General features: G+C 55.9%; 6 protein-coding genes and 2 long non-coding RNA genes across 24 annotated transcripts in view; 5 read left to right on the top strand and 3 right to left on the bottom strand.

The window, feature by feature from the left end:
* Nucleotides 1–34,353: 34,353 nt before the first annotated feature.
* C16H1orf159 (chromosome 16 C1orf159 homolog) lies at nt 34,354–60,114 on the top strand. 7 transcript variants are annotated; one of them, XM_027565273.1, is made up of 11 exons: nt 35,859–36,378; nt 51,021–51,127; nt 51,220–51,308; nt 51,517–51,650; nt 52,805–52,880; nt 54,997–55,083; nt 55,391–55,456; nt 56,882–57,016; nt 57,662–57,687; nt 57,801–57,831; nt 58,924–60,114. In XM_027565273.1, exons 4-11 carry the CDS (start codon nt 51,540–51,542, stop codon nt 59,019–59,021), a joined length of 630 nt encoding a protein of 209 aa, XP_027421074.1. In that variant the 5' UTR covers nt 35,859–36,378; nt 51,021–51,127; nt 51,220–51,308; nt 51,517–51,539; the 3' UTR covers nt 59,022–60,114. The 7 variants fall into 7 exon arrangements, with proteins under 7 accessions (XP_027421076.1, XP_027421074.1, XP_027421072.1 ...); XM_027565271.1 differs by lacking the exon at nt 35,859–36,378 and adding an exon at nt 46,676–49,815; XM_027565272.1 differs by lacking the exon at nt 35,859–36,378 and adding an exon at nt 46,676–47,636 and having other exon boundaries at nt 48,865–51,127.
* Nucleotides 60,115–60,972: 858 nt separating this feature from the next.
* On the top strand, nt 60,973–67,757 carry RNF223 (ring finger protein 223). Its single transcript, XM_027565270.1, has 2 exons — nt 60,973–64,407; nt 65,807–67,757. The coding sequence occupies exon 2, from the start codon at nt 65,816–65,818 to the stop codon at nt 66,563–66,565; it is 750 nt and encodes a 249-aa protein (XP_027421071.1). The 5' UTR covers nt 60,973–64,407; nt 65,807–65,815; the 3' UTR covers nt 66,566–67,757.
* A 103-nt stretch (nt 67,758–67,860) lies between these two features.
* On the bottom strand, nt 67,861–80,221 carry LOC113906723 (tyrosine-protein phosphatase non-receptor type 11-like). 2 transcript variants are annotated; one of them, XM_027565268.1, is made up of 14 exons: nt 80,176–80,221; nt 74,243–74,365; nt 73,034–73,231; nt 72,162–72,348; nt 71,968–72,087; nt 71,683–71,796; nt 71,445–71,541; nt 71,153–71,232; nt 70,665–70,820; nt 70,324–70,455; nt 69,468–69,622; nt 69,294–69,361; nt 68,845–69,163; nt 67,861–68,673 (listed from the first exon to the last, which is right to left on the bottom strand). In XM_027565268.1, exons 1-14 carry the CDS (start codon nt 80,187–80,189, stop codon nt 68,619–68,621), a joined length of 1,818 nt encoding a protein of 605 aa, XP_027421069.1. In that variant the 5' UTR covers nt 80,190–80,221; the 3' UTR covers nt 67,861–68,618. The 2 variants fall into 2 exon arrangements, with proteins under 2 accessions (XP_027421069.1, XP_027421068.1); XM_027565267.1 differs by having other exon boundaries at nt 71,445–71,796.
* A 1,634-nt stretch (nt 80,222–81,855) lies between these two features.
* On the bottom strand, nt 81,856–121,166 carry AGRN (agrin). 4 transcript variants are annotated; one of them, XM_027565278.1, is made up of 39 exons: nt 120,828–121,166; nt 118,419–118,680; nt 100,131–100,178; nt 96,424–96,639; nt 95,874–96,098; nt 95,561–95,785; nt 95,169–95,375; nt 93,890–94,108; nt 93,621–93,815; nt 93,329–93,529; nt 93,098–93,246; nt 92,906–93,011; nt 92,082–92,198; nt 91,831–91,995; nt 91,532–91,675; nt 91,301–91,425; nt 91,120–91,225; nt 90,698–91,030; nt 90,481–90,618; nt 89,897–90,024; nt 89,646–89,760; nt 89,447–89,566; nt 88,911–89,258; nt 88,601–88,793; nt 88,277–88,492; nt 87,570–87,799; nt 87,347–87,481; nt 87,153–87,249; nt 86,886–87,050; nt 86,659–86,770; nt 86,445–86,456; nt 86,097–86,213; nt 85,739–85,931; nt 85,572–85,659; nt 85,384–85,407; nt 84,697–84,729; nt 84,187–84,411; nt 83,619–83,722; nt 81,856–83,266 (listed from the first exon to the last, which is right to left on the bottom strand). In XM_027565278.1, the coding sequence occupies exons 1-39, from the start codon at nt 121,032–121,034 to the stop codon at nt 83,109–83,111; spliced, it is 6,201 nt and encodes a 2,066-aa protein (XP_027421079.1). In that variant the 5' UTR covers nt 121,035–121,166; the 3' UTR covers nt 81,856–83,108. The 4 variants fall into 4 exon arrangements, with proteins under 4 accessions (XP_027421079.1, XP_027421082.1, XP_027421081.1 ...); XM_027565281.1 differs by lacking the exons at nt 118,419–118,680; nt 120,828–121,166 and adding an exon at nt 100,755–101,268; XM_027565280.1 differs by lacking the exons at nt 84,697–84,729; nt 85,384–85,407; nt 86,445–86,456 and having other exon boundaries at nt 120,828–121,134.
* LOC113906728 lies at nt 101,270–105,895 on the top strand. 6 transcript variants are annotated; one of them, XR_003514964.1, is made up of 3 exons: nt 101,270–101,523; nt 104,192–104,288; nt 105,409–105,895. It is a non-coding gene; the product is annotated as an uncharacterized LOC113906728 (long non-coding RNA). The 6 variants fall into 6 exon arrangements; XR_003514965.1 differs by having other exon boundaries at nt 101,271–101,523; nt 104,195–104,288; XR_003514963.1 differs by lacking the exon at nt 101,270–101,523 and adding an exon at nt 104,966–105,045 and having other exon boundaries at nt 101,530–104,288; nt 105,439–105,895.
* On the top strand, nt 107,840–112,514 carry LOC113906729. The gene is made up of 2 exons (XR_003514966.1): nt 107,840–108,106; nt 110,645–112,514. It is a non-coding gene; the product is annotated as an uncharacterized LOC113906729 (long non-coding RNA).
* A 2,118-nt stretch (nt 121,167–123,284) lies between the features above and the next one.
* ISG15 (ISG15 ubiquitin-like modifier) lies at nt 123,285–124,416 on the bottom strand. The gene is made up of 2 exons (XM_027565283.1): nt 124,254–124,416; nt 123,285–123,816 (listed from the first exon to the last, which is right to left on the bottom strand). Exons 1-2 carry the CDS (start codon nt 124,254–124,256, stop codon nt 123,355–123,357), a joined length of 465 nt encoding a protein of 154 aa, XP_027421084.1. The 5' UTR covers nt 124,257–124,416; the 3' UTR covers nt 123,285–123,354.
* Nucleotides 124,417–132,193: 7,777 nt separating this feature from the next.
* Nucleotides 132,194–138,108, top strand: part of HES4 (hes family bHLH transcription factor 4) — a 7,597-nt gene continuing 1,682 nt past the window's right edge. The window contains exons 1-6 of one of the 2 annotated variants that reach the window (XM_027565286.1): nt 132,194–133,045; nt 133,677–133,772; nt 133,859–133,946; nt 134,029–134,464; nt 136,152–136,244; nt 136,792–138,108. The exon at nt 136,792–138,108 is cut by the window's right edge and continues 1,682 nt beyond it. In XM_027565286.1, coding sequence (XP_027421087.1) covers nt 133,692–133,772; nt 133,859–133,946; nt 134,029–134,405 — 546 coding nt within the window. In that variant the 5' untranslated portion in view covers nt 132,194–133,045; nt 133,677–133,691 and the 3' untranslated portion in view covers nt 134,406–134,464; nt 136,152–136,244; nt 136,792–138,108. The other variant, XM_027565285.1, reaches the window with a different exon arrangement.

Raw genomic sequence — 138,108 nt, forward strand, 5'->3', positions numbered from 1 at the left:
TACCAGCCTCTGGGGGGCCGTCCCTGGAGCCTCATGCCATAGGTGGGGTGGGGCTGGATGCCAAACTAACACAGTCAGGGGCGACTAGGCTGCAGAGAACAAAGCCGGGCGGGGCAGGATGCCCACTGGCCTGTGCTGGGGGCCCAGTGTGGCCTCACCTGATCTAGAACCATGGGAGTAAAGCACTGAGGTATCTCAGTGCTATTGCCACAGTGAAATGCCAGTGCAAGGATGGGTGGGGGGTGTGTGGGGAGGGCTGCCTGAGTCTCTATAGCCGAGGACCAGACCTGCCTCCTGGGTTTAGCTCTGGACCTGAACACAGGGACCGCCTGCCCTGTTTTCTGTGCTTTAACACATCCACACCCACTTCTGGTTCATGTACTGGAAGCTCCAAGCTCAGCCCAGCCTGCTTCCCCCAGAGCAAGCCCTGGCGGGAGTCCTGGGGGCAGCACACCTGTCTTGTTAAGTGGGGTCTTTGCCCACCTTTGCTCTGGCTTTCCCTCCTCACGGTCAGATGTGGGGGTCCTGCCTTTTGGGGGATCTAGCACCCCATGAAAAGAGAGCCCCACCAGGAGGGAGGAGGCTGCATCCCTATGCCCCCTCCCCATGGAGCACAGTGCCCCACAAACACAGCCTGCACCCTGTCATCATGCATCTGGGGAAGGGGTCCCCTCCTCCTCATCGGGGTCCTGCCCTCTGAGGGACAGGCTCCAGACCCTTGGGGAATTGACCTCCTTCTTGTGTCTGGTCAGCCCCAGGGTCTTCGTGTGCCAGGTGTGGGCATACACAGGATGCACTCCGGCCCTGAATCCTGTGGATGGACCTGGACGGCACCTGCGTGGGGCTCATCTGGGTCCCAGACTCTGTGTTGACAGAACTCTGGGTTGGGCTGCAGGCTGTGAAGCCAAGGCTCTCACACATGTGTGCAACACAGATGTATCAACTCAGTGAGGCACATGAGGGCAGGTGCGTGCAGGGGTGTCTCCCGGGCACTGGAATGGCAAAGGAGAAGCGGGTGTTGGTGTTTGGAGTTGTGGGTTTGAGCTCGGCCCATCGGAGGTGCCCAGCAGAGGTGGGTCCCCCTGCCATGAGCCTCCTGTCCTATTTGGAAAGTGACATGTTTCCTCAGGGGACCCAGAGGAGACAAGTTCAGGTGCCGGGGCCTTGGGCAGGGGTCTGCTGGGATTAGGGGGTGTGGGCCCTGAGGGCTTCAGGAATGCCCTGGTCTGGGAGCTGTGTGGGGAGGAGTGGTGTGGAGATGGGGCTGTCGGGAGATGCATCCTGGAGGAGGATCTGTGGACCTGGGATGGACCCCAAGGCCAGCTCGGGCGGGGTGGGCAATAGTGGTGTGTAGAAGAAAGGACAGACTTCAGCTCCCCCTGCCCTGCTTTAGGCAAGACCCAGAGGTGCTGATGCCCCTGCTGCCCAGCCTTGCTGAAACTTCCTTCCCTGACTCCTCCTTGTACCCCTTCCTTTGCCATTTGTCTTTTCAAAAACCGATCCCAGGAGGGGGCTGGAGCCAGAAGCAACAAGAAGCCCCAGTGAAGAGGGTTCACATCCTGAAAGCCCAGAGCTTTGGGTTTGGCGGAAGGCCTTTTGTTGTCATACAAGTTGGTAAACAGAAGCAAAACACATTTCAATTGAAAGACAAAGCACAATTCTAATTGGTGGTCCTGCCCTCTTAGATCATGCTGAGTGAGCTGTCTTGACTTTAGGCCAGCGGCCACCACCCAGGGCCCCCTGGGCTCCTGGACACAACTTCCCCAGGACCATCCTCCCAATGGCTGCCCACACTTAGGACAGTGCTGTCCCAAAGCCAGAGACACCTTGAGGTCAGCTGGGCAATGCCTGGACTTCCCGACCTGCAGGTCCCAGGTAAGGCCGCCCTGCGACCCTCCAGACGTCCAGAGCACCGCATCCGTCTGTTCGTCTGTCCATCTCACTGAAGCCCAGGTTTGGCTGCTCTTCTGCTCCTCTCCTCAAAGTGCAGACCAGCCCCGCTGTCCTGGACTTTGGGGAATGTGTTTATCTGGCCAAAAGGACACTGATAAATGCCACCATCTACCAGCCTATATGTTACAGAGCACACAGTGGATTCACAGCAGTAAGTGGAGGGGACGCAGTCTCAGGACCAAGGATGCTGCCTGTAAGGGGAGCAGTGTAAACTCAGCTTCCTGGAAACTCAGGTGCGTTGCACAGCCCAGGATCCCCAGCAGAGGAGGCCTGGGGCCAGCACCACCCTCCCCGGCTCCTCCCTCTCCCACCATCCACCGAGTCCTCTGCTCTGTCACTTCTCACTGACTTTGGGAGTGGACGAGGTTGCCGAATGTCCAATGTGTGATGGAGGCTTGGGGAGAAGTCGGGGAGGGTTTTCAGAAGGTAGGGGAATGGGGGTCTTGCCCTGTTCCTGGAGAAGGTGGAGGCGGGAAGGAACTGGTGGCTTAAATCAGGCAGAGCTTGTGGGTGAGAGGGACTGCCAGGCCAAGAGTGAGTGAGAGCCCTACCTCGTGAGACCAGCACTGTCCTATTGAGACTGTCTCTCTGGGAGGCTGCTGTGGGGCTGTCAGGCCCCTAACCCAAGGGCTGAATGAGATGAGCACCCACCATGTGGGCAAGGGGCATCTGCAGTGCTGTCACCTGACTGCCAGCCCCAGACACACACTCCTCTGCATGTGTGTGTGCACACGTGTGTGTGCATGAGACTGTGCCTGGGGAATGTGGGGTTGTGGGTGTGTGATTGAGTGTGTGTGCATGTGTACATGTGTGCATGAGGCTGTGCCTGGGGAATGTGGGGTTGTGGGTGTGTGAGTGTGTGTGCATGTGTACATGTGTGCATGAGGCTGTGCCTGGAGAATGTGGGGCTGTGGGTGTGTGACCAAGTGTGTGTGTGGATTGTGTGGATACAGGAGGAGGCAGGCAGAGCCATGGGGAGGGAACAGGAGCAGGCCCTGAAGAGCAGGCAGTGGAGGTGTTCAGGCCCTTGACCTCTGACCCACTGGGTGTAGCTGTGCCTGGGAGCTTTTAGAACCTGAACCCTCCCCCAGGGTCACAGTGGTTTGAACCTGGGCCCAGAGGCTGTGCCACACCCCTGGAGTGGGCCAGATGGGGCAGGAGGAGTGCTCTCTCCAAGAATCACCCCCTCCCCAGCCTCCCCAGGGAGTACCGCTATAGTCAGGCTCAGGTGTCTGGTGCACCCCAGGACCCTGCATGTGGCCGGGGTCCCAGAGGACCCACAGCTCTGGACACTGGAGAGGGCTGGGGAGTCCAGGGCTGTGGACCCCAGGATCCCACAGAGGGCTGGGGTGGGGGAGGGAAGAAGAAGGGATGAAAGGTGGCAGAGGGGAACCAGGACACCTCACCAGCAAAGCCGCTTCAACTTAAAGGTCTGACTTTCCTGGAAACCATCTCTGAGACTGATTTAGTGAGCGGGCCCAGGAATGGTCCCTGAGGAGCGAACACTGGCATCCTGCTCCAAGTCCCTCATAGTCCCTCATAGTTCCCCATAGTACCTGTAGTACCCCATGGTCACCGATAGTCCCCCTGGTCCCCCGTAGTCCCCCCTAGTCTCCATAGTCCCCCTGGTCCCCCGTAGTCCCCCCGTCTTCTGTAGTCCCCTTGGTCCCCCTACTCTCCCATAGTCCCCAGTAGTCTCCCTAATCGCCCTGGTCCTCATAGTTCCCCATAGTGCCTCCTGTCCCCCATAGTACCCCTAGTTCCCCATAATCCTCATAGTACCCCTAGTCCCCAACAGTCCCCCAGTAGTCACCCATGATCCCCCATAGTACCTGCAGTCCCCCCCGTAGTCCCCCTAGTTCCCTGTAGTCCCCCCTGGCTGTCCATAGTCCCCCATAGCCCCCCATAGTCCCCCTTGCTGCTGCTAAGTCGCTTCAGTCGTGTCCGACTCTGTGTGACCCCATAGATGGCAGCCCACCAGGCTCCCCCGTCCCTGGGATCCTCCAGGCAAGAACACTGAAGTGGGTCACCATTTCATACATCTCCAATGTATGAAAGTAAAAAGTGAAAGTGAAGTCGCTCAGTCTTGTTCGACTCCTATTGACCCCATGGACTGCAGCCCACCAGGCTCCTCTGTCCATGGGATTTGGCAGGCAAGAGTACTGGAGTGGGGTGCCATTGCCTTCTCCGATAGTCCCCCTTAGTCCCCTGTAATCCCCCATAGTCCTCCATAGTTCCCCGTAGTCCCCCGTGGCCCCCCATGGTCCCCTGTGGCCCCTGTAGTCCCCCTGATTCCCCTGTAGTCCCTCATGGTCCCCTATATTCCCCTAGTCCCCCCTAGTCCCCCATGGTCCCACTGGTCCCTGGTGTGGGGGTGGGGCACAGAGTCTCGGCCCCTCCCTCCCATCCCTCTTGCTTGCAGACCTGAGCCCCCAGCACCCACCCCCTGCACCTGGGCATCTGGCTGGCTTGGGTTTCCCTATGCAAAGCTCAGCTGTCGCCCAGCTACGCCCTCCCCACCCTGGGAGGAGTGGTCCCCACAATGAGGCCACCTGGGTGGGGGGGGCCCTGCCCTCATTGTTCACTGCAAGACCAAAGAGGGTGGTGGCGGACAGGTGTGAGGATCCACTATCTCCACCTAGGGGCACGTGGCCGAGTGCCCAGGGCAAAGCACTACTGGCCCCAGTGGCCCCCAGGCCCCACTGGCTGCCCCACCCCAGGGAAGCGTTAAGTGCCTGGCCGACCGCACCTTTGTTTGCAGACCTGCACCTGCACTCAAGTCTACTGGGCAAAAGGAGGCGGGATTGCATGAGTCCCACCAGAAAAATTACCCCTCCTACACACTGTCTTCCTACAAGCTTTGCCCAGGTGGGGACCCTACTAGGACCAGAGCCCCCACACCCTGCTGCAGTGGAAGGCAGGCATCTGTCTGCTCACATCAGAGGCTCAGGGCTGGGTGGGGTGCTTGCCCAGCAGCTTCCCCGCTCCACACTGCCAGGAGCCCTGTGGTCTAGCTGCATCCCCAGAGCTGAGTACCACCCACCCCGTGCTCTGTCCTTGGGGTGATCAGATCTGCTCCAGGGAGATGCTCCTCTCAGTGAGGCTTTCACTGTCCTCAGGACTTGCTGGAGACAGCCTGGCTCCAGAGCCGACCGTCCACACTGGCCCCCGCCCCACAGGCTGCGACAGCCCCTCTCCATGCCGTCTTCCCAGTGAGAACATGGCTGACCTCACCCTTCTCTACAAGGTGGCTGCAACCGCTCAACACCCACAGCATAGCCTGCCTGTCTGGTGTGGACCCCTCAGCCCATCCCCAGGGCTGGGGGTCCTGTAGTCCTCCACTCACTGCCCCCCAAACCCTCAGCTAAGAGCCCTCCAGGGCCACCTCCTCTACCCCCTTCCCATGTTTCTCAGAGCTATGCTGGCCCCTCCCCACAAATCAAAGGCTGCAGGGGCTGACCCCACCCCCACCCCCTGGCACCCAGAGAGCAGGGTAGCACACAGGTCCTTTCAGCTTCACAGGGTGTGTGGCCATGTGCTGTCCCTTTCACGCCCTCCATTTCACCATGGGCCCCTCCCCCATCCTGCCCCAGTTCACAGGGATGAGGGGCAATGGAAACTGGGGCCTACTCCGTCTCCCTGGGACCAAAGACCACAGTCACATGGCCCTAAGGTCCCCACTTTTAGACCTGAGGACACCCATGCTCCCAGTGATTCTCGATCCACCCAGGACCCCCATGGGAAGGACTCAGAAAGCCCTGGATTCCTCACCCAGGCTGTCCGGGAAGCCCCCGACCCAGCTTGCCACACTGCTTCCCAGCTCAGAGCCTGCTGGCTGCACCTCAGTGCCTTGAGATCCGTGGTGGGTGTCTCCACTGTAGAAATGAGCAAATGTCACAACCAGCCCATGGGGCCGCTAGTAACATATACAACCCACTGTGGTCCAGGACCATCCCATTCCAGACCCTCCAGTCCTGCCCAGGACTAGGTGTGGGGCTGCCAGGCTCTTGCAGGTCCAAAGGACAGGGCACCCTGAATGACTCTGGGCAGCCTCAGGCCTGGTGGTTGGAGCAGTGGACAATGGCTCCGGGCCTGGTGGCTGGAGCAGAGGCCTGGGGCCTAGCTTTGCAGCAGGGAGAATGCTGCTGACCCTGGGAGGTGAAATCACAGGATGGGCTCTCAGGCATGGAGTGTTTCACGGAGTGGAGGTTAAAACCTGGGGAATCCACTGGTGTGGACAGTTTGGCCCCAGGTTGGAGCAGCCCTTGGGACCCCAGTTGGGGGTAGGGGGACCAAGAGGGAAGTCATAACTCAGGAAGGGCAGGCAGTCTGGCCCCTACCTCCTCAGCCTCCAGGAAACCAGATGAGGAGGTCGATGTGGCTCCCACACTTCCTCTTCCCGGGCTCAGTGGTCAGCGGACAGTGACCCTAGGCCTGGTAGCTGAAGAGGTGGACAGTGGCCTGCGCCACTGAACCTGCCTGTTGTTCCTAAGGCCTTCCCCTGGCCATGCCTTCTGTGGGCTCCAAATGCCGTTTCCTGGAGGCCATCTCCACCCCAGTGAGTGTGGGTTCTGATGTGGGCCTCTGGTGTAGCCACCTCCTTCGGAGCTCTCTGAGGCTACATTCTGGACACCTGTTCAGCAGGACGCTGGAACAGGCTGGTACCCCTCCTGCAGGGGACCTGGGGTCCTGTGAGCATGTCCACAGGACCAGGTGAGACTCTGTGGCTCGGACCCTGCCCACCTGTGTGGAGTACCGTGCTTGGGAACCCTTTGCTCCCTCGAGGCACCTCACTTGCTGGAGACCTATAATGTCTTGGGGGGCCCAGCGGCCCCTCTGGTGTTGCTGGCGTTAATAGAAACTGAAAAAAGGTTTTGGCAGAGCGGGATGGGCAGAGAGGAAGGGAGGCTGGCCTGAGTGGGGTAGGGGAGCACCACGGCCTGAAAGGGAGAGGCATTGTCTCCGTGTTGATCACATCAGGCTTCTGTCTGAGGTAGGAGAGATGTCAGCCCTCCTGACCCCTTGCTTCTCAAAGGTGAGCCAGTAGCCAAGACTGGCACTTTATCACATTGTTCATTTTTAGGAAAACAAATTCTACATCCTAGGACACGGCCCCTCCCCAGACCAGCACCCAGGGGCCCACGCTCCAGAAACTCTGCACTTGTCCAAATAGACTGGGGACAGATCTGCCCTTTGCTAAACCTTTTTGTGGACAAACACCTTGGGTGGCCCTTTAGTCCCTGAAGCTCCTGCTAATCCCGGTGTGACCTGATGGGTCAGAGGGAAAGTACCACTCCTGGGAGCCGACTTCTTGTTAAAGATCCTGTCCAAGGTTAATCCTACCGGGAGAGAGTCATGAGTGGTCCCACTGGCTGCTGCCCGCACTGCCTGGGAACAGAAACCATGTCCGGCACAAGGCCTCCTCTTCCAGGGACAGCTGGCTTGGCACTTGGTCCGCTAAAGCCCTGGGTTGGTGGGGAAGACAAGCTCACTGGCCAGCCTCAAACCCCTCATGGGCCTCCCTGTGCAAAGGACATCATCCAGTGGGAATGTTGCCCTCACAGTGACCCCACATGGGAAGGATACACCAGGGGCCAAAACCAGGAAACAGGCCCACACTGGGACCCCCGAGGACAGACCAGCCCCCGCTGGGACCCCCAGGGACAGACCAGCCACCACTGGGACTCCAGGACAGACCAGCCACCACTGGGACCCCAGGGCAAACCAGCCCCCACTGGGACTCCTGAGGACAACGCAGCCACCACTGGGACCCCCAGGGATAGACCAGCCACCACTGGGACCCCACGACAAACCAGCCCACACTGGGACCCCTGAGGACAGCACAGCCACCACAGGGACCCCCAGGGACAAAGCAGCCACCACTGGGACCCCCAGGGATAGACCAGCCCCCACTGGGACCCCATGTAGCTATCCCCTCATCACCCCTCAGAGCTCATACATCTGCCCTCTGTCTTCCTGTAGGAGGCATTTTGATCTATTTGTTCTTCACACAGACACACATGCCCGGATCATCTCTCATGTGCTCTGCTTATGCACAAAACTCGACGCTCACACATAGAACGCAAGTGCATGTGATCTGCAGGTACACTTCTGTGACTATGGGTTTTACTGGAGTCTTTGCAAGCATGATGTGTCACTCCTCACCTGTGTGGTAATGCCCCTGAGTCACCTGGATGCCTTCCCTACTTGGAAGTGCTGAACTGGGTTCCCCAGAGTCATATGTTGGAAACTCTGGCCCCCAGGACTCAGAATGTGACCGTGTTTGGAGACAGGGCCTTTACAGAGAGAATTAAGGTAAAACAGGGCCAGTGGGCTCTGATCTAATCTGACTGGTGTCCTTGTAGGGAGAGGCAATCAGGGTCTTCCCTGGTGGCTCAGTGGTAAAGAATCTGCCTTCCAGTGCAGGAGACAACAGGTTCAATCCCTGATTTGGGAGGATCCCACATGCCATGGCGGAAAAGGCAATGGCATCCCACTCCAGTACTCTTGCCTGGAAAATCCCATGGATGGAGGAGCCTGGTAGGCTGCAGTCCATGGGGTTGCTAAGAGTCGGACACGACTGAGCGACTTCACTTTCACTTTTCACTTTCATGCATTGGAGAAGGAAATGGCAACCCACTCCAGTGTTCTTGCCTGGAGAATCCCAGGAACGGGGGAGCCTGGTGGGCTGCCGTCTATGGGGTCACACAGAGTCGGACATGACTGAAGCGACTTAGCAGCAGCAGCAGCAGCAGCGCATGCCATGGAGCAACTAAGCCCGTGTGCCACAACTACTGAGCCTGTGCTCTAGAGCCTGGGAGCCACAACTACTAAAGCCCATTCACTGTAGAGCCCGTGCTCCACAACAAGAGAAGCCCCCAGAGTGAGAAGTCTGTGCATCGAAACTAGAGAGCAGCCCTGCTTGCCGCAACTAGAGAAAGCCCTCACAGCAACAAACACCCAGTACAGCCATAAATAAATAAATAAAATTGTTTTAAGAAATACTACACTTGAAAAAATAAAAAAAAGAGGCTATCAGGATACAGACCCTGGGAGGACTTGGGGAAGTGGCCTCACAAGAGCCCTGAGCTCAGACCCCCTGCCTTCAGGAGCCAAGGAAACTGACTTCTACTCTCTAAGCCCTGGCTCTGCGGCACTTTGCCACAGCTTCCCCAGGGCAACCGCACACCCAACACTCTCTTTGCACCACCACCCCAGAGGGGCTGTGAGATGCTTCAGGACCACCCCTGCCTGGCGCCCTTGCAGACACCCAGTGGTCAGGGTTTGCAGATGCTTCTAATTGTGATATGACCAGATGGCCTGGCCCTGAATTCCTCTACAACATGCGAGAGCGAGCTCCCCTCCCTCTGGCCCCTCTGGCAATCTGTGCTTCTGCTTTTTCATTTTCCCCGAGTGACACATTCTGGGTGACAGCTCACCTCCAAAGAAGCCAGGTGCCCCAATTCAGGCTCCCTTCTGGCAGCTGCATGGCACCCCAGCCCAGGGCTCTCAGTGGCCTCCTGGGAAGTCATCCTTGGGACGGTGACCCACACTGAGGTGGGCCAGTTGGTGCTCCCAGGTCCTCTCTCACACTAGGACCCTGTCCCAGGCTCCGCTCCTTGGACACTGATCCAATGTCTGGGATTTTGGCTTCCTGGTTGCCAGCAAATCAGGCATTCTCATTCGACAGCTCCCAGATTTCTCAGTGGGTTGCCAGTCACAGCCCTCACCCATCTTTCCATGGAGTTTCTTGTCTTTTTCTTGACAATTTATAAGTTCTTAATACAATATTTATCTTGTAATCACTTGTCTGCTTTAAAATATTTTCTCAAATTGATGATTTGTCTGCAGACTTTACTTATGGATTATCTTGTTATGTTTAAGTTTTAAGTTTGATATAGTAAGTGTGATTATGGGAAAAATTTGTTTATTGCATTTCTGCAGACGGAGCCTGTACAACAGGAAAAAAATTTAAAAACAAACAACTATTATTGATCTCTTCAAAGAGAGAAGAGAAAATAGAGTGACCACAGAAAAAGATCAGAGTGCTTTAGAAATAAATGTTCAGAGACCAAGCACAAACCTCAACAAAGGAGACCAAAGCTGAAAGACCCAGAAAAGGAGATCAGGTCACTCGCTCCCGTCTATGAGCTCCCAGGTCCCAGTGATATTTACCATGAAAGAGGGAATAGAGAAAACAGGAGCCGGTAAACAATTTAAAATTAATGATTAAAGAAAATATCCTGGAAATGAGCAAGAATTTCCAGACTCACTGAGGCACAGAGCTTGTGGTAGAGGGTGAGAAGGAACCCACACGAAGGCCATTTTCATGAACCGTCAGAACACTGGAGACAAAAAGGAGCCCTGAAACTTCCAGTAAGAACTGACAAGCCAGTTGACCTCCTGATCAGGAGTTAAAGTGACATGGAATTCACCCGCAGCAGCATCAGAGGCTGGGGTCCCAGTTTGGGGGACAAGGTTCTGAGCTGGAGGGCCAACCCTAACGACAGGCCTCCGTGTTGGGGAGGGACAGGCATTGAAAGCCCCATGTTTGTGGGTGCCCTTTCTCAGGAAGGATGTGCTTCACCAGGACCTGGGTGAACCCAGAAAGAGGAGGGTGTGGGATCCAGGAAAATCCAACCCAAGGGAGAAGCAAAGGAAATCTTCCAGGTGAGGGCCAGGAGAGATCTCGGGGTGCCAGCCCTCCTGTAGACCTGGGAGGACCAGCCCCCAAGGGGCCAGGGCGGAGGCTCCCAGAGGCGCTGCCTCAGAAATGCCCGTGTGTTTGAACTGAAGCTACAGCAAGAGTCTGAGGACGAATTAGTCATGAGTTCAGAGGAAACTCAGCAAGCATGAAAAAAGGAAGGCGATGATTAACTCTGGGGAAAACTGCACATGTTCGGATTGGAACAGTAACCATGGCCTGCCCCAGGCCTGGTGTGAACGCAGACAGACCTTGCCACTGAATTCAGAGCTAATTAAAATTAGAACATCATTCTTTTGCAAAAACAGGGGGACCTGAGTGTGTGGGGGAAGGGGAAAGGCGGAAGAAATAAACACCAGCTTCCCTGGGGTGAATTCAATAGACAATACCTAAACCTGAAACAATGAGAAGCTGTTATTCAATCGTGTTGTAGCCCAGATGCTGGTAAAGGGCCTAGGAATTATGCGGGAGAGGGAATTAGTTGCCTCTGGGGCCGACATGGCTGGCTGGCAGGGCCGTATTTGTCTGAGCCTTGTAGTAATGTTTGAATCTTAAACCACATACAAGTGTAACTCTGATAAAAACAAAATTAAAACTGAGTCAGTGCCCTCCCACCCTCTGAGGTCTGGGAACAGTGTCCACGACCCTGGAATGACCTGTAAGCAAACTGGGCCGAGGACCCATCTGCTGTCGCTGTCTCTCAGGATATGCCTCTGATCACCTAGCCTAATGCTTCTGCCAAGCCTTCCCCCTCTTCTCTGAGAGTTGAGATTCTGCCAGGACAGTGCCCATTTCTCTGGGTTTTCCCATCACAAGGCCACGTGGGGTCCAGCACCCCAACCAGCGTCCACCTCCCTGGTTAGGCGTGGCCTCCCTGCACCCTGCCCATCTTCCCACGAGGCCACGCAGAGTGAACGCTGCGGCAGAGCCGTCCCAAGTCTTAGGCCCACGTCTTACTTCTTTTGTAACCTCCTCTTACTGGGGCATCCTGGGCAGGATAGAACTTCAGCTTTAGTGAAGGAAGCTGGTCCTGCTCTAGCTGATCCCGAATTCCACACCTCTGCGGGAACTCACAGATACACGTGACTTTATACGTGGAGTGAATTTGGTTTCCTTGCAAGAGCCTTGTGGCCGCTGTCATGGAAGCTCACGTGTCTCAGGCCTGCTCCCTTCCCAAGGGGCCTGCATTCTGGCTGTCATCCTCAAAGGTGGCATGTCACAGGCACGCTCCGTAAAAAGTTTTGGCCCTTAACAGTCTTGGCCCTTAACAGTCATGCTTGCCCACCAGAGGCTCGAAAACACCCACCAATGTCCCTGAGGGAGGCCTGTAAACCCCCTCGCAAGGGTGGCGTGCCCCTCTGTCCCCTGGAGAGCCCAGCCCTCTCCGCTCTTTCCACACAGGCCCCAGGGTGTGCCGCTGACCTAATCCCCACCCCCTCGCCCAACAAACAGCAGAGAGAAAACCCTCCGGCCAAAACAGGCTCTTCCAAAGACCCCTACTTTCCCTGAAGGCGACTCTATCTATGCTGGCCCAGTGCTTGGACCCTGAGCTCGCAGCTGCAATGGCCCCCTTGGCCCCAGGCGGCACCCAGTGACCACGGACTGGACGGCAGCAAAGTTTCAAAGTCGGGGGAGGGGAGTTCTCGAGCCAGCTCTGTGCAGAGGCCACGGAGTGACCTCGGACCCCCACAAGACAAGCTTTCCCCAGCACCAGCTGTGGGCCTCAATCCTACCTGGTCCCCGTAGAGGCGGCAGGCAGTGTCACCAAGGTGCAGCTCCCGCTGCCTTATCGCGGCCTGGCTGGGGGATGCGGTGGAAGCCTTTGCCTGGTACAACCCGCTTCTGCAGCACAGCCCAGGAATTCTGCCTTGAATAATCTTTAACTTCTGCTCGAGAGAAAACTAAGGTTGTGTGCCTGTCTGTCTACATGGAATGCCAGGGCCTTCCACTCAGGAGCAGAGTCCTCGGTAATAAAAAAAAAAAAAACCCACCTCATCACAAGAAGAGGAAGAACAGAAGAAGAAAATGTCTGGGGACCCAGCTAGCCATCAGCAGCAGCAGCAGGCTGGTCCCATCTTGCTCTTTGGACATGAAGCTGCGTTGGTGACCGCCCCCACCTCCCCAGCCTCTAACCCCACACCCAGTTCTGCGATTTCTTCCAACAGCCTCATATTTCAAACTGCCAGAGCCAAGCTGGCGCCACCCCTGCACCCTGCGTGTCCACCTTCCACACTGGGGTTAGTTCTGTGTTCATCCAGGGTTGGGCCTGTGACCTTGCAGCTGCAGTGGCAATCCTCTCAGAGCTCCCATGAGCCCTGTGGGCACAACGGGGGAGGGGATAGCCTGGCCGGCCCCCCTCAGAATGGCTACACAGGGAGCTGAGAACCAGAATTTTCCTTTAAAAAGACCCCGAGTTTCTCCAGCAGTGGGACAGGAGTGATCAATGCATAAGGTGCCCAGGCGAGGCCCGCAGACCCTGTGAGGGAGGGCACTGGCCCCCCAGGACATGGGGACACCCAAAGGATAGGGGACTGCAGCTCTGTTCTGCAGGTCTCCCCAGGACCTGCCTTGGAGAGCCTTGTGCCTTAGAAGCTGAGCTTAGTGGGGGTTAGGGGGTGAGGGGGTCTTGTGTAGCAGCCAAAGAAGCCAGCCAGAGAGGCCGACATGAGATCCTGGGCAGGGGGGTACAGGAGAGGCTGCTCCCACCAACCGCCTGTCCTGGGCTCCCCACACTCCTCCCGTAGCGCGTGTGACTCCCACACACCCAGGCTCTGCTTGGGGACAGCAGGTGGATTGGGCGATGGATTGGGTGGCCACAGGCTCTCTGCCAAGGAGTGGGACACTGATTCAGACCCACGCTGGGAATAAGCCCCATGCAAGCTTGTGGGGGGGGGGGCCTTCAGGGCCTGCCTGCCAGCAAGATGGTCACCCAGAGAGCAGTGAAGAGAGAACCCAGGCAAGCCTGCAAGGCCAGGACCCCTGATGGCCAGAACAGCCTGTTGAGTGTGCATGGCTAGGGATCCTTGGGCAAAAGGGCCCTAGTCCTGACTTCCTTGGTGGCATAGTGGATAAGAATCCACATGCCAATGCAGGGGACATGGGTTCAATCCCTGGTCTGGAAGATTCCATGTGCCTTGGAGCAACTAAGCCTGTGCCCCACAGCTGTTGAGCCTGCGCAGAGCCTGTGCTCCGCAATAAGAAAAGCTACCTCAATGAGAAGCCTGTGCACCACGACAAACAGTAGACCCCTGCTCACCATAACTAGAGAAAGCCTGTGCGAAGACCCAGTGTAGCCAAAACTATAAATAAGTAAATAAAAAGGGCCCCAGTCCTTCTGACTGGGGGCCAAGGGATGCCAGTCACCCTGCCACTCCCGCTCATCCTGCTCCCTCCAGGCTGCACTGGCTGTTTGGGGTGCTGGCACTGCCGACCCCACATTCCTCCTCCCACCATCATTCACTCAGCCTTGGATTTCAGGACACATCTGCAGAGCCCTGAGCATTCAGACATGCTCCCGGCCCTGTGAGGTGCCCCCTTCAGACTGCCCATCCAGACTTGGGGATGCCTGCAACCCACACAGCTCTTTGGGGAAGTCATCACCCAGCTGGTCACATCCCCAGCTGGGCTGCTTTGTCCATACCTGGCCACCCCAATCATATCCAGCCACCCTGGCTGCAGCTGCTTGCCATGTCCACACCTGGCCACCCCATCCACTCTCCCAGGGTCCCACGGCCGCATATGCTCCAGTCTTTCCTGGCAGACTGTCTGATGGGGAGGTGGCCACTCATGTGCATTTCTCTAATGGGCTTGAAGGTGTCCCCACATGAGGTCTTCTGAAACATGACCATTTTTTCACTTTTTGGGTAGGGTTCCTCTCCTTCATGTTAAATTGAAGAATTCCTTGTGTATCCTAGATAACAGTCCCTACAGATAGGCACAGTCACAAACTTCTCCACTTCTGCCCATTCATTGGTCAGAAATCCTGACAGTTATAAACAAATGCATCCACTGTTTGCCTGAGGGCTCAGGTGCTTGGGGCGGTATCTGAGGCCCCTTCCCTGTCCCTCCCAGGCCACCAGGCATTCCCGGAGGGGTCTTCCAGGTGGCCGAGGGATGTCTGCAATTTGACAGGAACGAGAGGAATCCTACCCCAAAAGTGAGAAAGCATGCTCCACGCCCCCCATGCCAGCTCTGCCAACTCACACCGACACAACTTTCCCATCCCTTGACCTGTGTGTCCTTCCTGCCTGGATGTGTGACTGTCACCCTGCCATGGTGTGTGACTAACCCCTGTCATGTGCCCCAACATCTGGGAGAGCAAGCTCTCCTCTTCCCCTTTTTAAAATGTTTACTCCATTATTCGTACCTTTTTCTGTCATAAATTTCAAAGTAAGCTTTTCTAGTTCCTGCAAAACTCCAACTGTAGTTTTGACTAGGATTGAATGGACCATACAGATTAATTAGGAAGAACTGACATCTGTGCCATGTTGCTCTCGCCCCCGAGAAGGCAAAGGACCCCTTACTGACTCAAATCAGCACTTCAGCCTTCATCTCAGTTTACAGCTCTCTCCATAGAGGTTGTCTGTATTTTCGCTGAAGTTAATTCCTAGATGCTATATTTTCTGTCTTGCTATTGTGAATTCTTTTTTCCTAGTTTGTTATTGCTGGTATAGAGCAATATTATTGTTTTTTCATTTTAAAAAATTGAGGTGAAATTTACATAACGTAAAATTAACCATCTTAAAGTGTAGGTTGTTCCACTGGCAGTTAATACATTCACAATGTTGTGTGACTGCAGCCCCCTCAAATGTCACCACGCAAGGGCCCCTGAAACGAATTATACAGTGATTTCCCATTCTCCCCACAGCCTCCAGTCTGCTCTCTGTTTCTATGGATTTACCTCTTCTGGATATTTCTTAAAAATGGGCTCACACTCACACATACAATATGTGACTTCTGCGACTTATCTGGCTTCTTTCCTATATTATTGTTTTTTTATTTTTATAAAATAGACCTAATGTAAAATTTACTACTTAACCATTTCTTAAGTGCACAGCTCAGTGACATTAAGCACATTCGTATTGTTATACAACCATCACCACCATCCACCCCAGGACCTTTTCATCTTCCCAGATTAAAACTCTGTCCCTGGGACTTCCCTGGTGGTGAAGCGGTATAGACTCTGTCTGCCAGTGCAGGGCACCTGGGCTCAATCCCTGGTCTGGGAAGATCCCACATGCTGCGGGACGACTTAGCCCATGCACCACAACTACTAAAATCCTACAGCCTGTACTGCAAGGCACCCTACAGCCTGTGCTCTGCAACAAGAGAGAAACCATTGCAATGAAAAACTCATGCACCGCAGCTAGAGAGTAGCCCCTGCCCACCAAAACTGGAGAAGGCCATAAATAAATAAATATTTTTTTTAAAAAGCTACTTTGTCCCCATTAAACGCCCCTAGCACCCATCCTCCTTACTTTCAGTCTTTGAGTTTCACTCCTCCAGGGACCTCATATGAGTGGAATCATAATTATTTCTCCTTTTGTGACTGGCTTATCTCACTCAGCCTAATGTCCTAATCTATGCTATGCTCTGTACAGTCAGCAAAAACAAGACCGGGAGCTGATTGTGGCTCAGATCATGAATTCCTTATTGCAAAATTCAGACTTAAATGGAAGAAAGTAGGGAAAACCACTAGACCATTCCTGTATGACCTAAATAAAATCCCTTATAATTATACAGTGGACATGACAAATAGATTCTAGGGATTAGATCTGATAGCCAGAGTACCTGAAGAACTATGGATGGAGGTTTGTGACATTGTACAGGAGGCAGTGATCAAGACCATTCCCAAGAAAAAGAAATGCAAAAAGGCAAAATGGTTGTCTGAGGAGGCCTTAAAAATAGCTAAGAAAAGAAGAGAAGCTAAAGGCAAAGGAGAAAAGAAAAGATATACCCTTCTAGATGCAGAGTTCCAAAGAAAAACAAGGAGCAATAAGAAAGCCTTCCTCAGTGATCAATGAAAAGAAATAGAGGAAAACAATAGAATGGGAAAGACTAGAGATCTCTTCAAGAAAATTTGAGATACCGAGGAAACATTTCATGCAAAGGTGGGCATGATAAAGGACAGAAATGATATGGAACTAACAGAAGCAGAAGAGATTAAGAAGGGGTGGCAAGAATACACAGAAGAACTATACAAAAAAGATATTCATGACCCAGATAACCATGATGGTGTGATCACTCACCTAGAGCCAGACATCCTGGAATGCGAAGTCAAGTGGGTCTTAGGAAGCATCACTAACAGCAAAAATGGTGGAGGTGATGGAATTCTAGTTGAGCTATTTCAAATCCTAAAAGATGATGCTGTGAATGTGCTGCACTCAATATGCCAGCAAATTTGGAAAACTCAGCAGTGGCCACAGGACTGGAAAAGGTCAGTTTTCATTCCAATCCCAAAGAAAGGCAAGGCCAAAGAATGTTCAAACTACTGCACAATTGCACTCATCTCATACTCTAGCAAAGTAATGCTCAAAATTCTCCAAGCCAAGCTTCAACAGTACATGAACCATGAAATTCCAGATGTTCAAGCTGGATTTAGAAAAGACAGAGGAACCAGAGATCAAATTGCCAACATCCATTGGATCATAGGAAAAGCAAGAATATTCCAGAAAAACATCTACTTATGGTGTTGGAGAAGACTCTTGAGAGTCCCTTGGACTGTAAGGAGATCCAACCAGTCCATTCTGAAGGAGATCAGCCCTGGGATTTCTTTGGAAGGAATGATGCTAAAGCTGAAACTCCAGTACTTTGGCCACCTCATGCGAAGAGTTGACTCATTGGAAAAAACTCTGATGCTGGGAGGGATTGGGGGCAAGAGGAGAAGGGGACGACAGAGGATGAGATGGCTGGATGGCATCACTGACCCAATGGACATGAGTCTGAGTGAACTCCGGGAGTTGGTGATGGACAGGGAGGCCTGGTGTGCTGCGATTCATGGGGTTGCAAAGAGTCGGACATGACTGAACGACTGATCTGATCTGATGCTTTATTGACTACACCAATGCCTTTGACTGTGTGCACCACAACAAACTGTGGAAACTTCTTTTTTTTGGAAATTTCTTAAAGAGATGGGAACAGCAGACCACCTTACCTGCCTCCTGAGAAATCTTGTATGCAGGTCAAGAAGCAACAGTTAGAACTGGACATGGAACAACAGACTGGTTCGAAATCAGGAAAGGAGTATGTCAAGGCTATATATTGTCACCCTGCTTATTTAACTTATATGCAGACTACATCATCTGAAATGCCTGTCTGGATGAAGCACAGGCTGGAATCAAGATTGCTGGGGAAAATAGCAATAACCTCAGATACACAGATGACATCACCCTTATGGCAGAAAGCAAACAGGAACTAAAGAGCCTCTTGATGAAAGTGAAAGAGGAGAGTGAAAAAGTTGGCTTAAAACTCAACATTCAAAAAACTAAGATCATGACATCCAGTCCCATCACTTCATGGCAAATAGATGGGAAACAATGGAAACAGCGACAGACTTTATCTTTTCAGGCTTCAAAATCACTACAGATGGTGACTGCAGCCATGAAATTAAAAGACTCTTGCTCTTTGGAAGAAAAACTGTGACAACCTAGAACAACATAGACAGCATATTAAAAAGCAGAGACATTACTTTGCCAACAAAGGTCTGTATAGTCAAAGCTATGGTTTTTCCAGTGGTCATGTATGGATGTGAGAGTTGGACTGTGAAGAAAGCTGAGCACCGAAGAATTGATGCTTTTGAACTGTGGTGTTGGAGAAGGGTCTTGAGAGCTCCTTAGACTGTAAGGAGATCCAACCAGTCCATCCTAAAGGAGATCAGTCCTGAATATTCATTGGAAGGACTGATGCTGAAAGCTGAACTCGAATACTTTGGCTACCTGATGGGAAGAATGGACTAATTGGAAAAGACCCTGATGTAGGGAAAGATTGAAGGCGGGAGGAGAAGGGGATGACAGAGGATGAGATGGCTGGGTGGCATCACCGACTTGATGGACGTGAGTTTAAGCAAGCTCCGGGAGGTGGTAATGGACAGGGAAGCTTGGTGTGCTGCAGTCCATGGGGTCGCAAAGAGCTGGACTCGACTGAGCAACTGAACTGAACTGAACTGAATGTCCTAGCCAATACTACTGATTTTTATTCATTGGTCTTTTACTCAGCAATTGTATTGGACTCTTATTCTAAAGGTTTCCATCTATTCTACTGGCTTTTTTAGATAGATGATTGTACCTTTGAAAATTATACTGATTTTTATCTCCTTTCATAATCATGCACATCATCTACTTGTCTTTCTTTATTATGTTGGCTATGATCTCCAGTCCTATGTTGGGCAATAGCCATGATATGGGAGCACTCTTGGTCCCATCCAGATCTTAAAGAGAACACATTGGAAGTTTCTCCAGTTAATGGAAAGTTTGCTATGAGGTTTTCATGTGTGAAATTTGTCATGTTACTGAACTTCATTTTTAATGTCAGTTTATTAAAAGGTATTTTAAAAGTTATAAATAGGTTTTGAAATTTATGTAAAACTTTTCCTGAATCAGTTAAGATAACCACATTTTCTTTTTTATTCTATCGAACTATCTTTGCTTTCCTATTACAAACCCCAATTTTTAACAGTTTTTGTTTAGTTATTTTTTTTCTGGTTCTCTGGTTAATTCTGTGCTGGCTCTTCACTGCTGCATGGGCTTCCTCCAGTTGCAGTGAGTGGAGTCCACTCTCTAGTTGCTGTGTGCAGGCTTCTCACTGCAGTGGCTTCTCTTGTTGCACAGCATGGACACTAGGCCACGTGGGCTTCAGTAGTCGTGGCTCGTGGCTCAGCAGCTGCCACTCCCGGGCTCTAGAGCACGGGCTCAATAATTGTGGCACATGGGCTTAGTTGCTCCACAGCATGTGAAATCCTCCTGGATCAGGGACTGAACCTATGTCTCCTGCATTGGCAAGTGGATTCTTTACCACTGAGCCATCAGGGAAACCCTACAATGCCCATTGATCATGATGCATTATTTTTAATACACCTGAATTTCATTAGTTACCGAGAAGATCTGGATGATAAGAGGCAAACTGTAGATGCCCTTCACTGCAGGGACACACAGCAAGGCCCACCTTCCCAGGGTGCTGTTTGATCTTCTTCAGCCCTGACCTTTTTGGCCTTTGCCCGTCTATGAGAAGGTGTGCAAGGGAGAGGAATCAGGAGTGGCCCAAGACACAGCACACTGAATATTGAACTTCCTAACACAAGGAAGATTGCCTGACTCCCCATGCTCTGTGCTGGGCACCAGGGTCCAGCAGTGGACACGGTGGGTAGGTTCCTTCCCTGACACCCAGGGGCTTAATGAAGTCCCTTTGAAACTGGAGGGACTATGGTGGAGAGTCCTCAAAGGGACTCAGGTGTTAGGCTGTTGTAGGATGTGAATTCCACTGGCATTTAAGATGCTCATGCAGTTCTTAGACAGTTAATCTGGGCAGAGAGTAGAAAAAGCATTTTAGAAAAAAAGTCATCCTATGCAGGGAACAGGGAACACAGCTCATCTTTTTCAAGGGAAAACAGATCAGTAAAAGAGCTTACTGTCTGACATATAAGGTGTTCAAGGGACTTTCCTGGTGGTCCAGTGCTTAGGGCTTCACGCCTCCTCTGCAGGGGGCATGGGTTCAATCCCTGATCCGAAAACTAAGATCCTGCCCCCTGCGAGGCTTGGCCAAAAAAAAAAAAAAAAAAAGATATTTGAAGAACTGATACACTGAAATCCTCTGGCCTTGAGATAACATCTTTTCACAAGGGAAGTACCCCTAGGAAGCTACGCTTGGACAAGTATCCAGCACCAAGATTCAGAGAAACACAAGAAAAAGCATCTGAAAGTAAAGTGCCTTCAGACTCGTAACGTTGCTGGGGGTGCCAGGGCACCAGGGAAGAAACCCAAGGAGTGCAGCTGTGGGATCTCGGGGTGTGTGCTTGCCCCTGTCACCCAGTTTAGGGCAACTTACGTCGGGAGGGGGGCAGTGCCGAAGCATGAAGGTCTGCGGGGAAACCACACACGTATGGGAGTCGGCAAAAGATGAGACACCCCCACCTGACAGTCCAGCTCCCTGCTGGTAAAGTGTGTCCGGAGAGGCGTGCCCAGATCCAGGCTGCCAGAATTTCGGGGGGGGCCTGGGGTCTGCCCAGGGTCAGATCCCTCAGAATCCAAAGGCTGAGCATTTCCCAGGCCCAGGTCAGCCCGTGGGCACCCCTTCCACCAGCACCAGCCCTCCTCGAGTCCCGGGCCAGGCAGGGTGCCTGCGAGGCCGCAGATCAGTGGTGACCCTGGAGGTGGAGAAGGCCTTTCCCATGGGCCATGAGCTGAGCTTCTGCAGACTCCCTCGGATGAGGGGCATTTGATGATGCAGTCTCGGCTCATCAGGGTTTCCTTCTGGGTGAGATGTGACCTCTAGGAGCCCACGGGCTGGAATCCGAAACCACCCCCAGCTCTATCTGATGCACAGCGAGGTGCCTGGGCCCCAGGCTTGGGTAGACTCTAGGCAGCACAGCAGCCGGGCAGCCAGGGCCCTGGGGATATAGGATGCAGCCGAGGCCGTGGAAGCCAAGAAGGGAACCAGCTGCTCCCAGCACTTCACTGCCTTCAGAAATGGGCACAACACGCACGGTTCTCCATGGACTGCGTCGGGGCTGAGTGGCCTGGCCCTGGGAAGAAGCAGCTCTTAAAAGTGGTCAGCAACTCCCATGTTTAACAAAGGGGCCCTTCACAGTGAGTAGGCAGTGGGAAGTGACCACGGGGCACCCAGGGGTCACCACTCAGCAGACAGAACAGAGGTGCTGCACCGCCGGCAGGAGCTCACCGGCCAGCACATGGCCGGGTTATCCCTGGTGCTGAAGCCGGTACTCACAGGGGAGATGCCTGGGACTGTGAGGAGGAACCGCCGGCAGCCCAGCCCCACATGATCCTACTGGCATCTCCGTGCATTTCCTTACAAATGTTTTTCTATGCACTGATGTAAATCTAAGCAAATAAATTCTGGGTTAAAACCCAATTTCACTCGTTCCATCCCAGGCCACGCTGTATCTTCTCACTTGGTGTTATGATACCTCCCTGATGGGACATGGTAGCTGTCATATCGAAGCGGGCACGCCATGGTCTTCACTGCATGTCATGGGTATTGTGTGCTTCACAAACCAAAGGTGTGTGCCAACCCTGCACTGTCGAATAACTGTTAGCAGATTTTAGCCATAAAGTACTTTAAAATCAAGGTGTGCACATTGGGTTTTAGACATAATGCTATCGCACACTTAATAAACTACAGTGCAGTGTAAATACGGTTTACATGCGCTGGGAAAGCCGATGCATGACTCGTTTGTTGTGATGTTCTCTGTGTCAGGGGGTCTGGAACAGAACACGCAGGGTCTCCGAGGTCTGCCTGTATTATGTGTGCATAACAAGTTGGTTCCTGGGTATTGGGTGAGCACCTCACCTCCTTTTCTGGTCAGAATTCCAGGAATGAGCTCAGAGCCAGCTCCCTGGCAGGTGACTGCCCCACCGGTGTCCCCAGCTTCTGTCCACTTTACAGATGAGCCACACGGAGGCCTCCTGGTTCCTCCCAGGTGTGGTTAGCGTGGGCAGAGCACTGGCCCCCAGGCTCTGCGGGCTAGCCGCATCCTGGACCCCACGGAGGGGTGGACACCCTAGCCCCTTTAGTGTTGCTCCCAGGGGATACTAGAACCACCCCCCAGGCCAGTGCCCCAGGGTGGTGGGGTGGGGGCTGCTCCCAGTGAGAATTGTGGGGGCCCCAGGGCCCCCCTGGCCTGCGCCCTCCCACTGCCCTCTTGCAAGGCATGCTCACCAGCCACAGCATATGTGCTTGCACCCTAGGTGCCAAGGGGCTCTGCCAAGGTCTGCAACTGGTGGTGCTTCTCATTTCTTCCTGGGACTCTGGGGCTCTCTGGACCATTGACTGGGACCAGGCTCATCACTCCCTGGATGGTTCAGCTCTCCCTGACCCAGAGTGTGGGTCAGGGTCTGCAGTGTGACCCCTCTGTGCATCTGAGTGCAGGCCAGTGCCCAGAGGGCAGAGGGGAACAGTGTCTGCCTGGTGGCACCTGCATCTGCCCAGAAGATTCCTGGGGGCCTGAGACGACAGAGGCCAGAATGGGGACACAACCCCTGCCTAGCTTCTTGCTCCAGGGCCTGGGCAAGAGGCGTCCTGGCTGAAATCCAGGCGGAAGCCAGCTCTGGGTCTGTCCCTGCCCGTCCCAGCCACTTTGCCACTGTGGTCAGCAGAGGCAGGGGTCAGCTGTGGCCCTGGGGCAGCTCTTTCCTGGTGTTTGAGTCTGTCTAGTTGAGGTCCCTGCAGGACACGCTGCAGCCACCACGGCCCCACCACAGCCCCTCCACAGTGAGCAAGACCTGGGGCACTGCCATCAGGAGGGCCTGCAGTTCCCACTGCTGTCCCCGACTCCAGGGCAAGGGCGCCATGCTGCCCCCAGGGCAGGTGAACACCAGCTGAGGCGCTGCCCTCGGGCGTCTCTCCAGGCCTCCTCCCACACAGAGTACAGACGCTCCCAGGCTTGCTATCTCGGCATCAGTACATGGAGGTTAGGCACCAGAACATATCCTGTGCCTCTGCACCAGGACGGATGTCCAAAGCCCCTCAAGCGTGGCCTCCTGCTAAGTGGGCCGTCATCACCATGCAGCCCGAAAGCCCCAAGGTGCAGCCAGCTCCCCTCCCAAGGCCCATATTGACAACTCTTCCTGGACAGTCAGCCACGGCGGTTTGCTCTGCTGCCTCCCTGGCTGTGAGAACCTTCCGTGGCCTTCGTTCTGGTGAGCCCTTAATTGCCAAATAAATATTTGCCCAGGGTGGGGCTTGGTGCTCAGGGTTAAGTATTAAATGGGCTGAAAGCCGGAGGACCCCGCGGCCATCCTCAAAGACCCGGGTGGCATGGGGATGCTGACCCGGCTATATTCCCATTCACCATCCAAACGGGAGGCAGAGCTGACCCCAGCCCGGAGCAAAGGCCAGCCCAGGGACCAAGGAGGACCAAGGCAGCAGAAATCCTGGGAACACGAGGTGCACAGGGGCGAGGAGGGGCACTGTCTGCCTCAGAGGTCCTCCAGGACATGGCCTGTCCTGAACAACAGGGGACAAGGCAGGAAAAGGCACGTCCAGGCCGACTGAGTCAGTCATGTGCTGCTAGGCATGAGACAACTCCAACACAGTGCCTGAAAACAGCAGGGGACCTCAGAGCAACTGATGTGGCATGAGGCTGCCCACGGGGTGGCCACAGCCAGCTGGTGACCAGCCCTGGACGTGCCACCTCTCCCTTCCTCACACCGTGTCCATGGAGAAGTAAACTGGAAGGTGGAGGGGAGGCACTGGTCGGGATCAGCACTTTTGGTTTGTTTCCTGGAAGCCGCTCATCCCACTGGTGGGCATTTGTTTGCTTTTGCTGATGGACTGGCAGTTGGTTGGTTAAGTAAGACTGTAAAGTGAGAGGAGTTTTGAAAAGATGCCCATTTGTTGTCAACCTAACTCCTATGAATGCCAGGCTAGGCGCACCTGTTCCCACATGGGGGTTCCTGCCACTGCTGTTCCACAGCTTCTTGCACACAGAATCATGGGGACGTGTTCATCATCAGGCTTCCCAACCTAGTTTTCACGGGTACACATGTGCACTCATCCTGTGTGTTTGTCCCTGTTTGCAGCCTCTCTGACGCAGCCTCAAGTCCCCACGGTGAGTCAGAGTCTGGGCTGATTTTGTGCCAGCTTGGCTGGGCCATGGGGAGCCCAGGGATATGGCCAGATCCTGTCCCAGGCAATTTCCCATGAGATTAGCATTTAAATTGGTGGACAGAGGAAAGGAGATGTCCCTCCCATGAGAGTGGGCCTTGTCCAATCTGTGGAGGGCCTGAATGGAACAAGAAGGCCAGCCCTCCCCACTAAGGGTGGGGTTGGGGTGGGGGGGCTGTTCCTGGCTCTAGACAGGAGTGACCCGTCCTCTCTAGGCCTTCAGTGGGCTGACTGCACTTCCCAAGGGTCTTGGCCTACATGACTGCCAAGTCCTCGTAATGAATCTCTGTCTGTCCATGTGCCTCCTGCTGGTCTGTGTTTCTGGAGACCGTGACTCTTATATCCGGGTGGATGGGTGTCTGTGGCCGCACAGGGCTCAGCTGGTAGGGGGAGGCCTGGGCTTGGGTCAGGGAGGATGTGAGCCACTGGAGGCCCCAGCGTCCAGGCCCAGGAACTGGCCAGGACCCTCCCGCGGGTGAGAGCGAGGGGCTGTGTGATCCACGGGGAAGCGGGTCTGAGACAAGGGGCAGGAGCGCGGCTGCAGGGAAGGAGCAGCACCTGGACGCCTGGGGAGGACGCAGGGGACCAGCGCGGGGCCCTGTGTGGGCAGCAGGCCCAATGCCTCGAGTTGGCCAGGGCTACCCCTAGCGCGTCTCAGGGTTTTGGGCACCCCAGGCAGCCATGGTGGGGAGTTTTGGGCACCAGGTACAGGGAGGCACTGGGGTCACAGATTGAGGCAGGGTCCCTTTCTCCTCCCCAGGGAAGGGGGCCTCACTGCCAGTCCTGGAGCATCAACACATCAATTTCTGCATCTTGGGGAAGGGTCCAGACCGAGGTCTGCCCCTCTCCACTGTCAGAGGGCCTTGGACAGTGGAGGCGTAGGCTGAGTCCAGGCCATTGCCCGCTGGACAAGGGCGCCACCTACAGGCCTACTCAGGAACGTGCGATCCCTGGGACTCCAGTCCAGGGTGGTCCGGCAGGAGGTTTGATAAGGACAAGCAGGAGACCAGCTTCCCTGCTGGGCTGGTGTCTGGAGCTCTGAGAAGCTTCCAGCAAAGGTCAAATGTGTTCTTGGGCTTTCAGCCATGAGTGGGGAGCACACAGAGCCCAGAGGTCAGCCTGGCTGACCTCAGCACAGGGTCCACGAGGCTGGCACCCTCCAGGTGCTGTCCCCACCCAGCCCTTCACCAGGTGACCGGTGACCACACGGTCTGGTCTGCGCGCAGTGAGGATTCCAGAAGGCAAGCTCAAGGTGGAGCCTGTGCTTCCTGCACCTGGCCCAGCAGGCTTCCTGCTGGTCTTCAGAGGACAGCTCCACCCACCAGTCTGCACAGATACTTGCACACAAAGCCCACAACCCAGGGAAGTGGACCAGGTTGGGGAGGGCTGGGTAGTGGTGGAGGGTTGTAAACAGCAATTAAGGCCTCCTTCTAATTGCAGGCGATTAATTAGCTGATGATTGAGCCTCCCCCTGCGTAGGGGCTGTTTGGAAAGAGCTAAGGACCTTCACCTGCTCCTCCTTGGGCTGCAAAGGTGCAGGAGGGTGGGGTGGGTGGGAAAGGGAGACAGTCTCAAGGGCTTCACAGAGGCCGGGTAGGGGTGGGAAGGGGGAGGACAGGCCCAAGGGGTTCTGGGGGTTGGATCCTGGGGGCCACTAGGCACTGGGCGGGGGGTCCTGAGTCTGCCTATGCCTGCTCAGGTTCCAAGTACCTGCGGAAAACACTCTCTTAATGGGGAGGAGGAGGGGAGAGCAGCCCCCAGGGGAACCCAGAGCAGAGCGGATAATTGCTGTTCCCACATCCAGGAGCGGGAAGCAGGGGGAGGAGGCGAGCCTGGGCAGGCCTGCTCCTTGGGCGCCCAGGGACCTGCCTTCCTGGGCTGATGCAACAGAAAGGCCCCACAGGCACTCCGGGAGCCCGGGGGGCGGGGGGAATCCGGGCTGTTTGTGCCTCGGGTTCCTCTGGGCAACCCTGGCCCAGCCTGAGGGCCCTCCCTCTCTGCAGCAGCAGGATGAGTGGAGGGGCTGGGAGTCCTTTGTCTGAGCAGCCATCTTACAGGAAAAGCAAAGCACGAGAAAGGCCACTGGGTTTCAGGAGACAGAAACAAAAACCCCTGGGATGGTCAAGGCCAGACGGAGGCAGATAATGAGGCCACCCTATTCCCCGCCAGGAACATCTTCCCCAAACTGCAGCATTGCTGGCTGCCTGCTTAGTTGCCATCTTGTCTCACATGTAATCCTGGGAGCACTCTGTCATCAGGCACAGAGCAGTCCCCACAAGGAACCTTCCAGCCGCAAACCGCGCCCCCCCTACCCCGCCCACTGTTGTCGATTCTCCGACTCCTCCATAATTCTGTCTTTTCGCGTGAGCCTTTGAGACTAGCTTTTCTTCGCCTGCAGCTCCCCCGTGCGGCAGCCCCATAGCTGCCTGGGCTGCTCTCCCACCTGGGACACCTGGGTGGTTGCCAGGTTTGGCTTTTACAGACAAAGCTGCTGTGAACAGTCTGTACAGTTTTTTTAATGTAGACATCAGTCTTCGTTTATCTGGGATAAATGCCCAGGAGTGCCATTGCCGGTTGCCGCGGTAATGTTCGGTTGATGAGAAATTGTCAGTCAGTCTTTCAGGGCCTGCCCCTTTACACGTTCCCAGCACTGCAAGAGTGATCCAGGTCTCTGGAGCCTTGACAGCATCAGTGTTGGCACTATGTTCAATCTTAGCCATTCTGATGGGTGAGTGGTGGTAGCTTCTGTGGTTTTAGCTTGCATTTCTCTGATGGCTAATGGTGCTGACCATCTTCACGAGTGCTTTTCTGCCACCTGTACTCCTTTTCAGTGAAATGTCTCATGTCTCTCACCCACCTCCTAATACTTTAAACTATTTGCAAATGTAATATATTCTATTTCCTTCTCTCTCTCTCTCTCTCCCCTATTCTTTTTTCTGGCTGTGCAGCACGGCTTGTGGGCTCTTAGTTCCTTGACCAGAGCTTGAACTCGGGCCCCAGCAGTGAAAGCACTGAGTCCTAACTACTGGACTGCCAGGCAATTCCCGACATTCTATTTCCTTTTCATCTGAATTAACAAAATCCTCCCAATTAAATAATTGAGAGATACCTATTTTAATTAAACGTATATGTAGGTTATTCCAAAAACTCTCTTAAATTTTCAACACTTAACGTAAGTTTAGTAGGATTGTAGGATTTCATCTTAAAGAAACAAATGTAAATAATTTCCTCTCTTGAAGGATGCTGCTGCTGCTGCTAAGTCACTTCAGTCATGTCTGACTATGTACAACCCCATAGATGGCAGCCTAGGAGGCTCCCTGTCCCTGGGATTCTCCAGGCAAGAGCACTGGAGTGAGTTGCCATTTCCTTCTCCAATGCATGAAAGTGAAAAGTGAAAGTGAAGTCGCTCAGTCGTGTCCGACTCTTAGCAACCCCGTGGACTGCAGCCTGCCAGGCTCCTCAGTCCATGGCATTTTCCAGGCAAGAGTACTGGAGTGGGGTGCCATTGCCTTCTCCACCTGAAGGACGATTCAGTCACAAAGCTGACCATCTCAACAGGAAAACATCTCTGCATGACAAACACAAAATGTTCACTGATTTCCCTTCAACACAAATAAAGAACAGTGCCTGAGTCTTTGCTTCTTGTATCCGTCCCTACACTGAATGAAAACCCCGCAGTGGGGAGGCCTTCACTCATGGGAAGTCTGCTCGTGGCCCAGGCAGTAACCTTGACCCCAGAGATTTCTGGGGGATGCTGGCTAGATCCATCACTGACCCTGGCATCCCACACTGCTCCCTGTGGCCTTCATGGAGCCTCCCCCACATGACTGCTGTAGGGGATTTCATATTTTTGTGGCCCTTAAGACAGTAAACATATTTTTCTATTTTGTCCTGGAAATTATCCTTCAACCTGATGGGCTCCTCAGAGATGTCCTCGTATTCCCACCAGCCTAACAGGACTAGGACCGTGCAGCTCACGGGGCTCCTCAGAAAGTTCCAGAACATCTTTCTCGGGGTCATCTGGGCCACATGGGACCACCGCCCGCAGACACCCACCTGCCTTGTTCAGGATGTGCCCCCACCCCCAGCACCACTCCCCAGGCCTTGCTGGGCCCCTCCCTGCCCTGGGAGGGGGCCAGGTGAGCCCCTGCCTGCCTGCCTTCTTGAGCAGGGAGTGGCACTCCACGCCCCTGATGGTGTGGCGCTGGACACAGCTGCCAGGAGACAGGCCTATGTGGGGGCTGCTGGGGGTGCGTCCAGCACGGAGCTACACAGAGCAAACATCTGACAGCCTTCACTGGAGGCTGACCCCAAAAGTCAGCATAACTTTCACATGTATTGTTGAAGGAAGGGGGTGACAAGGGGGACCGCAACACACGTTCAGGGGGCTGTTTTCCCTAAGGAATGGGAATTTCGAGAGTTTGGAAGGAAAAGGTGTAATCAAGATTAAAAACAAAAATAGAGACAGACTTCCACTCCTGGCCAGAGGGCGTCACAGGGACCAATCACCTCTCCCCCAACCAGCTAACACTCAGACAAGATTCAGATGACTGCCCTCAAGGCACTGGACATCAGGCAGCCAAGGACAGTGACTCCCAGATGCAGGGCGCAGGGCCCTTGGAGTCAGGAGATGGGGCTGACACTTCAGAGGACCCAGTATGGCTGGAGTGCCCAGGACCTCCTCACAAAGCTAGAGAAAGGTCCAAGAGGGTCAAACTGTTTCCAAGAGACTTTTGTGCATCCCAAGATAGAGCTCAGGAGTACTGACGGAATACAAAATTGTCCAACACCAAGGTCAAATTCACATCTAGCAACCAGCCAAAGACTGCCAAAGCATGCTCAAAAGAAAATAGATAACTTTACTCAAGAAGTTGAACTCATAGTTAAAAACCTTCTCATAAAGAGAAATCCAGGCCTAGATGGCTTCACTGGTAAAAATTCTACCAAGTGTTTAAGGAAGAGTCAAGAGCAATTCTCTGCTTCCTGCTCTGGAAAACTGAAGAGCAGGGCAAACCTTCTAACCCTCTGTGCGGCCAGTGTGACCCTGATGACAAACAAAGGCCTTACAGGAAAACCACATCCCTTGCAACACAGATGCACAAATCTTAGCCAATTAATTCTCAGAGAATTTTAGCAAACAGCAATATATACAAAGGGTAACATATGACCAGATGGGCTTTTCCTCAGGAATATAAGGTTAGTTTAACATTGAAAGTGAAAGTCATTCAGTTGTGTCCGACTCTTTGTGACCCCCTGGACTATACAGTCCATGGAATTCTCCAGGCCAGAATGCTGGAGTGGGTCTCTGTTCCCTTCTCCAGGGGATCTTCCCAACCCAGGGAAGATTTCAGGCGGATTCCTTACCAGCTGAACCATTAGGGAAGCCCTGATGTTTAATGTTAGAGAATGTAATTCACCACACAGACTTTTCTCAATAGTTATTTTTTTAAAAAAGCATTCGACAAAACCCAACATCCATTCCTGGTTTAAAACAAAACAAACAAGCAAACAAAAAACAACAAGCAGAAGTGAGATGGGGGTTCCCTGTGGGCCATGAGTTTGAAGGACAGATAAGACTTCCAGGCAGAGGTGTCAAGAAGGCAACTTGTCACAGGAGACTTCAAGAAACTCCTAAACATTGAGATCTGTTCTCACTTTATTACTGGTTTTTACAGAATTGTCCTATTTTTCTACATTTTTCCCACAGGTGACTTTTGAATGCTTTTGTCAAATTGTGAAAGTGAAATCCTCTTAGTGTCTTAACAGGGATTCAGTGGATTTACAGATTTATTAATAAATAGATTAAAGAGAAAAAAAGAAACTACTACACAGAAAAAGTTGCAGATAATTTTGTTGTTCATTTCAGAAACTTTATGGGAAAAAATGCAAACCCTAGGCTTTCAATAGATCCCATGAAAAGACTCCTCAGACCCCTTTGCCTTGCTATGTCCACCAGCCTGGAGACCTTTACCCAATCTGGACCAAGCCTCCTTCCCACTGAAGGCCCAGCTTGACCCAGACCCCAGCCTCCCGATGGGGACTCCGCAGAGACTCAGTTGAGAATATACTTTCTTTGGCTCATTGCAGGCTTCTTTGGCAGCATTTTCAGGGAGCCCACATTTGACCTAAGAATCACTAGAGTGAAACGACCACCCTCTGATACTAGATGATTTGTTATTAAGGGACAGCCTGATGTTAGGGGCACGTGGGGCTGAAGCAGGCAGGCTCGGGGATAAGTAACAAGATCCTGGAAGAACGCTGTTTCCACTGGAGTTCAGAAAACCATCGAGAAAGTGGAACTGGATGAAATGGAAGGGAGCAGTGATTCTGTCACAGGCAGGGCAGCTGTGGGGCCACAGAGCAGCCACAGGCGGCAGAGACACTGCTGTGCCACCCCACGATGTTCCTCAGACGTCCCAGTAACACGAGGCCAGGTTCCTCCTGACTGCATGGGCCCACAGAGCTGTCACATTCCTAGGCACGATTTCATCCTGAGAGACTTTACCGTCACCATCAAGAGTCGCATCATCCTGAAAACCTGTAGTCAGTGACTCCCCAGTTCTGCTATGTGGCAATGAGGTGCCATGAGGTCATGCTTGGAGTCTGCATCAGCTCCTGCCTCGGAGGCCCCCAAGGGCCATCCTGAGAAGGAGTGCCCGGCTCTAACTAAAGAAACTCAGTGACCACTGTCCTCTAGAAGAGAAGACACAAATGTGACTCGGCCTCCAGTCCTCAGTACTCTTCCCAGGAGAGCAGTAGCCTCACATCACAAAATAGACATTCTGTTGACATTCAACTCTGGACATTCAAACTTCGGATGAGTGTCCTGAGGCAGCACCCCATGGGGAAGAGAACCCACAGGATTTGGGCCAGATGGCCAGTTGGGGCAGAAGCCAGCTGAGGGTGGGGATGGTGTCAGCCTTGGAGTCTGGGAGCCCCAGGGTCAGGTGTAGGCTTATGCTAGCTGTCCTGCAGCACCCCATACACCTGTAGATCCTGATCCTAACCTGCACCCCATTCTCACTAGACACTCCCAGGGACGCCCACAGGACCCCCATCCTTTCATCGGCACACCTGTGATCCCGTGTGCTGAGAAGTAAGGACTGCAGGACATATGCACAGGCAGAGCCTGAGATCACACAGGCAAACATTCCTCCAGGTGTCATCCTGTTGGAACAAACCAATTTGGGATGCCAACCATCCTGTCACCTAGACCCCCATGGTCTTAGGGACAGACTGTGGGGAGCATTCCCAGTGCCTGGGAGGTACCACAAGGCCACAGAGTGGAGTTTTCATGGAAAGAGTAACCAGCTGGACCAGCTTCACCAGTTCAGAGAAACCAGAGATCACCGTCTATCCCATCCACCCCTATTCATATTGAATAAGGAAGTTCGAGAGAGACCTGAAAAGCCCATGTTTTATGTGTCCCTGTGGACTGCAGTCTGCAGCGTGGGAGCCCGTCTTGGTCCAGGCCTCTCAATTCAGACCCACTGGCCCAGACACTCCTCTCCAAGTTGCCGCCCTTGAGGAAACTCGGCCCCCATCCAACAGCACAGAAAGCACGAAAAGGCGATGATCGATCGTCCTCTCTTTTCTCCAAGCTCCTCTTCACAGCCTTCCCCAGGGACAGCCTTATGCGGACCAGGCCCAGGGAGCCCCACGAACCCTAACCCCAGAGGCTCTGCCTGAGACCCTGAAAGTGGCAAAGCTGGCGCAGGGGTGGGGTGGGGGGCAGAGCAGGGCAGCCCAGCAACAGCTGCCTTCCTGGGGAGTCACGCACAGAGGACACAAACCCCACACAGGCCTTTTCCAGGCCCCGCCGTCCACCATGCCCGAGCGCAGGGAGCAGCCCCCAGGTAGAGTCGAGAGACGCTGTGGGGACCCTGCTCGCAGTCTGGTGTCATCCTCCGGGACACGTCTGTGTAACCCCCTGCTGTCTCGGGAATCGCTACCCCCGGTGGACACCGACAAGCAGCCTTGCTGAGCGTCCACAGAGGGGTTTCGGGCCCCCAACTCCAGGAGCCAGATACCCTGGCACCGACAGCCTGGCTTCCCCGTCTCCTGGCAACGCTGCGTGCGAGAGATCCTGGGCAGCGTGGGCCTCCTCTTGCTTCCGCTACTCTATCGGGGCCCTGAAGATATTAGAAGTCATGGCAAGAATACACATAACTATACAAAAAAGATCTTCATGACCCAGATAACCATGATGGTATGATAACTTACCTAGAGCCAGACACCCTGGAATGCGAAGTCAAGTGAGCCTTAGGAAGCATCACTACCAACAAAGATAGTGGAGAGGTGGAGGAATTCCAGTTGAGCTATTTCAAATCCTAAAAGATGATGCTGTGAAAGTGCTGCACTCAATATGCCAGCAAATTTGGAAAACTCAGCAGTGGCCACAGGACTGGAAAAGGTCAGTTTTCATTCCAATCCCAAAGAAAGGCAAGGCCAAAGAATGTTCAAACGACTGCACAATTGCACTCATCTCACACTCTAGCAAAGTACTGCTCAAAATTCTCCAAGCCAGGCTTCAATAGTACATGAACCGAGAATTCTCAGATGTTCAAGCTGGATTTAGAAAAGGCAGAGTAACCAGGGATCAAATTGCCAACATCCGCTGGATCATCAAAAAAGCAAGAGAATTCCAGAAAAACATCTACTTATGCTTTATTGACTATGCCAAAGCCTTTGACTGTGTGGATCACAACAAACTATGGAAAATACTTAAAGAGATGGGAATAGCAGACCACCTTACCTGCCTCCTGAGAAATATGTATGCAGGTCAAGAAGGAACAGTTAGAACCAAACATGGAACAACAGACTGGTTCCAAATCAGGAAAGGAGTATGTCAAGGCTATATATTGTCACCCTGCTTATTTAACTTATATGCAGAGTACATCATGTGAAATGCAGGTCTAGATAAAGCACAGGCTGGAATCAAGATTGCCAGGGGAAATAGCAATAACCTCAGATATGCAGATGATTCCACCCTTATGGCAGAAAGGAAGAGGAACTAAAGAGCCTCTTGATGAAAGTGAAAGAGGAGAGTGAAAAAGCTGGCTTAAAACTCAACATTCAGAAAACTAAGATCATGGCATCTCGTCCCATCACTTCATGGCAAATAGATGGAGAAACAATGGAAACAGAAACTTTATTTTTTCAGGCTCCAAAATCATTGCAGATGGTGACTGCAGCCATGAAATTAAAATATGCTTGCTCCTTGGAAGAAAAGCTATGACCAACCTAGACAGCATATTAAAAAGCAGAGACATTACTTTGCCAATTAAGGTCCGTCTAGTCAAAGCTATGGTTTTTCCAGTAGTCATGTATGGATGTGAGAGTTGGACTATAAAGAAAGCTGAGCGCCGAAGAAGGTTGATGCTTTTGAACTGTGGTGTTGGAGAAGGCCCTTGAGAGTCCCTTGGACTGCAAGGAGATCCAAACAGTCCATTCTAAAAGGAAATCAGTCCTGAATATTCATGGGAAGAACTGATGCTGAAGCTGAAACTCCAATCCTTTAGGGCCACCTGATGTGAACTGACTCATTGGAAAAGACCCTGATGCTGGGAAAGATTGAAGGCAGGAGAAGGGGACGACAGAGAATGAGATGGTTCGATGGCATCACCGACTTGATGGACATGAGTTTGAGTAAGCTCCAGGAGTTGGTGATGGACAGAGAAGCCTGGCGTGATGCAGTCCATGGGGTCGTAAAGAGTCGGACACGACTGAGCGACCGAACCGAACTGAACAGAACTGATCAGGGCCCTAGACTACACTTCCCAGGTCGCTCTGCGTGCACCTTTAGATCTCGCGAGAACTCTGGGCTGTCACCCACTTGACCGGGCGGTTATACCGTGGACCGCTGGGAGGTGTAGTTTTGGGCTGGGAGCCACGCTCCCTGGCGCTCTGGCTCTGGTGGCGGAGAGACTACAAGTCCCAGGGGGCACAACGAGACCGCCTGGAGGGCGGGGGGTACGAAAGAGGAACTCGAAGGGCGCGGGGGTGAGTGAGGGGCCGGGGGCGGGGGGGGGCGGGCGCGGGGGCGGGCCAGGGGCTGGGGCGGCCCTCAGGGTGCGGCCCCCCGGCAAGGCTGCAGTGGCGGGGTGGGGCGGTGGCGCGAGGTCCGTCCGCTTTGCTCCTCCGCGGTCCGCACCCCCGTCACCGGCTCCGGACGCCTCCGCCGCGCGGGAGGGCCAGCGAGTGGGTTTATCGCCCCTAGTGTGTCCACTGTGGCTCAGCGGGGTCTGTGTGCGTTGTCATCAGGACGATTTAATTGACGCTTAGTTTCCGTTTATTTGATACCGGGTTTCGGACGCGCGTCTCACAGCGTTTCAAGGCGCAGCGTTAGCGTTCGGGTTAACGCGCTCCTCGGAGGTTCCCGAGAGCCCAGGTGGCCCTTTTGTCCTGTTCCGGGGTCCCTGTGGCTCCGGGGGTAGAGCTGGGTCCCGTCCTTCTCCGCTCCTCCCAGTACCCCCACAGCAGTCTGTGTTAGCCGGAATCTGAACCGCCACAGTGATCTCACCAGCTCCTCGGAGGAAATAAAACCCGGGTTTTCCGGAAAGTTTCTCCTGGCACATGCGCGCCCCACCCCGCCGTGGGCGCTCCTCCCAAAGGCGGAGCGGCCGCGCCTCTAGGGGTCACCGGCACCCCGAGGGCGCTGCCGCCTCTCCTGTATTGCCCAGTTCCGCGAGGTAAGCTGTGATTTGTCCGGTAATTCACTTGAAGAACGCCCTCTGGTCACCGCATCACTGAGAATCCTGCGTCCCCAAGATCAAGGACCCCCTCCAGCGAGTCTCCAGGGGTCCTCCGGCAGCACTGTCTCGGCGCTGCTGAGGCCACAGAGCGTGTCAGCAGCCTGGAATGTTTTCTGTACAGCTGTCAGATCGGTAACTGCGCTGATGATCCTCCATGAGCGCGGGGGGATTTTCGGAACGGGCAGCATGTGAACGAGGAGTCTGTGTTCTCATTCTGTCCCGAGAGCCATGTTCCGCCTCGGCGCCCTTTGCTTGCTGAGACGCTGATGAGCGGTGGCCTCACTGAGGAGCTGGAGATCCAGTGGGAGAAGCAAAAGCAAAGATCAGCAACGTGAACTTTGAAGCGGTTGGCCCCCTGCCCCTCTCCGCTCTCCAGCCACAGCCGCGGGGAAGGTTGGCGAAGCGTGCATTCCCACCGTGATTCCCCGGGCAGGGCCTCCTGTTGGAAAGGCGTTCCTGAGGTTTTCTGGCCAGCACCCAACCCCAGTTGATTGTTGTTGTTCAGTAGCTCAGTCATAGCCGACTGTTTGTAATCCCATGAACTGCAGCACACCAGGCTTCTTTGTCCATCACTATCTCCCTGAGTTTGCTCAAACACATTTCCATTAAGTCAGTGATGGCCATCCAACCATCTCATCCTCTGTTGCCCCCTTCTCTTGCCCTCAGCTTTTCCCAGCATCAGGAAATTGATGAGCCAGAATAATTCCCCTGGATACCTGAAGTGTTACTTGTTCAGAAATCACAGTGACTTCTTCCTTGAAACCAGTTCCTCTAAGGAAAAATGAGTTGTGAAAGAAGACGTGGTACAATTTAAATTCTCACCGAATTTTTAATTACCTTGAACAAGTTTTTGTACCCAATTCCTTAGCTTTTTGGCTAAGATTTTCAAAATTGAAAATGAATTGCAATTATTCAGTTCATGATTAAGTATAATTCACATAAGTGAGGTGCATAGATTCATTTGACCAATTTTGACAAATGTATACAGCTGTGTAGCCAGCACATTGTGGTGATAGAGGGCACTTCTGTCATCCCTAAAGCTTCCCTTGTGTCGGGTCCTCTGGATTGTCAGGTGGAAGCCCTGATCCCCATGTGATGGTGTCTACAGCTGGGCCCTTGGGGGTGCTCAGGGTAAGGTGGGGCCCATGAGGGGATCAATACCCTAACAATAGGAGGAACACAGTTGCTCATACACCAAGGAAGGGCCTGGAGGATCTTTCGAAGGAAGCCTTCTGCAGTCCAGAAAGGGCCTCACCAAACCCAGATCTGCCAGCACCTGGATCTTGGGCCTCCCAGACCCAGTTCTGTGAGGAGCAGCACCTTGTCTACGCTGCCCTGGGCTGACCGAGACTTCCTAAGCCTTTCCAGGCCCGCCTCCCAGAAGCAGGCACAGTTCTGACTTCTGCCTCATTCCTTTGTGGTGCCATGTTAGACCTTGTAGTCTGTGGAGCGGCCTTGGTTGTCCTCAGCATGATACCCGTCCCTGGAGGGCACTTGTGTGGGTTCCTGGCATTGCCTTGGGTGACAGAATTGTGCACATTCTTCCATGTGTGTTCTGTGGGCATGAGACTGCTGTGTGGGCTTGGTGGGCAGAGAGGTGTTTGCTTGTGTCTTCCATTTGCATGTGCTTGAATATTGATGCTGGACCTGTGGCGCCCACTCAAGGCATCTAAGCAGGTCCTTTAGGTCTCTGGATACAAGCTGAGACAGGTGTGTGTGTGTGTGCGTGTGTGTGTGTGTGCGTGTGTGTGTGTGTATATATATGCTCAGTCATGTCCAACTCTTTATGATCTCATGGACTGTAGTCTGCCAGGCTCCTCCATCCATGGGATTTCCCAGGCAAGAATACTGGAGCAGCTTGCCATTTCCTACTCCAGGGGATCTTCCCAACCCAGGGATTTAACCCACAGTTCTTATGTTTCCTGCATTGGCAGGCAGATTGTTTACCACTACTGTCACCTGGGAAGCTCTGCTGCTGCTGCTACTGCTAAGTCGCTTCAGTCGTGTCCGACTCTGTGCGACCCCATAGACGGCAGCCCACTAGGCTCCTCTGTCCCTGAGATTCTCCAGGCAAGAACACTGGAGTGGGTTGCCATTTCCTTCTCGAATGCATGAAAGTAAAAAGTGAAAGTGAAGTCGCTCAGTCATGCCCGACTCTTGGTGACCCCATGGACTGCAGCCTACCAGGCTCCTCCGTCCATGGGATTTTCCAGGCAAGAGTACTGGAGTGGGTTGCCATTGCCTTCTCTGGGGAAGCCCTGGCTCAGTCAATAAAGAATCTGTCTATAATGGAGGAGACTGGGGTTTAATGCAGATAGATAGATAATTACCATCCATTGTTTGAACTTGCCTATTCACATTATTAATGGTGTCTTTAAAATTAACTTAAAATCTTTTGGAGTAGTTTTAGATTTACAGAAAAGTTGCAAACCGAGGCACATTTGTGAAAGCTGAAGCACGACAGTGCTCTGTTACTGTTCCCGGCACTCCAGGCTTCAGGTCACATGCTGCCCCAGGGTCCTCTTTCTGCCCTGGATCCCATGACAGCTATGAGGAGAACTCCTCAGGTGTTTGTAGCACATCCCTGATTTGGGGTTTGTCTGCTGTGTTTTCTTCTAGTTGGACAGGGGTTGTGGGTTTTTGGAAAGAAGACCCCAGAAGTGAGGTGGCCCTCTTGTCACATCACATCAGGGCAGCTGACGTTTGAACGACATCTTGGGGGCCGTCGGCCTGGTCACCTGGCTCAGGTGGTGTCTGCCAAGGAGAGTTGCTCCTTGTCCTGTTCTCCAGTCTCTTTGGCAGCCACGCAGGGAGAGGCAGCCCACCCTGCTGGGGGTGGGAGCTAAGCTCAGGGAAGACCCACCGTCTTCTGGAATTCCATGAGGAGGACGGACTTGTGGGTGTGTGTCTGCACTCTGGAGGGGACCCAGCTCTGTGCTGTTTGGCTGGCTGCTCATCTGTTCCAGCCTTAACCACCAGGACATCATCAACCCCCAGCTCCTACTTTTAAGAACTTCTTCCCTTTCTCACGCTGCCGGCCACTCCAGCTTCTCTTCCTCTTGTAGCGTTCCTGCCACAGTTCTCCAAGGAGCACTAGTTCATTTCATTGGAGAGTGGGATTTAGAGACCAGGAACCAGGCAGTGGGTGTGGGCACTGCTGCTGGGGTCATTGCTTGTAGTCCTCTTAGCAGATAGGTAAGTATATGCCTGTTCACCTGTGTGTCTGTAACCTGTAATCTGTAATGAAAGTGCTTATGTGTAACCTTCTCACCACCATTGCCGTCATTTTCTTATTTGTCTCACCCCAGTGTATTTAGAAAGCAGTTTCAGAATTGTTCACCTGATACACCTCCCCACCTTGAAAAACAAAATTATCAACTTGAGTACAATGTTTTATATTCTGTTTCTTCTTATCATTGGGCTTAACAATTTCCAAAGAGTATTTTCTAAACACTCTCATCCTGTCCCCTCCTGTGTGTTAGTGTCATCCGTTGTGATACAGTTGGATTCGGTGGTCACAGTCTGCTTTCCATCCTGACATTCCTGGTGGGTGTTGTTGATTTTTTTGCGTATATTAAAGTATACTCTATGATATAACTTTCTGTGGGTTTTGGCAAATGCATAGAGTGTATATCCACCATAACAGTGTATTTTAATGAGCAAAAGTGTTTAATATTGTTGAAGTTCATTTTATCAGTTTTTCTTTTTTGGTTCACACTTTCGGTGTTCTATTTAAAAGTCTTTGCCTAACCAAAAATCATGGGCTTCCTAGGTGGTGCTCATGGTAAAGAACCTGCCTGCCGATATAGGTAGACTGAAGAGACATGCGTGCGATCCCTGGGTTGGGAAGATCCCCTGGAGGAGAGCATGGCAACCCACTCCAGTATTCTTGCCTGGAGAATCCCATGGACAAAGGAGCCTGGCAGGCTGTAGTCCATAGGGTCATGCAGAGTCAGACACAACTGAAGCGACTGAGCATGCACGCACACAACCAAAAGTCAAAAAGATAGTCTCCTGTAATTCCTTGTAGAAAGTTAATAGATTCAGTTTTGTGCTTAGGTCTGTGTTGTTCAGTTGCTCAGTTGTGTCCGACTCTTTGCGACTGCAAAAACCAGTTTGGACTGAAGGCCAAAAACCAGGCCTTCCTGTCCTTCACCATCTCCCAGAGCTTGCTCAAACTTACGTTCATTGAGTCGGTGATGCATCCAACCATCTCGTCCTCTGTGGTCCCCTTCTCCTCCTGCCTTCAATCTTTCCCAGCATCAGGGTCTTTTCCAGTGAGTTGGCTCTTCACATCAGGTGGTCTGTGAGCCATCTCTAATTGATTTTTCATATGCTGTGAGCCTAGTTTCACTTTTTTTGGCTGCAGTAGGTTTTCGTTTGGAGAAGGCAGTGGCACCCCACTCCAGTCCTCTTGCCTGGAGAATCCCATGGATGGAGGAGCCTGGTGGGCTGCAGTCCATGGGGTCATTAAGAGTTGGACACGACTAAGCGACTTCACTTTCACTTTTCACTTTCATGCATTGGAGAAGGAAATGGCAACCCACTCCAGTATTCTTGCCTGGAGAATCCCAGGGGTGGGGGAGCCTGGTGGGCTGCCGTCCATGGGGTCTCACAGAGTCGGACATGACTGAAGCGACTTAGCAGCAGCAGCAGCAGGTTTTTGTTTTGGGGCAGGCTTTCCTAGTTGTGGCGAGCGGGATGCGCGAGCTTCTCACTGCAGTGGCGGAGCGCAGGCCCTAGGGGCTGCAGGCTTCAGTAGTTGTGGCTTGTGGGCTCTAGAGTGCAGGCTCCGTAGTGTGGTACTGGGACCAGAGGTTGAACCTGTGTCTTCTGCATTGGCAGGCGGATCTTTAGCCACAGGACCACCAAGGAAGTCCTAGGCTCACTTTTTATCCCATGCGAGTAACCAGCTGTCCAGCACCACTTGTTGAAAGAATTTTCCTTTCCCCATTGAATTGCTTTGGCACCTTGTCACAAATCATTTGACTGTTTTTGTGAGGGTCAGTTTCTGTTACACTAATCTCTGTTCATCAGTCCACACTGTCTTGTGACAGTTCTGCTGTAATTTTGCTTGGGATTATATAAAATATTGGATCAATTTAGGGAGAAGTTAATAATATTGAGTCTTCTAGTTCATTCACATGGATTAATGGAGATATCACACATATATATGTGTGTGTGTTTGTGCCAATATATATATATACCATTATAGTATATCTTTCCATTATTTGGATCTTGAACTTCTCTCAGCAGTATTTTGTAGTTTTCTGTGTACAGCAATTACACGTTTTTTTATTAAATTTATTCCCACCAATAGATTGTTTTTGGATGCTATTGTGAATGACATTAATATTTATTTAAGTTTTATTTTCCAATCACTTGTTGCCAGTGTATAGAAATAACAATTGATTTTGCATTTTCACTTTATATTCTTGGAACATTGCTGAATTCACCTACAAATCATAGTAGGTTTTTAAAATTTCCTAGGATCTCCCATATGAACAGTCATGCTGTGAGCACAGAGGCAGGATCACTCCTGTTTCTAATCCTTGTGGCTTTTGCTTTGTTTTCTGTCGTTACTGCTCTGGCTTGAGCCACAGGGCGGTGTTGACAAGACCTGCAGAGGCTGAGTGTCCTGGCCTTGTCTCGGTTAGCCTGTCATGAGCTGTGGGTTGTTTGGGGATGTCTTTCTTCATGCTGAGGGTATCTCCTTCTGTTTTCAGTTTATTGAGTGTTATTATGAATGGGGCTGAAATTTTGTCAAAGGCTTGTTTTGCATCTGCTCAAATGGTTATATTTAGTAGAACCCTTTTATTCTGTTAAAGTGGTTGATGACTGGTTTTGATGTAAAGTCAGTCTTAAGTTCCTGGAAGAAACTTGTTCGGTCGTGTTTTGTCACCTTTCAGTATTTGCTGAATGCAGGCATGCAGTTTGCTAATGTTTTGTTAAGAGTTTGGGGGTCTGTGTTCATGAGGGATGTTAGTCTGCTTTTTTCCCCTTGTGATGTTTTTGTCTGGTTTTGCTGGTCTGGGTCTGAGTCCTGCCTGCTGGGCTTATAACTGAGTTGGAACATATGGCTTCCCCTCTGCTTTCTGAAGGGCTTTGTGTAGTATAGGCATTGATTCCTCCTTAATTTTTTGATAGACTTCACCATTAAAGCCATCTGGGTTCATTGCCTTTTCTTGTGGGAAGTTTTAATGTTATTAATTCAGTTTCTTTTTTAAAAAATATATTTATTTTTGGCTATGCTCGGTCTTTGTTGCTGGTCATGGGCTTTCTCTAGTTGTGGCAAGCGGTGGCTGCTGTGTCGTTGCAGAGCAAGGGCTTCTCAGTGCGGTGGCTTCTCCTGTTGGAGAGCATGGGCTCTAGTTGCAGTGCACGGGCTCAACTGCTCCTCGGCATGTGGGCTCTTCCCAGCCAGGGATCGGACCAGTGTCCCTTGCATTGCAAGGTGAATTCTTAACCACCGGACCACCAGAAAAGCTCCCAATTTCTTTAATGTATATAAAATTGTTCAGATTTTTCTTCCTCATCTGTGTCATTTTTGTTAATTTGTGTATTTAAATAAATTTGCTCATTTGGAGAAGGCAATGGCACCCCACTCCAGTACTCTTGCCTGGAAAATCCCATGGACGGAGGAGCCTGGTAGGCTGCAGTCCGTGGGGTCGCTGGGAGTCGGATACGACTGAGCGACTTCACTTTCACTTTTCACTTTCATGCATTGGAGAGGGAAATGGCAACCCACTCCAGTATTCTTGCCTGGAGAATCCCAGGGACGGGAGAGCCTGGTGGGCTGCCGTCCATGGGGTCGCACAGAGTTGGACACGACTGAAGCGACTTAGCAGCAGCAGCAGTAGGTTGTTGAATATATTGGCGTAAAGTTGTTTATAATATTGACTAATGGTCCCACCAGGTTTGTAGTGTTTGCAGTAATGCCTGTCTGCTTTTTAATTTCTATGTAGATAATTCACATTGATTTTTTTTTTATTATTCTTGCTAGAGGTTTATCAATTTTATTAATCTTTTCAAAGAACCACCTTTTGACTTGGCTTACTTTCTCTAACTTTTGTTCATTTTTTGTTTCATTCATTTCTACTCTTGTTATTTCCCTTCATCTGCCTAACATGGTTTAATTCACTCTTCTTTTTCTGTCTTCTTAGATGGAAGCATAGATCGATGATTTTACACTTGTCTTTTCTTATACAGGCATTAAAAACCACAAATTTCTTTCTAAGCACTGCTTAGTTTCCTACACAAAATCTGATAGGTTGCACTTTATCTTTTTGTTAAAAATACTTGAAATTTTCTTGTGTTTGATCCACGAGTAATTTAGAAGTCTGTTGTTTCCTTTACAAATATTTGGAGATTTTCTGAGTATCTTTAGTTATTGATTTATATTCTGAATATATTAGAGAATATATTCTGTATGATTTTTACCCTTTGAATTTGTTGACACTTGTCTTATGGTCTAGCATATGGTCTGTTAGTGAATATTTTGTTTGCACTTAAGAATGTGTCTTATACTTTTGTTGAGTGTCATATTCTATACTTGTGAGTTGAGTCAGTTGATATATCCTTTTTCTCTTTTTCTCTACTCGTCCAGTCAGTTACTGAAAGAGGGATATTAAAGTTTCCAATCACAGTTGTGAATCTGTCTTTTTCCTTTTAGTTCTGTCAACTTCATGTATTTGGAAGGTTTTATTGAGTGCATACAAATCAATATAAGAAGATTGATTATCTTCTTGATGAATTTACTGTGTTATTGTTGTGAAAGGTCCCTCTCTTCTCTAAGGCAGTTATCTTCTTGAAGTCTGCTTTGTCTGGTATCAATATATTGGCATGAGTGTCTTACGCTCAGTAATTGTATAGACTATCTTTTCCATCTTGTGCTTTCAATATTCTGTGTCTTTATGTTTCAAGCTTGTTTCTTTTTTTAAAATATTTGCTTCTTTTAAATTTTTATTTATTTTTAAATGAAACAAAGATGAATATTTTTAATGATAAAAAGTACAGTTCACAAAGAAGATAGACATCATAAAGCCATTTAACATGAAACAACAAAGGAACAAAGATACATAAAGCAAAAATCAGAAGAAATATAAGGGAAAAAAATATAATCATAGTGAGACATATTAACAGTTCTCTGAGAATATTTTATCAAGTGCAGAAAAAATAAGAATAGGAGCATCTTGAATGATGTCATTAATAATTTAAATATAATAGATTTCTACTTATATTAATTTATATTAATCTTATATCCTACATAAAATGTTTAAAATTTTGTATATCATACGTTATTAGATGTCCATAGGACATTTAGAAAAACTGGCAAAAAGATAAACATTACTAAATTTCAAAATGTAGAATTCTTTTCTTGTGTGTTTCAGTTATACATAAACATATTATTTTTTATATTTTCCGTTGTAGGTTATTACAAGATATTGACAGTAGTTCCCCATGCTGTACAGCAAACCTTTGTTGCTTGTCTCATATCTATTTTTAAAATTAGAAACCTAGCAATCTATTCATACTAAGTTAAACAAGTAGAATCAAACTGTCATAATTTTTTTTAGTTAGGCAAAAATTCATAAGTTTTCTAAAATATGTATATTATGCATATTATTTATATATATCTATACAAGAGTTAAACTTGTTTCTTATAAAGCACATATCATTTGGTCTTGCTTTTTTATTCAATCTGACAATCTCTATTTAAAAAAAATAACTTTAATAACTATCATTTATGAGGCACTTTATATGTATTATGTACTTTCATTTTTTCCGGATATTTTATTGCAGTAAAATATACATAATATGAAATTTACCATTTTAACCATTTTTAAGTCTATAGCCTGTAACATTAAGAATTTTTATGATATTGTACAATACTTACCACCATCTGCCTCTAGAACTTTCCATCTTTCCAAACTGAAACTCTATCCCCATTAAACACTAACTCCCATTCCTCCTGCCCAGCCCCTGGCACCCACCCTCCTACTTTTTGTCTCTATGGATTTGCTGCCCCTGGTGACCTCATATAAGTGGAATCACACATTATTTGTCCTCTCGTGACTGGCTTATGTCACCTTTTATTACGTCACCCATGTTGTAGCATGTGTCAGAATTTCCTCCTGTATAAGGCTGAATGATCTTCCATTGTATGGATGGGCCACATTTTGTTTATTCATTCACTGATGGATATCTGGGTTGTTTCTACCCTTTGTGTGTTTGTGTGGCTATTGTGAATAATGCTGCTGTGGACACCAGTGTACAAATGTCTCTTAAAGACCCTGTTTTTTATTCTTTTGAGTGTATAATCACAAGTGTAATTGCTGGATCATATGGTAATTCTGTGTTTTATTTGAGAAAGTGCCCTGCCCTTTTCTACAGCAGCTGCACCACTTAACATTTCTCCCAGCAACAGAAAAGGTGGTGGAAATTTCTCCACGTTCGTTTTTTCTGGCTTTTTTGGATAGCAGCCATCCTCACGGTTGTGGAGTAGTATATTTGCTGCATTTCCCTAGTGGTTAGTAGTGTTAATCTCTACTTTTTGATGGAGTATTTAGTACGATTATTAGAGTGTTTGGGTTTAAGTCTACCATCTTCATGTGTGATTTCTGTTTTTCCATCTGTTTCTCTATTCCTCCTTTCCTGCCTTTCATTTGGTGAATCCAAGTTTTTAAAAATTTTGTTTGATATTTATCGACATTTTAGTTCTGCCCTTTTGTTACTTTTTTAGGGGTTCCTGTAGAGGTTTAATTTGTCATGGTCTACCTTAAAAATTAATCCTATACTTCACAAACAATGTGAGATCTGTATACAGAGGGTCCCAGTGACCACCTTCTACTTCTTGTACTCTTGGAGGGATGTTTTACTTCTTGTGCTAGAAAATCCTACCACACAATTTTTGTCTTTAGCTAATATTCTTTAAAAATAGAGGTGTACTATATTTAATTTTTAAAGTCTCAGATGTCTTTGTTTACTACATTGAGAATTTCTGAGTCCAGTGGCTAAGACTGTGCTCCCCCTGCCAAGGGCCTGGGATCGATCCCTGGTCAGGGAATTAAAATTCTACAAGTCTCTCTGTGCAGCCAAAATAAAAAAGAGAACTTCTGTAGAACTGCACCATACTTGGCCAGACATGCTAAATGTATTAGTTGAACACTGTAAAACAAGCAGTGCCCACTGGCTTCAGGAGAAACATTTGGACCCCAATTCAGTGTGGTGGGTAGATAGGTGCTCTGGCACCAGGCCTGGCTGGTCCTCACCCTGCCATGTACTCGCCATGTGGTCTTGTGGAAGCCCGTTTTCCCCTCTTTAAAAGGAGTCTATTGCAGGCATTGTTGAAAGGGTCGAATGGGTTAATATGAGTGAAGAACTCAGAGTGGTGCTTGGCGCACAACGGGTGCTGTATGATCTCCAAGTTGTGAAAATACATATCATAGGAGAATAAACCTCAGGTGATTGATTTGATCATCCTTCAGGGAATGCTTTAGAGATGAAAGGGGCTACTAAAGTAATGTTCAGTGTAACTTACTATTTTAAATTAATCTTTTTGCGACTGGAGTCACATTCTTAAACGAGAATAGTGTTTGGGCATCCATCCCCTGTTTGTTGCCCTGGGGCTGATTCTTGCCCAGTGGAGACAAGACCGTCATGGCCAAGCAGTTCTCTCCATGTGCCCTGCTGCTGACCAGGGGCAGGATGTTGGAAACAGCCTCTGTGCCCACCATTGGGTTTTTGAATAAAAAAACCATGCAGTGCAGTTAGTTGTTCCCAGGGTAGAAGAATTAGCTCCAACAAAGCGACTCTCCCTCAGGTGGCAGTTATCAACCAAGAACAAGCTACAGGAAGCAGCTGCCTGAGGACACCTGAGAAGGGACACGGCAGGCAGGTTCTGAGGGCAGCTTAAACTTAGAGGAAGTGGCAGGCCCAGAGTGTGTTTCCTGTTTGTATGTCGTAACTTTGAGGGCAGTGTAGTTGCAGCGGTGGTGTGGGGTGGTTAGAACTCTGGTGGAAAGACCACGCCCTTCCTTGTTAGACAGGGCGAGGAGCTGGGCATGATGCAGCTGCTTCAGAGTAAGAGAATTCCCAGAAAAATGAATTCTGCAAATAAATTCTACTCCAATTTCTGGCCAAGCCCTGAACCAAGCATACACAGGGCAGGTGGGAAGCCACCTCGACCAAGAGTGAGGCCGCCACTTATCACAACATTGATGGTGACAGTTTCCTTTTTGAATCTAATGAAATTAATTACCTACTAAATCATAACCATAAACTCTCTTCCCTTGCTTCCCTTGTAGCTCTGTAAAGAATCAGCCTGCACTGCAGGAGACCTGGGCTTGATTCCTTGGTCAGGAAGATCCCCTGGAGAAGGAAATGGCAACCCACTCCAGTATTCTTGCCTGGAGAATCCCATGAACAGAGGAGCTTGGCAGGCTACAGTCCATGGGGTCACAAGAGTCAGACACGACTTAGCGACTAAACCACTACCACCAAATCAAAACCATTCCTCTCTTCAGAGGAATATAATTGAATTCAGAGTCTCTGCAACATAACAGGTTGCAGAGTCTTTGCAATCCAAAGTTACTCCACATACAAAGAGCTGGGGTGCTGTGAACCATCCTCAAGGGAAAATCAATCAACAGACTGTCATCATGTAATGACTCGGGTGTTAGGTGATCAGACAAGCACTTCAAAGCCAATGGAGTAACTGTGTTCAGTGACGTAAAGGAAAATACACTCCTAGTGAACAAAAACATAGGAAATCTCAGCAGAGGGATAGAAAATGTTTTTTAAAACCAGTCAAATGGAAATTTTAGAATTGAAAAATATAACACTTGAAATAAAACATTCACTGAATGGGCATAATAGACTGGAAAGGACAAGAAGTATTCAGATGGGGGAAAGCAAGAGGAGCCTTAGGGACTCAGAGGGCATCGACGAGTGTGAAGTGCACAGTGACTGTGGGGCCCGGAGAGGAGGCGAGAGGCGCGGTGGGGCCGGAGAAGCGCTTGAAGAACAGACTCTCCCAGTGTGGCGAAAAACATAGACTTATAGATTGAAGAAGCTCAAGGAGTCTCAAACCGGGTGAATATGACTAAAACCACACCTGGACACATCATTTTTAAGTTACTGAACACTTTAAGATTCGCTTTAAAAATCTTGAAAGCAGCCAGAGAAAAACAACAGATTACATACACACAGTGCTGCGAACACTAGAAACTTACCATCAGAGGGCCAGTGGAGTGCTGGAAGAAAGACAGTCAACCTCCCAGCAGCATGTGCTAAATACAGATATTTTCAGAAAAAGGAAAGCTGGTAGAATTTGTTGCCATCATCTGTGTACTGTCAGAAATGCTAAAGGAAGTTTTTCCTGGCTGAAGGTAAATGATATGAGAGTGAAACTCAGATCTTTATGCGAGTGATGAGCATCAGAAAGAGTAAATACTTGGGGGAACGTCTTCTTTAAAGTATGTATTTAGGGACTTCCCTGGCAGTCCAGTGATTAAGATTCCACACTGCCTATGTAGGGAGCACTAGCTCAATGCCAGATCCGATAACTAAGATCCTGCATGCCACGTGACTCACCCCGCTCCCCACCAAAAAACGTGAAATATGTATTTAAAGAAAAAAATCAGAACGTGTCTTGAGTTTGTAATGCATGCAGGTGAAATATGCATGATGGCCATCACATGAGCGCAGTGAGGGGTCCACAGACCTGCAGGTTCTGCCTTGGCGTGTCGTGCTGCAGTGTTCTAAGCAGGCTGTAAAACGGGGTCAGGGCAACAACCATGAAATAATGCGGAGAACCATAACTAAAGAACTAGAAGGTAAATTGAAAGGGAACTTAAAAAAATTCAAATAATGTAAAAGAAAGCAGGAAAGAGAGAAGTAAAACACTGGAGAGACAAGCAGAAAACAAAACAGTAGCCTTAAACCCAACCACAGTGTCATTATACACTTGCCAAAGCCCAGCATCAAAAGTGATCCTGTTCTAAACATGGACTTGAGGCAAGAGTGATGTGCCCATGTAGGTTCATCAGAGTGCTTCCCTGGGGCAGGATGTTAATAATGGAAGAGGCTCTGCTTGTGTGGGGGCAGCAGGTGTATGAAACTCTCTCACTTCCTGCGTAGTTTAGCGATGAGCCAAAACTGTTCTAAAAAAATAATCTTTTGTGTGTTAAGACAAAGGAACAAGTAGAAAACAAATAATAAAATGGTAGGCCTGAGTCTAACCACAGTGATATTTACATTAAATATTAGTGGACTAAACTCTCCAGTTAAAAGTTAGAAATGATAAGAATGGATAATAAGCAAGACCCTATGACATGCTGTCTATGGGAGATTCACTTTAAACATAAAAATCACAAGCTGAAAATAAGTGGATGCAAAATGTGTATGTTTACAAATTGCACAAGAAGGCTGGAGTGGCTATACTAATATCAGGTAAAGTAGGTTCAAGATAGGGAGCATTACCAAAGAGAACCGGAAAATTCTAGTGATAAAGAGGTTGTTTCGTCAGAAAAACATATCAGTTACAAATACACCCAATAAAGGGAATAATAAGCAATTACACAATCATAGGCAATTTTAACATCTTTCTCTCACCAGTTGTTAGAACAAAAGACCTAAAGAAATCAGTGAAGACATAGAGGGTCTGAACGGTACTCCTGGAGTCTTGACCTGAGTGGTGTTTGTAGAGCCACACCCATCAGAAGCAGAACACAGATTCCTTCAAGTGCATGTTCTCTAACGTAGACCAAATGCTGTGCCCTGAAACAAGCTTCCAGGAAAAGTAAAGAAGTAAAGCTGCACTTATTTGCCTAGGACATGATTATTTACATAGAAGATGCTAAGAAATCTGAAAAAGTGCTTAGGATGGAAAAAAGCAAGAACCATTAGAAAAAAATGGGTGCAGTTAATTTTATGAAAATGAAACATTTGTTCTTCTAAAGAGACCCATAAGAAAATGAAAAGACAAGTCACAGAATGGGAGAAATGTCTGCAGTACACATACCCGGCAAAGGACATGTGAAGAGCTAGCACGTAATAACAGAAAGACAGCTCAGCCGAACACGGTGGCCCAGAGATGTGAGTAGACTCATCACAAGAGATGTAAGGAGTGTGAGTGGCCCACAAGCAGGACAGAGGTGCTGACCATATCTAGCTGCAGAAACAGATGGGAACAGAGGAGAACCGCCACCCACCTGCCAGTGTGTGATCACGACTTGGTGTGGCCGGAGCAGGTGAGGCGCTCGGAGCTGCAGAGGCTGCATGTGGAGCCATGGCCGGAGAACAGCTGGGCATTAGCTTCTCAGAGTTACCTTGGCCCAGTGCTTCCAGATGTTGACCCAAGAAGGAAGGCAAGTGACCATGCAGGAACAGGCCCAAGAATGTCCCCGGCAGCGTTAGCCAAAATGCGGAAACACCCATGTGGCCATTGGCAGGGAGTGGGCAGGGGAAGCGTCCTTACAGTGGATGCCACTGAGTCACAAGAGGGCAAAGTACAGAGGAATTCAAAGATCCCCGTGGCCATGCTGATGGGCAGGAGCCCAACCCAAGGTGCGTGGATGGTGCGGTCTTTTCCCCTGAAATTCCAGGAGACACAGTCCACGTGTAGTGGTGGGGTCTGAGAAGGGGCAGTGTGGTGTGCACACTATCAGTGGTGTCTGTTAAGAAGCAGATGGAGGTGTCGGCTGAGCTGATTCCTGAATCAAAGGTGGCAGTGTGTGTGTGACACCAGTAGTTGCCACCGAGGGGACTTCACATCCTAGAAAGGGGCCGGTGCCCCAGGGAAGAGCTGGTGTTTTTAATGAGGGTACTTGACTCCAGACTAGGGGAGCACCATCTGCTCCATCAGCCTGGACTGAACCCAGGACAGAGCGAGCAACAGGACACACCCCTGCCTGGGACCCCTGGGCCCCGGGCCAGTGGACGGAGCCGCTCATCATCCCCCAGGCCCAAGTGCGCTCTTTGGGACACACCCTCCCTTGAAACTGAGCTCATCTTCCTCATGCACAGCTTCCTCCTACAGCTGTTTTTAATAAGAGAAAAGTCTTTTTAGAAGTGACTTTTGTGTGTTTGGGACAGATTATAATTGTGGTTCCCACCTGGCAGAAATTGATTAAAAATCCAACTAACGTTTACTTCCAGGATCGTGCAGGCTAGTGTGTTTCCCTGGTTACTCTAGAGATGTGGCAGCATGAGCACTAAATCACCTGGGCTGTCTCGTTTCAAGTGGTTTCCGTGTTAGGAAGTTTACTTGAGGCTGGTGGTCCTATTTTGTCTGTTTGCTCTCTGGACCCACCGGCCACCAGAAGCTCTTGCCTGGGACTCCCTGTGCCGTCGCCCCAGCTAGAGGTTGCTCACACGCCCTTCTGTGATGACAGCAGGTGGGCAGCTTGTGTTCCTCTGACCGGCCTGGCCCTTCAGAGGCACACCCCACTGCCGGACAGTTCTGTCTCTGGGTGAAAATGCTGGAAAATGAATGCAGGTCTTACGAGGACAGGATGAAGTGGCGGGTAGAATGGCCAGCTCCCCTGACCCCTCCGCTCAGGTTCAGCCTCCCTTCTGGGCAGCCCCAGTGCACGGGTGGCGGAAAGCCAGTGGAAGGGAGTGAGTCTGTCGGATCCCGATCCGGGCAGGCTGAGCCCTGGGGGCTCCTGAAGGGAAGTCTGGTCAGACCCTGAGCCCCAAGGCCAAGGCCCAGACGTTTTTGGCTGTGCTTGACCAGCAGCGGGGCCTCACCTGTCCACCTGGATTTGCAGGCTGGGCTCCAGGGTTGTGACACTCTGGAGCCAGCGACCAACCCCCTGACTGCTGATCGAGGGTGGCGAGGGCCTGAATGTCTACGGCCCTCATCCAAGAGGGCCAGGTAAGTGTCCTCTGCCCCAGCCCACCTCCCTCAACCATGCCCTGCGCTGGCAGGTGGCACCTGCAGCCACACAGCACCCCTCTCTCTCACAGAGCCTGCAGTCCAGGACATGGCGCTCCGGCGTGCCGTCTTCCTGGCTGGCCTCCTGGTGGAAGTTGCTAGCAGAGCCTCAGGAACTGCGGTAAGCACCTGTCATGTGGCACGTGGGCCCTTCACCAGGGGGTCTCGCCCTTCTACCTGTGGGTGCCACCCTTGTACCAGCCCCAGAGACACTGACTGTACACCCTGCAGGATTGGGGCCTGTGACTCTGGGTGGGCAGCTGACGCACGGGCCTACCCCTGGCCCCTGCTCCTCTCTGCCTGCTAGACCCTCCTTTCCCTCTGCCCAGCTGGACCTCTTCTTGGAGCTGAAATGGGGTCTCCACACAGCTGCCCACTGGCACTGGCCAGAGCTAGTGGGATGGACAGATGCCCGCTCCAGGCTCAACTTGGCCAGGTGACGACTACCAAGTCAGTGACACAGGTGTGCTGAGCAGTGGTTCCTGGAGGTGCCTGGCCACGTCTACACACACCCGGCTGCCCGTCTCCAGGATGGTGGGCCTTCCGGCCACTCTGCCTCAGCTGGGTTGGGTGGGACAGGACAGCTGAGCCTCCCTTCTCAGGCTTGGCCTGGCCCCCATGGCGCCCTCCATTTCTTGGTCACCCTTAGGCGCTCCTTGCCAGTCCTGGGCCAGGTCTTGGGAAACCTGGGTGAACACAGAGCAGAGCTGCCTGGAACGTGCTCTCGAGGCACCTCTAACCATCTGGTCTGTGAATGAAGCACCCACACCACCCACTCCTGCATGTGGGCCTGGCCAGCGTGTTTGCCCCTGAAGTGCTGCCTGGGGCAAACTTTTCCTCTGTGGGGGCCGAGCTGGAATCCCCCCAGGGGGTGTCTATTGCAGGAGCATCACTGAGGCGTCCAGGCCTGTGAGCTGTTTGGTCGGGAGGGAGGGGCAGACACATCATGAGAGCCCACCCAGGCCTCTCACCAGGGAGGCCACGGGAGCCTGGGTTTATCTTCCTGAGTCACCACAGTCCAGAAACACATGTGCCTGTTTTCTTAGCAGCCTCATTTTTTGATTTTCAAAGCCACCAGCTGCAAGTGGCGACTAATAACTTCATGTTTGAAATGCCTGCCCTGTGCTTGCCTGTAGCTCACAAGGCGAGAGGTGGCAGCTCTGCCCCTGATCCAAGAGACCCCTGAGAAAGGGTGGCAGGGAGGCCCCGAGGGAGGGCAGCGGGCAGTGGAGGAGAGGTCTATCCCTGCCCACTAGGCTGCTCCAGCACATCCCTGACGGGCTCTCTGGGTCAGCCCGAGGGAGTCTCCTTCCTGCTCTTGGGAGTCTGGGTGCTGGGGAGAGTGCCCCAGCAGGTCCCAACCGGACACCTCAGTTGTGATTCAATCTCCAAACGCTTGCCAGAGAGCAAGTGCTGTCCCAGGGAGGGTCTGTGCGGTGTAGTCGTGTGTCCTGACCTCGCTCTAGGTCAGCAGGTGCAGTCCCCAGATGCTGACTATAAGAGGCTGGGCCCTGGGCGTAGGGGTGAGCTCTCTGGGAGCCCCTCTGTGGATACCACCCTGGGCCTGGCCCACACACACCACCTGGCCACAGAAACTCACTGCTGTCTCCCCTCTAGGGTCAGCAGCCTGAGTGCTGTGTGGATGCGGGGAACATCAACGCCACCTGCCCAGGCACTAGCCTGTGTGGCCCAGGTGAGCTTTGGTGTGAACCAGCCTAGGTGGCCTAGGGAAGGAGGGGCTGGGGTGTGGGCAGAGGCAGCAGGGTTGATGGGGCCTCATGATGGGAGTTGAGGGCAGAACCCCAGGAGGACACGGTGGCCTCGTCCTGGGAGGTAGGGGCAGGCAAGACTGCCTGTTCCCCGCAGCGAGTTTCAGCTGGGTTGAGACAAGCTGACGTAAGATAGGAGCAGCAAAGTACACAAAACGTGTGAAGTTTTACGTGACTCAGGAGGAAATGAAGCCCCAAACGAGTGGCAGAACCTCAGTGCTAACACATCAGATTGAATGAGGAGGTGACTGTGGGCAAGTGACTGAGACACTGGGGCAGCTGAAGGGGATCGAGGGGGATGGTGACAAGGCCCCTGAGTCCTGTCTCCTCCTGGTTGGGGGAAAGGGGCAGCTCTCATGGGGTTTGTTTCCTGCTTCTGGGAAGAAAAGGGAGGTCAGAGCACCCTTCTGGCACCTGCTGTTTTCTCATTGCCTCACCTCAAAACAATCTCTGCGCTGAAGTGGTGACATATTCTGGTTTCCTTCAGTCCCCACTTGAGACTTTACCTTCAGATAGTGTCACATATTGAAAACCAAGTTGGTAGCCATGGAGAGATTTGGGTTAGAAGTTGTGGGACAGGAAATCAGCAAAAGGGAAAGAAAGCAGATGGAACCAGGCAATCACCGGCTCCCACGTTGTGCTGACCCTCAGTCCTGGGACAGGCCATCCCATAGACCACGTCAGAAAGAGGGTTGCGGGTGGGCTCCATCCACAGTGAGGCCTCTGCATGTGGGCAGCAGGTGGCGGCAGCATGGAAATCCTTGATACAACCCGATTTTCTCTGGAACTTTCCAGAAGGCCCGCATGGCAGCAGGTTGCCGTGACCTGTTGAGTTGACTGCCCTGAAGGTCACATCCGTTTGCAGGGCTTTGGGAAAAGGCAGTTTTGGTTCTTGGTGATTCCAAGTCAGCAGGTGGACGAGAGGCAGAAACGTTAGTTTAGAGAGTCAGAGCCAGACTCTGGAGGAGCTGGGGATTTCAGGATCCAGTCCAGTTTATGGGGGCTGGACCTCAAGGTTGAAGAGCAGGACTGGAGTCTGCTGTCCACCAGCCAGACCAGTCTGCTACTGAAAGATCACTTCTCTCTACAGCCACCCCTTTCCACCAGAGAAAATCACAGTGACACAAAGTGACTTAAAAATAAGTCTATGCTCTTTAAATTGGGCCTGATTGTTTAAGAAATTTAGCCAAAGCCGTGATTGACCACATAGGCTCTTTTGAAGTCTACTTTGCTGGCCTCTTCACAAGGACTCTCAGATGGGACTTCTGAAGGCCTCTCGAATCCAGGAAGCCTAGCCGAGGACTCACCTCCAGACCTCACCTTAGTAGCTTTAGGTTGGGGTGAATTCCCCCTTCCTGAGTCCCCATGTGCCAAGGTTCCCGGCCTTTCTGGGCGGTGACCTTCCTTACTCACTGGGAAAGGTGGAGAGCCAGTGAGCCAGGCCCTGGGCTCTTTTCCAGGTGCTGTAAGGCTCCATAAAGTCAACCTTTGCTCCTTAAGTCTGGTCGCTAGTCCTGCCCTGCACACACAGCCCAGGGCCTCCTCGTGGTCAGCTACCCTGGCAGTTTTGCCAAGGAGCCCAGTTACCTTAGGGCTGGCTGAGGGAGCCCTCGAGGGTATTGCTGCCTTGGTGACAGGTCTGTGCCCAGGACCCCACATTCCTGGGCCTCCTTGAGATGCCCTGACGTCTGCCCCTCCCAAGAAATGCCAAGTGAAGGAAAAAGAGTCCACCTGCTTCAGAAGAGAAGCCCGGTTCTTACAAGAAATGAAGGCCTATTCCTAATACTTGTAGATTCCATTCTTGTAGAAGCCATTTCCAAGACGTCCAGTAAGGGGCCCATGGGGATCCCCAGGCAAGAAAAGGCAGGCTGTGGTTCCTTTGGAGGGGCTTCTTTTTCTGAAGTCCATCCTAACTTCCAGAATGGGTGAACTAGTGTTCTGGAATAAACATAGTTTTACAAACGCAAAGCATAGTGCTCCCTGAAGGCAGCCAGCTGGCGTGGCTGTGCTTCGAGCTGCCTCTCCTGTCCCCTGGCACAGGCTGCTACGGGCGCCCGGCCGAGGATGGGAGCGTCAGCTGCGTCCAGTGCAGGAACGGAACCCACAACAGCTCCGAGTGCAGAGGCCGTACGTCCTTCCGCCCCCCTCCCCACCCCGTCCTCCGGCCTGCTTCTCCCCAGGGGGCCACACCTCCGAGTGCTGGAGGAAAGGGTGGGGATCCGGGGTGTTGTCCCCCGTCCTGGGACACTGTCCCCCCGTGGCCCCCAGAGTCCCCTCCCTGAGTCCTCATGTCCCTCAGAGCAGCTGTGGGGCAGGGGCTGCTCTGCCTCCATGGCCACCTCCCTTTCTCCTTTCTGGGCCACAGTTGCATTTGGGCTGCATCTCTGGCTCCCCGGGGTCCTCCAGCAGCACTGACTGCTGTGCTCCCCCACAGTTGCCGGCCGAGGTGCACAGTTCCCTGTGAACAAGAGCGCAGGGATGCCTGGGTGGCAGAGTGTTGGTAAGTGTCTCAGCTCACCACGCCAGTTCTGGGGAGATGCAGGGCACCATCAGAGCTGTTTCCAGTGCAGACACAGTCACCCGTGCTGGCCACAGCAGGGCCATGTCCACAGTCAAGGGCACACTCCACCCCAGCCAAGAGCTCTGCACAGGACCCCGCCCTGCTCACAGAGCAGAGCCTGTGGTCTGGAGGCTTTATCAGCTTTGAAGTCAGGGTCTGGGGTTGATTCAAAAGGGTGGGTGTGGCTGGGGTCACTTGGCATGGGCCCCCACATGCCTCTGAACAGGCCATACGTCTTAACCTTTTGCCTTGCTCATAGCCACCACCCTGCCCAAGCCCCCCAGTCCCTGGGAGCCCAAGACGTATGGTTTTCCATGATGGGAAGACATCCTGAGGAACCCCAGCCCTGTCCCTGGGGGCTCCTCTAGGACGTAGGTCTCTGAAGAGACTACAGACACTGTAGGCAGAGAAAAGGGCCCACTACGCCACCTGGTCCTCAGGGCAGACACAGGAGCCACCTCCTGGGCACTCTGGGCCCCAGCCTGCTCCTGCTGCCAGGAGTCCCATCGTACCTGAGACACCTGCGGAGCCACAGAGTGGCCAGGCCATGGGGGTATGGTACTCAGGCCACCCGAGGCCACTGCAGTCAGGGGGCAGGACTTGCCCTGGGCCTGGGGTTGATTCAAGAGGATGAGTGAGGCCACCTCCTCTTCTGAGGTGTTGGGGGTTATGATTGTCCAGACCCTGGTCCTTCAGCAGAGGACATGTTGACCTGGACCAATGGTTCAGGCCTTCCCTGCGAGTCTCAGAACTGGAAGCAAGTAGCCTTGTGCTGCTGTGGGCTGAACAGCAGCGTTAGGGCAGTTGGGCACAGACAGCCCCTGCCTCTTGCGATATGGGGCTGGGCCCTGCAGCGGAGGGGGGTAGGTAAGGCCCATGCAGTCCAGTGTTGAGCCCATTTCCTTTGTGGCAAATCTAGGCCAGTTTAGCTGGAAGTCGTCCCTCCTGAGGCTCCAGTGTGGCCATAGCTGGCCTCCTGTCTACATGGCAGGGTCAGAAGGGCGCTTGCCACAGGCTTCTGAACGCAGAGTCCCCCTGCTCGGCATCAGTCTGCCGGCTGTCCTGATCCTGTGGAGGTGGAGATGGCTGGTGTCCTCGTGCTGGGAAGGCCACCCGGGTGACAGTCGACAGGCAAGCCAGGGTCATCCTTGTGCCAGAGCTGTGGGGCCCTGAGTGGGTGCCAAGTAATGAGGAGGGGATGGAGAGCTTGAGCTGGGGACCCTGGACCTCTCGACAGCCCACCCCCTGAGAACTCCCCAGCTGACGCCTGGGGAGTCAGCTGAGTGCAGGGGACCTCTGCATGCAGGACCCTCGGCCCTGCGGGAGCCCAAGTGTGCACACCACCAGCCCTCACCTTGCTTGCAGGGGGCCCTCAGGTGGCCGCCTCCCTCTTCCTGGGGACGTTTCTCATCAGCTCGGGCCTCATCCTCTCCGTGGCTGCATTCTTCTACCTCAAGCGAGCCAGCAAGCTGCCCAAGGTCTTCTATGGAAGAAACAGAGGTACCCCCTCCTTCCAGGGGTCCCAGGGGAACAGCATGGGGCCGGGCTGAGATGCTGATGTCTGGGGGCAAAGCTTCATCTCAGGCAGCCTAGAGGGGGCTGGGTTGTCACATGGCTCTCATGTCAGGATGGGGGGGTGGTCACATCCTAGGAATGGTCTGTGTGGATGTCATGGGGTCTCACTGTGAAGGTGACGGTGGCAGACACTCTGCAGACTGGCTTGTCTGCTCCATGGAGATGGCAGGATGCTGGGGAGGGTGGTGGGTGGCTTGATTCAAGGCGATAAGGGGACACCATCCCAAGTGCAGGGGTAGGCTGAGGGCATCCACAGACACAGGAGTAGGGACTGGAGTGAGCCTGGATCCAGGGACCCTCTGCAGGCTTGTGGACCCCCAGGCTAAGGGATACACGGACACCTGCCTAGGCTGAGAGGACCCCTCCGCAGGCTGATGGCCCCTCAATACCTGTTTAGGCTGAGGGGACCCTTCCTAAGCTGAGGCTCCCCCAGGCTATGCCCCCTCAGGCTGAGGGACCCCCACAGGCTGAGGGCTCCCCAAGTGAGGCTCCCTTAGGCTACGTGCCACCCCCCCGCTCAGGCTGAGGGAGCTCTGTGGCCTCCAGGTGACACCTGTGCTCTCCCTGCAGCTCCCGCCCTGCAGCCTGGCGAAGCCGTAAGTACCCAATGGGCAGGCGGAGGCCCTGTGTCTGTACATCTGGGTGTCTGTCCGTCTGGACTGGTGGTCGTCCTGCCCACAGTTCTCACTGTGCCTTTTCTCTTTTCAAGGCCGTGATGATTCCCCCACCTCAGTCCTCAGGTACGTCAGCTCCTCCTACCCCACATCCTATCGGGTGCCTTGTCTCTGGTGAGAATTTCCCTTTTATTCCTCAGATGCTCAGTGTGTCAAGGGTTCCCAACATGGGTCCAGAGTCACCTCTGCCACCCTCTGCCCTTCTCCAGGACCCCGCTCTGCCCGAGCCAGGAGCTGGTGGCTCGCACCGGCTCTCCTACGGCCCCTCCAGGGTGACGGGCACTTTAGTTTGACCGTGTCATCTGTGTCACGGTTGATGCCGTGAGTAGGGAGGTCGCAGCCACAAGCCACAGAGCAGGCGTCACCCGCCTCCTCCCCAGACTGTTCCTGCCACCATGCAGAGATCTGGAGTGGGGACAGGTGGGGACGTCCTCCTTTGGGGGACAGAGAAGTTACTCTGTCAAGGCTAGATCTGCTCTGTCCGGTGAAACACACATCTCATTTCTTCCGAGTGGCGCCGTGTCCAAGCACAGGTGCCTGCATTGTCTCCCGCAATGGCCATAACAAAGTCTGCAAATGGGGGCTCGAGAGGACAGAAGTGTCTTCTCTCACAGTCCTGGAGGCCAGAAGTCAGAAGTCCAGGTGTGGGCAGAGCCGCTCCTTCCAGAGGCTCTGGGGCGGGTCCCTCCTGCCTCTTCTGACCTCTGGGATTGCAGGTGTCCCTGGGCTTGTGGCCACATCCCTCTGGCCATTGCCCCACCTTCCACTGGCTTCTCCCCTCTGGGTCTCCTGCTCTCTGCCTCCCTCTCATGAGGACATTGGACACTGGATTTAGGGCCCATCAGATAATCAGATCTGCCAAGACCATTTCTCCAAGTGAGGTCACATCCCCAGCTTCTGGACCTTAGGACGGGTACACTGCAGGGGGCCACCGTCCACCCTCTAGCACATCACGACCTGTGCCTTTGTGTTTCAGGAGAGCCAGACCCTTGCCCTGGCCAAGGGGCTTCAGGTTTCCAGGAGGTGGAGCTCAGTGGGCTTCCACCCCCATTCCCCTGTGGCTGCCCACCCCCACTCCCGTGAGCCCCAGGGAAGTCTGCTGCCCTCCTGCCATGTCAGGCCCTGCTCTGACCCCGCCTGTCTCTGACTCTATTTCAGTGCGGAAGCCGCGCTACGTCCGGCGTGAGCGGCCCTTGGACAGGGATGTGGGCCCCACCACTGTCTCCTCTGTGGAGGCCCGGGTGAGCAACGTCTGACCCCAAGGTCCACCCACAGCTCCACGCACCGCAGAGGAGGGGCCCCCATGCACAAAGGCTGGGTGCTGCCCAGCGAGGCCTCAGGATGGGCCCAGACATGGCCTTGGCTTGGCTCGTCTGATTACAGCCACATATGCAAAGGGAGAGCCACCCACCTGCAGGGCTTCCTCACCACACGTGGCACTCAGTGTGACCAACCTGGAGCATCACTCCAGCCTCTGCCCCTGAGCCCAGGTGGGGAGCCAGGCACATGGGGTCTGGGCCCCATGAGAGAGACAGCCTGCAGGACCCCGGGTGCTCCTCCGCCCTGGAGCCCATGGTGAGCAGATACGTTGCATCCTTTCTGAGAGCAGTGAGGCCCAGGCCTTTGAGGTTCCAGCTGCGTCCACATGGAGGTGGGACCTGGGGACTACCTGCCCACCCCAGGCTCAGGCACCACAGGCTGTGCTGCGTTGCTGCCCAGTCCCAGGAGCTGCAGGACTGAGCTGCTTGGCTTCCTGCTGACTCCTGTCTGTGTTCAAGCAGAAACGCATTTTGTACAGAAGTCCAAGAGGCACGCTGCCCTCATCTGAGCCGTGCCTGGGCCCCAGGCGCTACAGGTCCTCATCCACCTGGGGATGGAAACTGGCCTGAAACTGCTGGAGGTCAAGGTCCCCCAGGGATGTGTCCACCCAGGGCCACATTTACCTGTGACTGCTGCCTGGAAGCCTGGACTGGCTCATCACGCCAGCCTCCCAAGGACCTCGCTGGCTGGCAGTCCTGTCTGGCTGCCCCCACCCTGAGGCACCAGCCAAGGTTCCCGTGGAGACTGGAGTGTTGGGGCACCCGCTGCATGCGGGTGGAGTGTGGCCTGGCCTCCCCAGAATCTCTACTGGGACTGCTGTCTCCTCCTTCAGGATCTGGTCCGAGTCCGTGCCGCCCAAGGCAGGGCCTGTGTGGCCAGCCTCCCAGCTTCTGCACCGTGATTCCCACTGGAGCCTTTGCAGTTTCTGGACATGAGCTCGGTCACCAGGACATGAATGGATGACTAGCTGGTGGTCATGAGGGGCAACCACCTGAAATTAGCGTCAATAAACCACTCAGGCCTTTCTTACTGCTCCAGGGTTCCCTGTTCCTCAGCAAGGAGGAAGCCTCTCACGGGAGATGGGGAGCTCCTGACGAGGACCCAGACCCCCACCCTGCAGGCAGCCCCCAGTCCTGAGGATGTTATGGGAGAAGGGGGCTTGTCCCAAGTGACCTCGTGTAAGTAGGAGATCCCAGTGGCCCCCAGTTGTCAGGACGGAGATAGGGAAGCGTGTGGGTGCCTCTTAGGGAAGTTTTTCTGTGAAGAGACCGTGCCTGTGCAGACACGACAACCATGGGGCACCCATGGTGCCTGGCTCACAGCCCAAGGAGGAAGGTACACATGGGCACAGAGTGCAGGCCAGCATCAGCTGTCACCTTTGGGAGGCGAGAATGGGTGAGTGACCCTTGGAGGGGCTGGCGAGCACGGGGATGTTTGCCGACTGGTGGCTTCATCCCAGGCATCCCAGCCCGTCCTCAGGACAGAGCGGGGGCAGGGCAGAGAGCCTGGACTGCCTGGTCTGAGGTTTGCAGCCATTGCACACCCCCCCGGAGGGTGTCTGTGTGGCCCTGGGCCTGGGCACGTGGGAGTACATCAGCATACTAGGGCTTGGGGGGGGCTCCGCCCTCTCTTCTGGGGACAGCGGCCTGGAACCACCTGCCTCCGCAGCCGACAGCCTTGAAGGGCTGTGGGGTTCCCATGGAGGTCCTGTGGATGCAAGATGACCCTTGGCTTCCCCTGGGAACCTCAGAGCCGCCTCTTCTCTAATTTTCCCAGCCCTGCAGCCCCCAGCCTCAGCTTTGCTCCACCCCTGGCTGCTGCTGCTGCTGCTGCTGCTACTAAGTCGCTTAAGTCGTGTCTGACTCTGTGTGACCCCATAGACGGCAGCCCACCAGGCTCCCCTGTCCCTGGGATTCTCCAGGCAAGAACACTGGAGTGGGTTGCCATTGCCTTCTCGCCACCCCTGGCAGCAACACTCAACTCTGAATTTGACCCTGCAGCCCTCTGCCCCCACACTTGAGATGCTGCCCCTGACCTTCCAGGCCTCTTGTAGCCTGGCCTCTTAGGCCCTCAGCCACGCTGGCTTCCCCTCTGCCGCTGGACACCCTGGGCCTTGGGTGTGACTGTCTCAGGCCCCCCAAATAGTTTCAGGGACATTCCTGGACTCTTGGGCACATGACTCTGATGGGTATCCAGGCCAGAAAGCAGGTGGGGGGTGAGGCAGCTGGCAGGGACAGGGTGTCTGTGTGGGGACCCTGCACAGTCCCCTCAGTTTGTCACCTGTTCCTCACCTGGACTCCATGCATTCATGTAAAAAGCCCAGATAAGGCCAATTTGTGGGGTCTTTTCTGGGCAAAGCAGGCAGGTGGGGCACCTGTCCCCTCCTAGTGCTCCACCATGTCAACCACCACAAGGAGCCCCACGTCCTAGGAAGCGAGCTTGGTGTGGGGCTGGGCAGTGGGCATGGCCCTGGGGTCATAGCTGCAGCTCGTCCATTCATTCATCTCATCTGTTCACCTGGTGCCAAAGAAGCACCCAGAGCCATCAGAGGTCAGCAAGAGGCAGGACCAGCTGTAGAGTTGGGAGGTGGGAGCACAGAGCAGAATGAGCAGGGCCTGAGGATGGGACATGAGAACAGAGGCCCTGGTGGGGCCTGGGCACCGGGCCCCAGAAAGAGCTGGCCCCCAAGGCCAGGCCAACTGGGAACTCGGCTCACTGCTGGGTGTGGGAGGGACAGGACCGGAGGAGTCACCTTGTGGCCAGAGGGCAACTCCGAGCTTTTCAGGAGCCAGAGTGCAGAGGGTGGGGTGGAGGCCAAGCCCAAGTGCACCCCCTAGAGCCCCTGCTGCAGCCCAGCCTCTGTCTCCCAGGCTCTGGCCTGTGGGGCACACCAGAGTTTACACCCATGTTGAGACCTTTCCCCAAACTGGCTGTTCTCTGTGCCCCCTGCAAGACCTCAGAGTCTTGAAGCCAGTCCTCGAACAAGTACTGGGGCTGGGGAGCCATGGCCAGGGTGGGCCCTGTGGGGCAGGCCTGTCCCCTGCTCATTTGGCCAAAAGTAGCTTGTGCCTCCAGCCTAGGACTCCCAGGTGTCCTGAGGTCTTGGGGACCCCTACCATCTGAGAGCCATGATTGGACAGGGGTGGTCACTGCAGGCCTTGCTCTCTGCCCAGTCTGGCAAGTAAGCCCCAGCTTCATGGTCACCTGCCAGCAGCCAGGCTCCCCTCACACGTGCATACACGTGCACACACACACACAGGTGCACACGCAGCCAGCCGGAGTAAGCTGGTAAGCAGCTCACCTGCTCACATGAGGCCCTCACGCTCACGAGATGTAGATATTCTTCCCTCGTCATGATGAGAGTGAGCAGGTGTGTGGGGCCAGGGGATCCCTGAGCGCCATGGTCCCGTGTGGTGAGACCTGGCCCCACCCCGATGGCACATCCCTCGGGCATTCCTGTCCCCTCGCCTCGGGCACTGACTGTCCACTGAGGAGCTCGGGGTGATCTCAGAGCTCAGATATTCCCAGAAGCCCTTGGGGAGGTGTGCTCAGAGGACCAGGACACTTCCTGGAGGAGCATCAGACCCTGAGTCACGATACCCGTGGGAACCAGAGCCCCGTCCTGCTCAGGCAGGCCCCGCCCTCACAGAGACTCCCCATCCTCTGGGCCCTCACCAACCCCGCTGGCCCTGAACCCTCGCCAAGCCCCTCACCGAAGCTCTTCCTGCTCCTGGAGCACACAAGGAAGCCCTGGTCCTCTCTTCCTCTCCTGTAGTCGCCCCACACCTCAACCTCCTGCGGCTGCAGTCCTGGCTGCCCCTTTCCTCTCACTCCGGTTCCTCCTGGGGTCTGGGCCCAGGCAGCCTGCTCCAAGGCTGTCAGTGCTTCTCCTAGTGCTCTTGGGGCTGAGCAGCCTCTGGGGGTCCTGAACCATCCGCTGAAGGGTCAGGGTCGTTCCCCACCAGGGTGGACCCCTCTCCCAGCCTCACCAAGCCCAACACTCACTCCCAAAAGGCTCATGATTGGGGTTCCATATCAGGTCCTGGCCCCCAAGGTCAGATCAGGTGCACACTGAAGTGTGGTATGTGAAGCTGGGGTTGGGGGTGGGCAGCGAAGCCACAGGGTGGAGAAGAGAGCCTCCTGTGACCCTGTGGCCAGGAGGATCAGGCAGGCTGACTGTGGGTGGTCACAGCCCATGCCACTGGCTATTAAGGCCCCTCCGGCACAGCCCTCACTCCCTCCATCCTGGCCCCAGACAGGCCTGGGCGCAGGCTGGCCCTGTGGTGTGCTGGGACTCGGTATTAACCTGCTGAAACCGTTCCCTGTTTCCCAGGGAGACTTCCGGATCCCCTGCCTGGGTGGGCACTTCCTTGAGTCCCTTCCCTACCTACGAAACTAAGGTCCCCCCAGAAGATGCTCCCCTGAAACAAGTCCTGTGGCCAGCTTGCTGCCTGACACACCTTCACCCCTGACTCACCCCTCACTCACCCTGCGGGCACTCCCAGCCTGACCTCTCACCCCACTCCCCGGACCCAGAGCAAGGAGTTTTCTCCCAGCCCCCAAAGGCTGCAGGTGGGAAGGGATGAGCACAGCAGAAGCCCATTTGGGGCCCGCTGTGCTTTTGAGTGGCAGCCACATGGATGAGGTGGGTATTGGCGGGGAGGGGCAGGAACAGGGGCTGCTGGGGGAGGGTGTCAGTGAACTGACTGAGTGGGGGGCCTCCTTGCAAGGACCCTCTGGGGGCCCACCCAAGGAGCTCAGGTGCCCCCACCTTGAACAAGGCCAGTGAGCAGGTAGGTCTGTTTCTGGAGTGGCTGCTCCAGCATCTCAGGAGCTGCAGAGTAGGGAGAGGTTTTACCAGGCACCCAGTCACCCGCTGAGACCTGCCCAGACTGCAGAGGCCTACTGACCCCCAGCCCCACCCCAGGTTCTGACCTCTCACTTCTGACTCCCCACCCTCTACTGCCCAGCCTGCCAGGGAGAGGATGGGAGGCCAGCCAATCCTGGAGGCCCTGGGCCACGCCCTGGCCAGCGTGATCCCAAGCGAGCATATAAATACACCTGCCAGGAGCCCACGCCCATAGAACTCACACCTGTCTCGGACAGTGCTCCACACCTGAAGGAGCGCACACATCCCACACCCCACCTGCCCGGCACAGCTGCGGACGACAGCTCTGGAGAGGAACACTAGTCGGGGAACACAAGCCAGCCTGGACCAGAGGAGACGAAGCCAGCGCTTCCAGGACAAGTGAGCTTGGGGCCTCAGCCTGGCCGAATCAGCCAAGAGGGTCATGCCCGGGCCCCTCTAACCCTGGCTACCAGGTAAGTCCGGCTCAGCTGGCACTCCCGTCTCACCAGTACAGATTCAGGGTGGAGCACCTCCTCAGAAGGGTGGGGCCCAGTGCCAAGGAACCAGTCATGCGGGGAACAGCTGGGGGAGGACGGCTGCAGTACCCCAGACCCTGCTGAAGCTGTACCTGGCCTGTGGCAGCTGCTGTCACCAAAATACATTGACATCTCACACCTCGATGCCAGAGCACTCGTGACATCACAGTGATACCACCGTGACTCACAGTGGTCACTGTCAGGTGGCAGCAATACCTGAGCCTTTGTGGCACGTCACTGCAAAGTCATTCCACCAGCCCTCCTGTACTGACCAGCCAGTCAGGCTCAGGTCACCTCTGGGGGGCTCATGGGCTCTATGGGGTCATGTGGTCAGGCCTTCCCAAGGCCCCGGCCTCCTCTGTCCATCATAAAGGTGATGGGTGAGTCACCCCCTTACCTGCCCTCCTCCAAGCAGGACCCATGTGGCTGCCTGGGGTAGAGACCTAGGCCCAAGAAGGAGCAGCAGGCAGGTTACCTGAGCCTCATCAGGGAGACAGGTTGGGCCTCCCATGGAGAGGGTAGTAGGTGAGGAGTGGAACATCCCACTGCCTCCTGGATGGCGGCTGTGGCTGGTGTGACCCTCCTGGGTGGCGGGCCAGCCCAAAGAGGATGCCTGGCTCATCCACCCTCCCCGCTCCACTGGCCAAAGGGTGACGAGCATTTCCAGGCCCTGAGGGCCAGCATCAGGCTCTTGTCACCAACCAGACGAGCTGGCCCTACAGGTTGAGGCCACGGTGGGGAGACAAAGCCCCTCCTCAGGCCATGGCCACCACCCTTGCTTAGGCCCCCTGGTCTCCCGCAGCCTGTCCAGCCAGGCCTGGCGCCCACCTCACACAACTGCCTGCCAGTTATTGTGCGCCCACCAAATAAGCCACCCACACTGGAATCTGTGTTTAAACCAACCTCACCTGGCCCAGAGCCACACTCTTCCTGTGACAGCCAGGGGCCCCTCTGAGATGCCTCTTCTGCACTGTGGCTCTTGGTATCAGATGACCAGGGTCCAGCCTGGCAGAGCCCTGATGTAAATAGTAACTGTCGTGGGCCGTTGTCATCATCACTTTTATTTCTGCCCAATGGCACGGTCAGGTAGGCCAGGGCTGGTGGGAGGGGTTCACTGAGCAGTGGCCCACAGGGCCCAGCCAGGCTGGGGCACCCCAGGGTACTGACCCCTGATAAAGCACGTGAGGAGCTGGGGAGCAGGTGGGGGGACTTCAGAGAGGTGCCCACAGGCATCTCTGAGATGATGCAATGAAGAGGGATGGGGAGAGAGTGACTGACTGACCTTGCAGGAAAGGAGCAGTCAAGGTCACTCACAGTGGTCTCCATTGTCCCACAGCCCAGAACCATGTCGTCAGGCCCACAGGTGTGGCACACGACCATGCCGCCTACCAGCAGGAGCAGCCCCACAGCCACAGTGCCCAGGTCCCCCAGCTCAGCCAGCAGCCCCAGGTCTCCGGGCACCCCAGGCTCAGAGAAAGTGGCCTCCCCTCTGGAGTGCTCCATCTGCTTCTCGGGCTATGACAACATCTTCAAGACACCCAAGGAGCTCTCCTGCACCCATGTCTTCTGCCTGGAGTGCCTGGCACGGCTGGCGGCCGCCCAGCCCACAGGCCAGCCAGGTAGCGAGGCTGTGCCCTGCCCATTCTGCCGGCAACCCACAGCTGTACCCGCTGCTGGAGCCCCTGCACTGCGCACCAGCCGCCAGCTACAGGCCCGGATGCCAGCGCACCTGCAGCAGGAGGAGCCTGTGTGGTTAGAGGGTACCAAGCTGTGCTATTACCCATCGCCCTCTGTGCCTGGCCCGGTGGAGCCCGGCTTCATGTGTGTGGACATAGGCCCAAGCAAGCCCCCTGAGCCTGCTGTGCCTGTGCCCACCCCAGACCCCGCCCACCGTCGGGGGCCCCTGGCCCGCTGCTGGGTGCGCTGCAGGGACTGGAGGCGCGTGGCGCTCATCACAGCCCTGCTGCTGGTGCTCTTCTGTGTGGTCCTCTGGCCCGTGCAGTGCGCACTCAAGACTGGGAGCCTGCGCTGCCTCCCCCGGCCACCCTCCACCGCCGCCACCACCTCCTCGCTCGGGTCCCTGGCGTACAATTAGTGTCACCACTTCCACCCACCCCACCCCTCCAGGATCCCAGAGGAGCCCCCACATCTCTGAGGAACCCCACCCCATTCAGCACACACAACCCCCCGCTCTCTGGGGCTGGGTCCTATGGGGTGGACAAAATGGTCCCTGGAGCATCCAAGAATCAGATTGCTATGGGCTCCAGAGACCACCTCCCTAACCCCCATCTTGCAGATGGGGAAACTGAGGCCCAGAAGAGACAGCTTGGCAAGGCCCCTCCCTGTCCACACTGTGAATCACCTGTAGGACCTACCCCTTGCTGAAAAGGGAGGGGGCTTGCCACCCTCATCTTATTTTCACATTTCACCATGGCTCCTCGCTTCCCCAGGCAGGGCTGGCCCCTTCCCTTGGGTGGCCATGGGGACAGAGGGCAGTGGCAGGGAGCCCAGCTCCCCAGTGCCCATCCTGCCCTCCTGAATTGTACATTTTTAAATAAACTATTTTGTACCCACAATTGATAAGGGGTCCTCACCCTCTGTGTTCTTTCCTGTACCATTAAGCCACTTTTTCCAGAAAAGCCCAGTCTGCCCCTTCCACAAAGGCTCTGAATCCAAAGGACACCTCCTGGATTGGACTCCCAGCAGCCCCTAGCGTGTGTGGCCCAAGTTCTAGGGGGTCCAACTCCGGTCCTGCCTGGGCTGTGGATGGGCTGGAGCAGTTCTGGGCTTGGCTGCCTCCTGGGGCTGGGAGGCTGCCTGAGGGAGACAGTGAGGGCCGGGAGCACCTGGGGCAGGGGGTGCCGGGATGGGGCCTTGGCCTGGTCCAGAGTCCTCCTTCCCACCCCCACTGTGCTCACAACAGGCTACAACCCCCAGAAGTCATGATCCCACAGCCCTGCCCAGAGCCCTGAGTGGAGGGCTGCAGGACCTCACGACCCCTGGGAACCGAGGCTCAAGGGTGCACAGAAGCGGAGGTGGCGACAACCAGCGTATCCTGACGATCTACAGGCCTCGGGTTCCTCCAGCAGAGGAGGGCCAGACCTGGCTGGTGAAGCGAGCATCCTGGGGGATGGGCGGGAGTCCTGCCACCCCACCCCTCCCCCACCCAATACTGCTATCAGTCCAGGAATCCTGCACCGCCAGGCTGGCATGACGAAGAGAAGCCAAGCCGGTTCTGGCTTGCATAGGTCTCAGCCTCCTCATTCCTCACCCCAAAACCCAGGACTTCCTGCTCCAACCAGCTGTGCCTGTGGCTCAGAAAGACCCTGGGGAATTGGGCCCAGTCATGGGGACCCACAGGTACCCTTTCTCCAAGCCCCAGCAAAGATGCAGAACTGAGAAGGCATTTTACTGAGGAGACCAGAAAGTCACAGGGCCATCCATAATGGGAGGGTGCCAGTGTGGACCACAAGCCAGTGATATCGCATCGTCACAAACAAGTCATGCTCTCATGGAGCCTCGCCCTCCTCACTGTGGTCAGATGAGCATGTCACATATTCCCTCATTTAACAAGCATTTATCTACGCATGACTGCAATGTGACAGTCTGGGTTAGGTCTGGACGTGGCAGGACTGAGCCACTGCCAGGCCACAGCCTAGACCACGGCTGTAGGCAGGGCTGAGAAGTAACTCTGAAGGGGCGGGGGCACTCAGAAAGCAGGGAGAGGGTCACAAATGCTGGTGAACAAACTGGCACTCACTAGCTGGTCTCGTGTCCCACATTTAGAGTGACCCTCAGACATGAAGCACACATGTCTTCACCGCAACGTGCAGTTGGTCACTGGCGGCCTCCCAAACTGAGTCAAACAGCAGCCCTGCAGCTCTGCCTCCCCTCCTCCAGGAGTGCCAGGGCCACGGGATCTGCCCGCCCCTCACCATTTCTGGGCGTGCAGACCTGGTTAGGGAGGGTCTGAGGGGCAGACCAGGGACCCCACCCCCATCCCCACCCCGACTCCGCGGCGCTCAGGGCTGGGCGCCTGTCTGCACAATCCTAAACAGTCCTTTGGAGGAACGCGGAGGCCGGGCTTGCTGGGCTCCCGCCTTCTTGCACGGCTCCAGCCCCACTCGGGGCACGTGCACGAGGGGCTCTCACGGCTCTAGGCCCTGCAGGTTCTCATATTCGTGGCGGGGGGCCTCCCGGGTCCTGCAGGCAGAGACAGAGTTCGACTGGGGCCCACCTGCGATCCCGCCCCCTCGTCCCGGTCACGCCCCCGAGCCCGGGCCACGCCCCCGAGGCCTTCCTGTTCCCCTCCCCCGCCCCGCCGCCGCCCCCGGCCGGGACTCTGCCCTCCACAGTCCCTGATGCTCCACTCACGCCGCCGGCGCCCGGGACGGCGCGGGTCCGGGGCTACAGCCGGGGTCGACGGGCGAGACGCCCAGGTTCAGCGAGCCGCGCTCCTCCTGCCGCTCGCGCTGAGGGGAGGGGCCCCTGGTCACCATGGTGACGCCAGCGCAGGCTCCGCCCCGGCCCGGCCCCGCCCCCACAGGCTTGCGGAGGCGCAGCTGTTCGCCCTGGATGTACCGCTGCAGCGCTAGGTACACGAACTTGTACTGCGCCTCGGTCTGCACCATCCCCGAGCGCTGCCGCCGCACCAGTTGGATCGTCTTGGGGACGTCGATGTCGCAGTCTAACCCTGGGGAGGAGCGTGCTCAGGGCGGAGAGGGGCCGGCAGGGAGAAGGTGGGATGGCTAGATGCAACGAGCGGTACCGGCAAGCGCAGGGGGTGGAGCTACGTGGGGCGGGGCCTGCCTGGGGCGGCTCACCCTGCCTGCGAATGACGTCCACCAGGATGTCAATCACAATGATGGTGCCAGTGCGTCCGATGCCAGCGCTGTTGGGACGGACCAAGGAGGCCTGTGGCTAGTTGACAGGACAGAGCCGTGGCCCCTTTCCCTGTCGCACCTGTACCGCTGGCCCCGCCCCATCCCCTGTCGCACCTGCAATGGACTACCATGGGTCCGGCCCCCGGTATGCTGCTGTGGGTCCGGTTCACCTCTTCCAGGAAGCTAAGGACGCCGGTGGGCTCGGCCGGGACGCCGTGGTCCGGCCAACTGAAGTACTGGTAGTGTTTCACTGTGTGTGGCGACTCCTCCTAGGCAGGGTGGGCTGGTGAGTGCCAGCTGGGAGGTCTGGGCTGTCCCAAGCACCTCGGGCTGCTGTGACCCTTGGTTGGGAGGGGCACAGGGACTGAACTGGGGAGAGACAGGGCGAGGCCCAGCGGGGTTTGCCAGAAGGAGTGACCAGCAGGGCCCAGACAGAGCTGGAGGGAGTGGGAGGAAAAGATGGGATTCAGGGTTTGGAGGACCTGCGCTGCCCGGGGAAAGGAAGAAAGACGGTCCTGGGGAGGAGCAGCTTCCAGGAAGTGAATTCTATTTAAGAAGGGCTAAACACAGAGGCTTGCAGGAGCCCCGGTGGTTATCAAAGGAAACTGGCCAGGAGGGAAATGTGCCTGGGAGGGGAACTGGCCAGGAGGGAAATGTGCCTGGGAGAGAAACAGGCACCAATGGCATACAAAGAAGGCCGAAGGTACTGAGATGCCCAGGGAGGAACTGGAAGAAGAGGCCTATATGGGTGTGAGGCCACCCTGGAGCCAGACAGCTGGGTTGAGAACTTGCCTGACTGGGATCACTGCCCAGCATGGCCCAGGCCAGGACTTTGCCCAGTGGGTTGAGCCATGTGGAAGCCACCAAAGCTAGTGGCTTTGGGTGGAGGCTGGGCCAGCCCAGCACAGACCTGGGGACTTCCTGAGCACATCACCCTAGCCCTGAGGCTCCCGAGGCTCTTCAGGCTCACCTGGTCTGGCCTCCACACCTGCAGCTCCCGCACACAATAGCCCTGGGCCCAGTGCTCAGCCATGTTGCACACGTGAAGGTGGCCGTACTCTTGGCTGCCGTGCAGCTCTGGCCAGTATCGGAAACACTTGTTCTGGGGGGTGGGGGCATGGCATTAGCCATGCTGGAAGACCACCAGCACCCATGCCCCTCCTCCCTGCGGGGCACACATAGGGTCTCTCTAGGGCCCTCGCCGTGCCCCAGCATCTCTAAGACTGAAGAAGCAAAGCTGGGCCAGCTCCAACACAGGTCCAGTGGGGCACATGGCAGGAGGAGGGGAGGAACATGAGCTGGAGCTCCTACCCGGCCTCGCTCCACCTCCCTGGTGGTCATGACGATGACATGTGTGTTCTCCTGGTGCACCATGGCCCAGAAAGCAGCCACTGTAGTCGGCAGACAGCCCTGGGTGGCGATGTACACCTTGCCCAGTCCATGGCCTGGCTTCTCCTCTGGGTCACTCTGAAAGAAGGTGGGGTCAGCTGCCTGCTGTTTCCAGGAATTAAAGTGCCAGAGGACCAATTCAAGTTGATGCAAATGATATGCAAAGTAGCCAAAGTGGCTCACACACAGACCATGGAGGGTGGAAGGGGCTTAGGACCAATATTTAATCCAGCAGTTTCTGGATTGGCCCCTCTGAGGACCCAGTGCAGACTACTGCACCCTTCCTGAGTATCTGTTGTCTTTCCAAAGTCCACAGACCATTCCAGGAGCTCCAGGCTCATTATTATGGGGAATGGAGTGACCAGGGTTTGATTCATGTAGGCCACAGGTGCAGCAGGCCAAGTACCCACCCTGATGTAGTTGGCATTGATGTAGTCGGCTCCAGGCACTCTGTCATCCACATCATGAAGGATGACACGAGTGGTATCAACTGAGAAGGGAAGATGTAGCTCAGGTCTCCAGGGAAGAGGGATCCCCGCTGACCTGTGGTGAGCAGAGGCAGAGGACGAAGGGGCAAGAGAGGGCATCGCACCAGTGGTGGGGAATGACCCCTGCCTCCACCCCCAGGACCCCTCTGCCAGATAGGCCCTGCACTTGGTGGGTGAGGACCTGGTCCCCATGTGACCCCAGCCCCAGCCTCACAGGGAAGGATGTTCTTGTATCGATTCTTGGGCTTGTTCTCCGGCCGCTGGCCTTCCTTCCGGGGGTACAGGAGCCGGCATTCCTGCTGCTGCAGCATCTGGAGGAGTGGGGCTTTAGCCTGTGGCCCCAGAGCCCTCAACACCCGCCATACACGCCCTGACCCACACCCCTCTGCTGGCCCTTGCCACAGCCCAGAGGACGGGAGTCTGAAGGGGGGCAGTGGGCAGCAGGCCGACACCTCGAACTCCTCCCAGAAGCCCTGCTTGGCCTTCTCGCTGGCATCCGTGGCCTCGCTGAGCTCCTGCACACGGCTCTCAATGCTTGCAGCGCTGATTCTCGTGGCCTTGAGGGGCTGGCAGGTAGAGGCTCGAGTCCAAGCTTAGCAAGGCCCAGTGGACCCCAGAGCGCCCTGGCCCCCACCCTTGCCTTCAGCCACCCTGCCCCAGGGGCTATGCCAGAGTCCCTTGTCCTCCAGAGGGAGAAGCTCACTCAGACCCCAAGGTTCAGGTGCCTGGGGACATACCTGCCGAAGATGCACCACAACCCCTGACCTCTCCACCATGGGGTTCTTCCTGTAGCGCTCCACCAGATCTCCAAGGGTGTCGAACTGCTCACCACCTCCCACGTCGTACTTCCCATCTGGCTGTGGGGTGGCAGTGAGGGCCTGGTGGCTACCCCCTCCCCAAGCCACACCCCAAACCCCACCCCGCCTCTTACCTGGAAGTGGATCATGATGTGGGTGACACGCGGCTGGCGGTCCACCCTGTCCAGCTGCTGTGTGAGCACTGACAGCACAAAGTCCCCAGGTTTGCTCTGACTCTCCCGAACCAGGAAGCTGCCTGGACGCCCTTTCTCCATCAGCAACTTCTCAGCCTCCTTACCAGACAGATGCCCATGATACCACCTGGCCCAGGGCAGCACACGTGAGAAAGGAGGCCCTGGACTGGCCAGGTGAGGGGCACAGACCCACAAGTAGCTGAAGTCTCTGAGGCACAGACACCAAGAGAGACACACACCCACCTAGACCTCGTGGGCCCCGGGCAGCACCCACACCCAAGCCAACCTGGGTCAGCCCTGCCCACCTCTCGGACCCTTCTGCAAGCCTCCTCCAAACCTCCTCCAACCCAGAAAGCAACACGAGGCGGGACCCTCAGGCCCTGCAGGGCCCCAGGGTGGCCACCAGGTGGCAGCCTAGTCCTCAGCAAGGAGTGGGCCAGGCCAGCCCCACCGGGCTTCCTCAGCCGGCACAGCTGGCTCAGGCCTCCGCAGTGCAGCCAGGGAAACCGAGGCTGGGAGACCTACTCTCCCCAGGTCACCAGGCAGGCAGGCAGACAGGAGGCCGGCTGCAGCTCTTCCACAGGCACCCCTCTGTAGCTGGTGCCTGAGACCTGGAGAACTGAGGCCAAAACCCCTGAGGAGGGAGTGCTTTATACTCCCTCAACTCTGCCACAGTGGTGCCCAAGCCTGACCTTGAGTCCTGGGGGCAGAAGAAATCCAGAGGCCGTGTCCATCGACCCCTGCCCCTCGGACTCTCGCACACACACAAGTGCGGACACAGATGTCGGCCAGATGTAGACACAGCCGCTCACCGTTCCGACGTGGGGTCCTGGCAGCCCAGCGGGTGCCGGAGCTCCACGGGGGCCCCGCCACGCTCTCGGAGCAGCCCCCCATGCTGGCCTGTGTAGTGCTGTACCAGCTCAGCCAGCGTCGCGAACTTCTCCCCTCCATACAGATCGTAGTAGTCACCTGTGTTCTGGATCTTGATGTGAGTCACCTCATTATGGCGCCTGAAAGGGCCAGTGCACCAGCTGCCATCAGGGCCACTGTTCTCACCAACCACCCTCCTTCCCATGAGCACTCAGCTTCCCAAATAGCCCCAGGGGAGTTCTTGCCCTGATTTCTTGGCCTCTGCCATCCCTCTGCCCAGAACAGCCACAGTCAAGGTCAGGTCCCTCCCTTCTGCAGGTTCCTGCCCAGTTAGTGTCCAGGCCTCATCCTGGGTGGTGGGCACCCTGCCCCCATTGCCCCCAGGGAAGCCAGTACTAGGTTTGGCGACTACAGGCTTAACTCTCCCTTGGCCTGGTGGCCGAGGCTGGGGCAGCCTCTCAGGACAGACTCTGCCTCACCCCAGCCCACCTCTCCAGGGGCTCTGAAGGACAGGGGGCTGGACTGCTTCTCCCAGGTGCCCAGTGTGGCTGGGGAAGCCCCAGGTAAGAACAGAATGCCTGTCTCTCAGGGGAGGGAAATCCACCCTGAGGACTTGTCCCACCTGCTGCCTCAGGTTTAGCAGAAAACCCAGAAAAACTTGGAGTGCTTTTGGAAGACCCCCCCCTCCCCAGACTCTAGACTGACCTGCCTCACACAGGGTGGACATGGGTCTGGCTGTCCACTCTGCTGGTCATGGCCCCTCCTGCCCATCCTCCCTACACATTGGCTCTTGTAGGGCTCTGGGCAGATCTCCAGTGAGTGACATCCCCAGCAGATGGGGGTACAATTACGGCCAGTGAGGACCCTCAGAGGGATGAGGGCATCTCGCTGACCAGGGCCCACCACACTGAGCCATCCCTGAAGGTCTAAGTGGCCCCTCCTGCCCAGGGGCCACCTGGCCAGAACACCAGACCCCCCAGATCTTGCATGTCTAGCCCCCAGCAGAGGTCCCTGCTGCTCAGAATGCTGTCCACCAGCCCTCTGGGAGCACTAGGGAGCCTGACCCCCTGCTATGCCCTCAGCTGAGGTTATTCTCACCCCTTGAGGTCCCCCGGGGCCTCAGGCCTGTCCACCCTGCACCACCCACCCACCTGACAGACAGTGTGAAGCCCCCGGGGCAGCTCTTGCTGGGTCTTGCCAGGAAGCTTCCGTGCTGGCCACTGGACATGAGTAGCTGCTCAGCCTCAACTCCACTGATGTTGGGGTGAAACCACCTGAAATGAAGAGGGAGAGCTGCAGATTAGCTGGGAGATACTGGGCCATCCTGACCACACCCACGATGCCCTCTGGGGTGCCCTGTGCCCACCCCCATCCTTGGGCTGTGACCACAGAGTCTAGGGTCTGTGGGGAAGGAGGTGAGGCTGGGAGCGACCAGGGACATAGATGGGCAGAACCTTTCCCACAGTGGCAGGTGGGCAGGGCAGACATCCCCTCCCAGAACACCAGCAGGAACCTCAGCCCTCTGCCGTCTCTCCCCAACTCACTGCCCACCGGGCGTCCCAGCTTGACCAAAGGCACTCGGGATCCCCCATGGCCACCCAGAGCTCCCTTCCTCCCCTCAAAGCCCGGCAGCGGACCGCGGGGCCCCCGCCCCTCCCACCTTCTCCACTCTCTCCCAAGGCACCCTGGCAGGTCTGGTCAGTCATTTGAGCAACGCCCCTGGGAGAAGAGCACAGGCCACAGGCCCAGGTCCACCCTCCACCTGCTGCTGCCCACCAGCCTCCGCCCCTCACCACACAAGGCCATGCACCGCAGGGCTCCCTGTACCAGCTTTCTCTACTCCTGGCCCACATTGCGTGACTGAGACCCTCTCCCCTCACTCTTGGATGCGTGTTCTGCTTCATTGTTCTTCATAGCACTGAAAACCGTCCTGACATACATATTTATTGGCTTATCTATCTCCTACGGGAGGATTTACGGTCCACAAGGGGTGAAAACATTCTGTGCAGGGTGTACACCAGGGTATAAAACAGAGCCTGGGGATTAACAAACAGACATGAATTCAGAAGTGAATGATTAATGAACCTAAGATAGGTGGGTGGTGGGTGGTGGGTGAGGAGCAGGTGGCTGGCAGGAGCAGGTCAGGAAGGCCAGAGAGTCATCATTTATTCTGCTGGGGGTCCAGGCTGAGAGGGGCTCAACTCTGCCCTCCCCTGCTGCTGCCCTGGGACCACCCTTCACAGTTATCCCCATGAGATGGGGGGACAGATCAGGGGGCCATCATCAGGGCTCCACAGGTGCCCACTGCTGAGATCATAACTGCTGTTTTCTTTACCTGGGTGGCTTCTTTTGTCCAGTTAGGGCAAGAATTTCTGGGCCAGGGATTAAATCTACTCGTGTGGTGGCCCCAAAGCATCTCAGGGCAGGGACCTGGCTTGACCCCCCAGCGGGACCCTGTAACACAGTGTCTGGACTTCCACCGGCAACAGTGAGTCTCCCATAGAGGCACAAAGGTCACTGCAGGAGGGTCTTGCGCCGTCTGGTTCAGAGGTGTGTGTCCCTGGTTCACTGTACAGATGATACACGGTGTCCAGGGTGGTCCTGCCCCTGTCCTGCCTCCAGTGGGACACCAGGGCCCCTGACTCCAATTCTGCCACCTGCTACCTCCAGGCCCCACCCAGCTGTTCGCTGTCATAACCTGGCCACAAGTGAGGCAGGGGCTGACATGCCCTGGACAGACCCTATCCTGTCCTGTCCTTGCAGATGGCCCCGCACCATCCTGCTCCACTGAGATCTTTCTGTAATGGGAGTCAGTTCACGCCTCTTCCAGGCCCTCCTGCCCCTCCCTCTGCCCCATCCTGTGCTCCGTTTGCCCCTGCCTTCAGCTGCTTCCTTACTCCTCCAACAAGCCATCTGTGCTCAGTCTATACCTCACAGTCTGATGCTCAGCCCAGGGCAGGTGTGGGGCGTGCAGGTGAATGGGTCAAAATTGAGCACAATCATAATCCCAGTTCCTGGGTCACAGTGGCCACAATTCACTGCTGAAAGCCATGTATGGCCAGTGGAGGCTGTCGACCGCATGTGGGAAAGAATCATCTCCACCATCACAGAAAGGATGGTCCTGCACTGGTCCACACTGCTGAGTCCCCACAGGACAATTTCCCTGGGCTCTCAGGGTCTCCTCCAGCCTTCTGGGGCTGGTGGTCAGGTCTCCTCCAGAAGCACAACCTCCACTTGGGAGTTCCCCACACTCTGACCTGGTTCCCCACCTCACCTGGCCTGGGTCCCCTCCTTCTGACCCTATGGTGTCGGAACCTCCCCACTCTGCCCTCCATGTGTTGCCACATCCACACACCAGGGATATAGCCCTACCTGGGATCTGAGCTTCAAGCTCACAGACACAACCCTTTCCAGCATCTCTGTCTGAAAAGGTAACAGCATCTCTGTCTTGACATTTCCAAGATTTAAAAGTCCTGACAAGGCCCCTGAGGCCCTGTCCCACACAGTCCTCACTTAGTGAAGAGAGTCACTGCCTGACATTGCCCAGGTCCCTGCCCTCAACTCCCCAGCACTCTCCCAACGCTGCACCCTCCTGTCCTGACTTCCAAACGCCCCAGACCAGACCCAACCACTTCTCCCACTCCCCTGGGACCAGTGCCCACTGGCTCTTGCCTGGACTGCAGTGTTGATTTCAGGCCTCATCCGTGACCCCCAGCTGAGCCACGGCAGACAAACAGGTTCTCAGAAAACATACATCAGAGCCGCGTAAGCCTTCTCAGTGGCCCGGTGTGGCTTTCAGGATGCTTGCACACCTCAAGGACCCTGCCCCCACTGGAAAGCACCCTCCCATCCCGTTGTTCATCTCTCTGTTCTCCAACCTCACCCCTCATCTGGCCACCTCCGGCTGGTCCTGCAGGCCATGGCTCACACTTCCTCTCTGTTCATTTTCTGAGAGACACAGCCCAGCCCCCACCCTGCAGCACTGCAGCTGCATCTCTGCCCCTCCTTCCATGCGTGACAGCTGGAACAGCAAGCAGACAGGTGTGTACAGGCTTCTGAGTTTACCTGTCCCCCACCCCCCGCCATGTCTTCACCATCAGATGTGAACTACGGGGAGGGCAGGGTCCATTCTGACCTCCATGGCTCCCCAGGGTCCATGTTCTGAGAGGTTCTGAGAGGCCCAGAAGCCCAGGTGACCTGCCCAGGGCCACCCAGCACTCCCATTCAGCTCTTCCAGGGGGAGGGAGGTATCCTGCCAGCCAGTCACTTCCTGGGCATGTTTTGGGCCTGGGGTCTCAAGCTCCCTCCCATGCTGGCTCTAGAGGGGTAGTTTTTGTTGAGTAGTCCAGCAGGTGAGGCTGCTAGGGAAGGGCTAAGAGCTGCTGCAGGATGAGTTCTAGGGCCAGTCACAGAAGAGCAGGCCAGGCCACCAGGAGAAGGGTGAAGGCTTCCTGCTGCCAGAGCCACTGCAGTGAGGAGGTGGTGGGGGACTGGAACCCAAAGGAAGGTTTCTGACCCCCATCCTGGGGCCACCAACTCTGCTGAACTGCATCCTATCCCAGATGCCCACCCCCAGGCCCCAGCAGCCTCCGAATCCAGTCCGAGATGGGCGATGCCCAGAATGTGGGGGTAAGGGTAGAAGGGGCACCCAAGCCACAGAGCAGGGAGAAGGACACACTGCCCTTTTGGGGACTCTTGCTCATACTTTCTGTCCCTCTGTCCTCCCCACAAGCTGCCCGCTGTCTGTCAGGTGGAAATCCCCAGAGGGAGGGCATCCTGAGCCGTCACAGCAGCTCATACCACTGCCTGCCTGCAACCCCAGGCTGAGGCAGGTTTCACACCCCCCACTAGGTTGAGAGGTGGAGTCAGGTGTCCAGCAGGTTGGTGCAGCCACAGCCCTGGCTGCGGGGTGGGAGGAGGTGGGAAGCTGCAAGTCCCATTTCCAATCTCCACACTAGGGTCACTTCTGTGCCAAAGAGCTCCCTGCTCTGTGGCAGGTCAGTGACTCAGTTCTGCCCTTGTCACATGGTCAGGCAGGTCCGGGAGAGGGGCAGGTAGGGTGGGCAAGATACACTGGGCTCCCCACCGAGTCAAACAGCTTGGGCCCTTTAAGGTCCAACTGAGTCTGGTCGATGCTCAGGAGCCCAAAAACAGCCCAGCCTGAACCCACTGGCCAGTGTCTGGTCCAGCTTTCTGTGTGGCCTTGGTGTCTCATCAATAGATGGGACACCCTGTGACCCTGGGAGTTCCATGAATGGCTTGTGGACATGCTATATACATGGTACCTGCAGGAAAGACACTGTTGGGATGATGGGAGATACACAGAACAGAGGGGAGGGCCCCAGGCTGGAGCTCCAGGGCTGAGGACCACAGAGCACTGTTAGTGTCTGTCTCCAGCTCCCTACCCCTAGCCCCTTCTGGTCCCTGTTTATGCAGGCCTGTCCTGTCTGTGCAGAACTGAATTAACCAGAGACATGCTTTCCTCTCCAACATGGAACACAGGGAGAACTCTAAGGGGCTTAGCAGACCCCCATAGGACCCAGCCCCCTCCCAAGCACCAATATCAACACATCAAACCTCAATGCTAGGCAAGACCTGAGCTCAGCCCTGCCCACAGCCGGAGTCCCGGGGTGAGTGGTGGCAATGGTGATGCCCGTTGACCCACAAACCGCAGGGCAATGGGAAGGGGCCGTTGGGTGAGAGCAAGCAGGAGGGGGGATGTGTTTCGCTTGGGATTTGGTTGGGCCTGCCCAGGCCTGATAGGGCTGTGGGCAGTGACCCAGGGGTCAGAGGAGTGACAGTCCAGATGGTCATCACAGGGTGGGGCGGGAGGGTTGGCAAGGGCAGGCAGAGCCCCACCCGGGGCTTTCCCAGGCTGGCCCAGGGTCACATGAACATGACACAGACATGACCTTTTCTGAGCACCAGAACTTGCCTGGGGAACCAAGAAATGAGGCTCAGGGGAGCCTGAGAGTCATTCCAAACAGATCCCAAATGCCCTCCTCCCTGATCTCCAGCTGGATGTTACATCTTGGAACCACAGGGCTCTACGCTGACAGGTTCTTGGAGATCAACTCACTGCTACTGTTCCTGAGCCTTACAGGGCCATTGGCCCTGCCAGAGGCCACCTTGCCAGGCCCACCACACCCCCTGTAGGGATTCTGGGGCCCTCACCACTGAGGCACTGCCCTAGACCCGCAGAGCAGATCTTGTCCAGCCCCTCACTGATCTAGGGAGTCATTCGGGGTCTTAGGGCAACCCCTCCTGTGACCCCCCAACCTCACCGAGCCCCAGAGAGAGGTGTTCTGGATGTACCAAGTGCTAGGAAGTGGTGACAGGCGTCTCACACCTGTGTGGCTCCCCACTGACATCCACATTCAGCTAGAGTCTGAGCTCACATGAGTGTGTGCACAACCAGGGAGTGGGGACCTGGTAGAAAGGGCAGGAAGTGCCCCTTCCTGCACATGCCCAACCTTTCTTCTTCATGGGGGCAGAGCTGCATCCTGTCCTGGGTTGCACACACACCGTTTCCAGGGATCTCGCCCCTAAACCTGGCCCTTAGGAGAGCCTGGGAAGGGAAGAGCCTACCTTGCAGGTCAAGGGGCTTCCAGGATGCTCCCAGTCCTGAAACTGGAAAGGGCAGACCACCAGGTGGAAAACATCTCTGGTGGCCAAAAAGAAGGCAAGAAGTCCAGGAGAGTGAGAGAGAGAGGGTCTGTCAGTGACTTGACACCTGCTGTCCACTCTAGGCTCCAGTGGCTACCATGCAAAAGCACCATCCATTCCCTAGGGTCAGGGAACCTCTGACCTCCACCCAGGCCCAGCCCCAGATTGAAAGAGTCCTTTCCACCGGCCAGAGTAAGGCTAGGCCTCACTGTCCCAGGACCCAGGAATCTGGCCCTGGCTGTGGAGATGTCACAGGTCACATGTGGAGATGACATGTCAGAAGGTCAGGCCTGGGGTCCACCGGTCAGGAGCAGGAGATGTCCCGGGTCGCATCTCTCCCGCACCCCCTGTCCGCACCCGTTGGCCCGAAGCGCATGTGGTGGGGTTCAGCGTCAGGCCACCGGGTGGCCAGGCTCACCTGCGCGAGGTCATGTCTGCGGGGCTCCAGCTCTCTGGTAGCTCTGAGGGGGCCCCGCCTACCCAGAGGATCCTCCCATCAGAGCCCCGCCCACCGGGACCCGCCCCGTCCAAGGAGCCGCGCCCATCGAGAGGTCCCGCCCCTCCAGTATCTCCCTTAAAGGAGCCGAGCCCTCAGGTCTCGCTGCCTTGCTGGCAGGTTGGGTTAATAGCACCAGTTCCTAAGGTCGCTCCGAGCTTCAGGAAAAGGGGTTCACACCATATTATGGGCTCAGAGGGCGCAGGTGCCAGGCGGCCCTGGACGGAGCTGCACGGAAAGTGATTAATTATGGGTCCTGCTCGTTTTGGTGCTTTCCTTCCAAGAACCTTTCTGGCTCCGCCTCTGTCCTGAGGGAGGAGGGGCTGCACTCCCCACACCCTGGAGGGAGGGGCTGGGAGCGAGAGAAGCGGGCGGAACAGGCCCCACCCGACCTGAGTCCCAGAGACGGCCCCAAAGGGGCGGAGGTGGGAGCCCACCTGATAACTGGGCCCTTTCGTCTTACCCAGTCCTATGTTGCGCTGCTAAGTTCCGTTCTAAGTTCCCTTCTCCCACCTCTGCCACTCTTCCTAGGCAATGCTGACACCTCTCTCCGTGGGCCCTTTACTCCTGCTACAGATGCCCCTGCCAGGTCCAATTGTCCCCGGTGCCCACTGGCCAATCGCGTGGGGGCTCCACCCTTCCTTGCCTGAGCTCCTGAGCTCCTAACTTTGGGATCCCCATTAGGAGCCTCAGCGCCTGCCCAGCACCCCAGCCCCTCCCCTTCTCAGGAGTGGTACACCACACCATGGCTTGGGACCTGCTGCTTGCAACCCTGATCCCAAATCCCCACCCTGAGCTCTTCCTCCTCATGCTCCTGACAACTTTGAAGGCCCGGCACCCTCAACACTGGTTGCCTTGAGAGCCCCTCCTGGAAGCATCAGCTCCCAGAGCACCCATTCCTGGTCCTCCCAGCATGGAGGTCTCCTCTCCCCTCATTCAGCACCAAGCAGAGCCACCTACTCCCCAGTGTGCCTGGCCTCAGCCCAGACTCCCCTCTGCCTGGTAACCCTTGGCCTTGTGGATTCCATTCAGGTGGCCTCAGCTCCTCAAACCTAGCCACTCCAGATGCTGCAGGACGGCCCCCCTAGGTGCTTCAGCACCTCAGTCAGTGTCTTCTCCACCCCATGTCCAGCCCAGCACAGGCCCACCCCATCCCCACCCACCAGGGTTCCCCCCACCCCATCCTGACTCCCCCACAGGCCCCCTTTACCCTTAGTATAGCCAACCTGCTGTCCTCATAGCTCCTCTTCCCACCCTGTGCTCAGACACACAGATGTAGGCAGATATGTGTGCAAATATGCACACATGGCAGGACTTGCCATCCCTAAGGAGGCTACCTGGGGTGCAGGCCTCATGGATCCACCTGGCCAGCTCCACGCACAACAGTGTGCACACTCACTGTGCAGGGTCTCCTTGCCAAAAGCAGCCCCCAACCCAGCACCCTTCCTCCATCCAGAGCCACCTAAAGGAGGTTGAAGCCTGCACGCCACCATGGAGCTGGGCATCATGGCACTCTCAGGACAGAAACCAGCCAAGTGGGAGAGCGTTGGGCCAGGAAGGGCTGAGGGGGGTGGCATTGGTGTGGATACACACAAGCACCTGTTGAAAGTGTTCAGACTTTATTTCACGGTGATTGACACAGACATAGGTTGGAGTTAGTAACAGGACATATAAGACTCCTCCAGCCTCTAAGCCTGACAGCCCAGGCCTGGCTGTGAGAGGGTTGGGGTTGCCACCCCCACCACTAGAGGTGTGGGCAGCTGGGGGGACGGGACCAGATGAGACCTAACATTGCAGTTTAAGGCATTTCTGGCTTCACAGCCATCTCTGCCACCCCTGCACCTGCTCCTTGGCCTTGGTAAGACACCCAGGCTACTCCTGGTCACTTTGGGATAAGGACAACCACTCCTCACCCCCAAACTGGACAGAATGTTTTCTATGTGGTGTCCTCAGCTGTCCTCGGGCCAGGACAGGAAAGACAACAGGCCCGCCACCCCAGGTGTCAAATAAAATCCATACATAAAGACTCTGTGGTTGGTGGCCATGCCTGCACATGCATCCTTGAGAGGGGATGCTGGCCAGAATCAAGCAGTCCACATGTCACAAGTGGCCCTGCTCCTTCTCAGGGCTCCTCATGGGGACTTGGGCGGTGGGAAGGGGTCACAGCCACGTCCAGGGTGGCTGGGTAGATGGGCAGGGCCAGCCGTGGGCCAGGGTGCCCTGAACAGGCCTGGACTTGGCCTCTGCTCTCCAGTGCCCTGGGATGGGTGGGCATAGCTGGAGGGAGGGGCTAGCATGGCCCCAACAATGACATTGTTTCACAGGATTGGTACATGAGGCCCGGGCTCAGCAGGCCCTGGTGAGGCTGGCCCCACCTAGCACAGGCAGGGAGGAGGGGCAGCTCAGCTGGAATCCAGAAAGGCCCCAGCCTACACAGAGGAAGGGCCCCTCCAAACCCCACAGCGCCTTGCTGCTCTAGGGACAGGCCTCGCCAGAGGGAATGTGGGCAACGTGTATATGCAAGGTCTGCCAACAGGCTGGCGAACACAGGGGCCAGCACAAGTGGACACTGTGCAGGCACAGCCTGAGAGGCCAGGACACAGTGTCCTGAGGCAGAGGGTCGCATCCCAAGGCTGCTGAGTGAGCCAAGTCCTCCATGGGCAGAGTTACCCTCCTGACCCTGAGAGTCCCTCGGCACCAAGTCCGTCTCTGCAGCTCGCCTGCCTGGTTAGGAGGGAGGCCGTGCCAGCAGTCCCTCCAGCCGTCACATAGGCAAGAAAATCATATCAAAAAAGCAACAAGTTTACAAAAATAGAAAATAATTACAACAGGGCGGGCAGCAGCTGCAGCGTGGCTCACAGGGCAGGGCAGGGCCGAAGCTCTGGCTTGGTGATGGCGTCCTCCAGCAGGTGCACCGGGCGCTGGCCCACGACCACGTCCCGCAGGCAGCCCACGAAGCCTGTGCCATAGGCTTTGGGCAGGGCCTGGCCTGTGGGCAGCTTCTCCAGGCCACCTGCAGGAAGAGAAAGGAAAGGCCCCAGACCGTGACTCAGTGACGGGCAGTTTGGGCACTGGTAGGCAGAAAGGCTAAATGACTAGGTGAGTTACCAGAGGGCTGTCAGTGCCCTGGGGAGACCAGGAGGCCAGCAGGTGTGCCCCAGCCTCCTGGCCCCACCCTCTCCTGGCTACAGCAGGGGCTGAGACAGGAGGGGAGGACCCCACCCCAACCCCAGCCCAGCCAGCCCACCCACTGTCCTGGATGGGGCTGATACAGTGCCCCTCTTAACTGCCAGCCCCAGGGGGTGGAACCTATCCCTCGGAGACCCTTGCCTGCCCCTTCCCTGGCCTCCCCCAAAATCACTCACCCAGCCACAGGGCTCCATCTGTGTCCAGCTGCGTGGCACCCAGTGGGGAGGAGCCAGTCACAGGGGCCTCGTTGCCCACCTGAAGGGAACCTTCCCTCTGTTTCCTGGGGCATGGGTGGAGGGAGGCCGTCAGGGCTCCAGATCCTGACCCTCATCCCTTTCGTCCCAGCACCACACCCTGGGGACTGTCACCCAGTGTCACCCTGGGGGCCAGGATGGAACGGCACCAACCCAGGAGAGCACCTAGTAGCCAAGGACGGGGGGGACCTCCTGTGAGAAAAGTGTTGCTGGAGGGGCAGCCAGACTCAGACCAGCATCTGGGCAGAGCAGGGACTCCCCTTTCAAATCAGGGGTTTCTTGGCCATCGGTGCTTCTCCTGTACCCTCTTTTCCCTCCCTCCTCATTGGCAGTGACCTCAGGTCGGGCCACCACCAGCCCTACCACGAGATCTCCCCCTGACACACACACCAAACTCCTACCCTGGCCACGAGTGGCCAGGCATGCCCTGGCCGGGCAAGTCCAGACACCACCCGCTGCTATTCTTGGTGGCCCCGGGCTCCCTGCTGACCTGTGTGCCCTGACCCGCAACCAGCGGTTGGTATTCACTGGTACGGTGGAGCGCAACACCACGGGCTGGGAGCCCAGGTCATAAGCCAGTTGCAGGCGCCCGTCCACGATGGCCAGTGCGATGTAGTCAGCCCGCTCCGTGGCCTTGCCACTCCACAGCACCAGCCCCTGTGTGGCCTCAGTGCGCAGGCTCAGCTCAAAGTGGTTGCTCTGGAGTGCCTTCTCACTAGTGGGCAGAGAGCTGGTCAGGACCTCTGGGAGGGTGGTGGGGATGGGGCAGGGGAGGGAGGAAGGTGAGGGGGATGACTCCAGAGGCCATAAGGGCAGTGATGCCACCAGAGCAGCTCGGTGGGCAGGTGGTGGACACGGCCAGTGAGATGAGAGACAGATGGTGGGGCCAGGTCAGCGATCAGAGGAGTGAGGTGGACAGACAGAGGGAGAGATCGACAGAGATGCTCAGAGAGATGGGAAGGCAGTGGGCAGACAGCAGGGGCCAGGGGCCACTGCTCACCTGGGACGGGCCCCGGAATCCAGAGTTTCAGGGCTTAGAAGCAGGAAGAGAGGGAGGCAGGTGAGCAGGGGGGCAGACAGGCTATAGCGCAGGGTGGGGCAGGACCCAGCAGCAGCCCTCCCCACACCCCTCTTCACCAATGGAAGGCGGTGGAGCAAACATCCGTGGAGAAACATTGGTCCCACCCACCCCAGAGGCCTGGCAGTGACACACGTGCACACACATGGGCAGACACAGAGCTGGTGCGCATGGCCCAGGCCAGGTGTAGAGGAAGAGCTCCGACACGAGGGCATGGAATAGTGACCGAGGGCCCTGGCTGGGCCCCCACACACATGCGTGTGTGCACACATGGGGGCGCGTGGACTCACATGCGCACTGTAACACACTTGCATTGTGTGCACACAGATGTGGGTGTGCACATGCTTGCACACCGTGCTGGTGCCCTGTGGTGAGGGGCCTGGCTGCAGGGGTGGAGGGGTAGACTGGCATCCAACACACATCTCGGAAAGGGTGATTCTCTACTTCCAAGCTAGGAAACTGAGCCCCATGCAGCACCCCACAAACCCCCATCCTCCTCCACTGGGGATGGAAAGTTCTACCCTCGCCCTTGGGATGTGCTGCCGGAAGGGAGAGGAGCAGAGGACCAGGAAATGGACTACTGGTGAGAGTGGAGGTGTGGCTACTTACGCTGGGATCTCATTGGTCAGTTCGCTTGGAAACAAAGAGACAGAGACAGTGAGAAGGAAGGAGGGTGGAAGAGGGGCAGAGGTGGGCTCAGAGTAAGGGCAGGTGTGGAGTGTCACGCATATGGTCCGGTGCAGCTGGGCAGATGGGACGGAGGGTTGAGGGGTGCCCGGCTCCAGGAGACATACTACCTCTCGGTCACAGCGTTGAGGTACTCGATGTAGGTCCGTCCATCAAAGGCCAGTGCGTCCAGGTCCCCAGCTGACTTCTCAATCAAGCCTGAGAGACAGTGAGGTGAGCGCAGCCTCTGGCAGGCTCCCTCCCATGTCCAGCCTTAGCCCACATGGGCAGCACTCACCCTTCTCACAGTGCAGCCCTGAGAAGCCTGCAGGACACAGGCACTCATAGGAGGCCTCGCGGGGGAGACAGGAAGCCCCATGGAGGCAAGGCTGACCCTCAGCCTGGGTACAAGGGTGGTCTGCAAAGGACGAGACGTCCACGGCCCGGACCACGTTCTCACGGGTCAGCAGTTGGCGGCCATTCAGGGAGACCTGGGAGGTGGGGCATGACAGCTTCTGTCCTGCCTGTGTCCTCCGGCCCAGAGGACAGAGGCCCCCTCTGGGATGGGCCCTTCCTTGAGACTGTACCAGGGCTTCGCTGCCGCCCGCCCCCCTCCGACCCTGGGCTCCCCAGGGCCCCACCCCTGCCGTACATACCAGCTGGATGGCTCCATCAAAGCCAGAGGACACAGCAGCTGCTCGGGCCAGCTTGCTGAAGTCAGGGGCCCCCCCAACAAAGAGCGGCTCCTTTAGGTTGAGAACGGTGTGTGGCACCTGTGGGGAGGTGCAGGGTAAGGGGCAGTGAAGCCTACCCACCAGCAGGAACACGATGCTAGCCCCAGACCAGGGCCCGCCCGCCTGTGGTGACCCACCCCGCACCCTCCAGCATGGTGGAGGCAGTTAATCACACAGATGTGGCTGCGATGTGGGGGCTTAGTGGGGAAGGAGCTACTCTAGGGGCGGAGGCGGCAGAAGATGGATGAGCAGGATGAGAAGAGACGGTACCTTGCGGGATTTCTGACATCCGAAGAGCGAGCGGGGTGGGGGTTGCAGAGCAAGGGCCAGAGAGCAGTGGGAGCAGAGAGGAAACACAGAGGCCCAGGACAGAGGGGAGAAAAAACAGTCCAGTGAGCGCCAGCCGTGGGGCGGGGGCTGCACGCCTCCCAGGAGGAGGAGGGAGGCGGGGAGCAGGGGGGTGGCCCAGGAGACACTGACTCACCGGGGACTCCCCCAGCACGCGAGGCCCATCACCAACCCGCATGGCTCCTTTGCGTCCATTTCGCTCCAGGGAGACCCTGGTCCAGGCACCCAGGGCCACTGGCTCCTTGCTCCTGGAGAAAAACAGATGTCGTGAACAGACGGTGGGCTCTGACGGTCTACCCGCCAGGGGCCCCAGGAACAGAGAGCGTGGGGCCCAGTCCAGCCCCCTGCAGCGCCCCCGCCCACCTGATGACCGCTGCCCCCTTGCCCAGATCGTAGCGGAACTCCAGGAGGCCATTGTGCAGCGCCAGGGACACAAAGTCGCCCTTGCCATCTGTCTTCTGTCCATTATAGAGGAGCAGGCCGCTGGGGCTCCGAGCCAGGAACACCACCTCCAGCGCCATCTTCTCCCTGGGGCCACGGGAGGGTAGGCGGGTGACCTGATGCCCCTCACTTCACAGCTGGATGGGGGCTGGGGGGTGCTTCCCCTCTTCCACCCGTCTGCCCACTGACCCCAGGTCCCGCTCAAAGGTGTGCAGGCCTTTCAGTTCCAGGTAGGAGAAGCTGCTGAAATCAGCCAGGAACGGCTGGTTGTCCTCCGGCTCTGAGACTGTGAGGACAGGAGAGGGTCACACAGGGTTCTAGGCTTTGATTCCTGGAGCCCCCTCACCTCCCACCCTCCCCACCCTGAGCACCGCTGCCCCCACCTGTCTGGCAGAGGCTGCCCTCCCGGCCATGGGGGCACTCGCACTTGGCCTCTCCCTGGGGCAGCACGCGGCAGGGGGCTGCTCCATGGCAGGGGTTCGGCTGACAAGGGTCCTTCTCGTCGGCACAGGTTGGGCCTGGATGGAGGCAGGATGGGTTCCAGGAGACCTGAGCCCTGCCCACAGACACACAGACCCCCAGCACCCAGCCCCGTCTTGCCCTTACCAAAGCGGCCAGGTGGGCACTGACAGTGGAACCTGCCTGCCTCCAGGGCCTGGCACGGGGCCCCTCCGAGGCAGGGGCTAGGCAGACAGGGGTGGTCCCCGCACTTGCCCACTCCGGAGCTTCGAGTCGCAGACTCTGGCCAGCTGCTCAGCTCCAGCCGCTGATTGTTGACATCCAGCAAGCGGATACAACCCCTAAGACCGATGCTGACAGAGGTCCGCTCTAGCACCCTGCCACCAAGATGAGGGGCAGGGGTCAGAGACCAGAGGCATCCTCTTTCACGGCCAACTGTGACACTTGCGTTCCTCATGCAGTCGGGACCGCAAGTCTGGGCTGCTCCCCATCCCCACCCCACAGCCTGCTCACAAGACGGGCAGTCCCACAAACAGGACAGAATCAGGAGGGGGCTGGGCTGAGAGTCAAGTGATGGGACTAAAGGTCAAGGCCAGCCCAGCCCCTCCTTGGTGGTCACACTGCAGCTGGGTCCTCAGGATCAGGACAGAATCAGGGTCGCTGTCAAGGGCTGGGGCTGAGCCCAGGGTCACAGCAATTGTCCATGCCCATCCTTCCACCCCTGTGTTATCCCACAGGGAGCCTGGACCTACTGGATGCCACCCTCAAGGCATCTGGGGTGCCTGCTGGGTATCAGAGCCAAGGTTGGGGGGGGGGTCTCTGGTTGGGGCCACCCCACCCTCCTCCATGCTCACGTGGAAGCCTGATCCTCAGGGACGCCACCCACGAAAAGATCAGTGTCCAGGTTGAGACCGTCAGTGCCACTGGGGCTCTGGCCCAGAACAGGAGTCTCACCGTCCACGGAGAGAGTGCCTTGGCGCCAGTGCCGAGACAGCTCCAGGCGATGCCAGCGGCCGGGCTGCACGGGCACGGAGCTGGTCAGCACCGCGGGCCCTGAGCCTGTGTCGAACCTGGGGCAGGAGCAGGCGCTCAGGACAGCCAAATGGAGCCAGAACCACTGCCTGGCCCTGTCCCCCGCCCCTAACCCCCACCTCTGACCCCCACCACCCACCACCCACCTGAACTGCACACGGCCTCCCAGCAGCACCAGTCCCAGGAAGTCCTTGCCCCGGGCATTGCCGTTGTAGAGCAGCAGCCCCTGGGGCTCCAGCGCCCGGAACTCGAGCGCCAGGCGCAGGGTGTGGTAGGCACGGAGGGTGGGAAAGGCCAGGAAGGAGTGGCCCCCAAAGGCTGGCACGGAGGGGTGCAGGGCTGCAGGAGACAGGGAAGGGCCAGTGAAGGGCATGGGGGCCACAAAGTCCAACCCGCCCCTCACCCCGCCCTGGCCCCCTCTGCTTCCCTGTCCCTCTCTGGCATGGAAGACCTTACCCTTCTCACAGACGGCACCCCCCGTGCCTGCTGGGCAGCTGCAGGTGAAGTCTGCACCCGAGCCCTGGTCCTGGCAGGTCCCCCCATGGAGGCAGGGCTGGGAATCACAGGGCCTTCGGGGCTGCTGGGTGCCTGGGGGCAGGGGACGGCGTCCAGGCACACGACTAGGGGCAGTGGTGGGGGGCTGGCGCGTGGTCGCGGGAGGTGTGGTCCTGCTGACGGGCCGGCTTGTGTGACTGGGAAAGTGGGCCCGAGGGGTTGCAGCTGAAGGTGGCAGGCGGGCCACCGTGGTGGCTCTGGCCGTGGCTGCAGCTGGGGTGGCTCCCGTGAAGAATGCAGGAAACCAGTCTGGGGAGGGGATGCCATCAGGACCCAGAAAGAGAAGGGTCCCCAGGGCAGTGAGGGGATGGGGGGACAGGAAGGTGGGAACCCTCTGAGGGGAGGGAACACATTACGATCCACAGGCGCAGGGGCCCTGTAGGCAGTCAGGGCGCAGGGAGGGAACAAGCCACGGCAGTGCCGGACCAGGCACTCACCGAAGTCCATGAACCGCACATGTTCTTGCAGAGGCCGCCTCACGCCCAGGGACCTGCGCCTGGACGCCTGGAGCTGCCGGAGCAGGGCCCGGCCCACGTCAGACGCCCTGAAGGCTGTGGCTGGGGAGGAGCAACCCTGAGTGTGGTGGAGCCTAGGGTGCCCCTCCACCCCCCGAGGGGGACCAGGGTGGGGGCTCACTGGGATCAAAGTGCACTTCCACAATGGCCCGGACCGAGCTGCCTGGCCCCAAGTCCCGTAGGCGGACACTTCGGAAGTCCTTCTTAACGTCCGAGTTCCGGAAGAGGTCATCCAGCTATTGGTGGGGAGTGAGTTAGGCTCTGGGAGGCTGCCCAGGCTGGAGCTGGGGACCACCCCCCAGTGCTTCTTTTGGTCAGTCCTAGAGAAAGGCTGGTGGCTTGGCAGGGCTGCAACCCCAGCCCCACACTTACTGCGCTCTCAATGCTCCTGGCAGTCTCCCCAAACAGCTCAGACTTGGGGTCTGCCATCTCCGGCGTGTAGAACAGTTCTTGCCCCTCGACCCCCTCAAGCTCCAGCACACCCTGGAACACCTTGGTGGCTGCAGAGGAGGGGCCAGTGAGGTCCTGCCTGGCACCTGCCTGGCTTCTGAACCAGCCATGGGCATAGGCCCCAGCAGCAAGCCACGCAGGGTGCAGGGCAGGTGGCGGTTAGTCAGATGGTCATGAGGTTAGTGGGGACCCCAGGGCAGGGCTGGCTTTGGTTACCAGGCAGACTCCTTGGAGCAGTGCCCCAGGCCGGCTTGCAACAGGAAAAACACGTTAGCCATGGGGTCCTGGGCACCCACATGTGTGCAGGGGCCGAGAACACACACATATGTGCTTGTGCTGGATCCCCAGGACCACTGGCACATGTGTGCTATTAATAAAATCAGAAGACCACAAACCCTGGGTGCCCACCTGCTGGGCAGGCCTGTGGCCTGGGAGGAGAGATGGCGTCTCTAGCCATGGCTAGGCCACGCCTCACACTCCACCCTGGCCCCCGGACCCCTACTCACCAGGACAGTTAGAGCCCTCTGCGTCCAGGGAGGGTGTCTTGCCATCTGAGCAGCAGCCCATAGGCGAGTTGTAGCAGGAAGCCCTTTCCATGGGTAGCCCAGGGGTCCCAGCACTGTCTCTTTCCGGGGACTCAAGTCCTGGGGAGGTACAGTCTGAGCCCAGCTGCAGGTGCAGTCCTCCTGGGCCCTGCCCCCAGGTCCCAGAGCCCATGCTCACCTCCTGAGCCAGCCCCACTGGCCTCCAAGTCACCACTCAGCTCCTCGTCACCACTCCCATCAGCGCTGCCAGATTCGCCGAAGGCAGAGGTGACGAGGCTGGCTGCCGGGGAGGGGGCCACGGGAGGCATGGTCAGCACTGGCCTTGCAGTGGTCCTGGGGATGCTGGCCATGGTCCAAGGTTGTGATGAGGCTCGAGAAGTGGGCTGGCTGTGGCGGGTACTGCTGGGAGCCAGGGGCAAGGCGCTGGGGGGCGGCAATGGTGCCTTGTTCAGGTCAAGTGCTGAGGGAGCCACAGATGCGGATGTCACACGGGGACCAGAAGTGATGCCTTCTGTGAGGAGAGAACCCAGGTGGCAGGGCCCAGGGTCAGAGCACAGTCAGGCCTTCCTGGTCAGTCTGGGGCAGTGGGTAAGGCCTCACCCTGGCAGGGGCCGAAGCTTTGGATAGAGATCTCCAAGCCCTGGCGGCAGGCGATGGTCCTCAGCTGGCACTCATTGCCATAAGTGACTCCATCTGACCCGCAGACCTGAGGCACAGGGCAAAGATGCAGAGGGTAGGGCCCGCCCCACTCCTGCCACCCTCCACATTCCCCATCCCTCACCTTGGTAGCATCGGCCCCTGGACAGGTGGGTGTTGGGCACACGCAGTGGGCAGAGCCAGCCTCCTCCACACAGGATGCCCCAAACTCACAAAGCATCTCAGCACAGGTCTTGGGTGGCGAAGAGTCTGGAGCACAGACACAGGAGACTCCACTGGCTCAGGAGGCCCCATCCCTACGACAGATCTACCCCCGAGCAGAGGGGCCTGGGGCAGTGCCAGATCTGGTCCTCACCTGTTTCACAGCCAGCAGGGCCCAGGGCACGGCCATCTGGACACTGCCCACACTTGGGCCCGGCCACCCCAGGCTTACAGGAACATAGCCCAGTCATCTGCTCACAGTCGTCCCGCACGGCACCCCGGGGGTCACAGCTGCAGGCTGGGAGGCAGGGGGAGGAGGCTTAGGTCTGTGCTGGCTTCTCCATGGGCTCCGGAGCCTGACCCAGCTCCTGCCAGATGGGACAAGGGACACGGGGACAGGGTGGACAGGCAGGAGCATTCAGCTAGGGACTGACCATGGGCCCTGTCACTCACGGGTACAGCCGCTCCGGCCGTCAGTGACGATACCACGGAAGTTCCAGAAGCCAGGCTCACAGCGGTCACACTTGAGGCCCCCCACACCTGGGCGGCAGGAGCACTGACCTGTGACAGGGTCACAGGTGCCGCCGTAGGAGCCGTGTGGGTTACACTGGCATGAGCCTGCAAGGCCAGGGCAAGACAGGGTCACTGCAGTCAGTCGCATGTCTCCACGTGGCAATGGGGCAGGGCTGAGCTCGGGTACTCACTGGGGCAGCCAGCCAGGCCAACACCCTGGGCAACAGTGATGTTGTCCTGGCAGCAACCGTAGGGGGTCTGAGCACAGTGCAGGGGAATCGCAGGTGGCAACGGGGCCAAAGTGGGGCCTGCAGGGAGGGGCAGGGGCTTAGGTGCCAGGCAGGACTGGATGCCCAACCTGGGTGTGACTACTCCGCCTCAACCTCCCCAGCCATCACCACTCAGCCCTCCTGATGCCAATTCCCACTGGAGCCTCTGGACTGCAGCTTGGGTCACAGGTGAGAACCTCATACAACATACAAGAAAGAGAATATCTACATGCAAAAGACCAGCAGTACACAAGACACCACAGATTCTGGATGTGAAGCCCTGTGTACATGCGTACAACCAGAGCCACACTCAGATTAGTGAGCCTTCGCAAGGTGGCAGGACACACACTCAGCACATCCCCCGCATGCAGACACACACAGGAGCACTTGTGCATGCACAAAGATATGACTGCCTGTCACCATCAGTTTCCTCCCATAAGAGAAAGTGCTGAATGGGTGCACTTCATTGGTTCACTGCTGCCCTCGCACACAGTAGGTGCTCAGCGAACACTTGCTGAGCAGCAGGCACACACATCCACACACCACAGTTGCATGAATGCAGATATGCACCAAAACTGCACACTTCAAACACAACACACATGTTCACACACACCCACCACAGCACACACACAACAACTTCGAACAATACACAGACTCCCACTTCCCTCATACCCATAGGCACATGTACCTTTAAGCATGTACACATGTGCCCACTTGCAGCCGAACACACCCACACGCTCACTCACCACGGCAGGCTCCCTGGGCCACGACATACAGCTCTGGCTGTGATTCACACCTGGCCTTCTTCAGCTCACATTCGGTGCGGTAGGTGACTCCATCCGAGCCACACACCTGGAGGAAGGGCATCAGGGCAGGTGTGGGCAGCCATGGCCCCTGCCTCACTGCCCAATCAGAGCCGGGTTACGGGGGATGCTCACCGGGCTCCTCAGGACGCCCTGGCAGCTGAAGCCGCAGACGCATGGCCCGTCCTCCGAGTCCTCATCCCAGATGCCACCTCGCTGCCGGCACAGCTCAGGCTCACACTCGTCGTCCTCTCCCGAGCCCGAGCCTCCGGAGCCACACTCAGCTACAGGGAGGAGGCCAGGTCACCTTGGGGTCCCGGCCAAGGCTGGCACCCACCAGCCCACCCCAGCTGCCCACCAGCATACCTTGCTCACACGGCCCCGCCCGGGCCTCCTCGATCTGTGTTTGCTGCTGACAGGCAGCCTCACGGAGCTCGCATGAACTGCCGTAGGTCACGCCATCGCTGCCACACACGGGGCCGGGTGGAGGGCGCTCACACCGGGGACACACGCACTGCCCCGCTGAGCACACAGCCCCAAAGGCACACACTGTGTCTCCACAGGTCTCTAGAGAAGGCAGAGCCAGAAGGGGGTCAGTGGATACCGGGTGAAGGACGCACGGGATCACAACCCACCAGGTATACCCAGCTCCACTCACGGCAAGGACCAGCCGAGGCCACGTGCAGACTGATCTGGTGTGTGCAGGCGTGGACGTGTAGTTCACATTCACTGGCATACGTGCGCCCATCAGAGCCACACACAGGCTGGGCTGAGGCCACACATTCGGAGGGGCACACACAGCGCCCGGTCTCAGCTTCACACAGGGCTCCAAAGCGGCACTGCCCACAGCGGTCTGGGGAGAAGACTCCATCACCATGGTGACAGGGATGGCCTCCCCACAACCAGGCCCACTAATCCACCACTGACCACAGGGTCCTCGGCGAGCCACTCGGATCTCCCGCCCAAGGGCACAGGCTGTGGCTTCCAGTTCACACGCACTGCCATATGTGATGCCATCACTGCCACACACAGGGTCATAGACGCCTGAACACGCCTTCGGACACGCACATTCGGCTTCCCCATTCTTCACAGCACACATTGCCCCAAATGGACACTGCACCCCACGGCATGGGGATGGGGACTGGTCTGGGGAGGACATGGGCACTCAGCAAGGTCTCCACCTGCTCTCCTAGGCAATGCACAAAGCCCCTAGCCCCAGGCAGCAGACCCCCACCCAGGGTGGGGATGGTGGAGGAAGAGTGGACCAGGAGAAGGACCAGATGCACAGGACACAGCAGAGAAAGGGACAGACACAGGAGAGACATGGACAGGGACACAGACCCAAACGGCCCTGGGCCCCTGTATGAGTGTGGGATGGGGCTGCCCTCTAGCACAGGAGTTTCTTGACTGACTTCAGTGGGGTATAGGAGGGCCAGGTTTACTAGCCCGCTTAGGCCTCTGACCCTTGACACACCCCTGGGACCCATGCATGTGCAGGGGGGAGTCTCTCTGTGGGTGGAGGAGTCTGCAACCCAGAGCCACACCCAGGGCCACACGGGGGAGGAGGTGTCTGTCCACTTGCTCTGAGGACCACAAGGCCAGGCAGCAGTGAGCCACCCCCCCCCTGCCGCGCGGGGGGCAGACCTCGGGCTGTGGGCTCCTGGCGGCAGGCGCGGTACCTCATCCTGCCAGCAGGTCAGGCTGGAAGACACAAGAGGTGGAGCCAAGAGGGAAGGGAGGGCAGAGGAGAGGATACAGACGCAGAAAGAGAGACCAGAAAGATGGACAGACCAACTGACGGGGACGGAGTGAGAGGTGGGCAGAGCCCCAGTGCACGTAGGACACGCTCTCTGCCCATTCCTGCCCCATTGAAGCTCCGCTGAGACTCTGCCTTTAAGGTGGCTGTGTCTCCCAAGAGCGTGGGACCCAGAAGACCTGAGAGCTGCCAGGCAGGTACCAAGGAGACTGCCCACAGACACCAGCCTTGGACCCAACATCCCCCCAGGTGCTGCAGCCAACTTCCTGACAGATCCCAACCCCCAGAGCCCGCCGACAGACAAAAGCCCTGCCAGCCCTCCTCAGAGTGACCAGCTCTCGCCCCCAGCCCAGGAGGAGCATGATTCAGCATGGAAATGGCATGTGATGACAGGCAGCGTGGACCGCCGGACCAGCCTGCTCCCGGCATGGAGCCCGCCTGCATGCTCACCACACGGGCCCTGGTGCTTCATGGGAATGCTACGCTGCTGCTGACACTCGGCCTGCTGGCGCCAGCAGTCATTGTCATACGTGTGCCCGTCATGGGCACACACAGGTCTGTAGGCCCCGTCACAGACGACGCGGTCGCAGGAACAGCGGGGGCGGCCTCGGCGGGACAGGCAGACGGCATTGAATCTGCACGGCTCCGGGCACTGGTCTGGGGGACCAGGGAGATCAGAAGAGTAAGAGAACCACAACAGACCTCCCTGGGATGGGTAGGGGCTCCATGGGCACATGGGGTGATGACTGGGGACCCAGGAGACCTGAGGGGAAGGTGGGGACAAGTAGGTCCCTGGGTCATGCAGAGTCCCAGGAAGGGGCCCTGCCCCAGGAGCCGCCCACCTCGAGGCTGGCACTGGCCAGAGCGCACTTTCTGCAGGAGGATGCCTTGAGCAGCCCCTGTTCGGCCCATGACGCAGTCATTATCGTAAGTAACCCCGTCGTCCCCACACACAGGTGTCCCACGGGGAGGGCAGCTCTCTGGTCGCAGGAGCATCTCCGGCCGCCGCGTGCGTGGGTTCACACGGCAGGTACGGCTCAGGTCACTGAGGAAGCCCTGGCAGGGGTCTGGGGGCAGGAAGATGGAGGTCAGGGCACTGCCGGTTGTGTGCACACACTGAGGGAGGTCGGGCTACACGCGCAGGGCAGCGCTCACCGCAAGGACCGTCGAACTTCTTGAAGATGTTCTCTTGGTGGGCACAGGCGTGGCGTAAGAGCTGGCACTCGCTGGGGTAGTCACTGCCGTCGCTGCCGCACACAGGGCCTTCCGGGGCCCCCAGGCACGTGGCAGGGCACAGGCACGTGGCTGTCAGTCCATCCGCAGAAGGCACACAGGTGCTGCCAAAGCTGCAGGTGACATTGGAGCAGGGGTCCCGGGTCCCTGTGGGCAGAGCAAGGTGGGCCAGCGGCCCTCCGTACATTGGCCAGCGGCCCTCTGCATACCCGCTCATCACAGGCCCGGTCCAGCCTATCGCAACCCTTCACCGCAGGCCCCACCCCCATCCACACAGGCCCCGCCCCTGCCCAGCCCTTTGCAACCCCCCTCACCGCAGGCCCTAGCCCCATCCCCACAGGCCCCGCCCCCGCCCCCCGCATTCCCCTCACCGCGGGAACCGCCCCCATCCCCACAGGCCCCGCCCCCCGCTTTCCCCTCACCGCAGGAACCGCCCCTACGTTCCCTCCACCGCAGGGCCCCGCCCACTCACCGCAGGGCCCGCGGCGCAGCAAACGGATGCGCCTCTGCTGGCTGCACTGCGCCCGCTGCAGCTCGCACTCGTTGCTGTAGGTGGAGGCATCCGAGCCGCACACGGGCGCCACCACGCTGGGGCAGGAGCTCTTCTTGCACACGCAGGAGGCTCGGCCCGGCTCGTCTGCGCTGGGCTCGCAGACAGCGCCGAAGCCACACAGCATTCCTCGGCACGCTGCGTGTGGGGTGGAAGATGCAAGGGGGTGGGTAAGAGCCTCTGCCACCTCCAGGCTTCCGGTCATCACGCACACGGACCAATGTCTGCACACCTGCCCAGACCTTGCATATGCGTGCCCACCCATGTTCGTGCAAGTGCTCACAGGAACCCTGGTGTGCCCATCGTGGCCAGGGCCTCAAGCCTCCCCCTCTCATCAATTCCCCCTCCCCCGCCCCGCAGAGCTCTCCCACCAGAGCCTTCTCTGCTCAACTGTGGAAGGGCATCGCATCTGCTCCTGACCCAGTCCCCACACAGAGAGCAGACGGCCCCCAGGCCAACTCTGTCACAGGGAATTAGCGCCTTCTCATCAGAATTGACGCCCCTCATCCAACTGTGACCTACTCCTCAGAGCCTGGTTCTCCCCACCCCATCCCTGGGAACTGCTCCAGTGACCACCCCCACACCTGGCCCCTGTCACTTCCCCAGGGACCACCTCCCCTGCCTTTCAGGGTCAGGCCTGAGGTCACTCAGCTGTAGGACAGGGGGTGGGAGTATCTGAGGTCGGTCGCATGCTCCACCCTGGCCCAGGACCCAGTGCCCTGCCTGCTCCAGGGCTCCTTAACTCTTCTCACTCCTTCCTCCTCCTGCTTCTCTAGAGGCCTCCCCTCTCCTCAGGACTGTCCCCACTTGAGCCCTTCTCTGCCCACTTCCCCATCTTCCATGCCCCCCAGCCAGCATTCCCCAGGGGCATGCTCTGCTGTGGCTCCTGGCCTGCCTACCCTCCTAGGCCTCCTAGCTGCAATCTTTCCCTGGGGCCCGTTGTACTCACTCACCTCATCCTTCCCCACCTGTCCTCCTGAGCCCCCACCTCAGGTCCTGCCGCCCCACATCACATTCAGCATGACCTCCTCAGGGACCCAAGCCTACACAGGGCTTTGCAGACCCCTTCTCTTCTGTAAACATTTTATCACTTTTTTTTTTGGCTGTGCAGGATGCAGGATCTTAGTTCCCTGACCAGGGATCGAACCCCTGCCACCTGCTTTGGGAGCTCAGAGTCAACTACTGGACCACCTGGAAATCCCCTCTTTAAACATTTTAATTCCTGACTTTGTAGTGTTGCCAGTGCACATCCTCTCACTGAGCTACAAAGCCGTCAGGACAATCCCTCCTGAGCATAGTGTCAGGGCAGGGGCAGGTGAAATCCTCAGGACCCCTGCCCAGGATGACACCCTGCAGGCAGGGTAGGCCCATTACTGATTGCAGCTGTCTGGATCTAATAAATGTTTAATTGGGTCCAGTTATCATTAATAAATTATGGAGAGCAGGGGTGCACCCCCTCGTCACTTCCCAGGGGGCTCAGGAAGTGGAGCAAGAGGAAGTACCCTCAATTCCAAGGAGGGTGGAGCCACATAGGAAGCTGGAGCTGTCACCACAGCAACAGCCCACCTGGGCTCCTGTGTATTTGTCTGGGAGTCCCTGCCCCCACCCTACACAGGCTGAGTGAACAGGGGCTGGAGGCAAGGGTGGGGTCAGCATGGATATCCCAGCCCGAAGTCCCTGCAACACCCCTGTCCTAACCCTACCTCATATGGGCAACCACCCAGATCCTTCATCGGATCCTGGAGCCAAGATTCATCGGCCATGTGACTACAGGCAAGTTATCACCTGGCCAAACCTCAGCATCTCCTCCCAGGAATGGAGACAATAAACCTACCCGCCCTGGGTTGTTGTGAGGCTAAATAGGCCAATACCTGCGAAGGCTCACAGAGGCCCAGGATGCCACTCTGTGGGGGTCAACCTCTGGAGGACCACAGCTGTAAGAGCTGCCAACACATCAGCCACTCCTCTGTCCAGGCTCAATACTGTGTCCACTCTGACCCCTCTTTTCACTTTCCATCTCAACCATCTCCTTCTCTCTCCCCTCAGCACTTCCTTTTACCTTCAGCCCTCTCTTGCCCAAGGCCCTGGGGTCCCCCAGGCCAAATCCATGGGCACTTCCTCTGGCTGGCTGGCTGCTTTATTTGGCTTCAACTAGACCTGCTGATCAAGGTCTCCCCCAGGATCCTGACCCCATGGTTGAGGACGTGGTCACCTCACTATACCACAGGCTCCCTTCTTAACTGCTCTGTGTCTGTGCCCTTGGGCTCAAGCCTCACTCTCCCTCTGGTCACCCTGGTTCAGCTAGACACTGCTCAAGGTCCCAGCCCCTGGGCCAAGGACACGTGCTTCTGTATGACCACTAGATTCCTCGTCCTCCGAAATGTTCATCCTCGTCATGTAAATTGCCCCTTCTTAGGGCAGGTGGAGTGCCCAGAGACTTGCAGGTGGCGTGGCCCTTAAGGGTCACCTCTGGGGCTTGGCCTCCTGCAGGAGCCTCACTCCCTGCTTGCCCAAGGCCCCCCTCACAACATGCAATGCTGGAGGCGGCAGTGGCTTTTTATAGCCTCTGGTTAGAGCGGGTATATTTAACTCTCTCCCCACACTTGGGTATGTTGGAGGATGAAGCTGATGCCCTGAGCCCTGCCTGTGGCCAAGAATGTGCAGTGTGTGTGCCTAGGAGGAGTGACGACGGTCATGGGGTTGGGGGGAGGGTAGCTGTCCCCAAACATGTGATGAGTTCAGAATGCAGGTGTGGGGCCCACGTAGAAGGCTGTGGGGAGGGGCAGTGCATGTGTGAAAGCAGAGACATGGCAGGTGAGACATGGCAAGCCTTGGAGCTTGAGGAGAGGAGACTGAGGATACTGGGACAGAGGGTGTTTAAATCCAACCAGCTCCAGGCCTCTTGCTCACAGATTATGGGAGACAGTCCTGGGCCCAAACTCCCTGTCCAGTGCAGCCCTGCCCCTTCCCATGGATTATCCCATTATGGATGGCTCTCTGTGTGTGTACTTCGGTGGACCTGGGCAGCTGCCTGCCCAGCAGGGTTCCCAGGCACTGAAAGCAAACTTGGGAACGCCCCTGTCTCCCAAGAGGACCCCATCCACCCCTGCCCTTCTGCAGCACTGACAGCGTCCTCTCCTCTGCTTTCACATTAGCTTAATTACAGCAGCCTGCACAGCAGGAGGCACCCAGTGGGCTGGGACCCAGCCCACAAAGCAGGGCAAAAAGGCCAGGCCCAGCCTGCTCAGTCCAGGGACAGAACCCCCTATCTCTCCTCAAACAGCTGTCACTGGTCCTGCTGAGACCCTCCCCCTGAGCCCCTGAGCCCCCAGCCCCTTAACCCCTCTGCACACATCTTGTCTTACAACCTGGGGGCTCCAGTCCCAACTTTGAGGCCAAGATGCAGCCAGGCCCAGGGATTCCAGACTCCACGTTCCTTTTGTTGTCCACTACTATGGACTCCTCAGGTTTCCTCCTCCAGGCTCCTCCTGCTCCAGATACTCCTAACACATCTGCTGTACATACTCCAAGGATGGCTCCTGACCCCCCCTCCCCCACACAAGAGTGCCACTGCCCATCCAGGCACAGAGTTCCAAGTTCAGTCTGTCACTAGGTGAACCCCTACTCACCATCCGGAGGTGTTGGGGGCACTGGCGTGAAGTGGGTCCCAGGTTTGTCTGGAAAAAAAACAAATCTCAAGTTAGCTCCCCCTGAGCCAGTCCTTCCCTAGCCTGTTCCATTGTCCAACCTGGTGGTTGTCACCTTTGCCTGCACACATCCCTCCCCTGGCTCTACTCAGAGTCATGAAGACTGGCCAAGGCCGGCAGTAGACAGACAGAGGCCTTGGCTCTTCTCTGCCCCTCCAGCTGTATCATCCTGGCCTGACACCTGTCAGGAAGGCCCAGTGGCAGAGGTGTAGGCGCCACCTATTCCTTAGATGAGCCCCAAGCCCTTCCAAAGCCCCTATTCCCAGTGTAACCAGCTGCCCCAACTCCCCAGATCCCAAAGAAAGTTGTCAATGCAGCTCAGGATGAGAGCTGGCCACCATCCTCCCACCCATCCCCCTAGCCCATGGACAGGCTTCTGGGGACTCAGGCATTCAGAAAACAACCCATGGTCTTCCAAGAAGATGCAGCTAATGGCCTGTCCCTAACCCTGCCTGTCCCCTAATCTTTGGGCTGAGGAAGGGGACCTCAGCCAGCAGAGGCAGGGTCACTTGGGTCCAAGAGGCAGTCACACCCGCAGACACATACAGTTGTTGAGGAAGAGTAGCACCGCGAAGCCAAGCGTGGCCGTGGCCAGGAGGATCAAGCAGACGTTACACGGGATCATGAAATACCGCACCAGGACGGAGACCCCGTGCCGCTGCCGGCGGTCCCGCTCCAGCAGCAGTGGAGGCATGACCCAGGCTCCTCAGCCCCCACTCTTGAGGTGTGGGGCTTCTCACGGGGTGCCCTTGGGCCTCTTCCGTGCCACTCTCTCCATTCTTGGACCCCTGGGGCAGTTGACAGCCGCTCTATTCTCAAAGCTCAGCTCCAGTCACAGCCAGGGAGTGGGAAGCACCAGCCCCCTCCACAGCCCTTGAGGCTCATAATGGGTGTGCAGAATTCTCCTGGAGCAGAATCCCAAAATTGGACTCGGAGGGAGGCGGAGGAACAACCAAGGGCCAGCACCACCCCTGCTGTCCACACCGGTCAGGGCCTGGGCCAGAGGCTCTGGCAGCTCTCGGCCGGGCTCCAGCTGTGCTCAGTCTTCCCAGAGCCAGCCTCGGTAGTCCCACAGCCCCGGATCCTGCCGGCCCGGCAGCCTGGGAGAGGCTGGTCCGAGAGGGACTAGCGGCGATCGGCCCTTCGCCCAGGACTCAGCTAGGCGCGGGGCGGCGGGTCCCAGCTGCTCAGTCCCCAGCAGAGGCGGGAGCGGCGACGGCAGCGAGCGGGAGGAGCGAGCGCGCGTCCGGAGAGAAGAAAGAGCCGGCTGCCGAGGGCCGCGCCCGCTCCCCGCGCCCAGGCCGGGGCTGAGGCGGTGAGTGTGGGGCGAGGGGCGCCGCTGAGCGAGGGCGGGGAGCAGAGACAAAGGAAGACGCCTCCGGGGACCCCAGCGTCCGCGGGGAGTCGCGGCTTGCGCCGCAAGAAGGATGGGGCGGATGAGGACTGGAAGGCGGCGGCACAAAAGGGAACGCATGGGCTGGGAGTGCTGGGGGGCGGCTGTGGGGACCGGAGCTGGAAGGGAGCAGGGTCCGGGGAGGGCGCAGAGGTGGGGCGCTGAGGCTATGGAGGGTGCAGGGTCGGGCTGGGGAGCCGGGGGTCGGGGTGGGAGATGAAAGGGAGTGGAGGCTGGAGCTGGAGACACAGGTGTGGGGGTGGGGTGGGGGGGTTGCAGAGAGGGTGCGAGTAGGTGGGCGAGAGTGGGGCGGGACAGGGACGGGTTCCCTCCCGCTCCCAACCGGTTGGGCTGTCTTGTGCGTGTGAGTGACGGCGCGGCGGAGTGTCTGTCTGAGTCCCCGCAGCGGGGCTCGGCCTGCACCAAAGACCCGATTCTGGGCTGCAGGCTGCGTGTCACCGCGGGTGCGTGTCAATGTCTCTGCTTCTGCTGGCCCCACCCTGGTACTGTGGGGGTAGCATCTCCAAGTACATATACACAGGTGGGAATTGGGCTGGGTTCAATTCAGAGGGTGGGCCACCCCACCCTAGGAACTGACATCAGCACCTCAAATTATCCCCGCACTCCCAACTTGAGTCCGCAAGGAAAGAGGATCATGCAAATGAGTCCCATGTAAATAAGCGTTATGCAAATAGCCGGGGCTCCAAGCCCGGTCCCAGGCCCGGAGCGCCCCCCAGAGGCAGTCCAGGAAAGTCGGGACCGTGACGTCACAGCGGGCCAGGGCGCGCAGCCCACCTGGCACTCGCGTCCTCCCCACCACGTGTCCAGTCGCCTCACGATCACGTCCCTGGAGTTCTCCCACACACACCCCGCTCACTCCCTCCTCGTCAGGTGGGGTCTTCACACCCCCCAACCATCCTCGGCTGGGACAACCACCTGCCAGCTAGCTCTCAGTTCTGTCAGGTCCATCTCCTTGGACTCCTTTCCGTCCCACGGCCCGGCACACTGCTGCCAAACCCCAGCGGGGTCAGCCCACCCTGTCCGGGTCCCCCATCACCCACGGCAGAGAAGCCCTGGAACCTAGGGTTCTACTGAAACTTGCAGGAAAAGCCAATACACAAAGAGCGACAACGCACCCAGAGCAGCAATCAGTCAGGCTACTTGGAGACCCTGCTCTTGGCTGTCCTCACTCTCTCCTCAGAGGGGCCTCCCACCCTCTCACCTCACCCTGGCACTGCCCACACCACACTGATACTGGCGGTGCCCCAGACTGGGAGCACCCAGGGCAGGGTCTGACTTTTTATCTCCTCCAGGCAGGGCTTGGCCCAGAGCCCAGAACATGGTGTGGTGAGTTCAGGCAGTGACACATTTCCCGTTTACTTTTCACTGCAGCCCCCCTAGGACTGCAATCTGATCCCTTGATTTGGGGAGGGGTCCACAGTCAGTGCTACGAGTTAAACCATGGACTTGCCCACTGAACACATGCCTGTACAGGAGCCCTATTTGCTGCTGCCACTGCAGCTGTGGAGCATCATGGGTGGGCCATGGGAGGGAACCAGAATGTGGGAGGGGTAAGGCCTGGGATGGGGGGGCGGGAGCGGGGAAGCCTCCCCCAGGCAGAGATCCTGGAATCTGCCCGCAAATGGGCTGGCCTTAGATGCTCCCATGGTGGTGGTGCTGGGTGCCCTGTCGGGCTTGGCCTGGGGTAAAGGCAACCACATGCAGCCTGGTCCCTTTCAGCTCCAGTCTGAGCCCCTACAGGGGTTGGATGCCTTCAGAGAGACAAAGGGCCATTGAGGCCTCAGATCCAGTCGAGGGGGAGGGGGGCTCAGGCTACTCCGGCTATTTTGGGATCTCCAGACTCAAAGTCATTCAGCCTTGACCGGCCCACGCAGGCTAGGTCCCGGGAAGAGAGGATAAACCAAGCCAAGAATCAGACCCTCTCCAGGCTTAAACACAGCAACATGCTACTGCTCACGTGTACACACACACTCCATGTTCCAGGTCTCCCATATGCGGACATACGTACAACCACTCACTCAAGTCTGCACAGGCACTGTGCAGTCACACACACACCTGTGTGCATACACACTGCACACCTTCATGCAATGCAAAATTTGCCCCTCATCCACACAGCACACATCGGGTGTACCCCCACATACACGCGTGTGGTTGGGCCCCTCCAGACGCTTCCCTTGCCCTGCGAGGAAGACCGGGAACGAAGTCCACAGAGAATATGAAGTCCCACCTACTGGCCTCCCTCTGATCCCTTTCGCTCCGTAGGGGAGGGGCCGGCGCGCTCCAAAAGGATGGGGTGGGAGTGGGGTGGCACCGCCCTCCCGGCAGCAGACACACTCTACGCATGCGCACACACCTTTGCTGTGGGGACCTCCGCCAGTCTCCACTCCTGGGCCCTCGAGGGTACCCCGCTAGTGTGTAAAGTGTATCCAACAGTCGAGTGCCAGGCGGCCTCCAGCCACAGGTGTCTGGCCGCCCTGGCGGGGGAGGGGAAGAGGATGGGGCAGGGCGGCCCCCTCCCCCAGCCTCCTAGAGTCGGGTCTCAGGGCCATCCCCTCCCCCTCGGCCTCAGCAGACAATGGGCGTTTCACAGCGGGACGTCGCTGTTGGACTGGGGCCAACCGCTGGGAAGGAGGCGGCGTGCAGCCCGGCCCCGATCGCCCCCTCAGGTGAGGCTAAGGCCGGGAGGGGCCCACTTGAGTCCGCGGGCTGTATGCCCACCCACGAGCCCCGGGCAGGGCCCACACTGCTGGTTAGCCCGCGCTGTCGGGAGGTGACATTAAGTGAGAGCTTGTGGAAGAATTGGGGCTGGGTCGCAGGGCAGCGGCCGCTGACCCCGGCACCCCTCCTCCTTCATTACTCAGCATTCATCCTGCCCGGCCCCGGCCAAACTCCTCCGGGGGTGGGCTCAGTGCAGGAGGCAGGTGCCGAGTCGGGTGAGCTCTTTGCCCCTGGAAGGTTACCCTGTAGCAGAGATTGCCCTAGATCGCAGCATCTACGTGGGGGATGACTGTACAGAGACCCGAAGGATGGGGTCGAGGGATTTGCACATCCAGGCAGAGCCAACTACAGAGGCCCAGTAAAAACAAGCTCAGGAGACTGCACGAGACCAGGAGAAGCCAGCCTGGTGAGGTCTCAGGGAAACAAGGGCCAAGGCCAGACCCGCAGGCCTGGGGAACCCAGGGCCGGGACGCCTGCCAAGACAGGCTTCAGCCACCAGGGGGCGCCAGCCGAACAGAGGAGGGGGTAGTAGACACCTGGAGAAAAGGTAGAGCCCACCAGGCTCCTCCATCCATGGGATTCTCCAGGCAAGGGTACTGGAATGGGTTGCCATTTCCTTCTCCAGGGGATCTTCCCCACCCAGGGATCGAACCCAGGACTGCCACATTGTAGGCAGATACGTCTGAGCCACCAGGGAAATCAAAGGTAGGGCAGCTGTCCCCAACCTTTTTGGTACCAGAGACCAGTTTTGTGGAAGACAGTTTTTCCACGAATTTGGAGTTGGGTGGGGAGAGGCTTGGGGATGATTCAGACGCATTACGTTCATTATGCCGCCACTGATCTCACAGGAGGCAAAGCTCAGCTGGTAATGCCAAAATGGGGAGCAGCTGTAAACACAGATGAAATTTCGCTTGTTCACCAGCACTCCGACCCCTCACCTCTTGCTGTGTGGTCTGAATCCTAACAGGCCACTGACCAGTAGCGGTCCATGGCCTCAGGGTTGGGGACCCCTGAGGTAGGGGATGGGGTGGAGCTAGCTGATCCATACCTTCTGTCCCTCCCCTCTAGGACAGCCCCAAATCCATCTCTTTCGGCCAGGTCCTGCCCATGTCTAGGAGGAAACAGAAAGCTGGAGGAGCCAGGGTGGCACCCAGGTGTGGTCAGTGCCGGTGAGTCAGGAGACCCTGTATTCCTGCTGAGGGCCATGGCCAGGCCAAGAGAGATGCACAGTCCAGCACAAAGGTCTGAGTTGGGGGGCGGTGCTTCTTGGAGGTATTGACCAGCTGGATGTCAAGATGAAGAGGAGTGGCAGACAGACACCTATTGGTGAAGGAGGAAACAGACAGACCAGGCTCCATCTTGAAAGCAGGACTCCATCTTGGGCTGGACTGTGGACTCTGAGCTATATGCCCAGTATCTATGGAAACGACACACCAACTGGAAAACCAGACCCCCCGGATGGAAGAGTCCCAGGGCTCGTTCCTAGACTCTCTGTTACCTAAAATACCCTAATTATCTGTGTAACCAAATAAAATCATAAATTCTATTATGCTTATTGGGGTATGCCACAGGGCTATTGATAATTGTCCACTGTTAACTACCTAGGCTTAAGGCATATGAATCAAGGGTTAACTTTGATTGTATCTTTCTTTTCCTTTGTTCAGACTAGTTTCAGGGAATTTGAGGAGGTGGGTTTGGGCACATACACTTAGGGTATATAGTGAAGTCGCTCAGTTGTGTCTGACTCTTTGCGACCCTATGGACTGTAGCCTACCAGGATCCTCCCTCCATGGGATTCTCCAGGCAAGAGTACTGGAGTGGGTTGCCATTTCCTTCTCCAGGGGATCTTCCCGACCCAGGGTATATAAGGTTTTCAGAAAAACTGGTCGGGGTCCTTGGCTAAGAGGAGACTCTGCCTTGGGCCTGCTGGTGTAATAAACTGCACTCCACTATCTGCATTGTCCTTCTGAGTGAGTTTGTTTCCCAGAACGTGTGGCTACAACATTTGGTGCGTTGGCCGGGAAACTCCTCACTTTGAGGAGACAAGTCCCATTTGGGACTACTCTGAGGCCTTGTGGCTCAAATCTTCTAGAGGGGGGAAGGCACCTCGCCCTTCTGGAAGGATTCTGCTTCTCAATGCCCGGACCTTTCATGTTAGCAGGTAGTGGATGGCAGCAGGGGAACTGAGTGCTCAGGTGAGGAGGAACCCACCCAGCAAGGTGGAAGAGGGGGCCTGATCACCGCCCTGGGAGGGACTAGAAGGGGCACAGACCCACAGGAGCCTGGAATAGGCAGGTGGCAACGATTGCTTGGTACACAGGTTGATGAGTGTGTTAGGGCTTAGGAAGGAAACTTGTGAAGGTCATTTAGGAGGTGGTGTCCATGCCATCTTGGGGAAAATTATTACCAAGCAATTGCCAGGGGATTTTTAGGAGAAGAAACTTGGTTTCTGTGTGCTCGCATTCTGCCCTCCCCAAGGAGATGTCCCATCTGCTATGAAATTCTTGACCCCCTCGGAATTCTCAGGATAGGAGGGGGATACATAAGTGAGTACGAATTGGCTTTTCCAGAGATGGCCTGGGACATGGGATATTTAACCCATCTGTATTTTCATCCGCACCTGATCAAGCCCACCGAGGCAGAATGGACTTTAAAAGTTAAGGGAGAAACAATCTTGGATCACGTGGTGGTCTGGTTTGGTTGTGCTGACCGGCAGGTGAAGACATGCCAATCCCCCTTCTCCCTCTGGGATCTGGCAGGTAAGGCTCTTCTCACCCCAATTAGGAAGGTGGCAGAATGGCAATTTAAGTGTCATTGAGTGGAAATATCAGAAGTACATAGGGTACTGAGAACTTCGTAGACAGAACGAAAGGAAAAGTAGAAGGTCCGAGAAGGTAAGCAAGATGAGGGGAAGTGAATCTAAGGCAACTGTATTGGAGTGCATGATTAAAAATTTAAAGAAGGGATTTGGAGGAGACTGGCCACCTCATGCAAAGAGTTGACTCACTGGAAAAGACTCTGATGCTGGGAGGGACTGGGGGCAGGAGGAGAAGGGGATGACAGAGGATGAGATGGCTGGATGGCATCACCAACTTGATGGAGGTGAGTTTGAGTGAACTCCAGGAGTTGGTGATGGACAGGGAGGCCTGGCATGCTGCAATTCATGGGGTCGCAAAGAGTTGGACACGACTGAGCAACTGAACTGAACTGAACGGGGTGAAGATGAAGCCTAACCGCCTCCACATACTCTGTGAGGTCGAATGGCCCCCTATGGGAGTAGGATGGCCACCAGAGAACACCATGAACTTAAAAATAGTGGAAGCCGTCTATACAGTAATCACAGGAGAGCCCGGACACCTGGATCAATATCCATATATTGACTCATGGCTAGGGTTAGCTCAAGACCCTCCTACTTGGACAAGGTTCTGTATCCAGAAGGGAAAGGGGAAAATATTAATGGCACAAAAATTGACTGATGATAAAAAAGGAAATTTTACAGGATTTGGACGGAAATGACCTGACCCCTCCCCCATACTGGATAATGACACGCCTGCCTCCCAGTGCTCCACCAGGACCGGAGGCCACCTTACTGCCCCATCCAGGGTCAGGTGAAGTTCCTGCAGCAGCCACTGCTCTTCCACCAGCTCTCCCGGAGTTCGTAGAGCTGCCGTTTCGGCAGGCTCCAATCCCAGCAATGGAGACCTCTGGTCAATGTCCCCAGAATTCCACCTCAGCTGGACCTCCTAGATTGTATCCACCTCTCCCGGTGAGTACTGATGGGAAGGGGGAACAAAACACAGCAATTAGACAGAGGCTGCACTCCACCAAGGAACAGGGGGAAGAACCCCACTACAGATGCCCCTTAGAAAGCTACAACAGCCTCCAGTTCAGGACACATGGGGCACTACCATCAGCCCCTGTAGCCTATTATTACTAGCCATTTTCCTCTACGAATATATTAAACTGGCAGAGACACGCTCCACCGTACTCCGGGGAGCACAAGCCGTGATTAGGCTATTGGAGACTATTTTTCGAACCCACCGCCCTACATAGGATGACATAATCCAACTACTAGTCTCCCTTTTCAGCACTGAGGAAAGACACAGGATCCTAACTGAGGCCAGAAAATGGTTAAGAAAAATAGCACCTGCTGCTGCTGCTACTGCTGCTAAGTCGCTTCAGTCGTGTCCAACTCTGTGCGACCCCAGAGACGGCAGCCCACCAGGCTCCCCCGTCCCTGGGATTCTGCAGGCAAGAACACTGGAGTGGGTTGCCATTTCCTTCTCCAATGCATGAAAGTGAAAAGTGAAAGTGAAGTCGCTCAGTCGTGTCCGACTCTTAGCGACCCCATGGACTGTAGCCCACCAGGCTCCTCCGTCCATGGGATTTTCCAGGCAAGAGTACTGGAGTGGGGTGCCATTGCCTTCTCTGAAATGGCACCTGAGGGTACCGCAAACCCGCAGCGGTGGGCAGAACTAGCCACCCCGGATGAGAGGCCCAATTGGGACTGTAACACAGAGGAAGGGAGGGGCCACCTGGAGAGTTATCAGGTGGCTATTTTACAAGGTCTCAAGAGGGGGGCCCGAAAAGCTATAAGTATCACAAAACCCTCTGAAGTGATTCAAAGGGAAAGCGAATCACCCTGAGTTCTGCGAAAGACTATGCGAGGCCTATAGACTTTATACGCCAATAGACCCAGCCAGAGGCTGCTGGGTCTCAGATGGTGATAAATGCAGCCTTGTGTCTCTAGCCTACCCTGAAAATGTCAGATGGGGGGACACCAAGTGACTCATGCGTTTTTATACATCCCTGAATGCCCAGTACCTTTGTTAGGAAGAGACTTGCTGTCTAAATTGGGGGAACAAGTCACTGTCTCCCCAAGAAAGACCCACTGTTCGAGTGGGCTTAACCACCTATTTACTCTTCCTCTCAGTAACCCCTCAAGATGAAGGGAGATTGCACGATCTCCCAGAAGGGAAACCGGACAGGCTCAATGGTCAAGAGAGAGAGTTAACTCAACAATTCCCTGAGGTCTGGGCAGAAGACAACCCCCCCAGGCTTGCAAAACAAGTCCCAGTGGTAATAAAACTCAAACCCAGTACAGTTACATCAGCACCCGCCTTGGGCCTGCCAGACCTTGCTAAGCCATTTACTCTTTACATGACTGAAAAGGACAAGGTGGCTATAGGAGTGTTGTCCCAGACTATGGGGACATGGGACAGACCTGTGACTTACCTCTAATCAGCTGGACAGTGTTGCTACTGGGTGGCTGGGATGCTTACAGGCAGTTGCTGCAGTTGCCTTACTGGTCCAGGATGCAACCAAGCTGACTTTGGGCCAAGATTTGTTTGTAAAAGTCCCACATGAGGTCAACACTCTCCTGCAAGGGGACCTCCATAAATGGCTGTCAACATCCCAGATTACTCAGTACCAGGGACTGTTATGTGAGAACCCCCATGTTACTACTGAGCCTTGTCAGGCCCTGAATCTGGCCACTCTCCTTCCTGTGGGAGAAGGTGGGCCCTCACATGATCGCAAGGAAATATGCCAGCAGACCTGACTTGAGAGACCAGCCAATCCCGGACCCAGATTCGGTCGTGTACACCAATAGCACCAGCCTGGTGAAACAAGGACAATGACTGTCAGGATATGCAGTGGTCACAGAAGAAACCATTGTTGAGGCTCCCTCTCTGCCATCACACTGCTCCATTCAACAGGCTGAACTATATGCTCTAATCCAGGCCCTCCAGCTGTCAAAAGGTAAGAAGACAAACCTTGACACAGACTCCAGGTATGCTTTTGCCACACTACAGGGCTCTGTATAAGGAGAGAGGCCTTTGACAGCTAGTGAAAAAGATAAAAAATAAGGAAGAAATTAAGACCCTATTAGATGCTGCCTGGGAACCAGAAAGGATTGCAGTCATACACTGCTGAGAACGTCAAAAAGAGGATACTCCCCGGGCTCAGGGAACAGACTGGCAGATAAGACCGCTAAACAAGCAGCCAAGGGCTTGGGGGTGACAAGTGAAGCCCCTGTTAAAGCTTTCATATTGGCGGAGCTACCTGAGCTAACACTAGACTCTCCAAAATACACTGAAGCTCAAAACCAACTAGCCAAAGCAGAAGGGGCCATCAAGACTGAAAAGGGATAGTGGGAATTGCCAAGTGGCAAATTATGGGTACCGGAGGAGCTGGCACCCACTCTGGTAAGCCAAACACACCAAGCGACCCATCTATGCCATGATAAACTGGAAGAGATAATTTGAAACTATTTCTTTGTTCCCCTCCTCTCTTCCCCATGCAGGACAAAATTTCAGAACTGCACTGCCTGCTTACAGGCCAATGCTGCCTGTTGGCACAGACAGAAACCTGCAGGGATTCAGGTAAAAGGCACGCTGCCCTTTGAACACCTGGAAGTGGACTTCCCTGAAATGAAACCTCACGGACACTACCATTACCTGCTGGTCACAGTATGTACGTTCTCAGGATGGGTAGAAGCTTTTCCTACCCTCACTGAAAGAGCATCAAAAGTAGCCCGGTGCCTGCTTAGGGAGATAGTTCCCAGATTTGGATTTCCTACCAGCATTGGATCGGACAATGGCCCGGCTTTTGTAGCTGTTTTAGTATAACCAAGTAAGCAAAACTTTAAACATCAAGTGGAAATTACATACAGCATATAGGCCCCAGAGTTCTGGGATGGTGGAAGGAACCAGCCGGACACTTAGAGACACTCTCCAAGTGGATCTTGGAGACTGACGGTTCCTGGGTGGACTTGTTTCTGACGGGTCTGCTCAGACTGAGGATGACCCCACAGTCCCATGAATCGTCTCTGTACAAAATTGTGTATGGGAGGCCCCCTCCCATAATAAAACAGGTGTCAACAAATTTGCCTCAGGTAAGGGGAGATGAGATTTCACAGCAGATGGAACAACTGGGTAAGGTAATAAATCAGGTAACTAAGTTTGTACAAGAAAAGGTGCCGTTCCCCCTTGGGGAACAGATTCACGAATTTGTGCCCAGGGATCGGGTGTGGTCAAGGACTGGAAACACGACTCCTTGGCCCCCCATTGGAAGGGTCCATATGCTGTTGTTCTAACCAGCCCTACTGCAGTTAAAGTTGCAGGTGTCACTCCCTGGATCCTCCACATGAGGCTGAAGAGAGCATACCATGCAGACCCGGAGGACGCCGAGTGGACTGTGCAGAGGGACCCCTCTGATCCCCATGAAACCAAGATCATCTTAAAGAAGAAACAGAGATGAAGCTCTACAATCAACTGCTGCTACAAGGACTTGCTGCTATCATCTTGAGATTGACCACAGTTTCAGTACAAAGAGGGACCTGTGCTATAATTAAAGTTGAATGTTGTGTGTATATTCCTGATTTATCTGGCTATAGATCAGCTACCCTAGATGACATGAAAGGTCAGGTAAAAGTTATGTCTGATACATCTTCCTTTTTGGACTTCGGTCCTATGTTGGGTGAAGGGTGATTGGTGGAAAACTATATTTACCATTGTTATAGTTGCCTTCATAGTTCTGCTTTGTGGACCCTTTATTTTACAATGTATTATGAACTCTGTAACCCAAAGGTTGATGTCGTTCTCCCAAATTGGAGGTCGGAGAGTCAGGGTGCAATAAATCCCTATGAATGATGCTCATACTATGAGTTAAGAGCATGAAGAGGAGGGATGAAGGAGGAAACAGACAGACCAGGCTCCATCTTGAAAGCAGGACTCCATCTTGGGCCGGACTGTGGACTTTGAGCTATATGCCCAGTATCTATGGAAATGACACACCAACTGGAAAACCAGACCCCTCCGGATGGAAGAGCCCCAGGGCTCGTTCCTAGACTCTCTGTTACCTAAAGAATACCCTAATTATCTGTGTAACCGCATAGAATCATAAATTCTATTATGCTTATTGGGGTATGATCACAGGCCTATTAATAATGGTCCACTGTTAACTACCTAGGCTTAAGGCATATGAATCACAGGTTAACTTTGACTGTATCTTTCTTTTCCTCTGTTCAGACTAGTTTCAGGGAATTTGGGGAGGTGGGTTTGGGCACGTACACTTAGGGTATATAAGGTTTTCAGAAAAACTGGTCGGGGTCCTTGGCTAAGAGGAGACTCTGCCTTGGGCCCGCCGGTGTAATAAACTGCACTCCGTTATTTGCATTGTGCTTCTGAGTGAGTGTGTTTCCCAGAACGCATGGCTACAACATTGGAACCAAGAGAAGCTGGGAACAAAGGGACAGAAAGACCGACCAGACAGGAGAGAGCCGCGTGGGTAGCTGCAGCAGCCCTTCTAGTGGTCCTGTGAGGGCCTGCTGCTAGGTCCTGCGTGGACGGGTGGGTGAGGAAGGAACTGATGGCTGGATTCACGAGTGGACTCTAGCAAGCTTCACTTCCCCCCCTCTAGGAACAGGGGTGGACATACATCCTTTCCCCACTTGTGGGTCAGGACAGGCCATAATCTGGCCCAGATGTTGTGCCTTTATTTCTCCCCAATGTACATAGAAATCATGTACCTGTTGCCAGAGGGACAGGTGCCTCAGGGAGCCACAACAGGTTGCCTGCTTCTGGGCCTGGTATGCAGAGGGGGCAGTGCAGAGGAAGTTGCTAAGAGGAGAGGTAGGGAGCTTCAGGCCCACCTCACATCAAAGGCAGACCCACCTCTCCTGACCTGCCCTGCTCCTAACTTAGCCAGACACAGGGTCCAGCAGGCGTGAGGGGACAGGGAACCCAAGTGATCCCAGGGACTCTTCCTGTTCAATGCAGCCCTTCCATCTCTGGCATTGAGAAACCCAGCGGCAGAGCCCACAGGAGCAGGGGCCCAGCTCTCTGCCGGGGATGGGGTGGTGGGAGGGGAGCACAGCTGGACACTGGGGCAGCAGGCAGGAGACGGCACCCACAGAGGGCCCACAGCCCTGTTCCCAGAACTCTGGGACACAAGCCAAGGTTGCCGGCTACCATCCCATTGGCAGAGCATCTGCAGGGTCCCCTCCCCAGGCTGAGTCCTGCGATACAAGGGTGGCAGGAACCACAGGCCACCAGCTGGAGTTTCAACCAGAACTGTTGTGTGGTGGTTGGTACACCTGAGGTTGCAGGCACACGTGCATACAAATGTACACACACACACATGTGCAGGCCACACAGCTGGAAACAGCCGGCTGCCTGTGAGGAAAGAGAGCTTGCCCCTCCCATGCCTCAGTGGGAGGGGAGGTGGGAGGGACCATCTTCCCCTTCCCAGGTCCAGCTGTAAGCAGCCCCTAGCAGGGGGCCTTCCTCAGAGGAAGTTCTCAGGATCTGCTCTGGAGGGAGAGGCCCCTTTGAGGGGAGCTTCCCTCCCCATTGGAAGCTCCACCAGAGGCCAGGTCACCCCTCCCCGGTTCCCAGCCACAGCCTAGAATAGGGCCCAGATCCCTCCTGAGCCCCCTGTAGCCTATGGGGACACAGTACTCTCTGATGAGCTGGGTCAATCTCATCAGGGTAGCTGTCACTAACTCTCATTTCTGAGATCCCTTTTTCTCTTTGTGAGAGGTGGGCGCTTCCTGGGACTCTGGAGTGTTAAGTGCTATTGGGGCTACTTCAGGGATTGTGCCTGCAGCCCCCAGCTTGCTGGGCTGGGCCTCAGGGGCCTGTGTGGGGAGCCACAGTTCCCCTATCCCAATGCTGAGGGGGTTGCTGGGGCCAGCAGAGCAGTTCAGGCCTCTGGGCTGGGAGGGAGGGCAGCTGGCCTGGGCCTTCTGGTGAAGGCAAAGGACTTGGGGGGCAGGGGCAGGAGAGAGGTCAATTTCAGCAGCTGTCTTCCACCCCACTGTGGTGATGGGGTGGGGGCAGGCTTTGATTCTCAGGGGATTGGGGGATTAACCCTTTAAGAAGGAAGCAAAACAGGCTGGAGGAGGCTGTGCAGGGCAAGCAACAGTTGGCTAGATCTACAACCCTGAAGTCTGGGCTCACGCCCCTGCTAACCTTACCTGGGGCAGCCCCATCCCACCCTCTGCACTCTCCCTACCTCAGTCTGAAAGGATTGGTGGGGCAGGGGGCTAGAGCCCCAGATCCAGACCAGCTAGCCCTGACCAGGCGATCCAGTTCTTCCCAGCACCCCAGAGAGGCTGCGAGCACCTCCATGGCTCTGCCTTCCTTCCACAGGCAGGCCCCACTGGAATCTACTCTGTCCAGAGCCCTGGGGAAGGCAGGTACAGACAGCAGGGGAGAGGACAGTTTCAAAACAACTTTTTTTTTTTTCCATTTCCAATCTGCTGGGGAGTATGGAGGCGGGGGCTCTTCTCTGGGTGGGGAGCAGGGTGATGGGGTGGGGTCTGGAAAAAGTCAGGAGCTGTTTCCACCAGCTCAGGCCTGCGGGAAAGGAGCGCACTGCCTTGAAGTGATGGATCCAATGCCCTTTGATTTCAGCAGCAACCCCCTCCCCACCCCCCACCACGCCCCAAGCTCCTGGGGCCGCCCCAGTGAGGGTATCAGCCAGCCCGCTGTGGTCCCACAAGCCCATGCTCTCGGAGACTTCCTACCGGGGACCCTAGGTGAGAGAGGACAGTGCAGGAGCAGGCCACGCTCCACCTGAGCAGATGCCCCGCCCCCAGTGGCTGGAAGGAAGGAGAAAGCCCAGGCGCGCAGCCTCCAGCCTGGGCCTGCCCCAGCTCCAAGGACCTGCCTGGGGGAGGGGCTGAGGACGGCACTGGGGCGGGTCTGGAGGGGGTGGGGTGAGAACTTACGTCTGGAAGAGGGAAACAGGGACAGGAAGAAGCCACCTCCCCCCTCGGCAGGGAGGAATGTGGGGGAGTAGGGCGGGCTCAGGACTTGGGGGTACAGAAGCTAAATGCCAGACAGCAGAGGGAGCCAGCTCTGGCCCTGAGGAAGCCAGCCCTGGAACCTGCCCTGGGCTCCTACCTGCCCCGCTTTGCTCTGCGGAGCCAGTCCCTGTCTGGGGGTGTCTGTGTCCACATCCGGCTCCCAGGCCACAGGGCCTGCACCAAGGCCAAGGCCGGCGGCCCGGGACCCAGCATCTCTCTAGCCTGAATATAGCCTAGGACTACCTTCCCCAAAGGCCCAAGACTGGCGTGAAGGCCCAAAGGCTAGCGTGGCAGGGAGGAAGGGAGGGTGCTCACTGGAATCAGGCAGGCCAGTCTAGGCTGTGGCCACCAGGACCCCCGGCTTCAGGACTGGGCAGGGCTGGGCTGGACTAATGCCAGACTCTCCGACCCTGTTCCTGTGCCAGGCCCGGAGAGGGCAGACAACACTTCCTTTCTCTGCTCTTGGCTCGGAGTTCGGGAGGGAAAGGCCTGGGGAAGGACCCCAAGCCTGCATCCCTCCTAGGGAATTCAGGGGGGCCCAAGGACCAGTCTTTATTAGGTGGGGGAGAGGAGGGTGGTGGGAGTGTACAAGTGTACAAGTCCAGACCAGGGTATAGTGGCCAAAGGCTGGAGGAGATGCCCGCTCAGCTGCCAGCCTGGGCAGCTCATGATGCGTGGGCAGCTGGCACTGGAAGAGGCCAGGCCACTTCCCTGACAAAGCAGGGCGTGAGGGTCTCCTTCCTTCCTGGAGCAAACCCGCAGTCTCCTTCACCCACAAGTGGTGCAGAGGGAGGGACACATACCTGTCTCAGTTATGCTCGGAATGTGGCTCCCCAGGCAGAGGATTGGGGAGGAGCTTCCTGGGGACTGGAGGTTGGGGAAGGGGCCCAGAGCCAGGAAGACCCTGCAGGCCCTAAGGGAGAAACTGAGGAAGGCGAGCCCAGTGGAGCTGGGGACCAGGTATGCCTCCCAGCAACAGGTACCCCTGCAGGAAGCAGGGTCCAGGTGGGGATGAGGTGGGGGCATCTAGGGGGGTGGGCCTCCAGGATGTGTCCCCTGACCTTGGCTCCTGTGGGCCTTTTAGGGGCAGGGGACATTTGTGATAGAGACACAGGTCTTGGGGTGACCTCCACAATCAGTAGCTTCACAGCCTTCACTCGGGGCCCTGAGGGACGGGGGCAGCTATGGGGCCCCAAGGAAGAGAAAAGGGTCAGGGTCAGATGAGAGGTCATTGTAGCTCAAGCTCGGCCCATCCCTAACCCTACCCCCCATGCTAAGGTGAGGCTTGGCTCCCTGGAGAGCCTGGGGTGGGGTCAGAGGTCTTTATCTCTTACAGAATGGGAGGTATCGCTTACAGAATGGGAGGCAGGCCCTTCTCCTGCCTGCTCCCTGCTGTGGGAGGTGGGAAGAGGGCTGTGTCTTCCTCAAGCCTGGCACCAACTCCTGGGAGCCTTGTCCTTCAGGCTTTGGGGATCCTTAGAGGGAGGCACCCCATCTAATCTACCCTCTCCCTGGCCCCCTGCCCCTTATGGCACTGCTTTCCTTCCAAAGAAGGGATCCGTGTCACTGGCTCAAAACTTCCAGGGCTCCCCAGAGCCTTACAGTGGACCCCAAGCTTCTCATTCTGGGTCCCTCCCTCCCTGGGGGCCTCCCCTCCACCACCATGCCCACACTGGCCCAGCTGGAGTTGGGGGCCTAGACTGGTCCCTATCCGGGGTAGCCAGCAGACAGCAGATGAAGTCTCACTGGGGGCTCTCTCTGCAGACCCTCCTTTCCAGGGGTCCTGTGCCCAGGCTGACATATCCAGAGCCAGGGCCTGGCCTGGGTAGAATAGGACCTGGCAAGATGGCAGACCCTCTTCTGCCTAGGGTGGCCCCCCTGCCACATGCCCTCTGACCCCACAGACCCTCGAACTAGACCCTTCCAGCTATGGAGTTAATGACTTGTCTTCTTGATCTTGCAGAAACAGATTTTCTGCAGCCTGACCCCTCTTCCCACCTCTCATTAGTCTCCAACTCATCCTCCAAAACTGGGGATCACACCCTACAACCTGCCTCCTCTCCATGCCACTCTCCCATATTTCCCCTAGAGTAAAGCTTCCAAAGCACAGTCAGGGTCTCCAGTCCTCACCTGGTGGGAGGGCTATGCTGGGACCCCTCAGCTATGCTAGTGCTGGGAAGGGACCAGGGACACAGCCCTGCTGGCATCTCTGTGCGATGTTGCATCAGGACCATAGATGCAATCCCAGGAGCAAATGACTGCAGGCCGAGCAGGATGCTACAGGGCTCTCCACTTCAGGTTCCACACCCCGCCACACACACACACAGTCTGCCCCAGGCCAGATGAGTCCACCATCCAGGATCCCACAAAAGCAAGCCAGCACCACAGGAGTTAAGTTGGGTAGAAGATGGAACTTCCCTACCGGCCAACAGAGCAAGTCACAGGGACAGGGTCGCCTTCCCAGGACAGGAAGTCAGGGACCCTTCCTGCTGCCCTGGGAGGAAGCGATCTCTCCACCTCCTCCCATACATCCCTCCCCAGGCAGCCATGAGGGGACAGACAGGATGTGAGGGCGACAGGCAGTTCCTACTTCTCCCTGCTACATTCCTCAGCCAAGGATCTCAGCCCCCAACTGGGATTCTCCTGGGGTGAAGGGGATGGGTGAGCCATCATGTGAGGGAGGGTTGCTCTTGAGCCATTCAGAATAGACACATGGGGACAGCAGACAAGGAAAGATGCTCCACCTCTGTCAGGGGATCCCACAACCCCTCAAACTCCTAGAAGCAGCTCACTCCACATAACTGTCCCTTCCCAGAAATGGCAGGCCTCTGGGAACACATAACAGGGTAGCCTCCCCTCCAGCACAATCTTTAAGCCCCACCCCAAAGGCTCAACATCTGGGCCCCGTCTAGACATGTGTTCGGGCTTCTGCAGAACACAAACAACTGGTGTTCGTTCACCTGGTTCCAGCCTCTTTCCTAGAACAGGGAACTCCAGGAAGGGGCGTGCAGAGCTGGGGAGGCGGAGGGAAGAATGGGAGGCCTATCCCTTTGCAGGTCTGAGACTCCAAGATGACAGATAGTGGCAACACTAGGGCCAGGGTGGGGAGTGCTGCTTATGTTAAGAGTCTGGAGCTGAGGTGGCCAGGAAACCAGGGAGCCAGGACCCAGAAAAGGAGGTCGGACCACAAGATGCCATGTGCCCTAGCCTAGGACAAGCTCCCTTCTGCCCCCAAGGCACCTGCTCTGCTCGGCCCCACACACACCTTCCACACAGTGCTCGACCTCCTCCAGGTTCCGCAGGGTGATGCGCATGAGGCTGGAGTTTAGCATCAGCTCATTCTTGTGGGCGGGCCACAGGTATGGCGGGGCAGGGTTCACAAAGAAGATCCTGGTGTCTCCAGTGGACACCTGGTTGTCACAGATGAGGGGGTCTCCGAAGCCGCCAATCACCACTTTGTTGCCTCCGTCCAGCAGGCTTTCCTGGGCCACCACATCTTTGCCCTTCAGGTACCGCCAGACCCGAACCTAGGGTGGACATGAGGGGGTGTTCAATTGTCGGCGGTTCTCTTCTAACTGGGTGGAGCGGGGGAGATGGCCACAGAGGCCAGAGGCAGACACCAGACTGGTGCCTGGACTTTTCCTTCTTTTCCCACCTCATTTGCTCAGGCCAGATGTCCGGAGTATACCCAAACCCTGGGCAGATATGTGGAGTCAGTGCCCCAACCCCCCAGGAGGAAGCTGCAGGGAAGCACACACACATGACAGACGCCACTGCCCTTGTTATACTCCAGGATACCTGGCCTGAGAACACACCCCTTCCCTCAAGAAGCAGCTCCCTAACCCTCAGGTTTAGATGACCCCAGCCACCCCAATTCTAAATGTCACACCTCACAGCCTTCCACACCTTACTCTCCCTGTCAACCCACCCAGTACTTGGGCCCACCTCTGGAAAGAGTCAGGAGCAACTAACATGGATGATGAAGTTTCAAGGTGACGGGCTCTGAGCTCAAGGCTCCTGTCCAGCTTGGCTCCATGCAGCCCTGTGGGTGGGCTAAGACACGGTCCAGCCAGGAGGTGAAAGACCCCTCCTCCTGCAAGGCTCCTACAGTGAGTGCTGCCAAGGCAGCCTGTGAACCACAAAATCAAGTTTGGGCAGCACAGGGCAGCCCCACCCTCCACACTCTGCTCTTGGGGCCCTGAGGGCACCTGCTCAGACAAACCAAGCCCTGGTGTGCCCACAGACTACTGGCAGTGGGGGCAGGAGGGCCACAGGCACTGCAGGCAGAATGAGCTGCCCTAAAGGAATAGGCCCATGGGGACTGCCCGGGAATGCTGTCCCTGAGAAAAAACACCCCTTTCTTCAGGATCTATGGGGGCCGGGACTTCTGGAAAGAGGAGTGAAAGACAACAGTGGCCCGTCCACCTGGCCACCCCTGCTGGGAGCCTTGGGTCTGCAAAATCTACAGGGACTCCCTCCACCCTCCAGTGGCCCAGGGATGGTGGGGCTGCCAGCTCTTCCCCCGCCCCCCATGCCTAGATACAGAGTAGGCTCTGGAAGGCCAATAACCAGCAGGGGAGAGCTGGGCGGCTTTCATCGCCTCCCCCCACCCCAGCCACACCCAGGAGCAGCGGGGAGGAAGTCGGGAAAATCCTGCAGGGACTTGGCAAAGTGCCCTGGCTGTGGTGGAGGGGAGGGGGCCTGGCGGGGGATCCCAGCTGTAGTCAGCACAGGCCAGTCTGAAAGGAGCTGCCACCCCTCCCCATCTCCAAGGAAGAGGAATGATCCGATTTCTGGTCAGGGAGGTGGTTTTAGGGGCCAGAGAGGGGCAGGGGCCTGGGTCCCTTCAGTCCTCCCTAGGAACAGATTGTGGGAAAAAAACCACCAGACCTACCCCGGGAGCTCCCAGATTCAACTGAAGGAGAGGCCAGGCAAGGCCCCTCTCCCTAAGGCCAGGGGAGATACAGCTCTCCCAGGAGCGGATGGGGCACCTGCCCTGCACCCCCCGCACTTGAGGCTCAGCAACGGCCCCGCCCACTTCTCTGCTCTGGCCCCACACCCATCACTGCAGCAAGCCCCACCAGGACCCCCGCGGTTGGGAGATTAGGTGTGCACCCCTCCTCTCTCTCCGGACCACCCATTCTCACCTCTGCGGAGAGGGCGACAGCACTGACCACAGGCCAAATCACCACCTCCATCCCAAGCAGAAAGCGTCACCTCCCCTCGTCCCCTTTCCTTTGGCCGGTGGGGAGGGGGCGCGGTAGCCGAACATTCTCCGGGGGGCGGGGCGCACTTGTTTCCAGAAAGGGAGTGGGTTTGGGGTGAAGGAGCAGACACTATCGGGTCTCCAGGGCCCGGGCACCGCGAGCGGGACTGCAGCGGCACCGCAGGAACTTTCCCTCCGGCGCTCGCGAGTTTTCTCAGACCCGCACCCGCCCCCCACCCCTCCCACCGGGGGTCGGCGGTCGCCAAGGGAGCAGGAGCCGGAGCTGGTGCTGCGGAACGTCTGGGGCTCGTTCCCACGGCCCGGGACGGGGGTCTCAGCGCGCGGCCGGCATCGCGACGGGAAGACCTCCGGGCTAGGGGTCCGGGATCGCGGGGGAAGGGCCCCCAACCAGGGCTTCTAGAAGGGTCTGAAGGGGCTCAGGGTCCCGGGGGTCCCCAGGGGGCCCACCTTGCACGAGTATGTGTGCTGCACCGGGTCCACGTTGAGGATCTCCTCCACGGTGCCGGTGAGCACCACGTTCGCCTCCTCCTCGCGCCGCTCCAGCGCGCGTTCGGGGCACGTCCCGTCGGCGCTGGGCAGGGCGCGCACGGCCACCACCAGGAGCAGCAGCAAAGGCTGCAGCAGGGCCCGGCTGAACGGCCGAAAGCTGGCCATGGCGCGGGCAGAGGACGGCGGAAGGCGGCCGGAGCAAGCGCACGGACCGGGCCGCGCCGGGGACTGGACTGGACAGGACGGGACGCAGCTCGGGGGAGGTGGCGGGAGCGCGGGCGGTGCGGGGGCGGGCCTTGGGGCAGCACCACCCCCTTCCAGCCCCCACCCCCCACCCCCCCGGCCCGCCCGCCCCCGGCCCTCCCGGCGCCCTGCGACCCGCGGCAGCCGCGAACAAAGCGCCGGGAAAGCGGCGCCGGGCGGAGGCCTGGCTGGGGGAGGGAGGGGGCCGGTCTAGGTTTGGCCAAGGTGGGTGGTGGGCCTGGCCAGGCCGAGGGGCGGGGTTGGGGCGGGCTCGAGGGTGCTCTCCCTGCTGTGGCGCACTCCCACGGACGCCCCTCCCCCGTTCGCGCGGACGTTCCACCCCCCCGCCCCCCCGCCAGGAAATGCGGCTGAAATCGGGTTAATGCATAATCTGGAGACGACGTGACGGGACTTCCAAGGGGCTCCAGGCTGCGCCAGGGCTGGGGCGGCGGGGGCTCCCTGGCCGCAAGAAGGGGCTGCCAGATCCGAGGCCCTGCGGCCCCTCGCGCCCTAAAGGGCTGCGCCCCTCCCCCGGCGAGAGGAACCTGACGGGGGACCCTAGCCCCTCACAGGAACTGGGGACGGAAGCTCAGCCGCCCGGGACCACCGGCCACCGGGGACCAATGCGGGCTGGGAGCTGCGGCGATTGGTCGCAGCGAAGCGCAGCCCCGCCCACCTCGCGATCCCGGGTCGGCTCCCGGCCCTCTGCAGGGCTGCGGGCTCCCCCTGTTGACTGAGGTGGGAATAGCAGCAGCGATGGACGGCCAGCCACGCCCCCTTCCCAGCTCCCCCAAGGCTCTTCTCCAACCATTCCCGCTACTTCTCCAACCATTCCCGCTGGGTCCAGGGGGTAAACTGAGATCCAGAGTGTGCAAATTAGAGCCCGACTTAGCTGAAGATGGTGGGAATGGGAGGAGAGGAGATCCCTTCTGTTCCTCCAGGGCTGAGTCTGCTGCACACCCCCTCATCCAAGCCAACCACAGATCTCTGAGCCAGAGGCCATGAAGGGTGAGCAGCCCAGAGGCATCTTGGAGAAGGACCCTACCTCGCCCAGACCCTGCTGAGGGGATTCAAGAAAGGAGGGTGTCACCGAGAGGGCGTGCTCACACTTGTTAAGTTACAGTATGACAAAGAGGTGAGGGTGGGGGCCCAGGAAATGAGGCTAGAGCCAGGAGTCCCCCTACACACACACACACACACACACACACACACACACACACCTGCGTGTCTACATAAGTGTCACAGGCAAGCCAGACCTGGGGGTCCCCCAGCTCAGATGCAAACTCCCACAGATCAGAAAGAAGGGGTCTGGGTCTCCAGCCAAATGCCCCTGAAGAGTCCGAAAGCTGAGATCTGAGTGTCCCCAGAGTCATGGACTTTGGCCCAAGAGGTATAGGTTCTGTGTCCCCCTCCCTGCCCACCGCATTCTGTCCAAGGCTGACTCACTTGGGAAACTGGCACAGAAAGAAGCATCTAGTGTGGAAGCAGGTGTAGTTTGTTCCCCTCCCATCCATGTGAACAACAGGAACCCCCATCCTGGGTGCCCCCTCACCTGCTGGCTATGGCCCTTCCATGATGTGAACTCTGAAGGAGCAGCTTACCCTAATGGTGATGTGTGTGCCCAAGGCCCAGTCCCCAATTCCCTCCAGACCAATGAAGGCTGGACAGTGTATTCTGATGGGTCCCGGAGGCCCTCAGCCTCCAGCTGGTGTGGGGGAACCTCCCTTACCACTGGCCAAGGCAGGCCCTAGGGACTCAGCCCCTCACCGCTTCCAGGGACACTCACTGTGTGGCCTTTGGGACCCAGCCAGGCCTTTTCCCTCCCTCTGCTATCTGCTGACCCAGCTGTGAAGGTGGAGACCAGTTGTGCAGGGCTGACTGAGGCTCAACCGGAAGACAGGGATGGGCTTCAACAGACCTGCCTCTTTTTATTTCTCTAGAAGTTAATTTCCCAAAGAGGTGGGGACACATCTTCAGTTTCTCCAGAGGGTCACCATTTTGATCCCACAGGGTTTGTCCCTTAACTTGGCCACCCTAGCCTGGTGACCACTCAGTGACCCTGAGTCCCCTCACCCACTCCCTCCTCCACCCTTCCCCCAATCTCACCAGAAGGGTGCCGAATGGAGGGCTGATGACATGGGGTGCTGGCCAGGGTGGAATGAACACTTCACATTTGGCTTTGCTACAACTTTATTCACTGCGCTGCATGGGGAGCCCTCCCTAAGGCCCTCCTGGCCCTTCCCTACCCACCCCGAAGACGTAGATTCATGAACACGGTGCACCCCTTCATGAGGCCGTATTCCTCCAGCGGGTGCTCATCATCCATGGGCCTCCCTTCAAAAGACAGCCAGAACTGGTCCGCTTGTACACGCTCCTTTTGGCACACCTGCTGCTTGAGCTCAGCCACAGTCTGCTTCAGCTGGACCTCATAGGGGCTGCTGCGACCCTTGTCGTTCCTCACCAGGATGGAGATGCAGTTCTGCACCACCAGCAGGACGGTGCTGCCAGCTCTCAGGCCCTGGAGGACAAGGGGCACCCCTTCCTGCAGCACCTCCCTGCTGTCAAGGTGGGCCAGGCGCTGCTGGAAAGCAGGCACATTGATCTTCTGGGCGATGAACTGCTTCAGCTCGGATACCGTCATGGAGTCCCTCAGAGGCACCAGGATCTCCTGGCCCCCTAGCATCTTCACCGTCAGGTCCCCGCCCTGTGGGCATCACACAGATTCAGAAGTCCTGGGACTACTGCACGTGTAGCACTGGCAGTGGGACGAGTGTCAGACCCCGGGGATGCAGCTCCCTCCTCTCCACCCTTCCCACCCACGGAGATGGGGACCCCAGGCACTGGAGAGTGCAAGGGAGCAGAAGAGCTACTACCCACAATCTTCATGTCAACTCTCCAATAAAATACCCCCCTGCCCTGTGCTGATCCCAAGGGATCTCAGAGTTGGCGGCTGGGCAGAAGCCACCTTTCAGGACCCAGACCCTGATTTTAGAAAGAGCCCTGTCCCTCCCCTCACACTTAGGGAACCGGATGCTTTGAGTAGCTCTACCTGCCTGTGCATAGTAGGCATTCTTCCCCTGGGAGATGCCACCAGGCAGGGGAATACAGAGCCCCACCTGTCAAACCCGCCTCACCACTCACCATGGCCGTGGGTTCTGGTGCCAGGCTCTCTGCAGACACTGGTTGGCTGCGGCTGCCTCTCTGCTCTCGGCTCTCTTCAGCCCTGGCAGCTCAGCCCTTTAATAGCCTGAGCAAACCACGTCAGAGTTACATAGGCTAATTCAGCTTCAGTTTCGGTTTCCTTTTCCCAGGACAGCCCCAGAGTGAGAAACAGAAACAAAACAATGCCGATGATGATGACCCGAGGAACTGAGGTGGGCTGGGCAGGGGGGCTTTCCACCTGACCAGCTGGGTCTGGGACTGTGATAGCACTCCCACCTCTAGGATTGAGTGTTCAGAAATCCCTGCATGTTCCACACCTTGGGTCCTTTCCAAGATGCACACACATCATAATAACATGAGCTAAGAATTAGAAACTTTCACTTTCCATTTACCAATTTGTGAAATTACTAACCTTGAAAAATATTGCCAGGGTTAATTCCAAAATAACAAAACATTGACAATCTATTCAGAGATAATCACTTTGTGTTTATGACAATATATGTTCAGATTGTTTTAATGAAAAAGAATGTATCTTTTCTATAAAAATGAACTCATGGACACTCTTGAGAAAGTGAAAATACTACACAAAATGGAGGAAAATATTTGCAATCCATGTGTCAGATAAGAGTCTAGTATCTGCAACATATAAGGAACTTTTACAACTTAACAACTAAAAGATAAGCAACTCAATTAAAAGTTGGGCAAATGACTTAAATAGACATTTTAAAATAGAAAATACATAAATGGCCAAGAGCCACATGAAAAGATGTTCAACATCTTTGGAAATGATGGGAACCAGGGAAATGCAAATCAAAACCAGATGTACTGTGTCACACCCCCTAGCATGAATATAATAATAATTAAAAAGTGAATAATAAGTGTTGGTGAAGTTGTCAAAAAAATGGAATCTTCATACATTGCTGATGGGATTGTGAAATGATGTAGCCACTGCGGAAAACAGTCTAGTCATTCCTCAAAAGGTTAAATAGAATTTTCATATGACCCAGCAATTCCACAACTAGGGTATGCCCACAGAACTGACAACAGGTGTTCAAACAAATGCTCACACCCAAATGTTAACAGCAGCTCTAGTCATAGAATGGTTGAAATGGGGGGTGGAACCAAACCCATCAGCAGCTGGAGGCACAAAGTGTGGTGCCTCCTTATAGTAGAATGCTCCTCAGCATAACCAAGGATGGAGCACTGACACAGGCTGCGGTGTGAATGGAGCTCAGTGACAAATAACAGACACAGGACACAAAGCATGTGATTCGACTGATATGAAATGTCCACAAGAGGCAAGTCCATAGAGACTGAAAATACCTTAGTAATTGCCAAGAGCTGCGGGGAGGAGGCATGAGGAGAGACACTTCTTGGAGCTAAGGCCTCCTTTGGGAATAATAAAAATGTTTCATAACTAGATAGAGGTGATGGTTGGACTAAATATACTAAATGCCACTGGATTATATACTATAAAATGGTTAAGTTTATGTTACATGAGCTTCACCTCAATAAAAAAGAAAATTGAAAAAAAAAATCCTCCTGCTACTCTCAACATTTTGTACCCTGCTTCATTCACAGTTCAGTTCAGTCGCTCAGTCGTGTTGGACTCTTTGAGACCCCATGACTCAAAGACTGCACCACGCCAGGCCTCCCTGTCCATCACCAACTCCTGGAACATCTGGAAGTTCTTGATTCCTGTACTGTTGATGCCTGGCTTGGAGAATTTTGACCATTCCTTTGCTAGTGTGTGAGAAAATGAGTGCAAATGTGTGGTAGTTTGAGCGTTCTTTGGCATTGCCTTTCTTTGGGATTGGAATGAAAACTGACCTTTTCCAGTTTTGTGGCCACTACTGAGTTTTCCAAATTTGCTGGCATATTGAGTGCAGCACTTTCACAGCATCATGTCTTAGGATTTGAAATAGCTGAACTGGAATTCCATCGCCTACACTAGCTTTGTTCATAGTGATGCTTCCTAAGGCCCACTTGACTTTGCATTCCAGGATCTCTGGCTCTAAGTGAGTGATCACACCATCATCGTGGTTATCTGGGTCATGAAGATCTTTTTTATATAGTTCTTCTCTGTATTCTTGCCACCTCTTTTGCTGCTTCTGTTAGATCCATACCATTTCTGCCCTTTATTGTGCCCATCTTTGCATGACATATTCCCTTGATATCTCTAATTTTCTTGAAGAGATCTCTAGTCTTTCTTATTCTATTGTTTTCTTTGCATTGATCACTGAGGAAGGCTTTCTTATCTCTCCTTGATAGTCGCTGGAACTCTGCATTCAGATGGGTATATCTTTCCTTTTCTCCTTTGCCTTTAGCTTCTCTTCTTTTCTCAGCTATTTGTAAGCCCTCATATTTTTATGCAAGTTGTTTTAATGGCTGCATATGTGCATTTGTTGCCCATAGCAACAAAGTCCATTATAGAATAAAGTGTAATTTAGTTAACCAGTCTCATATTTTTAAATAAATATTGGTTGTTCCCACATTTTTACTATTACAAACAGCACATCTCAGGCATATGTTAGCTAAAAATAAAAATAAATACTTAGGGAATTCCCTGGCAGTCCAGTGGTTAGGACTTCATACTTTCACTTCAGGAGCACAGGTTCCATCCCTGGTTGGGAAACTAAGATCCCACAAGATGGAGCCAAAATAAATAAATAAAATAAAAATAAATACCTAAAAATAATTAAATATTTTAAAAATAAATTTTAAACTAAATAAACAAATTTTAAATAAATAAAAGGAATGGGGAAAACCAAATTGTTTTCATATGAATTAATCATTCCATCAATTCCCCCCAAATAATCATAAGGCACCAAAGTTGTTAACATGCATAAAACAGTTTAAATATTGTTTATATTATTCTAAATTTCTAACTTGACTCATTCCTTGCATAAATAATATTAGTATTATAAAAAGAAAGCCACAAACAAAACAAATATTACAGAATGTGAAAATCCCTGTCTTCTTCAAAAAACCATTATTTTGATTCTGTTTTTTGTTTTGTTTTGTTTTGTTTTTTTCGGGCATGGCATGCAGCCAGCAGGATCTTAGTTCCCTGATTAGGGGTCAAACCCATGCCCCTTGCATTGGAAGCACTAAGTCTTAACCACTGGACCACCAGGAAAGTCCCTAGGTGACCATTATTAAATATGGCACAAAGATAAGGGAATGAAACAACAATTCAAAAAAATTTTAAGTAATAAAAAATTTTAAAAAGATAACAAAAATATGGTATATATAGTAATAGAACCTTTATTTTCTTTTATTACTTTATTGAATATCACCTGCTTTGGACAAGAGGAACTAGATGCAAAGGCTTTCGGCAGGCAAAACGATAGCCCTGGAAGCATGTCTCTGTGTCTTGGAGGCTTTTAAGCCACCACAAACTGGGTGGCTTAAAACAACAGAAATGTATTCCCTCACAGTTCTAAAGAGCAGAGGTCTGAAATCCAGGGGGACTAAATGACCAGGATTGTCAGCCTGATTAAAAATAATCTGATTTTACACAGCTTACAGAAGACATAAATAATATGAAATATAAAGGTACAGGAAACTGAAAGTAAAAGGAGAAAAGAAACCTACTGCGTAATGTTAACTAAAGGGAAGCAGATGTGACCGTATTAACAGTTTCACTAACAGATTAACAAAGAAACCTTATAGTCAAAGCATTACTAGATACAGAAGGTTGCATAACAATAAAAGGTTGAGCTCACTGATAAAATGAAATTATTTTTAATTTGTATGCACCTAACAACATGATCACAAAATACATATGTTCTAGACAAAAACCTGAATATCCTATTTATGAAGTTACAATGGCTACTTATAAAGGGGTCTTTGGTTAATATTTGGTTTCATTTACAAACTAACTTAAACTTCCTAAAACTTTTAAAACAGTATCTATATCGTTTAATACACTTGCTTTTATTTTTAAGCCCTTCAGCCATCTAACAGCAGTAGCAACAACAAAAAACTCCCAAGAATATCCATGACCTCACTTATATCTATGCGCCCTCGTCCACTGAGGCTGCTATGGATACAGCCGAGTGGCTGTGCTTCTATCCTGACCCCATAATCTGTGGTGGAGCCAAGGGCCAGAGTGATCTACACACAACCTTCTCTCCCATGGCTTCCCATAAGCTTCCGAGAGAAGATAGGAGCTTAGGCTTGTTCTTCTGACCACTCTGCTGACCCTCTAATCTCCTCTCCTGTCCACCTGCCCCCATTGAGCACTCGGCTCCAAGACTGGCTGCCTTGCCATGGCAAAGAACTACAAAATTCCAGGCCGAAGCTGGTGGCGGCTTGCAGCCAGTGGTGGAAAAGCAATAGGTCAGAAGTAGGTGTTTGTATACATCAGGGAGATAGAGCCACTGTAGGACCTGCCAGAGCAGCACTGGGAGTGAACTCTGAGGGTCAAGGACGATGGCAGAATCTGGTCTGAGAACTGAGAATAGTCAGATTCAGAGGAGGCTGGTGCCTCAGTCAGGCTCCACCACTGGGCAGAGAGTGCTCCAGTTGTGTGGATAGAAAGATTAGAGTGAAGACTTGTTCCCCAAGTTCCACAGGACTGAAAGGCACAAGGAGAAGCGGGAGGCAGAACCTGAGACAAGAGGCTGAGAGTGTGGAGGGAGGAGGCAGGACCCCAGGTTACACTGGGAAAGCAGCAGGATATTGTACTGCAGATGCTGACCTGTGCCCTGTGGGCGGGGCTTCCTGGTGGGCGTGTCCTCCAGGGTGGATGGGAATATTACGGCTACAGTCTACACCCAGCACTTAGGATTGGAAGCTTAGTTGCCAACTCTACACTAGGATGCCCCATGGAGGCCAGGAAGTCCAGAAGATCAACCGTGTGAATTTGGAAGTCAACAAGGACTGTGACAGGAGCCGCTGGAGAAAGTGACAGGGAATCAGGAGTGAACCTTCAGAAGGTATGGGGAGGCCCCCCCCCCGCAGGGTTGCAGTGGACTTCACAAGATGAGATCTGTTAATAAGATGAGGTTCAAAGCTGGGACTTTTTTTGGTGAAGAAGAAACTAGTCTGGACGTGACCAGCAGGAGAGCAAAGCATACCTCTCCAGAGAGTAGTGGTCCAAGGAGACTGGAGAGAGAAGCACCCATGGAAGCCCACAGGGAGGTGGCATCACAGGCAGACAGGGTGGGAAGCTCTGTTACCACACAGAATTGGGGAGACATGGCTTCCCCAGCGTGGAGAGGTGTCAACATTCAATAATGGAGAAAGATGTTGACAATGCCCAGACCTCGGGGGAGGTGCTGTCATGCATCAGGTGTTGGGGGGATGCTCCAACTGCCCAGCACCAAGAGCCGAAGGAAGGTGTCTTGGTCCGCTGGCCTGTAAAAATGAAAGATGCCCCCTCAGGGTTAAGATTAGGGTCCTGGTCATCTGCTTCCTTCTTCTCTATACTGAATCCTGGGTTCCTCCAGCCCTAGCCTCTGCCACTTTATCATCTCAGGACCCAACTCCCATGCTCCAGGAGAGACCCTGCAATGACTCTAGCCTGGTCACATGGCAACTCTGGTCCTGGCTGCCTGAGTCCACAGCCTGTTGTCCCTTGGCAGGAGAGGAGGGAACAGGAGGATGGGGTTGCTGGTCATGGTCTATGGTGTCTCTGATATTCAGGGACCCATGTGCCTGTGGAATGCTGAGGGGCAGGGTGCAAGTGCAGGTGCCACCCCCCTGTCAGAGGTTGGGAGGGGCCTGTGCACAGACAGCACCTGGCAGGCCCCGGAGGGACACTGTCTGAATGTTGTGGAATGCTGTCATGGGAGCCAGACGTGAGAAAGACCATCCCCCCACCCCCCACCAAGGCTGCAGCCCAGTGTCTGGACTGGAAAATACACTTATCTTCCCACACAGACTCCCCCACTACTTTTCCTGCCCAGTGGCCAACAGTGGTCCCTAGAGATGCCCCTGGGACCATCAGCCTACTGGGACTTGGCCAACTCAAGCCTGGATCTAGGAGGACAGATAGTTGGCCTTGGATAGCTGCAAAAGTCACCTCGTCAGATGGACAGCCAGTGCGGGAAGCTCCTGTGACTCTGTGAATGCCAGAGAAAGGAAGGAACAAGGTTTGGGGGGTGGGGCTGGGGAGGGGGGTGGGTCCAGGGCTTGGGCCATCTTAGCTGTTCCAGTTACTATTGTTTCGTAACGAATGACCCCAAAGTGTCACAGTAACACCAGTCATGTGAATCAAGAGTGGAACAGAGCACACAGAGCTGGCTGGGAAAGTGTGAGTGGGGGCTCTGAAGCGGCAGGTTGGGATCACCTGTCTGGAAGCTGAGATTTCTAGGTTCCTAGCTCAACACTTATACAAGGCCTCTCCATGAGGCCTTTCCATGAGACCAGTTCGGGTTTCCTCACAGAGGGGTCAGTGGTTTCCAGGAGTGAGTTTCCCAGGACAGCAAGGTGCACGTTTTTCAAGTCAAGCCTCAGAATTCATAGATCACCACTGCCCCTGTCTTTGCTGGTTAATGTCATCACAAAATCTCACCAAGGACACACAGGTAGAGTATTTGGGGTGGATGTATTGTAGCCATCTTTGGAAAATGCAGTGTTCCACGTCAGTATTTCTCAGCACAGTTTCCCCCCTGCAGCCTAGGACTCTCCCTCCCTACTCAGAGCAAGGGAGCCCCTACGGTCCCCAGGAGTCCCAGGTCCTACCAGAGATCAAATCCAGATGTAAAAGGCAGGGAGGGGACAGCCAGAGGTAGGAGGGCCCAGAGAGAGAGTGGGGGTGCAGCCCAGTGGGAAGGACACAGGGATGTAGATGACACCCCTGGGACTCACTCTGCTCTGGGTGAGAGAAGGCTCCTTGTTGGGGCTGGAAGGGCCAAGAAACAGGCTTCTGAAGACCCCAGGTAGGGAGAGGGTGTCTCAGAGGGTAGAGGATACAGTGGGGCTTGTGGCAGAGGTGAATCCAGGTGACTCTGTCCCGCTTGCATGTGCTGGGTGCTTTCAAAATCAGATCTCATTTATCTTCTCAGTCAAAGTGTGAAAGTGTTAGTTGCTCAGTCATGTTCGACTCTTTGCGACCCCATGGACTATAGTCCAGGGCTAAATGAAAAGGTAGCCCATTTTACAGGTGAGGAAACAGGTACAGGAGGGTCCTTCCTTCAGTTGCTCAGTTGTGTCTGACTCTTTGTGACCCTTTTGGCTGTAGCCCTCCAGGCTGTCCATAAGATTTCCCAGGCAAGAATACTGGAGTGGGTTGCCATTTCCTCCTCCGGGGAGGGGGCAGGGTGTCTTCCCCCACCCAGTGATCAAACCTGCATCACAGGCGTCTGCACTGGGCCCCAGACTGGACCCCTGGGAAAGGGTATTGAGGTGGGGGCCAGCCAGCATCGCCACCCACCAGGTAGAATGTAGTGTGGGAGGTGGCCCTTCCGAGCTGCCAGTTGGGCCACTCTGCTGCTCAGAAAAGCCAAGCATGACTCTCTTAGACCCCTCTGGGGACCTGAAGCCACTAGAGCCTGGTTCCCACCTGTCCCGGCCCCTCCTCCCTTGGCCCTGTGGTTCCTTTCCATTCTGGGAATGCCACTTCCTCCTCTGGACTTGCAACTAGCTGCTGCTAAGTCGATTCAGTCATGTCCGACTCTGTGCGACTCCATAAATGGCCGCCTGCTAGGTTCCCCCGTCCCTAGGATTCTCCAGGCAAGAACACTGGAGTGGGTTGCCATTTCCTTCTCCAATGGATGAAAGTGAAAAGTGAAAGTGAAGTCGCTCAGTCTTGTCCAACTCTCAATGACCCCATGGACTGCAGCCTACCAGGTTCCTCCATCCATGGGATTTTCCAGGCGAGTGTACTGGAGTGGGTTGCCATTGCCTTCTCCAGCAGAGCTCACTGCAAAAATACCATCCAGACCACTCAGTGGAAAGAAGGCTTTCGGCTCCCCCCAAAACCTACACATTTCTTTCTGTCTCTGGAAACCATGTCATTATTTATTTTGCTCATTTGCCTTTTCCTCCCACATCAGTTCAGAGTTCAGGAGAGGCCTCCCCAGCCCCAAGAACAGTCAGGCCTACAGTGAGCCTCCAGAGAGGTTTGTGGGATGCAGACAAGACTGCCCAGGCCACCATGGGCTGGCATCCCCAAAACTCAAAACATGATTGTGCCCCACAAGGGAATTCAAAGTGAAAACAACATCAAACACGAAAATAAGCTTAGCCCTCTTTCCTCCACGTGCTTCTTTGAAATAACAAACAGAAATGTAACAATTATCCTTCATTTTTTGTGAGTTCTACTTTCTTGGCTGCTGCTTGGCTCATCACTTTTGGGTAATCCAGAAGAGAGTGACATCACCAGTGACCATACATCATTACATCTGGCTTGTGTCATCATCTACCTTAACCCTGAGATATCACCTATGATTGCTTGGAGACATCACCAGCCTGACCAGTAACATCCTTACATTCCATACCATGACAACATCCTGCCTGTGATGACGTCACTATCTGCTCTGCGGCATTACTTTCTTTGGCCCTGTGATGCCACCCTGCTTCCCTCACGACCTTGGCCAGTCAGCTTCTCTCCTGTCCAGCGGCTGGTGTTCCATGTTCACTGTGTCCCCGGCATCGTGCAGGTGCTGCTGGCGGCGAGGGTCAGATGCGCAGGCTGCGCGGAGGTCCAAGGCCCCCGCGGGATCCGCGGAAGGCGGAGGCTCGCCGGTTCTTCGTGAGCGCATAAGGGCCCCTCGCGAATTTTCCTTTCAGACTTCTCGCTGTCTCCGCTCGGCCTGAAGGTGAGCCTCGCGCCTCCGCCCTCCCGGAGAGGCCCCCTCCCGGCGCATCGCTCGGAACTGGGGACCGGGGCGCGGCGATTTTCCCGCCTGGCCGGCGTGGTCCGAGGCAGGCGCGGGCGGGGTGCCCCGGCTAGCCTTTGTTGCCAGCGGGGTCTGTGGGCCGGGAGCTGACTCGTGACTGACAGCCGGCGGGGGCAGCGGCCGGGGGCGGGCTGCCCGGCGCCGGCGGCTCATTGGCTGGCTCGAGTGTGGGAAAGAACGCGGAGAGGGATTCCCACGCCCCGCAGCCGCGCTGCCTTAAATAGCCGGGCTGCTGCAGACACGCGCTTGGTAGCTGAGCCTGGGACCCGCGGGAGAAGTGCCTGGGAAACCGCGCGCCCAGCCTGCCCTCGGCTGGGGGTGGCGAAGGGGCGCACCATGCCTGCGGACATCCCGGGGAAGCCGAGGGCCTCGCCGCGGGCGGGAGCGGCGGCCGGCGCCAGCCGGACCCCAGACCAGCCCCGGAGCGTGGCCGAGCACCGGAAGGTGGGGACCTGGCCGGGCGTGGGTTGGCAGGAGCGGGGGGGGGGGGGGGCGCGAAGGGGAGAGGGGAGATGATGCCTGCAGGACTCAGTGGCTGCCGGCTCCACAGTCCTCCAAGCCGGTCATGGAGAAGCGGCGCCGAGCGCGCATCAACGAGAGTCTGGCTCAGCTGCAGAGCCTCCTCCTGGACGCCCTCAGGAAAGAGGTGAGTTGGGGGTAGGGACAAGACTGGGGAGTCTGGAATCCCGGCCTTCCTGGGCGGCCCGCCGCCCTCACCGGCCCCGCCCGCAGAGCTCCCGCCGCTCGAAGCTGGAGAAGGCGGACATCCTGGAGCTGACCGTGAGGCACCTGCAGAGCCTGCGGCGCGTGCAGGTGACAGGTGAGGCGAGGGCGGCGGCGAGGGCTCAGGGACCGGGGCTGAGGCCGCGGGCGCCGACCGCCTGTCCCTGCCACCCCCGCAGCTGCCCTCCGCTCGGACCCCGCTATCCTGGGCAAGTATCGCGCCGGCTTCCATGAGTGTCTGGCCGAAGTGAATCGCTTCCTGGCTGGCTGCGAGGGCGTCCCTGCGGACGTGCGGTCTCGTCTGCTCTGCCATCTGGCAGCCTGCCTGGCCCGGCTGGGGCCCGCGCGCCGCCCGCTTCCACTGGCCCCAGCCACTGAAGCCCAGGAGCCCGAGATCTACGCAGGCCGCCCGCCGCCGCCAGCCTTTGACGGCCCTTGCCCCTTGCCGCGCCCCGGGGCGGCCTTGGCACCCATCTTCCTGCCCGGGCTGGCCCTCGCCGCCCCCGGGGCCGGGGCTCAGGGCCAGGGCGCGCCCTGGAGGCCGTGGCTGCGGTGAGACCGCGGCCCTACAACCGACTGAGACTGTGCCAGAAAATGGTTATTTCCAGAGATCGGGTAGGGAATTTTGTTTTGTCGTCTTCGTGAAGGGTCCAGTTTGGCCGAGGCCCAGCGCCGGGGTCGGTTGATGTCTTCTCATGAACGGGCGGGGCGGGCCGGGCCGGGCCGGGCCGTGGGGATTTATTCAGCTCCCACCTGGGCCGGCCGGTGCGCCGCGCAGGGGTTCGCCCGGCCTTGAGTTTGGCTGTGTCCCTCTGCGCTGAAGCCGACCGCCTCGAGGGAGGAGGGTGTGTGTGAGATGTCCCTGGGGGGCTCAGGCAGGACTGGAACAGTTACCACTTTCCCAGAGCGTCTCCCAGTGCTGAGAAGAGGTCGTGCATCCTCCTGGGGCACAGTTCTCTCCCCGCAACCCCTCCTGAGGCCCCTGGAAGGCAGAGACGTGTGCACGCTGTTGTCTCTGGGGCTGAGGTGGGCTGAAGCTTGGGTTCTGGCCTGGTGCACCGCCTGCCTTCTCCCGGGGGAGCACAGAACTACTCTTGGCACCTGTGGGTCAAGCCTGCCCCAAGCCAGTCTCTGCCCAGCAGATGGGGGCCAGCAGAAGAGGGCATCTGAGTCCTAGAGGCAGGGCCCCCAACCGGCCTGACAAAGGGCACTTTGTACTGGGGCTCACCTCCCGCCAGAGCCCAGTCCTCCCCTGAGAGGGAGTCCCCCGACAGTAGGAAGGAATTGGGGGTTCATTGGCAGGCCTATGCTCCTGTCTTGAACACTGGCTGTATGCTGACCCCACAATACAGTGATCCTAGCCAGCGTGGGGCATTGGCCGGGGAGCCACTGTCCTGTGGTCCTAGGTCTCCTCAGGCTGCTGCTGGACGCTGTGCTCCAGGGGCAGTGAGGAGGTGGTTGAGTCATGTGGCTGACACTGCAGTGTCTCATCCTGAGCCCTCTGAGGTCAAGGCAAGATGGGTTTCCCACCCACAGCCAATTTCATCAGATGGTTGCCAGCTACCTGCCTGGCCAGGGAGCATCAGGGAGGAGGAGGGTTAGTCACTGCTAGAGGCTTATCTCCTCCTCCAATGACCCCAACAGTTCCTGAGCAAGGTTCATCTGCCCTCCAGGACTCAGCCGTGCACACCAAGCAGGGCCCTCCAAGTCCCACCAAGCCAGTCCCCTCCTGCTCTCTGGCTGCCTGGCCCATCTCCCTGGGTGTCCAGGGTCTGGGCCAGTGGTTTGGGGCAGTGGCAGCTATGTGGGCCGGGAGCCACACCCTGGGACCTGCACACACTCACTGGTCCAGGCCCTGGGGAGGCTCAGAGAGCTGGGTCACCAGCAGGACTGTGGGGGCATTACTGCTGACCAGCCTGGGAGCCCTCCCAGCAGAAGAGTTGCAGAGGGTCCATTTCAGGAGCCAGAAGTTCAGCTTTTTTGGGAAAGGGGAGCTGTTTGGGGTGGAGGCTCAGTGCAGGAGGGGAAGGCAAGGGACTTTGGGATATGAAGCCAGGTGGTTGGGTGGGTAGAGGGGTGGACAAGGCCTCCTCAGAGCTGGGTTCCACGTGGCCTGAAAGAATAAGAGGGATCTCCCCACCTGGTGGCCAGAGGGAGGAGGGCTGCCCAGGAAGGTCACATGGAGCTCGGGTCATCACTCCTCAGGGAGGGGGCAATCACAGTGTCAAACCAGATCCCCCTGTTCCTGGGCTGTGCTTCCCTTTACTTCCTTACTTCCTGTTCCTGGTCATCTGTCCTCAAGACGCTGTCGCCAAAGAGGTGTTTGTGCTGAGGCCCCTGTCAGCCCTCCAGGGACCTCTCCGGCTCTGAGGGAACCACACTGTTCCTCAGACAGGCAAGTTCCTCGTGTCTCTGTCCCTTCCCTGCCCCCTTTGGCCCTTCCCTACTCAGCCCCCTCCCTGCCCCCCGAGGTTCTCTCCCCACTTTCCCACCTGAGATAGCCACCCCAGGCTCCAAGGGCTCTGGAAGCCAGGGCCCTGTCTGTGTCACTCACTCCTATCCCCAGTACCTGCTTGGAACAGAAAGACGCTCAGGCCATACAGGCCTCATTAATTAGCTTGGGTGAAAGGAGTGTCACCCTTGATTAGATTAGGGGAGTCTGAGGAAGCACAGCTGAGGCTGGGCCCCTCCCCAGGCTGCCCCTGGGCAGCTGAGGGCAGTATCCTGGCGTCTGCTGGGGGTGGAGCCATGGCCCTTTCCACACTCAGCCTGGACCCCTGCCTGGTCTGTGGAGAGCTGGGGTGGACTCTTCTTCCTCCCACCCTCCCCACTCTTCCACCCATTGCCTGTCCCTCCCCTGCCTCAGAGGGGCTCTGGGGAATTCCTCTGCACCGCAATCCCCGCCCCCCCCAAGTATTTGTGTTTTGGCTTTTGTCTTGCAGACTTTCTCGGTGGATAATAGAAGAAGCACCCTCTCTGGACAAATGTGCGGAGTGGGTGGGGAAAGAACCAGAACTTCCTCCTTCTGGGGGAGGGTGTGGCCCCTTCCCCCCCCCCCCCCACCCCGCACTGGCAGGTGGAGCTGCGTTCTTCTGTGGCCTCCATCCGCCCAGTTCCTGGTGGGGACCAAGGGTCAATGAGTGTTTGCTGAATTCCTGTGTGTAGTCAGGTGCTCTGCCTGCCTCTGTGGGTGTCTCGCCCTGTGGAACCCTGTGACTCTGGGTCCCTCTTTCTTGCCTGTGAGGTCAGGGCTTGGGGACTAACAATGACAGCAAATCATAGGTGTTTGAAATCTGGAGAAAGAGTTGGTCCTAACGGTGACAGCAGTCGGCCTCGCCAGGCCCAGAAAACTCCAGGTACTTGGGAGTTTGAAATGGGGTAGGACCTGGGGCTCCTGGGAGCCTTGACTTTTGAAAGGTGAGCCCTTAGCTTCCCAACCAGAGCTCCTGTGATCACCTGATTATCTCCAGGCCCCAACAGCCTCCTCTAGGCTCCAGGACCTGCTCCCCTTTCCCCCAAGAAAGAAGCTGAGCCCAGAGGGTTCTGGAGCCGTGTCTGGCTGCTCTCTGCCCCTTGAAGCTCTAGGGGCCATACCTATCCTGGGAGGCACCACTGGGCAAGGAAACAGGCCCTGGGGTTGACAGCCTCCCAGGAGGCAGCCCCCCCAAGAGCCCCGACCTGGTACTCTACCTCTGAATGTACTGAGGTTGACCTGCATCAGCAGTAAGGTCCTGTAGAAGATGAGGTCGCAGGGGCATCCTGGCCTGTCTCTCTCTGTCTCTAACATCCTCCACTTGGAGGAGGCCAGCTGTCCTTTGCTATGGAGCGGCCAACAGAGTGTGGGGTTTATAAGCTGGTCTCCAGCCTTCAGCTGGGACCCCAGCTGCTGCCGACATCTCAGTAGCAATCCGAAGAGACTGAGAGCCGGGACCACCCAGCTGAGCAGTTCCAGGACTCCTATCCCTCAGAAATTGTGTGAGATAATGTGTTTGTTGTTTTAAACGGATAAATTGTAGGTTAATTTGTTGTACAGCTATAATTAACAATGTTTTATGTAAAATTAAAGTTATTGTAAGTAACAATAGCAATATACAACTAATGTGCCCATGGTCACCCAGGGCCTCCAGCATCACGTGCCCACTTGATGATGGGGTTGTGGAAGAGGATGGGTGGAGCAAGGCCCAGAAACAGCCCTTGCAGTGGTGGTGATGAGCAGAGCAGACTGGACTCATGTCCATTGGGAAGCAGTTCCCCTGTGA

Source organism: Bos indicus x Bos taurus, chromosome 16 (genome assembly GCF_003369695.1).
Source record: "Bos indicus x Bos taurus breed Angus x Brahman F1 hybrid chromosome 16, Bos_hybrid_MaternalHap_v2.0, whole genome shotgun sequence".
NCBI lineage: Eukaryota > Metazoa > Chordata > Mammalia > Artiodactyla > Bovidae > Bos > Bos indicus x Bos taurus.

Coding starts and splice junctions, on each gene's coding strand:
- C16H1orf159 (XM_027565273.1), top strand. CDS start 51,540: ATGGGGTCTCCACACAGCTGCCCACTGGCACTGGCCAGAGCTAGTGGG. Junction 51,651..52,804: donor CTACCAAGTCAGTGACACAG/GTGTGCTGAGCA, acceptor TCTCCCCTCTAG/GGTCAGCAGCCTGAGTGCTG. Junction 55,457..56,881: donor GCCTGGGTGGCAGAGTGTTG/GTAAGTGTCTCA, acceptor CCTTGCTTGCAG/GGGGCCCTCAGGTGGCCGCC.
- RNF223 (XM_027565270.1), top strand. CDS start 65,816: ATGTCGTCAGGCCCACAGGTGTGGCACACGACCATGCCGCCTACCAGC.
- LOC113906723 (XM_027565267.1), bottom strand. Junction 71,233..71,444: donor ATACAAGAACATCCTTCCCT/GTGAGGCTGGGG, acceptor TTCCCTTCTCAG/TTGATACCACTCGTGTCATC. Junction 70,821..71,152: donor TCAATGCCAACTACATCAGG/GTGGGTACTTGG, acceptor ACCTTCTTTCAG/AGTGACCCAGAGGAGAAGCC.
- AGRN (XM_027565278.1), bottom strand. CDS start 121,034: ATGGCCAGCTTTCGGCCGTTCAGCCGGGCCCTGCTGCAGCCTTTGCTG. Junction 91,226..91,300: donor CAGGGGCCGATGCTACCAAG/GTGAGGGATGGG, acceptor CCTGTGCCTCAG/GTCTGCGGGTCAGATGGAGT. Junction 90,619..90,697: donor CAGTGGGGCTGGCTCAGGAG/GTGAGCATGGGC, acceptor GTACCTCCCCAG/GACTTGAGTCCCCGGAAAGA.